General features: G+C 41.1%; 1 protein-coding gene and 1 non-coding gene across 3 annotated transcripts; both read left to right on the top strand.

Moving 5' to 3' along the window:
* Window positions 1–20,105: 20,105 nt before the first annotated feature.
* On the top strand, window positions 20,106–70,316 carry pdgfd (platelet derived growth factor d). 2 transcript variants are annotated; one of them, XM_034604728.1, is made up of 7 exons: window positions 20,106–20,573; window positions 47,762–47,951; window positions 49,296–49,473; window positions 56,236–56,295; window positions 58,431–58,650; window positions 66,201–66,418; window positions 68,863–70,316. In XM_034604728.1, the coding sequence occupies exons 1-7, from the start codon at window positions 20,456–20,458 to the stop codon at window positions 68,995–68,997; spliced, it is 1,119 nt and encodes a 372-aa protein (XP_034460619.1). In that variant the 5' UTR covers window positions 20,106–20,455; the 3' UTR covers window positions 68,998–70,316. The 2 variants fall into 2 exon arrangements, with proteins under 2 accessions (XP_034460619.1, XP_034460620.1); XM_034604729.1 differs by having other exon boundaries at window positions 20,456–20,573; window positions 58,434–58,650; window positions 68,863–68,997.
* Window positions 21,506–21,578, top strand: trnat-agu. Its single transcript has one exon. It is a non-coding gene; the product is annotated as a tRNA-Thr (tRNA).
* Window positions 70,317–104,612: the final 34,296 nt, after the last annotated feature.

The following is a 104,612-nucleotide window of genomic DNA, read 5'->3' as shown; positions in this document are numbered from 1 at the left end:
TAATAATGCATTTTTATTCATATTTTTTTCCTACATGGCATGGAAGAAAGGTATTTATTTAGCCTTCCCATTTTTAAAAACTGAACTGCAAATATCAGGAGTTATACATTTTGCACTCAATTCACACTTGAGCCATGCATTAGAAAACAATTCAATTCAGATCTGGAGGCAGCTGTGAATGGCCTTGTTTCTCCCACACACCAATTAAAGACCATTTACTATGAGTCATGACTCTTTTCACTACAGGCTTTTTACCAGATCAAGTAGGATTGCTTTAAACCTTCTCATGAGAATGACATCCAAGTGGGAATAATTGTTGTTGTTATCCTGCTGGACAATGTGGTGGTGAATAAGTCATCCCACCGATTTACCGCAATCATTTAGACTTTGTTATAAATCCTCTGAAGCCCCTGAGCGACTCAACAGATGTGTCTGGAGAGATCTGATGGGTTTGGCCTGGTGTTAGTCTGAATCAAACCCACCGCTCACTAAGATTAAAAACAATCTGTATTTGCATTGATTATGCAGATTATATTATATATACAAGGAACATTTATTAACACCTAAATCAAACACGTAAAAATTGATAATGTTTTTGATATGCACCATCCCGGCACACATACACGCCACTACCACCAGCAAACATAACGTCAACAACACAACACTAACAGGGATGTGCAGGCGGCTTAAATATTAATTACTTGACATTACTCTGGCTAACAATGTTTCCCATAAGAATAGTTACATGCTGAGTTCCCCTGGGCCCATGTTTGACAAATGCAAGTGTATGTGTGTGTGTGTGTGTGTGTGTGTGTGTGTGTGTGTGTGTGTGTGTGTGTGTGTGTGTGTGTGTGTGTGTGTGTGTGTGTGTGTGTGTGTGTGTGTGTGTGTGTGTGTGTGTGTGTGTGTGTGCGTGTGTGTGTGTGTGTGTGTGTGTAATAAATATTTGAAAACAATGCAATCACATTTCGAACACACTAATGTACTTTCGGTGGGTGCCAGGCCAGCACATTCATGTATGTTCACAAATGTGTTTGTACACATAAAACAAGACAAACATAAAACTGCATTTCTGAATAAATAATACAGCCAATATGTGCTTGTGCATGTGTATAGGTGGTCATGTGCGTGTGTGTGTAACTGTGACTGTGTGTGCACACACTATTAGCAGGCTAGAGACTGCCCTACCTAATCTGCTTTCTCCTAATTAAAAGCCTGTGACTAAATGGACCCGCACAGGAGCTGTCTGCCGGGGAAATTTAAAAAAAAACTGAGATGATTAGAGGACAGAGGAAAGAGGGAGGTGGCAGAGCACAGAGGGATGGAGGGATGAAGGATGAAAGGCACTAAGGATGGAGGGTAACAATGGGAGAGGAGGTAGAGAAATGGGGGAAGGATGGTGAGATGTAGAATGTGAGAAAGAGGGAGTATAGGAAAAGGCAGAAGGAAACAAAAGGTGGGGAAAGAAAGGTGGACAGAGGAGGGAAAGAAGAATAGAAGGAAGCTGTAGAGATGAAAATATTGTGCCTAAAATGTTGTGTGGGAATACGGAAAAAAAGGTGGATAATAGAAAAGATAGAAAAGTCAGAAAGAGACATACAGGAGCCATAACACCACTTAGAGTCTATGGTCATTCAAGAAGCTCAGCCTGCAGCATATAAATGTCATCATCTTCACCTTAGTTTTGCACAAAAGTGAAGCTAAAATATCAAATTTTGAGCTTTTGACGTCATTTGGAGCCAGAGTTTGTGCGGTAGTGATTATGTTGTGGAGTTGTGGTATCGAGGTCCCACTAATACATGCACTAGACCCATTACGTGTCAGTCACAGTTGTCATTCGTGATAATTTACCCCAATTTTATACCTTAAAATAACTTATCAAAATCAGTATTAGCAGATCAGTGTGCTTAGAGCCATCTAATGTCATATGGGCCATCTTTACATACAGTCTTTGGTTTAGCGTAGTAGCATGCTAACATTTACGAATGGACACAAGATTCAAAGTCTGTTGACCAGAGTACAAAGACAGATTCTTCAAAGTGAACTGATGAAGATGAATGATGTATCTATGAGCTCAGCTGTGATTCACAGGAATTATTAACAAACAGATAAATGCTTGTTGATCTAATAACCATTAACATTGCTTGTACAACACAGGCAGAGTATTATACAGAGATGACGTCAACAGCTTGAACAGGCCAACAGACTGTTCTGTCCTGAAAACTGTCAGAATCAGCAGTGAATGTTGAGATGTGTTAACGGTGATGCATGCACTCACTGTTGTACACACTGAAGTGCATTTGAATAAAGATGTGATCGCGTGGCACAGAAGAAATAAGTGAACAAAAGTCAGTGACTAAACATCATTAAACACAACTAAACAAGACAATTTCTTTAAATCATTATTGAGAAACCATGTATAGCTGTAATACAGTATATCTGAGATGTCAACTTTTGGGTTCATGGGGAATCCATTTTATTGTTGAAACTTTTTTTTCTCAGATGTCAGCTTTTAAAGACATTCGGATTCATCCTCTGGAAACTATGAATGTGAATACTATTTTAATGGAAATCTATTTAATTCTTGAAACATTTCTTTAACATGCCAACTTTCCAAGACATTCGGGTTCATCCTGCAAAATGGCATTGCAAATCATTTATGAGTTATTAATACATTTCAATCTGTATATTAAAGTGGTGGACCAACTGACTTTGGATGATAAGATAGGGGAAAAAAAGTTTTGTTTAGGGCTGAGAAAAGACTGAGCTCAAGTAAAAGTCAAATACTGGGCTTTCAATCTTCCCGTTTATTATATTTCACTTCCCAAACAGTCAACTGTTAGCTGATAGATGTGCTTGAATTCTGATTGGATCAAAAGACAAAATATGTGCATGAGGCCTCTAGAGTTGGAGCATAAAACTTTTGCCCTGCGGCACACAAATCTAAATTCTGGAGGAGGCAGTCCCATGTCCTATAGTAAGCTTTGCATCCATAAACAAACAGGGAGAGGATAAGAAGGAGGGAGAGGGAGGCAAAGAGAGAGGGGTTGAGGGGGAGAGAGAGCAAGATGAAAAGACAGAAGAGATAAAGATAGAGAAACTGTGTATGCAAGGCAAGAGAAGAGTGTTTGATCACAGCAGCTGAGTCAGCAGTGCGCTTTAGCTGAATGTAGATATACCCGATGCTCATACTCAGAGTTTGCACTTCATTTAAATATGTATCACTCCCTCCTTCTCCCGCTCACTCAGACGTAACTCGTCGTTTCCCACTCCTGGTTCTGTGTCTCTATGCCTGCCACTCTCTTTCTGTCTTTCTCTCTAGCAGTAACAAATATCAATCTTCTCCGCACAATGAAAACCAGCGAGATATGATTACTTATTCCCTTCTAAGGGAAAATTTGTCGAAAAAAAATCCTTTACCCCGAGGCTTTAAATGTGAGAATAAGAAAATACAGTGTAAAATGTAATACGCACTAAGTGAATGTAAAAGAGTGCTTTCATTCTGAGCGCCTGAAGGTGCAGTGAGTGAAATAGCAGTAAGTCTGACACCGGAGTTTAGACTGGCAAAGCAATACATCTTTTGTAGCTGAGTGTGACGGCTTGCAGAAAGGATATCACAAAGTATTTATTTGATGCCCCTCATTCTGAATAAAATGAAACAATTTGCTAGTAAATAATTCAAGTAGGACACAGGTCAGAAACTGTACTTGAACCAAAGAAAAACAAATTCCTGTTGTTTTTAATGTTTGCGATAAACCATCACAAAATCCCTGTTACGGTAAAGCTACTTTTTGTGTCTTGCACTTTACTGCGCACAAAATATAGCTGAATCTAGAAGCAAAAAAAGAACAAGCTTTAATTATCCATAAAGCAGTTACACTTGCTTTGAATTTTAATTGAACTAATAAAATTGAAATAATCTGTCATAAAAATGCAGTAAAAGTTGTAACAGAAGACATAAACTTTCCCAAAGCTCTAGCTCTAAATGAAAATTTGCCTGAATGGCTGGCTGGCTTTCTTTCCTCAGCAGAAATTAAAGATACACTTTTCTCTATGATATCTTGTATGGGAGTCAATCTTCAAGCTCACAGTTTTTGGGTTGTACAGGTTTTTTTTAAAGTGTAGGGGTCGCAGAGAGACAGACTTTAAATTGTCCACTAGTATTATACAACAATAAAAGTTAAATAATGATAAGCTTTATTTCCATAGCACAAATCATGAAAATAAAGTGAATAATAAACTGGAATTACCACCCTACAGTTGTATACGCCTCTGACAAAAAAGGCTGTTTCCATCTATGTAATTTCTTTTCCAGATTCATATGAGATCACTTTGATCTTTAACTTCTCATCACTGAGATCTAATCTGTTAATCTCTGAGTCCAAGTGACAACTGGTCAAAATGTTATGAAATCCCCCAAAGGCAGAGTTGAGATATCATGATCAAGAGGCCAAGAACATGTGAGGTCACAGTGATCTTTGACTACCCAAATCTAATAAATTAATGTCAGTCTATAACAACAATTGTGCTAAATTTGAAAGAATTCCCGTGAGGTCACAGTGACCTTGACCTTTAACCACTAAAATCAAATCAGTTCATTCTTGAGTCCAAATGAATGTGTGTACCAAATTTGTAGAAATTCCCCCAAGGGGTTCTTGAGATGTTGGGTTCATAATACCAAAATCATGTTTGTAAAGTCACGGTGAAGTCAGACCTTTGACAACCAAAATCGAATCAGTTGTTATTTGAGTCCAAATTAACGTTTTTACCAAGTTTGCAAAAATTCTTGAAAGGTGTTCTTGAGATATCGTGTTCACAAGAATGTGACAGGCAGACATTTGGACGACCCAAACACATAATGCCTCTGCCTACTGGTAGCTGCCGACACGGAAGCATAAAAAGCAACTAACCGTGACATGAACATTAACATAAAGATAAAAGCAAAAGTGTCAGTGTTTGATCCGTCTGTGTTTAACTCAGTACTGCACTGTTTTATCTCAAAATAGGCTCCCTGCCTTTTCCACTATCATGAAGCTTTAGGTTTTAAGATGAGATCAAACAGTCTTAGCCTTAGGATCTGTCCATAGATCAATGTGCTGGGTCTAATTTTTACTCTGTGTTAGAATCAGAAAGATATGTTGAGTACAATTACATTCAAAAACCTAATTTACGTTGTTCAAATGTATCCCTGCATTGATAGTCCAACAAACATTCTTTATATGTACTGTAGTATATCACATCATTCATGATATCATCATGTGTGGTATGGTTTCCTTCATGTAGGTATAATCAGTTTTAAGGCTAATGACAACCACATCAGAGGACTGTGTGATGTGTGTTACAGCACTGGATGAAGTTTTTTTTACCAAGACAGCATCACACTCTGAGAGCAGCTGACAAGCTAAACCTGAATTTAAAACATTTTCATGCAATAGTGAATCCCAGATATTTCAAGAGTGAGCGTTCTCCTGCATGTCCAAGTTTGTTTACCTCAAGGTTGTTGATGTATAAGAAAAAGCTGACCTACCCCTTCACTGTGCACAATCATGAGTGCTGCTATGAAGTTCTCTGTCAGTGTGACCTAAATGTGGGAGAAGAAGAAGAAGAAAGCCTGTGAGAAGAGGATCATTGGTTTGATGCCCTGAGTTGGCAAAAAAAACTAGCACAGACAAAAACATGGTACAAACTGTGTCGTTATAGCAAAGCATTGGTCATGAGAAGTTCCCTGCTGTGAAAATTCAAAGTGTAAGTTCATGAATGTGAAGTTGGGCACAGCAGGAAGAATTTCCCAAGATAAATAAAGTTTGAAGAAAAATGCTAAAAGCAAAATAGGTCACTGACCTGTTTCCACTGAGCTCCAAAAGATTGAAATATTATTTTAAGAATTAATTTTCAGAATAATGAAGAGTGAAGAAAGGGGATGTGCATGTTAGTCTTCTTCTGTGAAGGTTTTTACAAGTAAATATGTGATTAATATTGGTTAAGGTTGACTCATGACAGTGCTACGCGTATCAAGACGTCTAATAGAGATCCATCCGCGCGTGTTTGAGTCTCAGATGAGGACTCTGTTATGTTCCAAAATGGGTGTATCAGAAGGGAAAGTGTATATAAGATATTATATTTGTTAATGTTCGTTGGTTTAGCGGTTGACACAGTGTCAGCATGTAAATTGGGGCCATGTCTTTGCAGATGTATAAGCTGCAACAGCAGCCGTTGTCTCCTTCAATCTTCATGACTCTCAGCCATATGGTGTGCTGCAGGCAAATGCCTCTGGCGATTGTTTTGAGCACTCAACTGTACTTTTGTGGCTCTCAGCTGTCGACTCTTTCCATTCTGTTTGACGTGATTCTTGTGTGGGTGGTGAAAGAGGTTAGTGGTGTTTGAATCCGACTTTTTATACCCACAACCCCATCTATGCAACATAATTAGCACTTCTTTTAGGAATGAGTCCTAGTGTTTGTTTGTGTTGCCCTTATGCAGATTTTCTGCCAACATTGTGTGGGGGAAAGTAAAATGCCATCCAAATGAAAATGAAGAACTAAAGGATAGAGCATATTATAAAACAAATAATTTTTCCGTCATCACAAAATACATATCTGATCTCGTTTCAGGTCTCTTTTGCCTGACCAAACAATTTAGTTCCTTTGATAAGAGATGCATGAAACAGAGAGTTTTTGGATCTGTTTTGTGTTTGTCATTGGAGCACAGTAGGTCCAAGGAAATAGGTTGCCATTGTGCAACTTCTTATTTTGCTCATATCTTTCCATGTAAAAAAACAACATATGGACAGTTAATAAGGTCAAAAACAAAACTTTCATCGGAGGTGGTCTTCTGGGCTGATAATTGCGTTGTGCTTTGTATATATGGTCTTTAATGCCGATGAAGCACAATGAACTGAATAAGCAATCACACTGTGGGTGATGGACTTAGTTTGGGTCCACATAAACAAAGCATTTCAGCTGCTCCCACTGAACTGATGTAGCTGAATTATTGCAGTCAACAGAAACTGTATTGCTCTCTGCAAAACTGATTTAAAAGGTGCACAGAAAATAGCACTGCTGTCAGTGGCTGGTGATTAACATCATGTGTTCTCACTGTACACTCACTCTCTGCCAAATATTTCTTTCTCCACACAATGAATAAAATGTAAGCCAATGCCTATCCTTTTGCAACATTTATTGAGACTTTTTATTTAATAGATACAATAAGAATGATGGCTCACTTGTGGTTTTATGCTATTTTTTTCTTTGTTGCTCTGGAACTTCAACATCACTTCATCACTTATCGGTTTCGTCTGCGCAAAATGAATAAAGGGAGCTCAGCACTTCTACTGTATTATGTCAATACTCATTCATGGCTAAAGCAGTTGTGGATGGAAATGAAGAACTTCGCTGTCATTACAGCTCCTTCTCATGATGGCAGCACATATATTCCCTCAATTTGATATGTTTGACATTGTTCGAGGACGAAATGAAGAATTAAAATCTGTTTCGACATTTAGTGGCGCATTTCCATCAAGAATAAAGCTACAGGGTTAGACTGAACTGGATGCCCTTCAGGCTTGGAAAGATTTTGGAGTTTTTAAACATCAGGGAACCACACGTCATATAATCCTGACTCCCCAGATACATTAATAGTAAACAAAACTGTACACAGCTTTATGTAGAACCAGAGATACAGATAATAGAGAGAGAGGATAGAGTCATTGTCTGAATATATGTCCTTGTCAGAGCCAGCTCAGTGTGTGCGTGTGTGTGAGAGAGAGAGAGTCCGTCAGGCTATCCTGTCACGTAACATGCTAAATATCTCTGCAGACCACCACCAATGAAGCACAGGGATTAATGGGCCATTTGAGGCTACTTGACATTTCTGAAGCCAATTTCTTCTGCACGAATGAAAAACACAACCCTGGACGCCCCCCCCCACCCCACCCAATGAACACACACGCGCACGCAAACACACACACGCACACACCATACACACATGCGGTACAGGCTAAATACTAAATACTTGTACAAACACACAGGAATACGCACAGACAAACTCATTTGTAAATATAAACTCTGATGGATTTAACCGAGCAGTCACCGCCCCACCAGTCACTTACATTAACACACCTATGGTCCCATTTATTAATATATTGTAGAAGTTGGCTGGACTATCCATTACAACATCAATATGAGTTAGACCCTCTTGCTATTTAGCTAAATTATGCAAAGTGTGAGCCCATTAATTATTATGATACACTGGCACAGACAATTTAAACTTGTAATGGAACAAAACCTCAAGGGTCACGAATATATACCTCCTTCAGCTTAATACTGCCTGACATGTAAACTGGCCAGTTATCTTTGACATAACTCTCTAATGTAGCATCAATCTAACCTCAAGCGCCTTAAAACACAAAAGGTACATTTAATTATAATAATGTGTCCTTACTACTGAACATCACATCATCTGTCAAAAGGAGTCAGAGAGGCCACATTGTCTTCGCTGTACCTGAAACAAGTGGAGGCACTTCTTTAGTGAAGGTCGCATTGAATTCTCATCATTTTTGGCCGCACCTCTGGGTGTTCAATGTGCTAAAAGAACGTTTCCAGTGCCACAGCCTCTGGTGCCCCATGAATCAGTGCAAATGGCCACGCACTATTCCGGGAAAATATGAAAATAAACTGGATGTGGAAAGAAAAGGCTGATTTAGTGTTTGGTTTTGCCAAATATTATAACTCACTGTGCTGCTTTCAAAACCTATTTTGTATGTTTTCCACCATCTCCGCTGTAAAAGCAATAATTTCAGATATTGTTATGCCTTAAATGTTGCAGAATCACTTTCCAAACACTACAGGCTGATATATCTACAAACCGAATCCTGGTCTGATTTTCACTGAAGCATCCAGCTGCTGCACTCGGTCTCCAACTCTGAATTTACTCCTAAATTATTCATTTTGTCGTCAAAATGTCGCCTGCTGCCTTAAATCATTTCATTTTATTTATTTTTTGGCTCCCTCGTGTTTATAATTAAAAAAGTCTTTAACCTCCTGGTTCATGTGTAAAACAACCATTCCTGTCTCTTTGCCGCAGTGAGACCATTCATTAGTCAGCATGCTGTTCATAAACCCAATTACACCAGCACCTGTGAGCGCTGCCTGCCCCTCGTGCTGCTAACGCCAACTCTACCACCTTCTCCACAACCACCTGATGCCCACAGATTATAAGTAATGATGGCCGTGCTGTATGCCGCTGTCCATATAAATAAACAACAATATGGCCAAATATCATCGGGTTCTTAACTTAACTGAACTAAATTTGGTTTAAATCATAGACTGTATATAAAGATGGACGACATGACGGCTTCCCAAAAGTCAAGCTAAAGCGTCTCAATAGCCACCTGCCTTCTCCATGTTAATGGATGTAGATGTACCAACCCAACACATCAGAGTACACATTCATTTTGCTTTCCATTGCAGGTTTAAGCATCATTACATTTCATTTCATTTGGCTGACGCTTTTATCCAAAGCGACTTACAATTAGTGCATTCAACATCTGTGATCATGATTGACAGTTGAGACTGACTCATGATTAGTCAAGCATATTGACGTGACCTTGTCGTTACCGTGGCTCCATACCCCGATTGCTACTGCACAAACTCCGATGACGAATATTCTAGCTTCATTTGTGGATAGTAGGAGGAAGTGGAGACGCTTCGTCTATATACAGACTACGATTTGAAATGACATTCGGCTGACGTCTGTTAACAGAAACCTCAACTCACGCATGGCTTCTCCCCAACAATGTTTTTAGTGAATTTGCTTATGGTTTGTTTCGATTGACATCTGTTCATTATGTAATATCATGGCCTTTGAGTATGAATGTGAATCTAAGTATAATGTTCTTGGTTCATGCATAATATATTGATACTATTATTATTCTTGCCTGCCTGTTGTCAGTGAGTGGACCAAAAGAATTCTGATGTTTAGATGCTTTGTTAGTTTTTACTCAGTGACCTGTTATTTAAAACAACACAGAAACAGCTTGGATGCTGTAGTATGATAACACCACTGTGGTTTTATGCAGGAAAATCATGGAGATAGTGAAGTTTAAAAAAAAATAGTCCAATTACAACATAATTGATTTAGGTTTATAAAACAAACAGAAGCCCTAGACAGCATTTGTGTTGTTTGTGTGTGTGTGTGTGTGTGTGTGTGTGTGTGTGTGTGTGTGTGTGTGTGTGTGTGTGTGTGTGTGTGTGATCCTACTGTGACTGTGCTTTATTCTACTATTTAATGCTCAGACACTAAATAAAGTGTTTTATATTCTTGTAATGGCTGTAAAGGATTAAATTTCACATTTTATGACTCTGCTGTGTGCTTGATAATAAGGAGCTAAGGCAATTAAGTCTTATCAGCTCTGTTGGGGAGCACTGCCGCGTTCTGTATGCTTCGTATTCTGTTTGTTCATGTTTATTGTGTGTGTGTGAGAGAGAGAGAGAGAGAGAGAGAGAGAGAGAGAGAGAGAGAGAGAGAGAGAGAGAGAGAGCACAGCATGATCTGCTCTGATGTAGGCTGAGTGTGCATGTATTTAATTCAAACACAACATCTGTGTATGTTTTCCTGTCAATGCCGGTGTGTGTGTCTATCCCTATATGTCGAGTGGATATTTTTAGTACACATGCTCATTAATGTCTACAAGGCTTGTCATTGCTTCATGTGCATTGCTGTTGTGTGTTTTTATGTTGCAGAGCCTGTGATTGTTGTGTGTGTGTGTATTGTCTAATTCATAAAAAACTACTGAGTCTATGTAGATACACATGAACCTATATCTCTGCCAAGGTTAATCAATTCTTCATCATTCTTCAATCTGGTTTTCTTATTGTGAAAATATAAACGGAAAAAGAAAGTGGTCTAAATGGTTCATTTCATAGTTCAAGAAAGTGAAAGAAATAAATCCTGAATCTGCCCTTGAATCTGCATTTACACCAAAATGAAAGGGGTTCTTCTCAGGCTCAGGCCCCATCCCTCCACCAAGTTTGGTGGATATCACTTTGGTAGTGTTTGCTAACAAATAATCACTCGAATGGATACGAGTAACCCTGTGGTCGAGGTAAAAACATGCAATTACACAAAAAACTGGTACAAGTCACAGTCATTCACATTCACACAAAATATATCACTGAAAAACATTTTTCTGCAAAAAGCTTCTGAATACTCTGAGGTCGCTATGTAAATATGTGTGTACGTATAGAGTTTTGGTCGCATGGCATAGAAAGGTCAAAGCATTGTCAGTGTTTAAGCCCTCAACATTTCTTGAAAATACAAATTGCAATAGTTAGCAATTTTGATGTGCTTGTATTTAAGGGCATGCATCCACCCACACATTATCTGTGTGTACTTACAATCTCAATATCTGGCCATGTTTTGACTAAATACTGTAATTAACTAAATATGGACGGAGAGTGGAAAAATAGTTTATCAAGATCATAATGCTTTTTTCGACTTTAAAATTGTGTGCACAAGAGAGTCCATATAACTCATATAACCACAATCTCCATTTTGCTGAAGATCAATGAGTTTTTGGTGAACTCACACTTTTACTCTTTAAAGTCTGTTAATGAGATGTTCCTCAAACCCAATGGTATTTTCATTTGTTTAAATAAATTTGAGATTTTGATTACAAAGGTTAACTTTCAGGTTTTAATTTAGTGGCAGACACCACCACATCAAACAAGTTTTGATGAAATGAAAGTTGATTTCTATGTGTGTGTGTAATGTGTGACTATAGCCGTGAATATACATCATACATGATGGTCGCAAGGCCACTGCTCTGAGTACAGGATGCCATAACTCAGCCTTGAGTTACACTAGCTCTAATTACTCAACACGGCCGATTGGAGCATGTCAGAACACACACACCCACACACCCACACACACACATTCTGCCACACACCTGCACATACATACATACATGCTCCACTGACACACACTCAACTCTCCATCCTCCATACAATGCAAGCACATCCTTTACATAAACTGCATGCCTCGATGTTCATCCTGTGACAGACACACACACACACACATACACATGCTCATGGGTAGGCACACACACACATTTTTAGCTCATTAAGAGATTCCCAGAGGGTAACCAAGAACAGCAGACTACTGTGGGAACCTGGAGGAATCCGTCACTCTGTCCTGAACCAACACATTGAAGACATACAGGAAATATTAGAAGGCGTGACATTTTATGTTATTTTAACCCCCAAACATTCATTCACTGTAACTTGCTGTTGTACAAAGACAAGAGTACAGTGAAAATCAAAAAAGCATTGAGACAATTTAGTGGAAAAAATGGCCAGTTTTAGGAAAGTTAACTCAATAGCTCAATTGGGAGCGGAAACAGCTTGAAGAGTTTAAAGAAATACTCCACACCAAAGTGTGTGAATTTACTCTCAAAGAGTGATTCACCCCCTGCAGGCTTGAAAGTGGCTGTTAAAACGCGTTCTTTCTTCAAAGAGAAGAGCTGCTGCTATGGTCAACTTGGATTTTTGTCACTTCGGTTCTGCAACAGTAACGAGTATTCACAGCAGAAAATAATGATCAAAACAACAACTGTCCATCTGCCTGCACAATGTGTTACAAACACAGTACAGATACATAAAGTGCATCTGATTTACATGCATAATATGCATAGGTCCAAAGAAAACGATAAAAAATCACATTATCACATGAGAGCAAGTCTATAAAAGTGATTTAAAAGAAGTATCTGACTCAGCGAGCCTTATCTCCTTGGCTGCACACAGAAAAATGCATTACTGTGTGCTGAACACTAGGGGGTAAAGTCGGTATGGCATCACTGACACGAACCAAAACTGTGTGGAAACGAGACCTGATTTGCTCCACATACACAGGTAAAGGGCCCATAATGTGTCAAATGCATTTAATGGGCTTTTACTATCCGTAATGACTTGAAGGGGGGTCAGCAGGGACCCTCAAAGTATGAAAACAGTCACTTCGCGGGCTTTTTCCCTCGGTCCATTCTAAGAAATATGTTATTGAAACGTCTCGTTTCGTACTTCCTCCCCCGTATGAGTCATATGGGTTCTCACTCGTCTCTCAGTCCCACCCAGCCGGTACCAGTCCAGCCTCCGAACCCACCACCCCTGCTCCCCCTCACCTCCACCACCACACCGAGCGCGACACCAAGCAGACATGTTGCTGAGCTAGCAGCTTGTTAGCTACCACAGGCTAACCACAACAAACAACACTGAAGAAACACTGCAGCGTGGAGGACTCACTACTGTGTAACGCAGACGTTACTCGTTACTCGGGACTGTAACTCCGTACTGTAACTCGGGACTGTAACTCGGGACGATACTGTCCTGCTGACACTTGAACAAACATGAGGACGGTGTAACTTACCGTTCAGAAACATCCTGTTTTAACCGACTGTGAATATGTGGCTGGTCTTCTATAGCTGCAAACATAACTTGACTTTCAGCTGGGTTTACTGTCAGAGAGAGTCAAATGCGCCAGAATGAGACCGGTGATAGGCCTGGTCGCGTGTCACTCAAAGTGCAGTCAGCCAATCAGAGGAGGGGCTCAAGAGGCAGGCGAAAACAGCCTGTTCTGTCTGCAGCTCCAGAGAGAGACAGAAGAGAGGACATGGAAATACACATTGCAGCAGTTTTTTTTTTTTACTTTAAACCACTGATATATCATCTTAGGGGTACCAATACCTCAAATTAAACCCAGAAAGGTGCAAAATATGGGGCCTTTAAAACAGATAAGAAATCAAGTAAGAATACAGCAACTACAAAACTGCATTACTGTCTGTCCATTTTAAAACTCATTTAAAACCTTTACTGGTTGATTTAAGGAATAAAGGTGACTGCAGCTTTTGTGTCATGGCTCCCAGGTTAGCGAGTGCACACATACCACAGCACACACACCCACACTAAAACAATGGTCACGTTTTCCCTCTACCAAAGCTAATCCCCTCTCATCTGACATTAAGCCAAAGGATGGAAGGATGAAGAGGTGCGGAGGGAATGAGACAGGGAGGACAAAAGAAGAAGTAAATAGAGCAAAGAAAAGAAGAAAAGCGACACACGCTCTTTCCCATGTTCACCTTTGACGTTAGGCTATTAAACCTGCTGCCAAACATCTGCAGAGACATTGGTATTTCGAACCAAGCTGTTTCTACATTTTAAAAGCAAGATAAAGTTTTCTTTTTTAATTAAAAAACAATCATAAGTTTTAACCACATACAGTACAGAGGTAATTTTCATAACCTACGCTGAACGTGTGACTCATTTCTCACCAGAAATAAAACCAAAGTGGCAAAATGTATGCAAGCATCCAACTACTTATGCTGTGGCCAACACAGGCACGCACGAATACAAGTGTGCAAGGACAAGCAATAGCAGACAACATGCACACACTTTTTCCTGGGTCTATAACATCCCAGTATTCATGAGTATAATAGAGGGTCAGACCCAGAGATTCCATGTGGAATAAAATGTATCAAATGACAGCTGACTGATTGACTTCACCATCTGTTTCTCTAAATCAAGTCCTAAATCCCTCTTTCTTCCCGATTTCTGTTTGCCCTCATGTTAAATCCAGAATTTGTATTTCATTCCCCAAGATGACTCTAACTCTTTGTCTTTCTCCTCCTCGTTCTCCCTTTTTCACTTTTCTTTCTTTCTTCTTTTTCTCGCCATCTCTCGTTTTGCCCAACCAGCCGAAGAAATCTGTTATTAATATAATAAGTATGGCTTTTATCAGTTACTCACACACAAACAAATACAAATGCACACACACTTACTCACACACACACACACACACACACACACAAAGTTATGGATAGCACCACACTATTTCCTGGAAATCAGCCCGGTTGGATCCAAATCAGATCTATTAATACAACAAGTGTGCGAGTGTGTGTGTGTGTGTATGAGAGAGAGGAGTGGGTAGCACCTATGTCTCTGCAATGAGCCTTGTTTCTCCAAAGTCTTTGATAACACATTACAGCAGTGATACATAAATTGGCATAACTTTTAGTATGGAAAGAAAACTCAATGGGTAATCTGGGACGCAGTACCTCCAATCAGTATCTTCATGCATTCCTTTGTGCAGGAAAAATACACTAAAGGGTCAGTTCACCCAAAATACAAAAGAAACAAGCACACGAATTGTGCGAAAACTGGTATCCACTGTTGATTATCTTTTTGATATAATCTTTTTAATATACTCCAAAAGAAGTTCCACTCACCCTAAATAGCGTCACTTTCATTCTAGTGGGGTTGTGTCAAACATTTCAAAGACGGTTGTTTAAAAAACTGGGCAGATAAAAACCAAAGCATCTCCCTGGATAGATAGCACTGAGAAAATATGTTGTTGTTATTTTTTTAACACAGACCTTTAACCATTACAATAGAGGCATTCATATCATTGTGATATTTATCAAGCATGTTAATGTCTCCTCCACAACAATCTGCACAAAACATGGAAGAGGTGCTATTGGCAAACGAGCAGAGCGCAAGAACACCCTGCAGCCTCATTGGCTTTTAAGCTCTGCCCACAAGTGCCTTCAATAATGAGATCATTCAGTGCTTCGCTCTGTGCAGGTGGATCAGGAATTAGAAATGTAGATTAAACCCTGAATATAATCAGAATCAGAAAAATGTTAGCGATCCCTGCAGGGAAATTGCTTTGTTACAACTGTTTAACATTCAGGAAAGAGAGAAGTAAATAAAATGTAAAAACTAAAATTAATTTGTAATAACACAAATAAATACACAAGTGAGTGAATTGAGGAATTGACGAATGCAAATGTGAACAAAGTTATGTGTGAGGTGGAATTACAGTATCGACAATAGGACAAAAACGGTAATGTTCAGAATCAGAATTTAACCACGAAACTAACAACAATGTGCAAACTGAGAAAAAAGTGCAATTTAATAGTGGTTGAACATCAGAGCACTGATGTACCTGTACTTGATGGCCGCAGGAAGAATGACCCCCCCAAATGGGGTCAACTGCAGCACTTCTGGAGTTTGTTACTGAACCCTTTGGCTAAGCAGAACACTGTATAGAGTGTTGGAGACATTGAAAATAAAGGACAAGACTTGTGACAACCTCCTCTTCTCCATGACTACAGGCACAGGGTCCATCCCCAGAACTGAACCACTTAACCTTGGTGAGAAGAACCAGTCCTGTGCAGAAAAGGCCCCATGCTTCAAAAGGAAGCCCATCAGGAGAACCAAAGGGACACCCCTGTGTTTGTACTCCTGTAACATCTCCCCCGAATGAAAAGCACATTAGCAGGACTCTTTAATCTTCAGAAGTCCACTGGTGCTGGTGTTGAGCTGCAGTCCATAAAGTCACATCAGTCCACAAAACTGTCCACTACCCTCTGGTTCTCTGACACATCCTCCCCATCGATGCATCCAACAACTGCAGAGTCATCACAGAACTTTTGCTCTGGACTGGTGAAAGGCCAAGATAAGAAATTGTTTACTTAAGGATTTTAATTTCTAGAGCAAAAAAAAAAAAAAGCACATTATTTAATATTTTAAAATAACCCCCAAGTTTCACCACAACTGGCAACTGGTGAATGACTGTGGGTGTGAAACTCAATCACCTCTTTATCGTTCCAGTCCATCACAACTTAGCATCTCCGGTCCAACTCCTGTCTTGGGGCCATGCTAGCACTAGATTATGTTGAATGTATTGATCTGCCTGTGGGCGGCAATGTCAGTCTGGTCAGTCAACAATGAAATCTGTGCACATTTTCTGGACGACTGGAGTAACAACCAGGTACATGAATCAGATTTTCTGTCTGAGTGACATCTTATAACTACATCACGGGTTGGGTTTGTTAGGTAATAATGATCACTTAATATGACGTTACCAATGAAGAACCAGATTCGAGTCCCTATTACCTGAGTCGGAGTCCTAGTCAGAGTCATCGAGGTTAGGCATCTTAGCACGAACTGCTACTGATAATATATACAGTACACGTGAATCACATGTAAGCTGGTGAGCCTACATGTTAATACACGTTAAAGTATTAATATAACTAGACTATGCCAAATCAAGGCTTGAGTACGACGACGCTGGTTTGGAATACTGAAGCATACTTTGATTTGACAGTGTCTTTGTGCCAGATATGGAACTGCTTTGCTCAAGGGCATGGCAGAAATAACAACACGTCTATCACTGATGGGAATGAAAGGACTGTTTCATAGGATTAAGGGGGTTCTCTTTAGATTCAATGTAATAATCATAATGATGTTTTCATTAGTGTATAATCCCCTGGAACCAAGATTCACTGTTTTCAATACCTTAGAATGAGCAGCTCACATACAGGTGGTGCACGTCCTCTTCCACAGACCCCACCATATAATGCACCACCATGTTTCTACAGTAGCCCAGAGCGAACAAACCGAACACACTTACTCTAGAGAGGACCTTTTGTGTTTTTACATTACCTGAAGGCCACCGTGTGGTTCCCAAAAACGCTTGGAAAGGAAGCAGTCAGGATGGCTACTCAGCCAGTTGCAATATGCAACTTCACCTCTAGATGCCACTAAATTCTATACAGTGGCCATGTACACCAGTTCTTTTATATTTAGTAGTTAGAGTGTCCGCCTCAAGGTAAGCCTTCTGCCCCCCTATCCACACACATATTAGATATTACGTTTGCTCGAGAGTACATCTATGCACTGAGATGTCGCTTCAGGGAAGAAAAGACAAATGCCAGATCATTCAGACACACACATACATACACACACACACACACACACACACACACACACACACACACACACACACACACACACACACACACACACACACACACACACACACACACACACACACAGAGGGAAGGGGTGGAAGATATAGTAAGAGAAAGATTTTAAGTATGTCTGCTACTGGCCCAGCATTGCAATACATTGAACTGCAATGATGCTCTAACTCTGTATAATGAGTTGTGAAGTTGGATTTACAGAATAATGGATGTTTTTATCACTAATATGATTCAGTCTTTTCACGTGTGAAATTATTTTCCGGGTTGAGGTGCAGATATTTCCACATTTCACTGTTATCAAAAACTTGGCAAGTTACAGTTTCATTAAAAGGAGATTCAAAGGTATCTGTGTGTGAGTGTGTGTGTCAGTGAGCATGTGTGTGTGTGTGCATAAGCATGCATGGTGTATGATACATGTGTGCCTGCCAGCAACCTCTAAGTGTTCTTACGAAATCATTCCCCTGGGCGCATATGCCTTTGAAACTCAGAGGGGGGAGTCTAATAGCTTATAATTTTAATTAATCTCCACTCCCTATTAATAACCTATATCATTCCCTAAGTGCTTCTATGTTTTAAAGGTGCTGCATTACTCATTAGCCAATTGCGGGCTGATGAGACGGATTTGCGCTTAGTCAGCAGAAACCTCAAGTTGGCGAGTTCGTCCCATAAAGTCTAAATAATTCCTCGAATGAGACGTGGCGGGGTGCGTGGACGCAGGGTGCCAAGGAAGGAAAGGGAAGGACAAGTTGCTGACGGTGAGTGACTCAGAAAATGAACCAAAAAACAGGAGTTTCTGTCCTGAATGAACCTGTGAGGATATGAATGCACCTTGAGGGGACTTTGTGTGGTCAGAATCAGAAACAGAAGCACGAGGCGTTCGCTGCAAATACAGCATGTAACACCCTGTCATGACATTTTGAGATGGCGGATAAATCACTGTGGAATTTATTAAGTGCAACAACTTCAAACATAATTCATGTTGGTAATAGTCTGACTTTGGCTTACACAGAGCTGCCTATTGAATGAAGTCTGGCAAACCTCAGCCTGAATTTACATATTTTCTCAACAAGTGCAATCATGTAATATGTGTGTTGTGTTAGATGTGCTCTGACAGCTTATTTCAAAGTGTAGAGTGATCTGTGGAAGATAATGTAACAGAGGGAGGGAGGAAGTTCTCTGTGGAAAACAGGACAAAAGAAAAACCCACAAAAAAACCCCCACAAAAAGTCATTACCTCCAAGGAGGTTATGTATCATCAGCGTTTGTTTATTCTTTAGAAGGATGACACAAAAACTTCAAATCTGATAACCATGAATCTTAGTGGAGAGGTGGGATATGGATCAGAGAAGAGAAATACTCATACATTTTTTGGTGCACATCTGGATCTGGGGGTGGATTGAGCAGTTTCTTTTCACTTTTCTATAACATTGCGAGATTTGCAGTTGATTTCTCAGAAAGAAAATCATGGATCTTGATATAAAGAATCAGAAACATTTCGGGGAGTGTGAGCAATTTGGTACAGATCCAAATCTGGATCTAGTGAATTGAAATGTGCTTTCATAAGGCGACTGTTGGACCTTGGCGGAGGTATGCGCTCCATTGAGTGTCCTTCTACTTATGGCATGAAATGGTACGTCATCAGAATCCAAGTGAACTCGTGTCAGCTGTTTCCTGAAGTCTCAGAGCAGCAGAGACTTCCACTCTCTCCTGTGTTTCCTCTCCTACATATAGTTAGATAGATAGAAAAAGTCAAAAATACACTTGCACTCACACACACACTAACAACACAATCAGATAGTATAATGTTGTACCACAGTCACTAATACCAACCTGAGAAAGAGAACAGTCATAGAGAGAGGCAGACACAAGCAAGAAATGACCTTTCAGTAATGGGTGAAAAGAAACAGTAATGTCAAAAATAAATCATGTCTTGTAAATACTATTGTGACATGATCTCCATTTTTTGAATTTCCTATGTTTTGAGTTTTACCTTACCACAATACTTATACTGTATATTTTATTTCCTTAGTTCCATTAATACTGTTATCCAATTGTTGTTGTTTACATAATTATTGTTCATCTGATTCTTAGACAGACAGACAGACATATAGATAGATACATAGCTAGATGGTGTTAAGTCTATTGATCGATCTCTCCTCTCTGGCCTTCTACCACTCCATCTTGCATGGTCTTACACACACATAAACACACACGCACACACACACACACACGCACACTGACTTGGCACGGTCGGCAGGACACGCTGACAGACATTAGCAAACAATGCGGGAAATCTCTCGGTGACTGAACAGGATTTTTTGCTAACAGCGATAAGAAGTCGGGCGCCTTCAGTCTGAGCTGTGACCGTGAACGCTGCTATATCATCCTCCACCTGCACGGAGCTGTTTCGGAGGCTTCACTGTGAGAGGAAGGCACAGCACGGTGCGCGTCAGGGCGCAGCAGTCAACAAGTGGCTCTGGATCGGGGTAGTGCGGGGAGGAGTGTGGAAGCTTGAAGTCACTGAATGGAAAGTTCGCTCTGACACAAACTTTTTAATTTTTTTTTACCCGTGGGGTATAACTTTTGTTTTTGAGTCACTGGGAGGTGAAGACTTCTCTGAGGGTTTAAGAGTTTGTTGTCGCCATGTGCCCACCGCTGCTTCTCCAGATGTGGATGGTTTTATTGTTAGGGGCTTTAACCGGGGTCGCGAGGGCTCAGGTCTCCACGGTCAAAGTGATAAGAGGCAACATGAGGAGAGACGGTGAGTTGTCTTCATTACTTCATTCTCTCATTATTGTGCACAATGTCTGTAAAGTTAAGTTTACAGTTACGTTTTTTTCCCCCCATACAAACACCATTGGATTAGTTTTTGTCATCATTATGTTTTCTCTTAGCTCTAAAACTGATTTTAGAGGATCAATTCTGCATCTGTATTATATGTGAATATGACACTTTTCTTGCATAACTCATGGTGTTGTGGTAGCTGCTGGTGTTGCCTCAAATAGAAACCCATTGTCTGTGAGTGTTGCATGCCTTGTGGTCGTAAATGACCTGTTGTCACACTGTTAAAAATGCAGAAACAGAGCAAAGGAGACATGTTAAATGATGTGAAGTGTGCCCAGAGGAAGCTGTGTTGAATGAGGGGCTCGTGCACTTTTTTTTCCCAGATGATGAGAAATGAAAAGGGAACGTGCATGTCTCAGTTGTAGTCAGTTAAATAAGAGCGGGGGCTTCACCGGTGCAAGCTGCAGCCGTCAGGTCGCCTATCTAACTTCCTGCAGGTGCGGCGTGCTTACTTTTCACTTGGCCCTGAGGCTGCAGCCACAGTGCTAATGTACCTTTGATTACACTCACATGCATGCGCCCGAACACGCAGGGTTGCTTTTGGCAGGGAAATATGAAAATACCACTGTATTAGGTTCTAAACTGGAAGACTGCCCCCGGGGCCTGTTTCATCTCACACCCGATAACACGGAGGACAAGTCGCAAACGTTTCATTCGCCTTTGTTGCCTCATCGAATACCACTTTTATCACTGCATTGGTTTTCATCTTGACGAATTACGTTACAAATCACCTGTAACAAAGCTGCCATGTATGTACTGAGTACAGAGTCTGTAACAAACCGGAGATTGACGTATAGGAAAGCTATCGGTTTAGAAATATATCGTCATCTGGTCCTCCAGTTGCCATCCGGCGCTGTGGCTTAGTTGGTAAAGCGCCTGTCTAGTAAACAGGAGATCCTGGGTTCAAATCCCAGCAGTGCCTTTTTATTTTTGTCCCGTTGGATTATTATATATTACGTGTCTAATGACCATTACTTTGATTTAGTGAATTGCAACCTAACAGAAACAAAGCACTGCTGGGTCTTGTCCAAATGTATGTGAATATGAATGACTGAAACAATCACAAATACAACTATTGTGATATTAGATCAAATATTGCATATTATCTCCTCCATTTTTCAAAAAAAATCCATCCACAAGAAAACTTATTTTTACCAAACATCTCTATCCAGAAAAAAACCCCCAAACTACTGCGTCAACAATATGTCAAATACCATAAAAGAGCACTGTGGTCTAAGTATTAATGGGGCGAGGCAGACGCCTGTGAATACCAGTAAATAGGTGCAGTGATGCTAAATTTAGCAGCAAACTTGTATTTAGATCTAGTAGTGCTAACCAAACAAAGAAAACCGGTATGTAGCCGCCATTGCTGTTGTTTCTTGTGCAATTGTAAAAATCTCCATTTAGTGACTTTACATGCCGTTAGCAGTTGGAAAAAAACAGGAAAAATGTTGTTTTGCAAAATATCTGCATTGGTGTCCACAGGGTGTTAAGCTTCGCTGATTTATTTTATAGATTTGTCTGGAAACGTTTTCAACATTTACAATGCAATGACTTATCTTGTCATTCATTTCAATTAATCTAAAACTAAATCTGAAAAAAGTTCTTCCCACTGTTGCACATACACCCGAGCAGTCTACACTTGCCCTATGTCAAACTGATAATTTGGGAACTCCCTCTGATGATTTTGGTATTTTTTTGTTCTCCACATTTTTTCCTTAAGAGACAGGCCTGAAAAACATGCTTCATCTTAGTAGTAACTTGAAGCTGCGGGTTTGACAGATGATGACGGTGGATTTGTGAAACCGTGGAATTTCACAATCAGCAGTGTTTAATAAATCTATCACAAGAGTTCAAAAGGTGAGATATATATTTTTTCAATATATTCACTCAGCGTGACATGAGACAGTCACTCGCTCTCAGCTGTCACAGTTATCAAAGACACCTGATAATTATGTTCTGATGATAACGAATCAAACTGATTTGATCAAAGTAAATTCTCTTGATCTTATGATAAGGTTTAGCTGCACAGAATCTATGATCCACTGTGATAACTGCTATTGAGACAGACTGATTGTTGGATGGTGCACAGTTTTTTAGACAGCTCTTTAATCCACTGCACAGTCTTACAGTAACATGCTGTGCCAGAGAAGTTAGGTGTTAGGTGTGTGTGTGTGTGTGTGTGTGTGTGTGTGTGTGTGTGTGTGTGTGTGTGTGTGTCACTTTGTTTATGTATTTACAGTACGCTTATGAGAGCTTAGTTCCAGTCTTTGATTGACTGCTGCTGATTAAATGTGTTTCTATCCAGGGGTGAACCTCATGCTGATAACGTCTGCGGCTTTCATTCGTCCACTTACCATTTTGAACAGAGCTTGTGTATTTCTGTGTGTGTGTGTGTGTGTGTGTGTGTGTGTGTGTGTGTGTGTGTGTGTGTGTGTGTGTGTGTGTGTGTGTGTGTGTGTGTGTGTGTTAATGTTCTGACAGAGTATCTTCGCTCACTTTGAGGAATTCCCCCCAAGGTTTTTTATCCCCGTGTTTGTTCGGCATTTTGCTCGTTCTTTTTTGCCTGCCATTGAAGTGTGTCTTTGTGTGCATTAAAAGGGGGTGTGGGTGAGGTGTGTGTGTGTGTGTGTGGGTGAGTGGGGGTGGTGGGGGTGGGGGGAGGTGGGGGTTGACACAGGGAGACGTGTGTATTCGTAGAAAAGGAAACACAAAAGTACACATGTAAACACGCTGAGCAGAGTAAACACTACTTGGCTTTTCTGCTCTGAACTACTTATCACTCTCTGCTTGAGAGACCAGATGACCCAGATATGATAAAACCTATTACACATACGTGTGTATGCAAGAGACATGTGCACATATATGCAGGCAGACAGAAGCACATAGTAGTGAAACAGGGCAACCTCAGTTATACTCCTCTGTGGACAGGGACAGCTGCGGACACACCACAGATGCAAAGTCGTTGCTATTATATTTCCTTCCAGCCTGCTTGGACGAGCCTTGTTGCATCGTGACCACACACACTAGCATAGAAAACTTGGCGCAGACCCTACAAGTTGGAGGGGACGCACACGTTCCACACAGAACCACATGTAACAACCTCTAATGACATTAACGTCACCCAAAACCTGAAGCACCCTAACATACTGACGGGAAAGCCTAGTACTGTCTTAACATTGTTGTTAACAAACACAGGCAGAAACAACAACTGTTGCAGATTTTGTAAAAACAGTATAATTTATCATATGTGTAAATAATTTTAGTATTTACTGCTAAAATGAGTCAGACCGTTTTCAGCATTGTCAAGTGTGACTGCCCCCTACTGGAGATAAATATATGCATGACTGGATATTATCTGTGGAAAGTCAATATTAAAGTTGGGGTTAGTGAGTAGTTCTATAAAAAACTTTTTTTATCTTATTTGTTGAAATCCTCTTTCGACCTGATGGCCATCAATAAATAGTCATCTGGGGGAAAAGGACTGTAACAAACACAAACCTGTGCTTTCACTGCAAACTTCAAAAGCCGGAGAGACACCGCTGAGGCCAGAATTTAGCGAGCGAGTAACAGAAAAGTGGGATTTATTATTTGCATATTCTTAAGTGTAGCCCTCTTTTCCAGGATTACCAACTGAAGCTTTAATCCTTGACAGGTATTCTGAGAAATAATATCGTCAGATGGTAAGAAAATAATTCCAATTATTATAATTAGGTATGTAATATCTAAACCTGACAGGGCTTTACTTGTTTATCAACAAATCTCTTTCGTCCTACTAGGAATGCTTATAGTACTAAACTAGCTATAATGCAATATTTATGAATTAAAAATCTAAAACAGAAAATCCTGAGATAAGCTCTATTTGAAAAGGTAAAATGAAATAGTATTTGCATTTGAAGTTATATTTCATAACACATCTAGGCAATTGCAAAAGCACATTGATGCGTCCAGGCACAGCGGCTCAAAACCACTGTTATGGAAACACATAGACAGATACACAGACCGATGTCCAGAGATGGGGGTGCACAAGATCTGTGTATCCGAGGAAATGTGCCAAATATTCTGGAAATGTAAATGCACCATTATCTTTACTGAGATATGCAACAATATTACTTGCACACAATTTATACTCAAGTAAAAATACACACAGACACAGTAAAATGCAGACACACTGGCACCACACACAGTTTGAGCTAAAAATGTAGATGTTGCTTGCAAAGAATGTCCATGTGGCAGTCAGCGCCACAGTTAACCTTTTAAACAAACAGACTACCAGGGACCTCACACAGAAAATGTTTGTGGAATGCAAGTGTTATTTATTCAAAGTGCAACTCTGCAAAAAAAGAGAATATGACTTCTATTCCTGGCAGTGACAGAACCACAGTATGTCTCATAAAGGCTTCTGGCAGATCTTTCTCATTCCTCCTCTTCTTTCTTCCAATAGTTCTTCTCTTATCTGTTGCCTTCCTCTCTCCGTGCCATCTTATCAGTCTATGCCTCGCCCTGTATCACTCCATCTCTCCAGATCCTCCTCTTTCAATCTCTCCCTTTCTCATTTCAGTCTTTATCTTCCCATCCCCTCCATCTGTTTCAGCTCTTTTTAATCAAAACCCATTTCACTCTGTTGGCTCTGTGAGCAAATGCAACGTGGCGAACAGTGTCACAGACGCACACAACAAAGAAACCTGCGCAAGGAAAATACTGTACATTCAGTCAACCTTTTCACAGGTACTGAGAAACAACCAAAAAGAACCAGGTTACGCAGTAAAACACTCTCTCTCTCACACACACACACACACACACACAGGTACAGCTGTTTAACAAATGAGTGGCTGACCTTACAAAAGTGTGTGAGCTCTCATACTCTGGAGGCAGGCGGTGGTGATATCAGTGTGAGTGTGATGTCATGGGGTGCTTGACTGTGTCTGAGAACTCAAGGTGGCCTTGTCTTTGATAACATGCCCTCACACAATATGCAGCCAGTCACTAAATCAAATTCCTCACATGCTTTAGCATCTTAACATGAAGTATGCAGCCAGCCTCCTGTTTTGAAAGTAGAGAGGAGTATTTGACCAAACAATCCCACCCCAGAAGTCAATTTCATAGCTATTCCGGAGCTTTTAATATTATCATATGATCCTGCAATAAAACCTGTGTCTTCATTCAGTGGCTGCATCCTTCAGAGGCTGCATTTGAAGACAGACCATGTCACAGCAGCACAACTATAGGCTGTCCCCTTTCGAAGGCTCCTTCTAATACAGCAGTTGCGTGGTCTTGTAAATGTTTGAGTTTTCATTTTTCTGATCCTTTTAACGACTTTGTCTGGTCTGTGATTGAAGGTTGATATCAAAGATCATTCTTGACCTCGAAAAGAGCCGTTGACAAAACAATCCCACCTCTAAATCCATTGAGTTGTTGTTCTAGAACTTGAAATCATATCACGCAATTTTCCTAAACATAACGTGATCTAAATATAAACTTCTTTTTTTTTTATGTAAGTGCATTTAATGAATTCTTTCTCTGTGAGGTGAAGGAAAACACAGATGTGCTTTGGCATGAGTGGACGGCCATGAACCTGTCAGCTCCACCTCGCCATATCACGTCAAAGCCTGGTCATTTATGACAGGATGCAAGCAATAGCAGGGAGGAGTGTCGGCGAGGTTACTGGAATTCATGAGTCACACTCAGGACACCCGACATGAAACTACTCCCCTGCTGCCCTCCCAGGCACACACACACACACACACACACACACACACACACACACACACACACACACACACACACACACACACACACACACACACACACACACACACAATTACAGGATCTCCCTTTCTAGGGAATCCCCCAAAAAACATTTGTCATCTCGAATGAACACACACACATTGCATGAGCCAAAGGTACCCCACCCCTAAATATTTGGCAGACAGCCTCCCTCCCCTACACAAAGTAAAATTAAAGGGTGGTGACCCCTTGGACAGTCTGACGACATAGGTGTGTGTGTGTGTGTGTGTGTGTGTGTGTGTGTGTGTGTGTGTGTGTGTGTGTGTGTGTGTGTGTGTGTGTGTGTGTGTGCGTGTGCGTGCGTGTGTTGTGTGAGATGCAGCCTTGGAAAGTGAGCTGAGCTGGGCGTAGTTCTGTGTGTGTTGGAGAGGGCAGCAGGAGAGCAGTCAAAGTCTGGAGGGGAGCTTAGTAAAGAGTTGGAGGGCACAGAGAAGGAGGAGGGAGGAAAAGGTGTGTAGAGGCAGATATGCCAAGTTAAAAGACCGGCCCCTCCACTTTTCTGCCCTGTCAGCTTCGAAAGAGAGATAGCGAAACCAACGGCAAGCCAAATGGATACGGTATAAAGGAGGAGATGGAAGAAAGCAGGACTGATAGAGGAGTGGAGGGGGATAATGATAAGGTAGAGCAGGACTGAGTGTAGTGCCAGACATCAGCAGAATATCTGATCTGATCAAATAAAAAAAAAGAGATTTAAAAAAGCATGACCCAGTCACTGTACAGCATCTGGGCCACAGATGAAGCCTGGAGACAAACCATGTTTCCGACATTATTAATGGGAGGTTACGTTTATGCAGTATTCAAGATGATCCAAATATACACAACATCGTTTTACAGATTTTTCTTTGTCATTTAATGAGGGATGGCTAAATCCATGTAAATGATACATTTTGTAATTCCCGAAATCTCTGTCTGTATGCATGAGGAGCACATATCTCGAGATCTGTTCATCTTATCAGCTTCACACTTATCATGTGTATTGTTATGGGCTCAAAGTAGTGCAGTGTTGAATCTAGTGAGATTTAGACACGTGAGCAACCAACCATCTGTAGCAGCGGTGGCTGGGACACATCGGCGCAAGTAACGTTGTCCAGTCACGACAACAATGCATACATGACAACAGCTGATTCTGAAGTCCAGGGTTCTGGTTGAACTTCACCAAAGTTTGAATAAACATGCTCTCTGTGCAGCAGCGGGGGCACAGCTTCAGGGGTGTCAGGACTGAGTCCTGTGGCAGGGCTTCACTGCTCAGTTCAGCTCAGAAAGAAAACTGCAGCCATCATCGTTACAGGCCAAATAAACAGGCATGTTTAGAATGGGCACTTCACTCCTTTGTTTAACTTTGGTTGTTAAACAACTGATGAGGTAGACTGTAATTCAAAAGCAAACCTATTGCTTACCTGATCACTTGACCTTAGAAATAACAAAATGTGATATTATAGTATCATAATTCAATAATGACAATTTGTTTGCAGTGGTTTGCATGGTTGCATGATCCTCTCTGACAGTTTCAGTAAGCTAACGTTAGTCACTGTTTGCAAACTTACTAGTTACAATAGCTCTGTGCAAAGAAAAAAAAATCCAGTTAGCAAAATAACATGTCGATGTAGATTTCCAGTCTTTACGCTAAGCCAAGATAATCAGCCGCTGGTTTTAGCTTGATATTTAACTGACAGACATGAGGATGGGATCAATCTTCTTATCTTACCTTTGGAAAAGAATAAGCAGATTCCTCAAAATGTTGAGTTGTGACCTTAACACAGTGTTTTGAACATTATACAGCCTTGCTTTTACTGACATCTCTTTCTTTACTGATTAATGTGAACATGTGAGTAGTGCAGAATAATTCATCTCACTGATGTGCACTGTCTTCCTTGGACTATAACAGCTCGATTTACAAGCCCTTTTACAAGCATTTCTGAAATTGATCGGGGTTGGGACACCGTGGAGGAGAAGTAGAGAGAAACCTGAACGACAGAGAGAGAGGAAGAGGGAGACAGATGTTCGGTCCTGTGGTGAAGTCAGTCCTTTGGCTGAGCGATCTGACTGGCACAGTAGATGCAGATAACAGAGGAGCAGGAGGATGAGATGGAGAGGAAGGAGCGGTTGGAGGATGCGTGGAGAGAGTGATGAGGCAAGTGGATGAAATGAGGAGCAAAAAGAGAGTAATGGCAAAGAAGAAAATGAGAGTTTATGGGGAGGATGGCAGGCAGCTGGAAAGGGGAATTAAAAAAAAGGTGGGAGAATAGACATGTGGAAAGGTTGGGCGGGTTAAAGCAAAGAAGCACTGAAAAGAGAGCTGTTGTCTGTCGATATATGAGCTTCAGAAAAACAGCTGACAAGCAGGTGAAAGAAAGTGTGAGAAAAGGAGTGAGCAGAGGGATAAAACGAGACAAACTGAAGTAGAGAGTGACGGATGTGAAAAGAAATAGAGCAGACGTGAGAAAACAGTGATAGAGAATGGGGAGGGAGGGTGCTGAACAACCAATGAAACTGAAAAAAGAACATTTCGGGATAAGAAGAGCATCAAAGGAGAGAGGAGTTTGGGGAGCAGCACCCCCTAAAAAGTGCGAGAGAAGAATAAGGACCAAGGGAATGCGTTTCTCCCACAGCATTCACTCTGTCTCACTTCTTAACATCTGTCAGCCAATGTGACTCGACAGTAAATGCATGCTCTGTTTGTGCGAGTGTGTTTGGTGTTGATGTAGGAACTCTGAGTACCGCGTGCACGTGCAAAACTAAGTGCAGTCGTATCCTCTGGCCTCCATCAGTGTTGTGTGTTAACAAATGGAAACTAATAGAGCGCTTGTTCCAAACTCAGCACCTGGGAGTTCACCGAAACTGTTTAAACTGTTAAAACAGATGTAAACACAGCGGATAAATTGACTTTTTCGAAATCAACTCTGCTGAACTTTGCCACTCAGCTGGACTCAGTTGTAAAAGAGGCTCTCAGATCAAATATGTCTTATAAAGTATCCAACCGTCAAGTTTACACAGACACAGGTGAATACCGACATCGATTCTGACTCAAGGCAAAAGGGCCACCACACAGCTCCCTTAAAGTTAATCCAATCATCTTGATCGCCCACTGGTGGCTGACTAAAGTATAGGCCTTCTCTTTGTTAGTAGATGGGACATGGATTTACTAGATTAAAAAGTCAAAATACACGAAACAATTTTTTTTCTTAAAGATGGTTTCTATCATTTGGGATAGTTTGTATCACACCACTGTATTTTATCCAGTAAGTGTAGTTTTAATTGGGTATTTGATGCTGTAAAATGGGCTGAAACGTCATGATTGACAGCTGAGACTAACTCACGATTGGTCAAGCATGTATATCAGCGGGACCTCGCTAACGTGACTCCATCCCCCGATCATTACATTATGATATTACATATTATGAATTCATTACTGTGCAGACTCTGGATCCAAATCCAGAATGCTTTGGCTTCATTGTTGCACAACCGGAGGGAGGTGAGACACATGGTCCAGATTTATATACACTTTATGATTTACACAAATAAATAACTCTGGTGTATAACGACAAGATGTTGCGTGCAAACGTGCCTTCAGAGGGGATTGTTAAAATCCTCTTAGCTGATCTGTATCAAGATGTGGTCAAAGTATGTACTGTATATAAAACCTGAAGATTGACTTGATGTCCACAGTATTCACTTAATTTACTTTCCAACCTAGACATGTCTGTTCAGGCAGGTTGAGGATAACTTGACCCATGATTGCATTATTACATTGTTCCTCATGAGGCTCGAAAGGCTTCAGTGTATTCATTCATATTGTGTCATTATTTCCTCTTCTCAATTGTTAGAAGTTGCTGCATTTCTCCGTAAAGTTAATACTCTGAGATACATTGAAGGGTATTTTTCAAAAGGATAGAAAAACATAATAATCAGGAAGTTTGGGAGGTAGTTATTAAGGCAGACAACATAATTGCACTGCTACACTCACACCAAACATACTCAGCAAAAAGTCAATAAGTCCTTAGCAATGGGGCAGTTGTGTTCTGCACCTGATAATTCTGCTGCAACCGCTGCATTCACACGGCCCTGCTGCTGTTAAAGCATTTTATGAGCTCAATAGCTCCAAACATTCATCCACATGTACTGCTCCGAGGATGGGTATCCGTGGGAGGGAAAATGTTGTTGTCACATTCTGCAGCGCAGCAGGGAACTTGTTGAGCCTTCGGGGTTGTGTGATGAGGTCTGAGCCTTGAGGCCAAAAGAGATCACACTGTAATAGGATTGCCAAAGAGAAGGCGGTGACTTGATAGGATAAGATAAGATAGATATTTATTGATCCCACACTTGGGAAATTCTGATGAGGCCACTCCCTAGAGTTTTGAGGGGCCCACTCAACACAGCTATAGCACAAAAATGTTAGCTATGAGGTCATTCATTGTGTGCAAAGGAATATTTGTGGATTTTGTTTCATTTCACGGAGACACTTAAAGGCACTTAAAAACAAAAGCAGGAGGTGAAACATGTTTTCTCAACAAAAAGACTCGAGGAATCAAATATTCCAAATGTTGTCAGCACCTGCTGAAACTTTAATAGTACAAGACACTGATATGGAAAAAAATTGTGGCATGCCAGTGGGTTTCTGCTACCGGGGCTAAGTGAGGGTGAGAACATGACAAACGTCAGAAGTGACACTGCAGAAAGATGAGCGCAGGAGCTTCTCTCACCCCAGGAGATCGGTCCCTGCTGAAGGAAAGAGATAAACACTGTGTATTCATGTTGTGTGTTTTATATGTGTGTGTGTGTGTGTGTCTGAGATATAGAGAGACAGAGGGGAGGGGGGGTTTGACAAATCTTCTAGTGCACTGTGAGAGCTATGTCTTTGTTACTTCGACAATGGTGCTCTGACACATATGAAAAAGATTCTTTTTTCCCTCCTGCATCAAACATTTTTATCTTTGCCTCTCCAACTGTCAGCGTTTCTCCCCACATTTCCATCACTTTCTCTGGTTCTCCATTTGGGTGTCTCAGCATTTCTGCTGCCGTCTTGCTACCTCTCCCTCTGTCTCCTCTTGTCTTCATTAGCTTTCCCTTTCCTGTTTTCATTTCATCATTAACTTCTGGTATCTGAGCGGCAAAGGGTAGGGAAGGCAGAGTGAGAGAAGCACTGAATACAAATACAGAGGAGAGAGGGAGGAATGGGGAATAGGGGACATGGATAGGAGCACTGAAGAAGGGAAAAAAAGGGATACGGCATTGTTAGGGTGATATCAGAGGGGGGAATAAATGAGCGAGAAGCCGTAAGAAAAGTTAACAGACAGAAAAAAAGAGCAAAAGAGTGAGAGAGAATGAAAGAAGAGAAGGAAAGAAATGGCAGGAGGATGATGTTAAGAGCTACTGTGAAGCCTGCAGCAGGATAAGTGTTCCCCTGGTGGAGGGAAGGTCAGATACACACTGACAGTCAGACCACTGCTTAACCCTGCACTCTGGCCACACACACTCACTCACACACACACTTCACTTGGGCACAAGCTTGCATACACATATGCACGACTTCAGACACACACACACACACACACACTCACACACACACAGCTGATGTAAGACAGCCAGACTGAGAGCAGGATAGCTGTCTAAACATAAGCATCTGCTCAGCATCACACACAACGCTCAGAGCAAACATGCACACTAACACACTGAACATCTACAGCGTCCAAACAGCCCTTAGAGGGATCAAGGCTGATATTTGATAAACTTTAGCTACCCCAGCTGGGGCTTAGCTAACACACACACTCACACACACTGCGAAAGGAAATTTCACACAGTTTTTCATGAAGTTGCAAAGAGACTGAAACATGAAGTCATGGAGATTTAAAGTAAAGGGCTTCATCAGATGTTTATTATATTGTGACTGTATATATGGTACATGGCCTTTGATGTTTTTTTTCCTACACGCATATTTGCATGAATATCATTGTGTGTGTGTGTGTGTGTGTGTGTGTGTGTGTGTGTGTGTGTGTGTGAGTGTGTGTGTGTGTGTGTGAGAGAGAGCGCGTGAGCGTGATGCAGAGCTAATTGATTGTCCTCGTCAGCCCTGCTGTTCAGACTGCAGCAGCTGTCAACAGGAGCCAACTGCTACTCTAACAAGCCTTACACACACACACACACACACACACACAGACACACACACACACAGATTCGTACTCTCTCACAAGTACGCACACATTATCACATTAGCCCTTAATGTAAAATCAGATGAACAGACTCACTTAAACGTACACACAAAGGCACACATGCACACACAGAGGCAACTCGGAGGATCTATGAAATGCACACGGTGTGACTGGGTCTATGCTGGCATTCTTGACATTTGCCAGTTGGAATGACAGACGTCGAACATATCTGAAGAATCCTTTGACATTTCCTGATACGTGCCGTGTTTAACAAAGGCCCGGCTTTCAGTCAAACCTGAGGCCAGAGTTGTACAAAACAGAAATTCACTTTTCGATCTACAGGAGCAGTGAGCAGAAGGAGTTTGTCTCATGATCCTCGTTTTTGATGTTACAGATACTGTTCATCTGTATAGATTACGACTGTTAGGGATTTATTGGGGCCCATATTGATATGAGGGAGTAAAATATATATTGCAATGATTCCCAAGATGTCGTTATCAAACCCTTGTGAGAAAGACATTTAACTGAGGCTTAATATTTAACAGTTTTGCAGTGGTGTGATGATTAGCACTGTTGCATCGCAGCAAAGAGTTTCCTGGTTTGAATCCCTGTTTGCTGGGGAGTTTTCTGTGTGGAGTTTGCATGTTCTCCCCTTATTTGTGTGGGTTTTCTCGAAGTTACTCCAGCTTCCCCCCACAGTCAAAAGACATTAGGTTAGTGAGGTTGATTAGAGATGATCTAACTGACCATGTGTGTATGGCTGTTGTTTGTCTCTGTACGTTGGTCCTGCGATACCCTGGCAAAATGTCCAGTGCCTATACCCCACCTCTCCCTCAATGTCAGCTGGGATTCCTCCAGTGGTATAGATCAAATATATCGAACTTGAATTAAGAAAACAAACAGTTTTTACATAAAATGTTCACATGAATCCACATCTCTTCTGCATTGTTTATTTTTTTAAATCAACCAATAAATTGGTCAGGCTTGTGTATTAAGGACAGGTAATATTGAAGATAATGCATATTCCAGATAACACTGCATCAAGCCCCATATAGTCTGCACACACACACACACACACACACACACACACACACACACACACACACACACACACACACAGAGAGGATATTGCTGATGAAGTGTCGGCGAATACACTCCATCACAGTGTAGGAGGTTACTTCAGGACTGGCCCCTCTCATCCCTCATTCTTTGCTTCTCCCAAACCTGCCCCTCCCTCAAAGCCTCCTCACAATCTGTTCTTACAACCTGAGTTCGCTCACTCACCCCCACCTGCTCCTCTGTCTTTACTTTGCCGCCTTCTCCAACTCATGGATTTCTGTCCTATCTATCGCCTCCCTCCCTTTTTTGTCTTTCCCTTTCCTCCTCTCATGTTTATGAGAACTTGTTTTTCATCCTCCTTGATTAGCGAGATGAAGGGTTCTGTCAGACGCTGTCCTTTGACTCCTCCTCCTTACTTAGGTCTATGTATCACCAGAGTTGTGCATGTGTATGACACAACATGTGTGTGAGACTTCGTGCATCCTTTAGAGAAAGAGTTTCTAAATGTTGCTGTGGTCCTGAATATTCTGTCTTTTCCTTTTGATGCAATTTTACTTTGTATATTGTATATTGTGCATCTGTATGTGTAATCAGCACATATGTTAATAAGAATAATAATAAGGATAAAAACATTATGCAAGATAGTTGTATTACCTCTGCCAAGGAGCAGATTTCCAGAAAACGTGGTAGAGAGGATGGGATGGGACATGGGCCAAGAGAGACTGTAGTATATCTGGACAAATGCATTATAACCATGGTTTGTTTTATTACTGACATTGCAAGGTTTTTGTGTTTGTTTTACATTGTCACTGATTTTCTAAGGAATAATTCATGGATCTACATGAAAAAAAAGTAAGCACTTACGGGACTGATCCAAATAAAAATCATTATCTATATTTAGATATAAATAGTAGATAGTGGATATTCTACTCTACATAAGTGAAGTTACTGATTAAAATAGGAACAATTGCAGCTGGTGTTGCTTTAAAATATAAAAATGAACATACTTTATTGTGCAATGATGATACATTTGATGTCAATCTCTTGCACTGAGAGTGTTATGCCATCTTAACACAGGTAGGCTTTCTTCAACCTATGTGGCTCTCTTTCCCTCTCTCCCATTGTTTCTGGGTTTGTTAACATCCATGCATGTGTGCAAAGGTTTCTGTCCATCACTTTAGTTGTCTCAGTGTGTGCATGGGCCCATGAATATCCATATTTCAGTGTCCAAGCACCCATTCACCGGCATGCGCACGTGTGTGTGTGTGTGTGCAGCCACTGTGTTTGTGTGTTGTGGCTGCCAGAGCCGCTCAGGCACAATGTCTCCACTGACCTGTCCTCAGTGCTGACTCAGTGAATGTTGGTCCGCTCTGCATTATTCATCAAGCTTAGCCAAGGTGTTAAACAGGAGCACATCACAGCAGAGAAGGGAGCATGCTAAGTAGACTGGCGCAAGGCAAGGAGAATGTGGGGTTGTTAGCTTAGTGTGATACACAGATTAGCTTGTAGAAACAAGACCAAAGCTGTGTCTCATTCCCAATCACACACATTTCAAAAAGGATTTGAGGACGTGGTGTGTTGACACTGACAAAGATGATTAACATCTTAAATATGTTTGATGTTTGAGTGTTGAAGAACATTCATAGTTCAACTACATTTATGCTCCAGTTAAATGATGAACCATAAAAATACCTCTGACAAGGGGCATGTCCTGTCTGAGCTATAGCTTTTGTTTGTGCTGTTGTTTTCTACTACAGGTAATAATAACACAAATAAATTTCACCTTTTCTGAAGTTTTACAAAACATGACATCCCTGTGATATACCTGAGTAATTAAGCACTCGTATAAATCAATATGCTGAAAAGGTTTAAAGCATAGACTCTATATAAAGATGCACAACATGTCACCAGGTCCTCCATAAAACCAAAATATCCCAGTTAAGAACACTGCCATCTTCCACAGTAGCGTTCGGAGGATGGAGCCACGATCTCCAGATCTTGCTGATACTTGCTCTAGACCTGACTTTTTATTTTGGTCTAAGCCAAAGGCAACAAAAACGCTTTGGCTTCACTTTTGGAGAGCCATCATGTCGTCCAGCTTTATATACAGTCAATGGTTTAAAGGTTCAGTGTTCAGGCACTAGTGTCATCTAGTGGTGAGGGTGAAAATTGCAAGCCACTAGAAACAGGTGAAACAGGCTGACGATTCTTACTTCAGGTGATTATAAAACTAGTTCAAAAATAATTATCAATGTTATATCCAATTTCTGCCAATATACCCCTCGCCCCCACCCCTAAATCCTACACAGCAATAATGACTATAAAAAATCATCACTATCTGTTCAACTTTTTAACTATGAATTTTCCACCCCAGTTGGCAGAGCACAGCTCATCCCTCTTCTTTGTGCCCATTAGCCAAATGTGTCCTCATCAACAAGTGTTGAGTCATAGATGCCTGAGAGGCAATCACAAAAAACAAGTGGATGCTAATGCTAATCAAAGGCCCAAAAGGACCATTGAGAGTTGTTGGCAAAGATCGAAGGACATGCTAAACAGCTCTGAAACAAAGAACAAATGTGTAATGCCTTCTGAGTCAGAGCATTCCATTGATGTCTCTTCTTTATTTTTCTCTTTATAAATAGAATGCACAGCTAATTTGCACAAACAAAGTGACACTAACACAAACATGCACATAACGTCACAGATTCACACAAATGAGTGTAACTCAGGCATGCTCTGTAAAGCCGCCTATGCACTGCTTAATGTGTTGAGGTTTACTCTGAGTTTGTTCTGGCTGTCTCTTCCTCTCACCTCTGTCTTTCTCTACCTCACTCGCTCAGTCACTGCCTCTTCAATCTTCCTCCCTTGTCCATCCCAGAGTCCTTGATCTCTGCTCTGTCTCATTCCTGATTCTCAACCTCTCTTCACGTCCATTTTGTCCTTCATGCACTATTTTGTTTGTCTGTCTGACTTTCTTCCTGATCCCCCTCTAACTTTCTGTCTCCGTGAGGATGTCCACCCTGGCTTGTGTGTATTGTTTTTTTTCTTGTGAAGAGACTGAATGAGCTCAGTAAACAGTAGTTCTGACATGTCTGTGAATGTTTGTCTAACCTCCTCTGTCCGTGTCACAGCACATGCCTTCATGTTGGCTTCAAAGGGGCACACGCATTCACCTTCACTACTGACCTCACACAAAATCATTAAACTCAGACATGTGCTTACAGAGCATACACACGTGTCCTTTCTCAACCTCTTACACACTGAAAATGTCCCCCCACACACATTAAGAGTGTAATCCCCCCTATGAGTGCAGAATGGAAAGAGCCCAAAACCCTATAATGTTTTGGGGATGGTACTAAAACTGTTATGGGAACAGGTACGTTGTCATGGTGAACCTTTATCATACCGACGCACCATGGCAACAGCTGTAGCCCTAGGAATTGTTTTGGGGTCGTTCATCCTTTTCTCATGAACATTATAACTTAGGAACTCCTTCAAAGAATGTCATCAAATTTGGCAGAAACATTCACTTTGACTTATGGATGTATTGATTAGAGAATTGGGTTGTCTGGCGGAACTGTCAGGTAGTTCTAGATGTCACTGTCCTGAAGATGAGGGGTGAAGGAAAGAGATGAGACGATGGATGAGCTGTGAATTTACAAGAAAGAATAGAGCAATATGCAAAATGTATAGAGAGTTTTTTATCTTGCTTGTGAGTCTCTTGTATGTGGGACGTTAAATGTGTGAAGCTGTTTGTGGAGGATTTTAGTCAGTGTGAGTCATCAGTATCCACACGGTCAGACACCAATAGTTCCAAGAAGCCTTGAAATAGAAAGTTCTATATGATGTTGTTACCAGGCAACCATGATGTTTCTAAGCGGATGTTTCAAATTCAAGTCTTACACAGGTTAATTTATTACACTGTTCCAGTTGATGATAGGAAGAGGATAGATAAAAGATATAGATAAATATAATTATAAGTCAAGCTATCACTGCTAAGCATGTGATACAGAGTTGAGCACGTCGTAGCCCTATGTGGTCGACCAGGTTTTTAAACAAGCACACATAGCAATGACTTTGTAGCATTAGCAATTGAAACATTCAACACTCAATAGGGTTGTGCATGTTTTATGCCACTCAGAATATGGACGCTAGCTGGCCAAGCTTACATCATTAGCACTACTTTCCACAAGATGCTTATTTCTGGTCATGTTGTACCAACACCTGCTGAATCATTGGCAGCTCCATCACAGCTCAGAGTTGTGTTCGTTCCACACTCTGAAAAGAAATGGTATCTGACTGATGTTACCTCCCTCTACCCCATGGGTTCATTTGTGGTGATGGCAATTTACCAGACTAATATAACTTCTAATAACGTGGCCTTATGTAAAGTCAGTTTTGCACAGTTTAAATCACAAAATAGAGACAAATAAATGTGATTCTGGTTTTACTTCTGTGTTGCATGGCTCACTGCTCATGTGCATGAGTGCATCCTCTTCTTGATGTTATCCCATGACACTCTGACCACAGCTCTGTGGCCATCATGCAAATGCAGCAGCTATGTTGTGTCCAACTGAAGGGACATAATGCATGTAGTATGTCTTTTCCTATAATTATATATACAGATATGGGCCTGCTGTTCTCTATAATTCATGAATATGTTCAACCCAGCTGCCTACATATGCAATTCTCAGATGAATGCCTATGTGGCCTGCCTAATGCACTGGACACTCCCACGCGCCCTTTCTTTAAAACATGCACTTTCCTTCTTGATCATCATTTTGTTAGTTAGACTGGAGAATTACTGAAAGGTCCCTCCTGTCTCTCAGTCCTTTCTATATTCGGCCTTCATCTCCATGCCAACGCTTCACTCCAGCATCCCAATTCCCCACACTTTGACACAGAAACTGCAAAATAACATGCAGTCTCTACATGTATATAAACGAAAGTGATAGAACTTGATTGGTTTAAGCAGCAAATGTGGGTCTGACAAAAAAGTAAGATTTGATCAGAGAGAGGGAGAGAGACAGACAGTTGTGAAGTACTGTTTTTTATCGTGGGTTTGCAATTTGTGTCTAAGCATTTAAAATGTTGAAATGTGAAATTATATATCAGGTGTTAATAAATGTAAACGAAAAGTCTAAATTAGAGCTTTCTGTGATGATCAGAAAAAGAGGGAAGCAGAGGTAGAGAAGATGGTGCAGGATGGAGTGAAGACGAAGGGAGGAGAGATGCAGGGTGAGAGCCGATGCTGACCAAAGCTGACACCCCTCGGCATGCAGCGTTCATCCCCAGGGTGTGTGTGTGTGTGTGTGTGTGTGTGTGTGTGTGTGTGTGTGTGTGTGTGTGTGTGTGTGTGTGTGTGTGTGTGTGTGTGTGTGTCTTTTTCATGCATCTATGGTTGTTTGAGCGTGACTGGGGAACGAGGGAGCATATTTAAAGATGATTTGTCATGAGAGAGTGGCAAAACATTGGAGCCAGCACAGGCTTTGATACGCAGCACAGCGACACAAACGCACATGCACGCACATAGACATGCACACAGACCTTGAGCTAACATTTAGCCAGATGGAAAAGGCTTTGGTTATTTCTCATGGGTGGAAAATACTCTAAGGGTGTTAGTACAGCTTCCCGCATCAACAACCAACACACACACATTTATAGATGCACACAAACACAGATCGATATATACAGTAAAGGCGTACAGATGTGCACATACAAACCCAGTTTTACATATAAGCAACGCACAAACACACACATGCTCACGCAGTGTTTAGCAGTGTTTTACAATGTGTTGCCAACAACAGATGAATAAACAATTCAGCAGACAACTGGGAATGGCAGCAAATGGGTCTGTAATAATAATAATTATAGTCATAGTAATAATGATGGTGATAATAATAATGGCAGAGGAAAATGGTTTTATAACCTGCCGTCTGTTTTTTAAATCCAATATGTGTCTAGATTATTGGTAGAGCTACTGCCACATTCATTCAAAGCCTATTTATAAAACTGCCATTTAAAGTCAACCCACATTTACCAGATTACCGTAGTTTAGCTGTTAACTGTCTCACAGTATATCAATCTAATGCAAGCTATCCAGCGCTGCATACAAATGGCACGTTGTGTTTGTACGGAAAATATGAAGCTGTAGCAAACAGCCGGTTAGCTAATCCAAGTGTAAAGACTCAAAACAGGGGGAAGCGTCTACCCTGTTTCTGTCAGAAAATAACAAAATCCCCACACTGAAACCGTCGTAAGACATCTGGAAAATGATTGTTCTGCATCTTCTACGAGGATGGCATCTCTTTTCTGTCCTTGCTTGCTGAATTTTACTGAATTTTCCAGACACACATTCACACATATGCTCATTTAGACATTTTACTTGCTTGGAGGATAAGTTTCAGAAAATGTGTGGAGCAACTGACCCGGACATTTGCGTTCTCAGATACAGTCTAATTTTATAAGAAGATCAAATCCCAATCCAGAACAGTTTAAAAACAACTACCTACGTCTGCATAGAAACTGATAAATGCCACCAAGAACAAGAACAGCAGCAGCATCACTTTCCTCTGGGGAGTTTTTCTCAGCTGAAAGTGAATGTGTTATGTGTGGCCTGTTAGCTGGTGCAGGGGCGGACGAGAATTCATTTTAAAAAGATGAAAGTCGTACAGGGGATGTCAGACAGGGGATGTCAGATGGGGAAATGGGATAGCCTTGTTATAGGTAATGTCCTGTGGGAGAGTGTCCCCGAGGGAGAATGTATCATATGCAAACTGTCACTCAAGAAAAACAGGGTTGGGTTTGGTTTGAACAGAAAGTGACTTGGAATAAAAAGTGTTGATTTAAGCGAGTGTTTGCACACGTGGGATATCAGCTAAATCAATTTAATCAAGAGAGAGCTATAAAGTTAAATATCTCGCCCTCATCATCACTTACTTCTTTTGCTGCAACTTCAGTACTTTCTCAACTCACACTACTTTTTCGTGTCTGTGATGCACACCGGTTGCTGGGTGACTTATGTGTGATTGGCACTCGGATCAGAAATAGATCTCCATAGAGAACATCACACCCTGGCACTGGAGGTGGGAGCCAAGTTTAATTAGTGAGAATTTACCCACATACATCCTGGCAGACACACTTTGATATACCGTCTAACACACACACACACACACACACACACACACACACACACACACACACACACACACACACACACACACACACACACACACACACACATAACCGAGTCAAGCTGCATCTTTGTGACGGTTATTTAAGTGTCTCATCATTAGTCTCAAAGCCTAATTGCCAGTGTCAGACATTGCGTGTACCATTGTGTATTTAAGTGTGTGTGAGTATTTAAACCTCGAGGTGTGAGTCAGATTGACAGTGATATTATCTGCACTACTGCCATCATCCTATTTCCTGAGGTTGCACAACGTTGATTCTCTGCCAAGTTTGGAAGATGTAAGTGTTGTGTGACTGCAGGTCCCATAAAAGACCCTATAAATGAACACTAATAATTTTGTAGATGTGATGAACACCTGCAACTTTATATATATATCTATATATCTATATCTATCTCTATATATCTATATATATAGATATATAGAGATAGATATAGATACAGATATAGTTGCAGCTATGTAATGAAACATCTTAAAAACACCCAATTTAGCCACAAAAAATATAACAATTATGACAACCAATCAAGAATTAATCATTTTCCAAAACTGAGAGTGGTTCAATAGTCTTAAAGAGAGAAGTAAAGGAGAACGGGCCTGTGAAAGAGACAAATTAAACTGAGACTTTATTTGCTGACATATTTGGAGTTACTGGAAATAACATGCCCACTAATAAGAGCACTAATAGCAGCCTCCCTGCTGTGAAACGACTTGGACGGTGGCGATGCCATTTGTTATATTGGCTCTCACACACTCCAACATTTTGAGTTTGACTACGAGAATTTAGGTTGGGGGACTATTCAACTGCAAAGTTGAAGCAACTTACTTTCACATTAGATAAACACGTGTTTTCCTAAAGCATTTAGTCTCCAGATTTTAGGGATCCATAATATATTAGACACATTGAAATTACTTATAAATAAAGTCACTGTATTCAATATGTCTTTGTAGTCAGTCTCTCTTTCATTCTGCCTCCATCTGTCTCCAGAGCTGAAAGATCCATATCTTACACTATTTGATAAAAAAATGTATTAACAAATGTATTATTTTTAATGGATGCTGCTATCATTAATAACAACAATACATATATTAGTGTCACTCTTCTTATTTTAAATATAACAACCAGTCTGATGGAGCTTAAGTATTACACGGTTACACAACTGTTACATCCCTCTCTTTCTCACTTCTCTCCCCTCCGTCCCACCCACCGCTCCTCTCTTTCCCATTTTTCTCCCCTCGCCCAACCACATTAGTCAATACCGGGTCTGTATGGAAGTATGAGTAGCTTTTTGAATGAAATATGACTGACACTGCCAATCAAGTACTTCACACTTTCTAGGTTGTTTTTTAAAATTGTTAATTTGTCTGTTTGTTACAGATAATATTCTGCTATACAGTCTTAAAAACAGTGCACATATATATCAAGTCTGCAAGTCTATTTAAAGAGCCATTCAAGCCAAAAAGCAGCATAGTTACTGTTTCTTCCCAACTCTTAAGTGCTGCAGTCTAGAGCTAGATAAAGAAAATGTGTTATTGTCTTAGCATTTATGGACATCACTGCATATCACTGTGCCAACAACGTATGTGCTGGGTCTATGAGGATCCCGCTCTGCCCTGTCTCCATTTCAACCCTTTCCCCCGAAGCCGTAGACTTACATGCATTTGCAAAGCAAGCTAATGAAAGTAGCTGCCAATTTCCAGTGCTGTCAATTCTCTAGACTGGATCTTTAACAGAGAGCCCATTTTCTAATCATTGACTCATTTGCATGAATTTGCAATGGAGTCACTGACATCACTGCATGATTTATAGTAAGGTCAATGGTGTGAGTGACGAGCAGTATCCAAAAGAGACGGGTGGTACTTGAGCATATTTGCATATTTTCTCATTTCCAAGTCTTCCTCCCTCTTAATGCTTTCTGTCTCTCACACACTCTTTCCCCACAGAAACACACTCGCTTGTGTGCTTGGATGTGCACATAAATGCTAATTCATGTTAGAATATATGCACATTCCTATTAGACCTACACACTATACTCAAATATGCATACATGCACACACACACACGCACCTAACATACTGTAGGTTTAGCCAATCAACAACCAGATCAATAGCTTTTTGAAAAGATTTAGCAATAACAATTTGCCAGAACAGACAAATGAAAGATGTTGGGGTTGGTCTCTTTTCCAGCTGGATAGATGAGCTGGTCCACCATTTGGTAAAATCACTGGAAGATGTTATTTCAGTCTGTTAACATCTCTTTCTGCTGATTAACTCATTTAATGCAACAAATGTCACAACGGGTCAAACAAACAGAATCTGGCTGTTGCTGCTTTGCTGCAGCTACAAGTTTCCTTTACCAGTGTACAAGTTGATATTACAGTGTAAGACTTTTCTAGTAGTCAAGCCAACCCCACCAACCACCAACCAAGCGCCATCATTTAGTTATTTTAATGATCTCCACATTGATTTGAGACTCATTCAGCTGTGAGCTTGTGAGCTGCACCTAAGCCTCAAAGTGGAATGATTACCATCTTTCCTTTATCTGCACTGAGGCGTGTTTCTCTCCGTCGGTCAACAAGCTCCTCTGCTCTTTTCTATTCACTCACACACAGAACTGATCTTTACAACAACCTGCTGAATTTCTTTCTGTTATATGTTCCTGGACACGCGGAGTGACGCTTCTTCTGTGATAATGAAGGTGAAAGGAACACCGCATTGAGTGATAATCTTCACTCCTGTGTCTGCTCATCTCTGTCGCTCTTCAAACACAAATAAAATCCACTTTAATCCGAGGTCCTAGCTGTGCGTGTCTCATGTTGTGTGTGGCAGGGGAACTGCTTGTGCACAAAATGTTGGACTGGAGTCAAACAAACACAAAGTAATGGAAAGGTCCTAATAAGTTTTCATTAGGGTTGGTGTTTATTGTTTAAGTGCAGGCCAGCGGGGAAGTGGGGAAGGAGGATACTCCAGCAAGATACTCCAGCACAGTACAAGGTAACTGGGCCTAGTGTATGTCTGCCCTAATTCTGAATCAGAAGAGGTTATAATTTTGTATAAACCCTGCAACTGACACTGATGAATATTAGGAAACAAGTTGGGGAAAGTTGCCTCTATTCAACCAGTTCAGAGGTCAGGGTGAGCTGCAGAGCATCAGTCCAGTAAAAAGCTGGATGGAGTTTATTACCTTCATCACACTTGAGCAGGTTGAATGCTGAAACAATGAGTCTGAATCCAGGTTGCTGGTCAAAAACAATCTGTAAACTTCTAGGCTTGCTGCTCTTTTCTGATGATAAAGAGTTTTCTACCACAACTAAAGTAAAACTGTAAATATCCTACAAACTTCCCAAACACAATGATATTGTGTGACCTTTGAGTGGGTAGAAGCTGATCAGCTCACCCAGTAAATTCTCCAGAAACAGGCTGCGTTATTGTGGAGAAACCCAACAGAGTTCAAAGAGAACAAAACCACATTAATTAAAAATACGAAGAAATGATAATGATATACACGTACACACACACAAACTAGTTCCCTTATGCATTATATGCTGATAGACACAAACACACACACACACACACACACACAGAGCACTGTTCCCCAGGCACCTCAGTGGGTGAGAGTTCCTGACACATAAGCACTTTTATGACTGAATGGACCTACACAGTCAGGCTTCTGATCAGCAGAGTGGAAGAATCCCATTACAAACTGTGCCCTGTTACACACACAAACACCCACCCACACACACTCACAGATGCACACGCACATTTATTCACATACGCATAAATGCTCATATCTGAAAGTACACACTCTTTCTCTCGCTCTCGCTCTCTCTCTCACACACACACACACACACTCTGAGGTACAGTGTTAATTGCTGAGGCCAGAATTAGCAGGAGGTGAGGCTGCCAAAGAGTGCTGAATGACCGATGAGACAGAATTACTGACTGAGGCAGAGAGGAGGAATCTGAAGAGAGGAAGAGATGGGATGAGATAGCAGGAGGAATTAAGGGAAGTTTGCAGTAAAGGGGTGGAGGAGAAGGCCAAAGCTTCATCATCATCTCCCTTGGGTGCAGGTTGCGGTGCCTTGATTATGCATTCAGCTCTCTCGCAAAAAAAAAAACACTAACCAGTCAGAAAAATAGCCCAGTCAGCCTACTTCAGCACACAGCCTGACCTTAGAGTGTGTGTGTGTGTGTGTGTGTGTGTGTGTGTGTGTAGGTGTGTGTTTCTTTCTATGGTTGTTTATGTTCCATGGTCATTTTTAGCCGGTCCTCAGAGCTTCAGAGGTCTTTTTGAGGGTTAAGACTCTTTAGGTACAGGTTAGAGTTGGGTTTGAGGCTAGGGTTAATGTTAGGGTTAAGCTTGACAGATTGGTCATTGCGAGCGGCAACATAACACCCCTCCCTTTCAACTGGCCCTTGAGGCACAAGACTCGGTACAGTCTTCTGCCAGTGTCGCTGCTGGAAAAGGGCGAAGAAGAGGAAACACAAATGTTTTGCAGTTGGCTTATTTCCTCCAAACACTTTGCGCTTGTGCCGTTTCTTTACTGTAGCAAACTGGTCAAAGAGTGTGGCTTCCATTTTTCCTGCAATGCATCTTCTTTACCTACAGTCCGTAATTTCCCTCCAGGAGCCATCAGATATTGGCTATGCTCCCTCATCGTGTGACATAAATAAGGAAGCATAGAAATAACTGTAGATGGCAAGTGACATCATGTGCAAACACAGGAACAGTGAGTGAAGTCTAGGCTTCAAAGATTAAGATGAGGGGTTAGGGAATGGAATATGTCAGTTATTGTCCTCATAAGTATAAAAAGATGTGTGTGTGTGTGTGTGTGTGTTTGCGCATCTGTGTAACAAATTCTCTAACGTTTTATTGTGCAATATTAAAAGTGGATTTATGATTGAGTTAATTAGTTGTTTATTGGTATTTACTGATTAGCTATTACTTTAAACACTTTGGAAAGTACAGTTATAGTTTATAAAACCAGTTGGTAAAGCAATAAAAGTAAAAACCCAAACCCATGGTAGCCAAAATGTATAAATATATCCAACAACAGGTTGTAGCCCAGACTGACAGTGGTCATGTCACTTAAAGGGCAACTATTGTTCTCTATAGCTGCTATAAAACTAGGTGTGACTCCTGGTCACCGGAGAGTGATTCTAAAATGTTTTTAATGTTCAGTGAAAATTTCCTTTTAGTCCATGGCCTCCTTTCCCCCCTGTGCTGCCCATGTTCATGAACTTCAGAGAATGGATCGGAATATTTTCGTTGCCCGCTTGACCTTTTCTCTAGAACCACTGTCAGGCCAAATATTCCGCTTGTACAGAAATATCTCAATCTAATGGATATGAAAAAGGGCTGACACATGAACATATCCACAGATGTTCAAGAGATCCACAACAAAGCTGTCTTAAAAACTGGACTTCTCACCTCTATAGAGTCATTTTAGTTGACCCATATGAATAGTACTCTTTTCTCTACCCTGTACTTCAGATGTTTTCTTTTCACAATAACAAACAGTGCAAACCACAAAAGTAACGAAGAAACACCAATAAATCAGCAAGACTGATGCATTGGCCGATATTGTTTTACTGCTGATTTATCTGTATCGATGTGCGTAGCCGATAATGACAAATAAGAGCAGTATAGAAACATCAGATTTGCTTTGAGGTCATTTAGTGTTCCAATTAGAAAGCACCAACATGTATTTAAATGTAAAATGTTCCACTTCATAGGTACAAATCTATGGGATACATATAAATAATGTTTGTTTATGTTACGTATTAATATATATATATATATATATATACAGTATATAGAGAAGGATATAGACAATGTATAATTTATGCTTTTTTTTTTTTATCCAAAATATCTGTCCCAAAGTAAACTGACTCAAAATCCATTATCAGTCGGGTTAAAACAAAAATAATCAGACATTTCATGAAATAACCATATTCACTGTGTTGCCAAGAGATAGATGAGAAGATTCATGCCAATGTTTATCTGTTACATTTTAAGCTGCAGCCAGCAGGCAGTAAGCTTAGCATAAAAACTGGAAACAGTGGTAAACAGAATCTCTGGCTCTGTAAAAAAAAAAAAAGAATCCTCCTACCAGCACTAACACTCACTAATTACCATGCTATATCTTGTTTTTGTCAGTCCACACAAACATAGCAGTGTAAAAGCTTAAAACTGAAATTGGACTTTGTTACCTTTGCTGTTTGTAAGAAATTTCCAAAAAGCCAAAGGCTTCTTAAGGGTTGGATCTGAGGTCAATCTCTGCTGACGTCATGTCGTCGTTAGACAGAAATGTCACATTTACATTTGTATTGTTTTTGTGCCAAAATGCATAAAGGTCTATGGGCTCTATTTTAACAACCTGCACATGGTCTAAAGCAGATGGTGCAAGTGTATTTAAGGCTTTTGCTAGTTTAATAGTGAAGGTGCACATGGTTTTGAAAGGCTTGTAGGTTTTTCCCTAAATTAATTATGGGGTGTGTTTTGGGTGTAACGTGCGATAAACCAATCAGAGTGTCAACTCCAATTCCGTTTAATGTGTTCTTGCACCTTGGTGGATAATGGCTGATCTGTCAGGCTTCATAGATGAGTTGACAATCTCTGTGTAAACATACAAATCTGAGTGTAAAGATCTTGTAGCATTGACTTTAAATGGGCCAACAAGGCCCCTGACCACACCTCAGTTTAAGACCAACATGACTATGGGCACTCAGATTGGGGCACTTGCATCGCGCTCGCCATTGCTTTGACGGTATGTAAGATAGGGCCCAATGTGTTGTTGTAGCGTGTAGATTTACATTTTGTGTGCGTGTGTGTGAACAAGCTGCTTTGCTTGTTTTTAATTTATAACTGGACTAACTAACTGATTAGTTGTAACCACTAACACACAGCAATCGCCTCACCACAGACTTGTACCGCAAAGAGGAAAACATCACAGTAACACCAGTGGGTGGAGCCATCCACAGCCCACGCTACCCTAACGCTTATCCCCGCAACCTGCTGTTGTCATGGAAACTGCTGTCACCGCCAGGGAGCCGCATTCACCTGGAGTTTGACGGACACTTCGGCCTGGAGGAGGCTGAGAATGGAGTGTGCAGGTAAAACATGAGATGCAGAGAAACAGATAAGCAGGCAGACAGAAAGCAGAGCAATGGAGTTCAGAAGGCAGAATTAGAGAAGGAAAATGACCAAAAGGAGGAAAGGGATAGAGGTAAAAGAATAGGAGAAATCAGATGAAGTCACATGAAAGTAGCAGTGAGTGAGAGAATAAATGATGGAGTGGTTGATTTAACATTATCAAAGAGGGGATGAAAAGTTTAGTGAGTAAACTCTCCAGTTGAGCAGTACAATATGTGAAAACGATTTGATAATGACTTCACAGTATCACATCAACAGTAAACTGTGATGGAAAGTATGTGCGAGAAAATAATCTGCAAAGGTGCATGGGGGTAGAATCACTACAAGAGATGGATAGTTGAAGTCTGCTTTCTTGGCAAGAAGTAGAAGAAGTTTGTCCTTGAGGGTTTGGGATGGGGTGGGGTGGGGGGGGTGGGGGTAGACTTTTAATCCCCATATGCAACTCCGCTGTCTTTGTAAGCACTTTTCTGAAAAGACAAGGGGGAGCAGCAGGGGCGGAAGAGGGGGAGGAGAGAGTAGAAAAGGTAGAAAGGAGCTTTGCCTGCTTTTTCAGATCTTCTATGTCACATTGACTACATTGTGTGTATTTCTGTGTGTGTGTTTGATAGTTGTACTAACTGAGTGGGCTGTTGAATGCTAGAAATGCATATTATATGTTTTTTGCATAATTACGTTGTGCAAAAACTTTGTATACCTTGCCCGACATGAAGATCTTGTTGTCAGGTACTTTGGCAGGATGGCCAGGTGGTTTGAGGAGACATCAAAAAGTTCTGATGACAAGCGCTGAAGTGTCTGATTCCCCGAAACTAATCTAGGCTGTGCTAATGAGAACAGAAATGCACACCAAAGCCATTTTCAGAAATGAACGGAAATTGTCAGGGAAACTGGGTCCGAACATTTTCCGGAGTTTACCTTTCACATATGAAGAATGTCCTGAACATTCAGGTGAGAGGCGGCGTCATATAGGACTTATCGTATGAATTCTGCTGTGGAAATGCGTGGATGACACATCTTTGTCACTGAACGATATTTGTATTCTACCAGTCTTCGTCATCAACACTTTTTGCTGCTGAATCCTCGGACTCACTCAGATATTTTTCCATGGGGGTGGCAGGAAAAATTTGGGAAAATGTCACTGCGTTCTCCAAAACAGCCCCTTTGGAAAAATTTAGGACAATGTCTGGACTTCAGTGCATGTCGGAAAGCAGCTTATGTCATTCAAGCTAAATCACTTTTTAGTACTTTTATTACTTCTTATTTAAAAAAAAAATCTTAGTATTCATATTGTCTTTGTTTCACTCCAGGTATGACTTTGTTGAAGTGGAGGACCAATCAGAGACAAGCACTATAATTTGGGGTCGCTGGTGTGGGCAGAAAACTCCGCCTTGCCTCAACTCCAAAACCAACATGCTCAGAGTCACCTTCAAGTCTGATGATTACTTTGTTGCAAAGCCGGGATTCAAAGTCTACTACTCCCTGCTGGTGAGAGACCAACACACACACACACACACACACACACACACACACACACACACACACAGACACACACACACACACACACACACACACACACACACACACACACACACACACACACTCAAGAACACACAAAGACACACAGACACACACACAGACACACACACAGCTGACGATGAATCACGAGCTGCTATGTGGGACACGGCTTAAAGTTTTTTTGTCACATCGGGTTCAGCCCGAGTACCACTGCATTGCTCTAGGTGAAATGCTTATTTCACTCTATTACCCCCACTTGACAATAAAAGAGAGAAATGGTATGATGAGGAGATAAATAGAGAGGAAGGGAGCGAGGGAGGATCTAGTAACATGGTCGGTAAAATGCCAACACGTATAAGCCAACTGTTCTTTTCACACACGTCCACTCGACAGTAGAGGAGAGATGGAAGGATAGGGGGAAGGGGTGGTGGGGGGGAGATGGGGGGGGTGAGAAAGTGTTCTCCTAAAGGCTGTCAAATGAAGGGATAAGGAGATTAGCTTTGTCAATCTGTCAGGAAGAGGAAAGAAGGAAATAGGGGGAGTCTGATTTGAAGATGTTCTCGCGCCCTATAATACAGGGGAAAGGGGAAGAGGGACAGCAGTAGAGAGAAAGAGGCATTTAAAGATGTTCCTTGACTTCCTCTTTTATGTGTAGAGGAGAGAAAGAGGAGAAGAGACAAAGCATCGCTGACGAGCTTGAGCCAGTGGCATCGCTTATCATCTGATAAAAATCCCTGGTATGAGCACAGATGGAGTAAAGGGCAAGGCAAAGAGAGAAAGCAAGACAGACAGAGATAGTGTTTTTTTTCATACAGTCACTGGGCTTGTATGAGATTTTTAAAGATAAAGCTGTTGTTGTTCTTTTTGTTTCTTGTCAGCAAATCCTATGAAGACCAAGACCCACCAGTAATTAGTAATTTTGTTCTAACTTTCTTTCTGATTTGACAGAATAAACAATGGAGAACAGATGTTTAATAATGTCATCTAAGGAATCATTGACTTACTACTTATACTTGTCTGGGCCACTGAGAAACACTGAGAGCACAAGAGACTAAACGGACAAATCACAGTCCAGTCTGCATAGCCACAACCTGTAGTTAGACGACTAAGGAGGTGCAAGTCCGGCTACAGCTTTGGCTACTGTGTCGAGTGCACAGCTATATGCCCAACCTGTATACAGCATCAATTCAATGCAGAAGAACATTGGCCATCACTTTGCTAGTTTTCTTTTAGCCGTCAGCCTTCGATCTCTTGTGAGAACAACTCTCACAGACGACTCAGCTGCCAGCGGCCTTTTGATCTGACATGGAAACCAGATCAAATTCTTACTGGTTTGTGAGTCATCTTATTTTGGGGGAGCTAGAGGAAAGGTGTTAGTTTGTGACATCAGTTTTCACAGCTTCAATTTGACACCTTTTATTAAAATGTTTATTTAAAAAAAACAGAAAACTCAATTGGGATCCATTTTTATGCGTTGATACCTTTAATTAGCTCAACCACAGGTTCACAATGTTCCAACACCATCGACTAATAACTAAATAAATGCAATCGGCAGTTTGTGTGAAGCGTGACAGGGATGAGGAGACACTCACATACACACACACACACACACACACACACACACACACACACACACACACACACACACACACACACACACACACACACAGGAGAGAAGTTCTTCCCGCTGATTATGTCGCAGCGCAGTGTTTGAATTTCTTTGTTGCAGAAGAAGCGATGCCCCATTTGTACATGGACGTAAATAACAATTCAGCAGGTTTTTGTAAAGATCAGTTCTACGTGTGAGTGATTAGAAAACATCAGAGGAGCAGAGTCGCTTATTGAGGCAACACTGAGTAATGCGCCCAGTGATGCGCTCCATGGGGGGGGGGGGGTTATAAAATATGAAATAATCGATCATTAATCGTAATCAAGGTAAAAGTTGGAAGTCAGTCTTACTCAGGATTTGAGTCTTGACTAAATGTACCTACTTTTCACCACTGCAAAAAACACACACAACTGCTTTATCTCTCTTCCTCAGACACTCGTTCTGTTTTTCTCTGTCTCCGCACCCTCCTCACCCTTTGTATTATTTCTTGTGGTCAAATAATCCCTTTTCTGTTCATTTGAAGCAGAATCCAATGCTTAGGGTTATCCCATTTCATCAGTTTTTACCCATTTTTCAACCAGCCCCTGCATTTCTCTTTCTATCTTATTCACACAAACACTCACACACAGAGCTTCCCTTCAGCTAGGCCGGAGCTGTGTGTGCGGCTTAATTTAGCAGGTCTAATTTGTTCTCTGCAGACCTGCCGAACAGATAAGAGGGAGGAGGAGAGGAAGCAGAGAGAGGAGAGAAGGAAGAGAGAGAGAGACAGCGAGCGAGAATGAGGAGAAACAGCATTGGAAGGAGAGAACAGGTGTCTGAGATGGTATCAGCATGTCAGCTAATGACTAAAACAGCCTGGACTCAGAGACGCAGAGAGAGTGACGCGTTTGTGAGGCAGGGAGATATGGAGTGGACTCAGGTTGACTAGATGAAAGAAAAACCATGAGGGGAAGTAAACAGCATTAGTGCGAGACAGAGAAAAGGTAGTGTCAGATGGAAGCATATAGGAAACATTCATCTGTTTCAGATCTTCAAATCTCATTATCACTATCATCACTATCTACAAATCAACCTGAATCCGTCTGTCTGGTTAGAGCTCCTCACAGGGTCTCTGGGTTCCTGGAAACCAAGCATATTACCTACAAGGTCTAGCCAGGTCCAAAATATATTCGGTCTAATCAGGTCTGGACTGTTTCACTCTGTTGCCACATGTCTTCGGTGTATATGTCTATGAGACAGAACATGTGCAGTGAGAATGGCATAGTGCAGCTCGTAACAACCTTTAATGGCTGCTTGTTAATTAGAGGAGCATCATGCTGCGGCATCCTTAGCACAGGCCGTATATAAAGATGGAAGACATGTCTCCACCAAACTAACCTGGATACAGGCACGGCCATCTTGCGCTTTTGATGTCTCCGATGTCAATCACGATATTTTACCCCATTTTCACAGCATCAAATAACTAATTTAAAACCAAAACTTACCGAAAGAACCAGCACTTGAATATACATCAGTGTGATGAGAACTACAGAAAATAACATCAAAGTCATGTCACATCTACTAACAAGGAGGAGGCTAGGTTGATTTATTTATGCCACAACCAGTCACCAGGGGGCACACAGGATCATTTGGCTTCACTTGAGCTGCCATCGCGTACATCTTTATATACCGTCTATGGTCTTGAGCTTTGAGTGGAAAGCCAGGTCTCAAAAAGCTTAAACTCATGAGCCATAACATAAGGATTGAAATTAGATCGTTTAAATCACCTCTCATGGTGGTTTGTGAGGCAATTAAATTGGATTTTGTCAAACTGCAAATGCATCAATCTCTCTAAGATGCCTTTATAATGTTCACTCCTTCTGAGTGTAAAGGTCAATAAGTAGTCTGTAAAATTCACTCTGTAAGATTTCAGAACCTCAGATTTTCATTCTTGATTTATTTTGGTCACCTTTTTGCCAGAATTGATTTTGTTGTCTGATATCATCTGAGTAACAGTGCTGTGTTTTGGCTGGGAATGCCTGGGCAGTGGGTGGGAAGTACAGCTAAGGCAGATGCAGTTGGGAAAAGTTCATTAATCCAGTAATATGATCCAAGTTAGTTCCCAGAATCCCAGAATGACCCAACACGTTTGCATCCCACGGAGACAGGACTCATTTGTTTCATGGAATATGACCCAGGATGAAAGCAAAACACAGGCATGTGTTCTCGTATGTTTGTTCTTCTTGTATTGCTTTCTTAAAAAGGACCAATTCCAGTTTATATCATCTGACTGGGAACATTTTTACATTGATGAATATTTTGGTTGGTCCCCACTTCTACTCCAAAGGGCTTGTTGAGGCTAAAGACTTGGTTTAAAGGTTATGTTTAGAAGAAGTGCTATTTTAATGTCAATCACCAAGAGACAGGATCAAAACTGATACATAATCCAGATTAAGACCACAATTATTAGAGTAAACATGAAAAGCCAGTGTGCTACATAGGAGGAAGCATTTTTTCTGGCTTTAACCTGAAAATCAGTGCAGAGATTAGATAGGGTAGTCTGTGTGATTAATCTATTAATAACTTCAACGTCCTCTGGCTGTAAGCGAGATACCGAGTCAAGCAGGATCAAAATTAGACAGGAGGCTGTTGCTTTCTTCACCGTCCACCACACACACTCAATCCTCAGCTGCTCCAGCATCCGACTGTACAAAATAGGATGATGACAAGGGCACCTCCCTGGTGCCCTCTCCACTTCACTGCCACTGAAAAGAAGAATGTTTCCATAGCACCAGTGAGTTTGGCGATAGTGGCTAGAATATTAGTTTATATAACAAGTATTGCTTCATAAATTACATTTGAAGCATTTACATGATACATCTTAACGATGCTGACTGAAATTTGCATTGTCTGCCATATGTACAGTATGTATTCATGTAAGTCTACTTTGGTTATAATTGCATCTTTTATTTGCATGAGCACATTGGTGAGGGAAGTGAAAAAAGTTTTGTTGATGGTGACTTATTATCACTGACCAAAAATGTATTTCCCCACACAGATGCAGGATGACTGATGAAAACATGAATGAATGTGTTAGAATTATAATTCAATAAATCACCACGAACATCTAATGCACCAACAATGAAAGGCAAGAATTAAACACCATTCTAATCAGGACAAAAGAAACTAAACCACAGTTGTTAAAGAAAAACTTAAATTTAAATCAATTTACATTCTCCTGAGATACATTTACATATGTATATCATTTTTTCAAGAACACACTTTATAAAAGTAATACCATAAAAAGTGTGAGGAAGCTCGTGAGATAATTAGTAATAGGAAGGTAAAGGTTTGGTACTGTAGCTGTCAGGTGACAAGAGGCTACATCCTCAGCAGGTTCTGATCGCTGTCTCTGTTTTTAGACTCTATTAAGTGGCCCATTTGTGCTTAAAACATGAAGCATTTAACCTTAAAAGGAAATGAGAGTAGGGATCTGTAAACACGAGTCACATGAGTCACACAAACACACACACACACACACACACACACACACACACACACACACACACACACACACACACACACACACACACACACACACACACACACACACACACCCTCACTTACAGGAAACCTTCTGACCTCATTCACAGCTGGTTTGGGTGTGCATTTATATGAATGAGTACATTTACAGGCTTTGATGTCAACTCTATTACAGACACACACACACACACACACACACACACACACACACACACACACACACACACACACACACACACACACACACTCACACTCACACTCACACACAGACACACCCAGATGCACACACTAAGACAAAGTGAGGGCACCGTGTCTTTGAAGTGTGGTTGAGACAGATTTACTGTTCCACATTGACCAGAGACGGTATTTAAGACTCTTCAAGGAGAGGGATTCAATATCCAATGAGGTTTAATGAGTGTGTGTAAAGAGAGTGATGCTGGAGACGGTGTGTGTTTGTACATGTGTGTGGGGGAGAGGTGGTAAAGACAGAAAAGAATGTGTGCATGTGTGCCAAATATGTCAGTCTGATGAGTGTTTATCACGTTAACATGCTTTGACCAATCTAATTTCTTAGACACACACAAACGCACACGCAGACACATGAACACACACACAAATACAAACACACACACACACACACACACACACACACACACACACACACACACACACAGAGGCGTGCTGTGACCAGCTTCATTGGAGATTCTTTTCAGATTTTACCAACACAATGACAGTCCATCAGTTAGACAGGCAGCCTCCTGAATGTCTTGGATAACCTTAGATGTGTGTAATGTCACAATAAGGACATGCACCTTAATGTATACACAAAGCCTGGGGTTATGTCCCATCTGATGATCTTTCTGCAATGTCCACATGTTTTACTGCATCACCTAACCACAACCATCACCTACAGCAACCCTGAGTAAATGCAGAAATATCCATCCATCTAATAAAAGAGACACTGGCATTTCTACACATTTAAATCCACAACAACAGCGTTTTTGTATCGTTTATGCTGTACATGATTTAGTTTTCGTTGCCTAAACTTTAAGGCCCTACAAGTAACTTTTCACTTTCGCCTCTGTGGACAAAAGCCGTAGTTTTTCCTATTGTTAGAGTTGTTGTAGGTCATAAAGAGGCAGCGATAATAAAACGAGACCATTTCATAGCCAATTAAAAACTCCTTGTTGTACGTTTAACCAAACTATTACAGCAGTACCAAACAGTATCAAAGAGAACCTATCAACATTTGTTATTCACTTAGCCCCCACATGCAGTTATTGTGATGTGTGCATTGTAGTTTTTTTTTTAGGTATAAACTTGCACCAACAGGACCCTGTGCATATACCTACAGAGCCACACATGTCATTTAACTTTGACACACGACCATGATTCCTTAAGTCAGACCTAAATCATGTAGTAAGTGGCATCAGTTCATTTGATGACCTAAATCAATCAGGCTGCTCCTATCACCAACTGAGTCAAAATCTAAATCTTGACTCTAAAGCACAAAACAATTGCAAAAGAAACAAAAAAAATTGTATTGTATTAATTTAATAATAAACTCTCTTTTCTCTATGGTTCTTTATCCACCCCTGCAGCACGATGCTCCTCTACCTGCAGCCAACACCAACTGGGAGGTTGTCACTATGCTCATGTCGGTGAGTCACACACAAACATACACACACATTGTTATGGTTAAAATCCTAGAATTCAAATTAAAACAGGAAATGGTTGACCTCTGTTAGAATTAGATGTGCCAGTACCAGACCTGGTTCTTCATCAGACGTTAACCACAGAGAAAGTCAAAGAAATAACTGCATATTTAGTCATTTTGCTCTAAGGAAAAGGAAACGTCACATGAGGATCATCTCACATTCATCATCAGGATGATACTATTTTATTTTAAACTAATCTTTATCTGTTAAAAACCCTTTTCTTCCAAACTATAAGTTAATAGAGTTTTGAACACATACTGTAAAGCCATACGTGCCTTCTGACCCCATCAATAACCCACACACATGAGGGAACTAATAATTAAGATATACGGCCCATTTGTATCATCCAGCACACCCCCACACAGACCATAATCATGCATGTATGCACTTTACTTAATATGCATGAAGCTTGCAATGCAACATGACATGCTTCCTTAGACTAATGTTTTTATAACCATATGTAATCAGTGTAATTTGTGTCTATGTGTAAGAGCGCTCGGACGCAGTGACATACTGTATGTGATTGTAATAATTAGCGTGCGCTGCGCTACGTGGCAGTTCTTCTGCATGGGCAGATAAGGGTTATGTGTATGTGGGTGTTTTTGCATGTGCACTGTATGTATGAGGATGTCACTTCCAGGGCAGACGGGAAGTACACGCATGTTGGCCTCTTACGCTTCCACGTTCTACTTTAATCTGCTTCATGGTGGTTTCACACCGACTTGTGTAGGTTTTACATACATTCATGTTTGTAACTGAGCAAGTTATAAAAGATTATCATAATATATTATATTATTATCATTTCATCAGATTATCTTGATAAAAATAAAGATTTTCCAGCTCTTTTCAGTTTCTTGCTGATCTACTGATTTTGAGCTTTTTTAAATTTCATACTAAGTACAAGGTGAATCAGACGACGATATCTGAAAAGTAATTAAATTACCTCCATGTTCAGTTGAGCTTGCGCGTCATCATTAACTTTACATGAGCCAGGGTTCCATTTTGTGTAGCAGGGTGTAGTGATCTAAGTCTCAGCTATCAGCCCTGACATTTCCTCATCAATTACCTTTGTCCTGTGGTCTGCATGGAGGTCAGTGCTGATTATGGCTGCCAGAGTCAAAGGCATAATCGTCCTACATGCTGTCACAATTTGATTGCGATTGCCTCCTATATAGATAAAGAGCCAGCAGCAGGGAGCTGTCATCATTGGGTAATCATCTGTGTTACGTGCTGTTACTTTCTGGTTCCAAGTTTACTGGCACTAAAGATAAATAATATATATTCAGGTATAGAACATATACAATATGAGAATAATTTATTTAAAAAGTATAAATTTCACAGTTTTACTTGTCAGACTAAATGTTGACTTTCACACAAAGGGTGAATGGCTCAATATAAACGTAGTGTTGTAAAAATTATGGCACAAACAATTCATGTGCTGTGCACAAGTAAGTAAGTACAACAAATTTAGGAGGACTCATTTTGTTGAATTTCCACGATAACTATTGCAAGTTTGAAAATAATTATACATATACATTTTACATAATATACAGACAACAGGTTGGTTCTTTAACTTGTCAGACTAAACCCACATGCATGGGTGTATAGATGGTGAGTGCATGGAGAGTATCTAAAATCACAACTGCACCATTTTAGTTTAGGTTTTAATCACAGTCCACAATATAGAAACATATAACATGTACAACAGTATATACAGTATATCCTGTAGATTTGATAAAGATTTCAAGTGAGAAATATAGGAAATAACTACAGTGGAAAAAGACCACATCAGATTTATACAACTGCTGTTTTTCATTTCAGCAAAAGTTCACTCTCAACTCTTTGTAGGAATCTGGAAATATTATATGAATGTATTGGCTCTCCAATAAAACTTTTAAATTTAAATATTATGGTGCTAGATAACAATGGTGGAAGAAATAACAAAGCGACCCGAGAAGCCCTCATGGCTAGCTGCAAGTTCCCTGCAAGCAACCTATAAATGAACAACTGCTGAAGTTAGAATAGGCTTCAGATATATAATGAATGATTAATCTGTATCTTTTGACCTTTGCTGTAATCAGGACAGCGGTGGAGGGCAGATGATGCCCGTCACGGTCACAGAGGTTCCTTTCTCACTGGAGGATCTGGACCGGACCATAGCTGCCTTCGACACGGTGGAGCAGCTGCTCAGGTCCCTGAACCCAGACACCTGGAGACAGGACCTGGACAGCATCTACACTCAGACACACATACATTATATATCCAGGGCCTATCATCTGGCAAGCAGACATAATAAAGGTAACTATACTGAGCTCTCTAATCCATTTGAGACCTTTACATATTTTTAAAAGTCTCCAGAGGATTTCATGTAGAGTATAATTATAGTGAGAAGATTGAAATAACGTCTTTGGTTTTAATATTTCTCTTGGAACAAAGATCACATGGATCAAGCAGATTCTTGAGTAATTTTACTTGAAAAGTGAAATTATGTTTCTTTTTTATCAAACATAAAAACAACTATTTTTATGCATTATATCTAAGTATATACGCAGCAGAGTAATATTTAAGTATCGAAGCCTTTGGTGCCATGTTGAGTTAGTAAAGGAAGATGGGAGCGGTGATGTTCTCCTGGTGTTTTATCGTGCTGCAGACGATGATCCACAACAACTCTGCTGCACTCCCAGTATTTCTCTGCAGACTGGTGCAGTCGACTGTACTACAGGGGAGGGGAGGGGGGAGCGTGCAGCCTAGTGCTGACCAAGAAAAGACCCACGCACCAGGAGGCCCTATTCTATTCTCGCATTGCAGGCTACACCTAAAGCTCTGCGGTACAGTGCAGCAGAGGGGAAAGTCATATACGGCTCCATAATTTGAGGAAAATGATCAGTCGGGGCTGTGATGACTGTGATGGAGACACATTGCTGCCTTATGATCAAATATAGCAAAGGTGGCAGCCGATGAAACCGTGCTAATGAAGTGTTGAATATTCAATTGAAACCACATTATCCCGTCTGTGCTGGGTAGGATACAGAGCTATTATAATATTAGCTTGTCTGCTAGTTGAGTGTACGTCGACGCATTTAATGAGATGGGGTGTGAAAATATTTTGAATTTGAAAGTAGCATATAAATAATCAATATTAGAGATTACCAAGGGAAAAAGTAGCCCCTGTTCATATTAAAGGGGACATAGCATGCCCATTTTACCACAAGTTGATATGGTTCCTTGGGGTCTTAATGAAATGTCTGTAACATACTTTGGTCAAAATACCACAAGGATCATTTCAAACAGCACCCTTTTTACCCTGTATAAAACAGCCCTCCACAGAGCGACCTGTTTTGAGTGCCTGTTCCTTTAAATGCTATTGAGCCAGCTCCCCCCTCCCCCTCTCCCCCCATGATTTTAAACGATATAAATTACATATTTTATATGATATAAATTATCAAATATGCATTCCATACTTTGTATTCCCCTTCTGTTGTCCTGGAGTTTTAATTTTCCCAATCACATAATTAAATGTCCCCTTCTGCCCATCCACTACAAGCACACAAGCAGACAGACAGAGAGAGAAAGAGAGGGGGGGGGGGGGGGGGGGGGGGGGCTATGAAGACCATCATTTACCCCCGAACCCCGACATTCAACGGGTACAACAACAAGCGGAGAAAGCAGAATCGCGGGCTGACCTTATATATACAGTCTATGGGGCTGACCAGCGGAGAAATGCACGTCCCGTGTGAACAGCCAGGCGGCTGCACGCTTGAGAACGGCGCTGCACTGCCTCGCAGCCTCGCTGCGTCCGGTGTAAACCCGGCGTAACGAGTGTGGGGGGGCGGGGGGATGAGGTGGGGGGTGGGCCAAGGCCATGTAGGGAGACTTCCAGTGTATTGTGACGACACAGTACACAGGAAGCTCATTCCAGTCACTCAAGCATGACGTTTCTGACTTAGAGGAACCATAACAAAACGCGCAAGTGTTTTTTTTCCAGAGGTTTTGGGTTGGTAGACATGCCAGATACCCACATTAACGTGTAGAAGCACTAACAAAGTGGAATTTGCATGATATGTCCCCTTTAAGATGTAAAAGCAGGGGCTGAGTAAGATGTTGCATCATCAAAATGAGCAGTTTGCTCTTGGGGAGTCGGATAATGAGTCAATGACAGATTTAAGGTGACACAGGACCAGCCGTTCAAGGCAGTTCTTCACTGTGAAGTCAGTGCCAATGACCCGCAGTCACTGAGGCAATAGATTTTATCCGGAGGTGCACAGCTAGAGCCGATGTCTCAGAGCAGATATAAAAATTTGGCACACATACACACTCTCTCTCACACACACACACACACACACACACACACACACACACACACACACACACACACACACACACACACACACACACACACACACACACACACACACACACACACACACCATTCATGTGGAGAATATACTTAAGGACGCGTGTGTATCCAATCCCATCTCTCTCACCTGTGCCTCTGTATCTCTCTCTGTCTCTCTACCCGAGGGCTCGCTTGTTCTTTGGTAAGTATGTGCGCTTGACAGCAAATCTATCTCTATTTATCAGTGCATGCGTGTGTTCTGCTGGCATGAGGCAGCTTCATGTACGGGGAGTTTGTGCATGTTGCAGCACTACACAGAGAGGGGCATAGGTGCTGCAGATCTTTCATACACTGTGGTACAGTGTAGCTCCCTCTAATTGGAAATTCAGCCTGTGCAGCGGAGCAGAAATCTGCCACAGTCAGCAGCCCAGCTTTGTTTTCATTAAGACGCACACACTCAGTGGCTCACATCCACCTTTGTTCCCGTGAAGGACAGTAAGTCTGATCAAAATATTAATTGGGACACTTTGCGCCCGAGTAACTCACAAACATGCACACACTCGCATAAATCAGTTTGAATAAAAAACAAAGACTAGCAGATTTCTACAAACTTTTGAGGACATTGTTCCAGGAGACTGATTCACCCCACCCGAGGATCACGGGGTGAACATGTTTGCTATTTACAACTCAAAAACAGGGAGACTGTAGTATGACAGGAACACTGACTGACACCTGCAATAGCCAATGAGAGCGAGCTGACAGAGAAGTGTCCCCGACCAAATGATGCATACATGTGTTTAGAACCAAAACATGGCTGCCGACAGCGTGAATAGGACTTCTGTTTCCCGTAAGGAGTGGACAGTAGAAAAGGACAAATCTGTGGAATTGTGGCTTCAGTTGGAGAGTGTGTTTAATGTGTCCCGTAAAAGCAGAAAATGGCTGACAACATCGACAGTCCGCCTCCATGTCTGCTTTTAATCCTGAAGTCACGTTAGATCACGTAAGTTTCTGTGTGTTACCAAGTCTCTGAAAATGCCACTCAGAAATCGTTGAAACGGCAAGTGTGTGGTCATGCATCGTGACTGGATTGTCACAAAATCCTCTTGTGTGCAGCAAGTAATTCTCTAAGCATAACCACGACTTGACAAACCCTAACTTTCACCTTAAACTTGGCGTCTTTTTCCAAAATGCGGCCTTAGCATTTGTCCCAAAATGGACAAAGTGTCCCCCGATAACTGGGTCTTTAGTTTGACATTTGTCTCAAAAGTTACCCTATGAAAGACAGACATTGGTGGCCATAAGAGTGACATTGTCATTCCCACAGTCTTGCTTGCTCTCAGTCTGTCTTTTTCCCTCTCGTACTCCCTGACAATGTTCCACACCACTGCTTTTCTAAGATTGCACCGATTCCCCTTAAACAGACACAAGCTCAGCCCTGAAAGAGCTTGCACACAAATCCACAGCACACCTTTGTCCCCCCTGCATTTGGTGTTAAAAGACAGAATGTGCCATCAGAGCCAGACTCAATGTACTTTTGTATAGCAGCTCCTTTTATATCAGGCCTTGCATCCCCTTGTCAAGTGCAAACAAACTTTGGAGACACTTGGCGTGACTCTCGACAGTCTCGCATTTCTGTCATCGACTATGATTACATCGCTTGCAGAATTCTTTTTGCCAAAATCAAATAAAGAGGACATGAGGGTTTTCTAGAGCGTGTGCCTTTTCATGAAGGAGACTTAAAGTAAAACATTTTTATGATGAGTCTGAGTGTAGCAGAATGCTGGGTTTGTTTTTTACCCCAAGATGATGAAATTCATTCTTAATGCTTAATTCTTCCTCCTGGGCACCTTCCATGCAGCTAAATGTGTTAAGTAGCCTCGACACAACCCAGTCTGCGCTCTGCAGGCGGTGCCATCAACCTCATCGTTTGTTTTTTCTCTGATATGAGTTGTATGTAGACAGGTGTGTGCCTTTGCCTTTCCAAATCGTGTCCAATCAGTTGAGTTGACCACAGGCACCCCTCAAATCATGTTGTATAAACTTCTCAAAGGTGATCAGGAGAAACTGACGCAGCTAAATTTCAAGTATCAAGGGTCTGAAATTAATTTAAATAGTTTTAACGTTAGGTTAGAACATAACAAAATATGAACTAAGTGAATAAGTAAATATTCTCTGTTTGCCCTTTACATTATGTTAACCTGTAGCAAAATCGTATCCGTATTTTAATTTTCTTGCTATTTGTATAGAAAAGGACCAGATTTATTCAAATGAACAGATATGTGTAAACTGACATTTTCCCAAATGTCTCTACTCACACTAAATGCACTCTGATACATTCCCTGTTTTCCCTGCGGACTTCTGCTCTTCGCTCTGTCTCCCTTCAGTGTTGTTCATTGGGTTTTCCACATGAGTTGCGTCATGAATGGAAACCCCCACTGAAGAGATTTATTTTTGTGAACAAATGCTTATTGATTATCAATGCCATTAGGTTTCCCTTGACCCCCTCTGCACTTCCCATAGGGTTCTCTATATATCTCTCTCTCACACACACTCACAGACACACACTATTGCATGTCAGGCAGATTTGTTATCGTTATACTGATGAGGTGTGTGTGCAATTTCAAGGCAGGTTCTATTCTATGAGTGATCCCTAAAGTTTAACTGTTGCAGTGAAGCTCAAACATAACCCAATATTAAATCAACCTTTCTAAGTGTTGCTGCGGTAGTAGACTGCAAATATCGATTTGGACAAGTCTTAGTTTTGTGTTGCATTGCAAAAGCCTGATGTATTTCAATGAACTGAAGAATTGTAGTTATTTCCACTGAAAATAAACTTAATTTAAACACATTTGACTAATTTAAAAACAGAATTTACCCCGTCTCACTGCCTCAGTGGTTTATGGAGTTGACGTGTTTGTTCAGTCAGTGTAAGATCTCCTCTCTTTGTTGTCTTTGCCTGGGGGCATGCTACAGTAGGTGTACATTGCTTGGAGAGAATCAGGCTGCAATCATACAGTCTTTCTGATAGGTTATGGGGTTTAGAAGCTGCTGTTTGATGTGATAAGTGCTTTCTCCCCCTACTTTCTTTCTGACGAAGGACAGTTGCATTCTACCATGAAGGTGAACGCATCAGCAATTTCTTCTTGTCATGTTTCTTTTGCTGAGAGGCTGTTCAGTCACCCTTTCTCAAAGTGGCTCCTGCAGGTAGTAAAGCCTCAGTAGGCCAATGGGTGCTCAAGGATGTCCAATCTGAACCTCAGGAGCCAATTGGACTAATGCTATTAACCTTTTACAAATATTTGTACTATTATAATTACATTTGTGAAATTTTGCCAGTGTCATTACAGCTGCAAATATACTGGACTTTATGAGTTGCAGGCACAAATGTATACAGAATTATGGGGCTACTAGACCACATTGTCATAGACACAATGTTAAGAGGCAAATGGAGACAAGTTGTGTAGTAAGCGAACTAACAGCTGAGAACCTCAGAGCTCATTCAGGAGGAGAATTTATGAAGTGTGCTTTGTTGCCGCTGCAGAGCTGCTAGCTCTAGACAAGGTCAAATTTGAGTGCATTCAAAGGGCAGAGAACATATATGGCACAGTGTATTGAAAAAAACATTAAAGGGCACCGCAAGAAGTGTTTCTCTATGACCTGCATTTAAACAACAGTGAATAGCATCTCACAGATGCCTAATTTCAATGATCACGTTGAAGAGGTTAGAGTGATATAATCTGTATTCAGTAATTGAAAGGCCAATTTAAATGTCTTTAAATACACATTAACATGAATCTGTGAATTATTTTAATAGCTCAGTGTTGTATGCAAGATGTATGTTTATAAATGGCAGTGGCATGGCCACCCTGTACCTTGCAAATGTTTAAAATAAAAACATGAATATATGAACCTGTGTATTATTTATAGCTTAGTATTGAATGCACAATAACAGGGTAGCTATGTTTATACATGGCACTTGGCCCAGTTTAATATAAAACACAATTTTATACAATACATATAGTAGGGGGTCCCTGCTCCATCTCTCCATCAGTTTGGGGGTCCTTGGCCTGAAAAACGTTGAAGACCCCTGCTCTAATGAATAAAATGGCCCTTGATAGTAAAATGGTTCCCCACCTGTCTAACAGCAAGTATGTACAGCACATTTCCAAGTATGAAAAAGCTTTTTCTACACTATGAAAAGGAACATCTGCAATGAGCTAAACAATTGTGCTTTTCACATTTACTGTAAATGATGAGTTATATTAGATATTATCCATAAGTGGCAGTGCAATAACGTTTTCCTTGGTTTACCACTTAAAAGACAGGCAGACATTTAATTATCACAATGCAGTAGTTACAGGCAGCTGTTAGAGCAGAAGACAAGGGCACACGCATTGCTAGACTTCTGCAGAACTAAGAAAATAATTACCAACTTTATCGAGTTCATAAAAGAGTCACTCAGTTGGTTTTTTTTTATCCTAAAGTAAAGCAAAATCATTGGTCTAATGGCCAAGACAAATCACCAGCGTTGTAATGAACAGTGTGGTGATTATTAGAGGAGAGCCGTCCGTCTGACACTGATCAGAGCTCATCTCTTGTCCTTCTAACAACATGTGGTCGCCCTGGGTGGCCTTTTTAATATGATCAATTTAAAGTGCTCCCTTTATATCTACAGAAAATACATTATGTGTCTCTTTCAATCTGTCATAGTTCACTCCTAGAAAATCCATACCAATGCTGGAGAGGATTGTTGATTGTGGTTTTTCCTTTAACCACATCTATTCTTTGTCCATCTTTAACAAACATTCAGCAGCCTTTGACCTCAGGTTCTCTTTGTGCTGCTCAGTGCATTTTTTCATTCAGCGGTTTCTATGCCAATGCCAATACTGGAGAGAAATACAGAAATACAGACAGATTTTAATGAGGTAGGAGGTAGATTTTACTGTCCCACTGGGAAATTTGCCTTGAGCATCACTGTGTCTGTGTAATAACATTAAAAACAAAATACAGTCATCCATCAAATGAACATCAAGCTCCTGGTTTTCCCCCTCTTGACCAGGACTTAAGTCGTTTATACAATCAGCTTGTCCCATAATCCCTTCGATTTTTCTGAAATTAGTTTTGAAGCATTGCAAGCCAAGCCAGGTCCAGGACTCAGACTGTAGATTGTCACGATATCCAATCTACAGTCAATTAATTCCTCCCCTGGCCTTTGTGTTCAGACTTTGTCTCTGTGCTGAGTCAATCACAGCCACTTTGCCTCACTCACCTCCATTCTTCCGTTATATTCTTTCATCTCTGTCTAGTAAACATTTATTGTGATAGAAAAACCAACCAAATGTTTGTAGTTGTACACTGGACAACAGAATAGTAACCTCTCAGATGATGGATTGAAGTTAGGGGTGTCGTGTGTTATCGCTGTAATAAAGAAAAGGATTCCATGATGAATAGAACAGAAACTCATCTAACACGTCCCCCCCCCTCCCCCCCCTCTGTCTCTGCGTCCATCCAGTTGATCTGAACCGTCTATATGATGATGTCAAGCGCTACAGCTGTACCCCACGCAACTACTCTGTAAACCTGCGCGAGGAGCTGAGGGCCACCAACGCCGTCTTCTTCCCTCGATGTCTGCTAGTCAAACGCTGCGGAGGCAACTGCGGCTGCGGAACTAACAACTGGAACAACGGCTGCACCTGTCAGGCCTCCAAGACGGTGCCCAAACTACACGAGGTACAGCTCTTACACAGATACTGATACACACCCACAGACTGGTGGGCAACGCATCACCCAAATGACAAATTGAGAGTTTTTTGTTCATTTGTTTTTCAAAAATCTTCATCATTTACTGCTCCACATTGTATGCAGTTTTACCTACAAAAGCACAAGCCAATATTTAGTTTTTGTTTGTGACCTGGCCTCGTTCCTATTTACTTACATTCTGTGTGTAAAGCATTTGCTGGATGCTTTGGCATTGGTCACTGATGCCTGGCGATTTTTCTGATTTTCCATTCCAAAAATCTTACACCACAAGAAATTTAAAATAATCTAAATTTTTTTTTATAAATTGATCTAAAATGCTTAAATTCTTTATATGGGTTTACATTTACTATGTTGATTCTCTTTCCTTACGCACAATAATTATATACAAAATGTAAATTTTGATATAGACCAAGATGTGAACTTAATATCTCTCAGCATGTGCCGGGGCACACTGAAGCTTTTTCCATTAACATGACAGCATGTAATTCAGATGTGAGCTGTGCTGGAACGTGAGACTATGAAAACTTCCCAGCACATTTTAGGTGCACAATCGGCGAGGGGCTAAGGACGGCGTGTGTGTGAGTAAGTGAGTGATGCGGTTTCAGAGAAGCAGGAGAAACCGGGCGTGCAGTGGCAGGCGCTGCATCAACAATGAAGCAGCAATGCACCAGCAGCCTCACTCTTTTTCCTTCTGCTGCTCTCCTCCATTTGTTTCTATGTTGCATCTGTCTTTCTCTTTCCCATCTCTCCATATCTGTCTCAGGACACTGTTTGGCATTCTATCACTCTTTCTCTCTCTGGGCTTCCATCATCCTTTCATTCTTTCCAATTCCCATTTTCAATTTAGTTCTTTGCAAAAGCACCATTCTTGTTCTTTAAGCCTGTCATTCATTCTCTTCTCTCTCTTCCCTCCATCGCTTTGTGTCTTTGTTCTTGTGTAGTTTCATTATTGAAACATGGTCTGTAGGGCCTCCCCCCTCTCTCTCTTCCTCTCTCTCCCTCTCTCTCTCTCTCTCTCTCTGTTAAAATTCATACAATGGGAATTTAGACAAAAGTGGAGTTTAGGTTGCAATTGTGCCATGTGTATGAGTGTGTGTATGAGTGTGTGTATATTGTACATGCATTGAACTGCCTGTATGTGTGGTTGTGCATTTTTATGAGAGATTTCCACCCTGTTCTCTTAGCCAGCAGCCATAGACCAGTCAAAGCTTCCCCCAGTTACTTAACTTGTTGACAAACCCATTATCAATCAAGACTCTTGTATCAGTGCTGGTGAGTCCTGACATGAGTCAGAGGCCACCTGCAGTTTACCGAGCGTTGAAGAACGAACTCACTGCATTACCTGTGGAACAGTTTGTACTTTTAGTTGATTTCTCATGAAGAAACAGCACCTGCGAACAATGTGGCAACCTACAGTAGAGTCAGATAAAATTAATACGATTCTAAAGCACCATTTTTATACATGACCTCAGGAGGATGTCCGCAGAATTGTGTCCGGACTTTTTCTTACAGGCGAACAACTCTTCATGCAGTGATATTTGTTTTCTTTATGATTTTTTTCTTTTTTTTGCATCTGTTGCAAATTAGAAATATCATCAAGGCGCCCACTCGATCACGGTGAATCCTGTGGAGGATTCTCCTGCTCCGTTCTCACATGCGGACATTCTGTTGACTTATTGCTAAGGGACTGGCTGGAGAAAGACGGCAGAAAGTCGGGAGGCTCTTGCGAAGACATTTGCGTTCACGCATACAGCCCACCTAGAGTATGTCTGCAAATGTCCAGAGGATTTTCGGCATTCAGCGCATGTCTGAAAGCAGCTTTGTAGACTCGTAGTGTAAACAAACCCATGTTAACTCTTTCTTGACTCTACATTTGTAAAGAATTATCAAACTTTTGCTTAGAAAAACAATATGTCAACTTTTTGATGTAGTAAAAATCTCATATTATGTCAGACTGTCTGTTTGCCACTGCAATCTGTGTCAACACGGCTTTACTAAATCCCTTTATTTAAATACCTGATGTTTGGTATTTTCCCTCACATACTGATCACTGTTTTCTCTTTGCAAAGTCAACAGTCAATCCATTGGCAACTTGTTCTGGATATATCTTTGCTGGGAAGAACTCCAGCTCCCAATGAATTTCAAAATAATAAAGGGATCCCGGTGTGAGTGGACAAGAGTGTACATGTCATGGCTTCCAAAGTTTTGTCTTCTCTCACTTGCTTCAATGTCACGTTTTTTAGCGCGTGATTCATCTCAAAGGGTTTAAAGATATATACTTAACTATTTTCAAATATTGTTTATTGGAATCACGACATGACAATAGGTTTTTAACACCTACCAATGTCTAAGGGAAGTTTTTTTGTGCTTCTCCGTCTCATCGTCCTTGATGTCTTACTCTCTGTCTCCTCCAGGTGCTGAAATACGCCCCAGAGGTCACTTTGCCTCAACGCCATCGGCGGCCACGGGTGCGTTGGATCATAGACGAGATCTTCCTCACACACCATGAAACGTGCGAGTGTGCGTGTCCCTCCCAGCCTCCTCGCTGAGACACTCCAGACAGGCACATGCGTCTCGAACTGTTGGACGAGTTCTTTCTGTATCTCTTTTTGCAACGGACTTCATGTAACAACAGCAACGCAGACACGCGGTAAAGAAGACAGCAACATTATGACTGGCAAACCGCAGCTCGCATCACATGACTTCTGGTCTTGCAACCAACTACATTCCTCTGTTCACGGGACACCACTGCAAATGCATAAATGTTTCAAGCCAAAGATATTTGTTACTCAACTTTCCTGCAACATGGATAAAAAATCATAACAGTTTTGACCAAAATAAACATCACTTGTGCTCCATGAAATGTTAAAATAACAGTGGAGCGTCTCTGAAGGAATTCACTTAGTTTTTTCCTCCTTTGAATTGAAAAAATACCACATAGCACAAATACCGAATTAAAATTACATTTAAATTTTAATTCATAGAGTTTATTAAATGCCAACTAGATTACAATTAAAAAAGAATTGGCTTAGACTGCTACGCAACCAGTATTTTATTCCAATTTCACATGTATGTCTTTAGGCTTGTTAGAATAAGACTGTTTCTAGAAACTTCGGGCACCTCTTCTGCCAGGAGCCCGCTGAGATGAGTGAGCGTGAGACAGAAGGAGGGGGTGAGAGGGCTTTGGAGGAAGTGTAAACCAAAATACCACTTTATCTTGATGTGAAATTAGGCTAACCACAACCCTCCAGGTCTGAGCTGCACACTAACACACTCGCACACACACTCACTCACTCCAGGCTTTCACTGCTACTTAAAGAAAAAAACGGTAGTTATTTATATTGAATCCTGCTCTGCTCTATTTTTCAGTGAACAGCCCTTTTGTCTGAATACATCCTGGCTTCTCTTTTGTCTGTACCTCCATCCATACCCTTTCCCATTCCTATTCTTTCTTCCTCGGTAACTCCATCTCTAACACACACTTTCTCGCTCCGTTCATCACTCAGCCTCAAAAGCACCAAAGGAGATGTCAGATCAGGCCGCTGCCCATTTATTCTGAACATTCCTGGCATTCCAGTTGCTAACCGGAATTCTGCCGACACGGATAAAACCAGTGAGCTTCAGACCCTAAAGACATAACAGAGGAAAGACGCTCAGGAAGGGAGACGGAGGGGAAGTATTTTAGGAGAAAGTGGCTGGCAGAAAAGGGGCAATCGAGCTGCCGAGTTGTAGGACTCGTGGATGAGAGCTGCAGAGGGGGGGGGGACCACTTTCAAGATGTGACACAGGAAAGAAATGGCTGCTCCTTCAGTGGTTTCAAACAGCATGCATCACTTTTTCGGAGAGTAGCTTTGTCTTTTTAATAAAAGTACTTCTATCTGACCCTCCGCTCTGCATGTCTGCTGCAGCACCACAGTGAAAAAGAGATCTGAGAGAATTAGAGTAGTGCTGTTAGTCTTTGTTGAAAATAAGACAGATACTTCAGAGAGGAAGTGAGTGTGTGTGTGTGTGTGTGTGTGTGTGTGTGTGTGTGTGTGTGTGTGTGTGTGTGTGTGTGTGTGCTCAGGAAGAGGTCCTTTTGTTTTAAGGGGTTAAGGGTTACCAACAGTCTGTAAGAGCTGGCAGCAGATACAAGCATGTGAGTGGCCGGCATGTGAGTGCGACTGCCAGTGTGTGTGTGTTGTGTCTGTAGGTGGGGAGCTCGAGTATCAAAGCAACAGGGGAGCAAGAATTCAAACTAACTGCTCAACATTTCCATACACATGGGCCAGCTGTGAGGAATAAAAGACGCGGTCATCTGTCATCGCTCCATCTTCACCTGCTGCGTAGCCCAGCATCACTAGCTCGCTTACAGGCTGGCTTCACGCAGGGAAAATGGGATTTGACGCACTACTCCTGTTTAAGAGACAGACCAAAAAAAGAGAATAACTGGACACAGATGATTTCCTCAGTCACAGCAAAACCCCATCAGCCGTGTGCTGGCAGCACTTTTATGTGCACGTCTGTGCTGTAAGTCACGCATGATATTTGGCAGGTGTGGGATACCAATATGTTTCAAAAGTGTATCAGGGTTGTGCGATAGTCATATTCCAAGTCATCTATCTCAGACACAATTCACTCTCACACACAAACACACATTATATTTTCAGACAACTCCAGCAAGCCGAATGGTGATTAGGTAACATGTTATTTTTCCAATGTGCTTTGCTGTAAAATGTATAGTTACTGTACCAACACAGATGTTAGAGCTTTTTATGAAATCAAATTTCATATTTTGGGGGGGAATATTAATGTATGTGAGGGGTGTGTGTGCATCCTGTGTCTGCCAGTTTGCCGGCGTTATCAGCACATTCCATTGTTGCACGCTCCAAAAAGCTCAGTTTCCTCTTGTGGTTCTTGACAATAGAACCATGTGTATTTCAAAGTCTGACGTTTAAACCTGCTTGTTTTTTTTACTCACACCAACTTAGAACAGCTAAGACCTTTGGGAACATTTCAGAATAATCTACTTTCAAAAATATTTGCTCCAGAGTTTTCAGCCTGTCATGTTTCAAATCTGAGAAATGATTTTAGTTTCAACACAAAAATGTCCTTTGTTGTATTCAGAAAAATAGTCTGTATGAAGCAGTATTCTTTTCCTAAATAATTTATTGTCATTCTCAGTTGTTTTATTAAAAATATCAGCTTGGTTTTGATAAATAAAATATTTCTATCATCACTGCCTCCAGTGCTTTGATTATTTTTTAATTGTCAGATGTTTGACTTTACATGGTGTTATTTGATATGAAAGAATGGCTTGTTTGATAACCTGTGGAAACCTCACCGTATAGAAAATGTGCTGTGATTCAGCGGGTACCTTACACAAGGGCTGTACAATATTTCCGTCTCAAACCATTGCATATCCAGACGACAACACATATAGTACACATATGTTGTGCAATAATGCATTAAACGTGATACCATAAAATGGTGTGCCTTTTCGGCATTCAATAAATGTGGTTATCAAAATAAAATATTGAATATTAATATTAAAAATATGAATATTAAATAATAACTTTAATTGGTTAAAGTTACCTCAGGGCACCACCCTTCAAAGGAAGAGAAAATATTTATTGATTAAGTCTCATAAAAGTACTAACTACAAATTTGGAACTCTGATTAACAATTAAATTAATAACTATAACCAAAATTACCATATAGATAGTTAGCTAAGTTGAAGGACATAGAGTTCTTGACAGTGTAGAGGTTGGCAAAATTAACTTATGCAACATTAATGAAAAAACATTTGTGAAAGAAAAACATTTATTATGAATATAATAAAGTATAAAAAACACAAATTACTAACGGTGTACTTACTAAACAAAGATAGGTATGTGAGTATGCATGTGTGTGTGTCTGTGTGAGTCAGCGTGCTTCCAAAATGGCGGCTGGCCAAAGAGATAACACCCTCCCCCCTTTGGAATGTTTTACGACATGTAGCGGGGGGTCAGAGATAATTAGGTGCTGTGATATGCATGTGTGTGCCAAATTAGAGAAAGTTACTAGATGCATGCAAGGAAAGACTGAAGAGCATAACTAACATTAACTTTCAAATAACTTGTAACCACAATATCACAGCAACACAAATCAAACTTATAAACATCACAAGGAATCGAATAAACAGTCTTTGCTTAGCCTAGTATAATTATTAAGCCCAGTTGTGTTACCCGTCCGTGGAAAGGGGAAAAAAGAAGTTGCTGTGCAGTTCGCAGTTCTGTGAAGTCGTCTTGCTGGTTTGTGGCTCCTGCCTTCGTGGTTCTGTTGGGCTGTGCAGCTCAGTTGCTGTTTGAAGTTCTCCTGCAGGACATCGCGTCGCGGCTTAGAGGTTGGTAGAGCTTGGATTGCGAGGAGGTTTCCTTGGTGAGATGAGCTGGAAGCTGCAACTCTCCTCCATGAAGTTTATTTGAGTTGAAAGAGTGAGCTGGACCGTCGCCCTTCTCCTCTGAGAGGATTCGTGGAAGGAGCGGTGTGCTCCTCTCGAAGAGGTGAATGGAAAGAGAAGATGTAGCTGGAGAAGCCAAACTTCTCCCCTCAACGGGTCTCATGGAAAGAGATAGAAGAGAGGGGGAACAGGCCTTATATTGGCCCGGTGACCTCACAGGTCATGGGGCCCAGAGTGACCAATAGGAGTTGAAACTTGTGTCTCCTGTCGGTTTTCACACCTCTGTGTGACGTTGAGGCCCCCTGGGAGACTGAGTTCTGGAGGCTCTGGTTTTCTCCAGAACAAAGGACATGTGGCTTCAGGCTTTTGACTGCACATGTAGGCCAAACTTTGTTTCACAAAAACCATGTCCCAACACATAATTATAAATCTTGACTTCTTGTTTTGTCTTGGCTGGTCGGAGTGTTTCACCTGTTGGGAATTACTACAGACGGTAAATAAAGATGGAGGGTACGTCTCTACTTCCTCCCACAGAAATAAAGCCAAAATATCCTGGATATGAACGCTGCCATCTTCTGCTGATCATATCATTTGGAATCAGAGTCTGCACAGAACCAATCAGGGGATGGAGCTGCAGTATGTTCCTGCCCATGTTCTCACTTGGCCAATCATGAGTCAGTCTCAGCTGTCAATCATTATGGTTCACCCCATTTTAATAGCATCACATAAAACATTTTAGTTTGATCCTCGTCCCAACTTCTATCATGAATAAGGCAGGGATTATAACCTTTACTACAGCCAGCCACCAGGGGGACTATCTAGAGCATTTTGCTTTACTTTACGGGAGTTGTCATGTCCTACATATTTATATAAAATCTATGGCGATAATCCCATTCTGCAGTAACATACACTCTCCTCCATTTTTATTTATGTTGCCTTCATGTTGCTTTCCCATCTCCATCTGTGCCTTGTGGCTTAATGGGTTGGACAATAGAGCGTCATATGAATCATCTTTCACATGTTGTCAGATGAGGTCATTACTTTGCACAGCCCTCAAAGAGATTTACAGTAAAACTGTGAAGTGTCTTAAGTGTCAACACAAGCACAGACAGTCAAGTTTCAGGTTTGAATGAACAGTTATGAAGAAGCTGTTGATCTTCTCTGCCGCTGTCAGACACCACAAACAGAGGACAGCTCGTATCATTGCACCAGTTAAATGTCTAACAATTATAGTCTGATCGTCAGACTGAATAGTGATTTTATTTTTACTTTGTCAAGCAGTGGTTGTGTCCAAGTTTCCATTTTCTGTTTGGGAACAACTTTATTTTGCCCAAACCAAAGCAGCAAATAACAAATAGTTGATTTATTAGTACCTGTGTATACACATATACGTTTGTTCTTTACCTGTTGCCATTTTTCTCACACATCAAGCTGCTGTTCCAGTGCCACCTATTAATATCTGATTGGCTTGGTTGTTCTTCCAATCTGGGAAACAGCCATCAAGAGCACAACACTGCACCTACAGTATGTGAAACCCTGAGCTGAGTTTGTTGTGTGAGGCGAATGTACAACCATGCTAGAAGCTCTGGGAGGCTGAACCTGGTCACAGTGAGAGTTTTTAGCTAAGTGCTAACATCAGCATGCTAAAATCGTTACAATCACACTGTTAATATGCTAATGTTAAGTATACAATGTTTAACATCACAATGTTGATTTACCTATAATGACAGAAAACCATCTTTTAGAGACGTTTTAGTTTTGGTCAGTGTCCCATCCACCAACATGGGGGAGTTAGGGGTTATGACCTGTGAAGCAGCCAGCCCACAGGGGCGATCAAGACGCTTTGGATTCACTTTTAGGGGGCTGTCATGTCATCCATCTTTATTTGCAGTGCATGCTTCATGCCCATTTATGTAAGGGTGTTTCTCGCCCCAGTGGTTGTGGCAACACTTCCTGTGCCGTTATCGCTTCACTACAGTCTCCCTCATACAGCCAGCCAGTCACATCCCACAATCCACCAACTAGCCAGATATTTTTCCATCCGTCCATTCATCCGTCCAACTGTCCATCCATGCATCCATTAGACCGGTCTTTGAGTTATTCAAAGAGAGGGTCCCGAGGGGGATGATGGAAATTGAAAATGAGACAAACAGCAAGATAAACAAAACTGAGCAGAATTATTAAGATTTAGGCAAAAAGCAAAGCAAATATGGAGACGGTAAAAGAGACTATAGGGAAAGAGATCAATCAGAAAAGAGGAAGAAAGACAGTCAGAGACAGAAGGAGCATGTTATTTGTTTGAACCCATCATTCCTAGAAGGCTGTTTTTATGTCTGTCAGCAGCTTCTTATCATTCTCTTGGGGCAAATGTGCCTGCACACACAAACACACACAGACACACAAAATGTCAACTCACTTTGTCTTCGATGATGCTGCCGTCACAATGCATATTTCCTTTTCTTATGCATGCATATATCTCAATGACACTACATTATAGTACCATCAATAAGGTCCTATTGAGCTGATTCTGAGTTCGTCCAAATACCGGGTGAGGTCAGGTACTCTGGGTAGATTCTCGTTGCCCCTGAACAATCTGTGGTTACCGTCTTGCTATATCCGCCAAGCTGATCTCAGATCCATCAAAATTATAGTTTCATGCAAAAGATGTTTAACAACAATGCAATTACATGTTTGGTGATTAGCTGCTAATATTGAAAAATCCTGACATGTCAAACCTTATTTGTCACATTTAACCTGATGTCCTTGACTCCACTGTGGTTAAACCATTTCGTTTTTCCTTCCTTCCTCCCTCCCTCTATCCCACTTCCCCTTTGATCTCACAGTTTCACACGCATTTCTCATTTTCACTATTTCATTCTCGTTGACTTATTCCTTGTCTCATCCTCTCCCAAGATGCCGTCTTTGTCTTTCTTATCAGGACAAATCACCACCCCGCTGTTACTCGTAAATCCAGGAAATGAAACCATAAAAAATGGAGGGAAACATCTGAGGACCTTTATTCAAACCTCTGTCTCAATATGTCTTGCCTGTCTCCCTCTGTCTTCTTATATTTTCTCCGTCCCATTTGTCATCTCGCACATTTCCCTTTCTCTGCTGGTGTTATTTTTAAGTGCACATTTGGAAGCAGAGTTAAGGGGACTGTAGATTTTCAATCTCATAGTCATTTATTAATCATGGGGGTGGCCTCAGCATGCATAACACCTTCCAGTGCTCACTGCTGTCTCTCAAACCATTTTCATATCTCCTTCTTTGGCCAGTGGTTGTGGAAAGGGCATGAGATCTTATTCTAAGTAGAGATCCACCGAATGCAATTTTCTTGGCCGATTCCGATTTTTTAAAAGTCTGACCTGCCAATTCAGATTTTGTCCAATTCTCTTTCCAAAAACTATAACAACATACCCACACATTTTTCTAACATGTTTTCAATGGAAAATTCTCACATCTCCGGTGCAGAAGTGCACTAGGTTGCATAACAAACCTTTTTGTATTTCACACACCTCCAACTAAAAATAAAGTGCAGTATACGATGTGTTTTTCAATCCACTGATAAATACAGAAAAGGATCAGCATATTACTCCATAATCAATATGCAGGAAATATGGTCAAAGTTTCCTGTTCCTGAGTCATCAAACAGTAAAATATGCTTTTACGATAATGTGCAAGTAATATTTATGGAGTGGCATAGTATATTATACCATTATCTGCATTGTGTACTTTTACTTTAAATGCTTCAAGTACATTTTATCATATTCAATGTAAGCCTTTATAGTGTGGTACTAATATTTTACTTTTACTGATTTTTTGTAAAGAATGTGAATATTTCCTCCAACACCAGAGCAAACATTGTGTAATAACGTAATAATAATCATGAAATACAATATACTGTGAAACCATTATATTCTCCATGACTATTAATATACCACGTACATCTCATTCTGTCACAACCCCACCCCACACAGAAGGTGCTGGACAGGGCGAGTTGTGGGAGAAGAATAAACAGAGTTGATGGAGAGAAAAAAGATGCCTTAAGACAGAATACAGGGTTTCAGAGAGACACACAGACCTCGAAACAGCGACACACGGACAGATGATGAGTAGGAGGAGGAGAGCAGATGAAGTCATTGAGGCGTGTAGGAAAAGAATGGTGAGAATCTGACGCATAGCTGAGACACGATGTAGCGAGACAGCGCTGCCCTACATCACACACTGAACTGACATGGAGCAGAAATGCATGGGCGGAGCGCTGTCAATTTGTCCTCTCGCTTTTTTTTTTTTTTAAATTTTTTATAAAGGCGTCTTTTTCTCTGGTCAATTCCCGAAGGCAAGAACATTCACAATGACAGTTTACTGTTGCACATGCCAACATGGAAACACCCAGGACGGGAGGTGTTTGTTTGGAAATGTGTGGTTTAAGATTTGATTCCAACACTTCAACCTCACTTCTCTCAGCTTCTCTGCCCGATGATTGATTCTTCTCCAGGTTTTATTTTTTTCCTTTTGCAAAATTCATTTAAACAAACACAGACATAAGCAGTCACCTATACACAGTTTCTCTCTCTCTCTCTCTCTCTCTCTCTCTCTCTCTCTCTCTCTCTTTCTTTCTCTCTCTCACTCACTCACTCACTCACTCACTCACACCATCATATCCCTGTCCCTTCTGACCACCAGTCCCACCATTCCCTCTTAGTCCCCTGCTCCCATCTTTCCCCTCTTTCACACTACATTATAGAACAGCTTTCATTTAGGTATGAATATTAGATATTGCTTTTGAATAATGGAGAAAGACCGTATGTGAGGAATCTGCAGACATAAGAAGAAAAACGACAGTCGTACTTGTGGTTCTTCACTTGCACATTTAAAATAGCTCAATAGAAATGACTTTCTCTGGTCGAAACTGTTTCATTAAATAAATGATTTGCTTTAAGTGCGAGTGAAGAAGTGAGGTGTGTGCGTGTGTGAGTGATGCTACAATCGGTTGGAAGCTCTGCCGATATACTTCAGAGACACACTACTGTGTATTGAAATTGACAATATATTAAAACTGTTTTCTGTTGTGTAAATACAACTTATTCTTAAATGGGAAGTTTTATCAAGCTTTGTGCTTGCTATACTCTCAGGGTTTTGAAAGTTCCACACGCGACCTCTAAAAGGATAGAAACAAGCAGAACAAATATCAGCTTTTATTTCCTTTAGTTCCTGAAGAGTTGGGTTTGGTAAATTGCATTTGCAGCAGTGTAATATAGGAAGAGAACAGGGCAAAGGGAGCGGAGAGAGAAAGGAAGAGAGAGAGGGCTACAGGAAGAAACAAATAACACAAGCCCCCCAGCGTCCGAGTCACTTTAATTCGATGGAAGTGATTAACTGCTGTGTCTGCGTGTGAGTGTGTGTGGGGGTTGGTATTAGTTATAAAAGAGTTACTTCTGGGAGCACAGGAACTTCATGGCACACTTTATTCTTACCGACTATTCAATTACCTGAATTACCTGGTGCAGGAGCTTAAACAGCTTACACACACACACACACACACACACACACACACACACACACACACACACACACACACACACACACACACACACACACACACACACACACACACACACACACACATTGCCTGCTGCAAAAAAACGAGACATGCATAAATACACACATAAAACTAACACAGGGCCCTGCAGACCGACACATACAACACACTCAAACCTGCAAAAAGAAAACTGCAAAGTGCAAACATGAACAAGACGGAGGAAAACACAGATTTGAGTCGCATTTAAAAGAGATTAAGAGCTTTACTTACAAAGTGACATTCTAATTGGGTTTTCTGGCACAAACACTAACACACACACACACACACGCAAGTGGATGGTCATTGGAAGTCACAGCAACGAGCGAGAATGAAGGCATGATTCCTGTTTATTCCACATGGACTGATTCCACATCTACCAACATGACGTTTAAATCACTAGACTAAACACACAGTGGAAAGAAACAGAACCTGATCCCTGTGGAAGTACCTGATTCTCTGACTTAATTGTTCATAAGCTGTGATCTTATCATCTAAGTGAGAACTTGTGTGTCTTTGTTGAAAACATCCCTGAAACATTCAGAGATTTAGTGGCTGGTAAAATCCTCGTTTGGCAGAAATAACCTCAAAGTGGTTTCTGTAGCTGCAGATCAGAGAAACACATTCTAAGGAGGATTTTTGGACCATTCTTCCCAGAACTCCTTCAGCTCAGACAAAGCATGAGCTGCACCGCGCTGCCACTTTTTGAAGCCCTTTTTTGTGAAGTCTGTAGACCAATAGGGATTTCACATATACAGGCAGAGGGCACTTGCTCGGCTCCGATTGAGAGTGACAGGCTATTCCTTAATAAAACATTGGACACATGTACAGTAGACCCTTGAAATAGGTGAAATTAGAGGGAGTATCACCTATAGTCCAGTTGCTTCGTCTGGCTAATGGTCGGTTCAAGGTTTTTATTTGGATGAGTCCAGGACAATTTGATAATCTACTGGAAATAGTTTGATCCCTCATCGCAACAGTGAAAACTACAGGGAGTCCATTAGTCCTGCTGAGTGGCTGAGCATGTTTTGGGGGTCGGTCATATTTGTTTTAATGTCACTGCTATATTATGGATTGATGCCTAGTCTTTATCCAATGAGCCTGAAAATCTGAAAGGTGTAGAACGTTGATTTTTAAATAGGCATCAAGTTATGATTGTTATCACAATACATTACATTTCATTTAGCTGACGCTTTTATCCAAAGCGACTTACAATAAGAGCATTCAACCATGAGGGTACAAACCCAGAACAACAAGAATCAAGAAAGTACAATTTTCTTCAAGAAAGCCAAACTACAAAGTGCTATAAGTAAGCGCCATTTAAGTGCTACTAAATCGCTTTTTTTTTTTTTGTTATACAAGGTATAGTCGGAAGAGGTGTGTTTTTAGTTTGCGTCGGAAGATGTGTAGACTTTCTGCTGTCCTGATGTCATTGGGGAGCTCGTTCCACCATTTAGGAGCCAGGACAGCAAACATTCGTGATTTAGTTGAGTGTTTAGCTCGCAGTGAGGGAGCAACAAGCCGATTGGCAGATGCAGAGCGGAGTGAACGGGCTGGGGTGTAAGGTTTGACCATGTCCTGGATGTAGACTGGACCCGATCCGTTCGCAGCACGGTACGCAAGTACCGATGTTTTGAAGTAGTGTGAGTGAATTTAGGTAGGTTAAAGATCAGTCGAGCTGCTGCATTCTGGATGAGCTGCAGAGGTCGGATGGCACTAGCAGGTAGACCTGCAATAGTCAAGGCGTGAGATGACGAGAGCCTGGACCAGAACCTGCGCCGCCTTCTGAGTGAGAAGGGGACGTATTCTCCTGATGTTGAGAGAGTTGGTGTACAGAGAGAAGAGGAGGGGACCCAGGACGGAACGTTGAGGGACCCCAGTAGTGAGAGGACAAGGTTCAGACACAGATCCTCTCCAAGTTACCCAGTAAGTGCGTCGTTGAGGTAGGATGAGAGCAGGGAGAGAGCATAGCCTGAGACACCCAGATCCTGAAGGGAGGAAATAAGGATCTGGTGGTTCACTGTGTCAAATGCAGCAGAAAGGTCTAAAAGGATAAGGACAGAGGAGAGAGAGGCTGCTCTAGCAGTGTGAGGCTGCTCAGAGACAGCAAGGAGGGCAGTTTCAGTGGCCTGCCTTGAAACCAGACTGGTGAGGGTCAAGAAGGTTGTTATGGTGGAGATAGGAAGAGAGTTGATTAAAGATAGGTCTCTCAAGAGTTTTGGAAAGAAAGGGGAGAAGAGAGACAGGTCTGTAGTTATTTACTTCTGACGGGTTGAGGGTGGGTTTCTTCAGGAGAGGGTTTACTCTTGCCTCCTTCAAAGAGTTAGGGAAACAGCCAGTTGACAGGGAAGTGTTGACTTATACTTAAAAATATTTGAAGTGAATGCAGGCCTGCTTCTATGCAATAACGGAAAGCATGAAATAGGGTTGGACTAACAATCCTGGTGGACATTGTCAAAGTTCACATTGGCAGGATATAGTTCACTGGGAGGAACATGGAGATGGCATGAAATGTTGCACCATTGGTCCTACTGGGAGAAAAACAGTGCTAAAATAATAACCTGCTTTCACCAAGGTTCACTTCCTGGAAGTGGCCCATCTGGCTCAGACCTGTGAGTGCAACAAACACAGTTGGCAGCACTCACGGGAGGGAACGCTGCCAATCTTTCCCTGGTCGCTACATGACTCCTACAGGTTGGTTAGATTGGTTGGATCGAGTGTGGGAGACAGCAACAAAACCCACTGAGAATCTAAGGAGGTCAGGTTTGGTAATGACACGGACTGTATGCATGGTAAGAAAATGGTGATGTATGTTTTCCTGTCTTTCTTGTATTTTTTATCACTTTGATTGCTTGACCAAATATCTGCATCTGAATTATTATTTTTATATACCACTTTATGGTGGTTATATAACATCTACTCTGAACTCATGATAAAAAATATTCAACTATTAGTAGAATTAAAAGAGGGTTTGCCAAGAAGGCAACAAGTGCATATCATATCACTCAACCCCCCCCAAACCGTCTTCATCAGTCTGACTATTTCCATTCAGTCCTCTGACCCAGCCGTTCTATAATAAAACCATGATCATCCTCTTTGTTCACCTTCCTGCCCTCTCATGGTCATCTACCCAGTGGCCCACACCAGTCCAGAGAAAAAGTAAAGAATGTCTAAACAAATAAAATAGCAAACATGCAAAAGAGACAGAAACTCAACCTTTACACCTCTGAAGATAGATGGAGGGAACACAGTGAATCCAAAAACAACATAAAAGAAGGAAATAACAGCTTCTGAAAAACAACATCACACGGTGACATATTCATATTTCACCAAGCGACCACTCCAAGCAGGAAAGTGTGTAGTCTGTGAAAATATGAATTAGTATGTGTCCTGTGTGTGTGTGTGTGTGTGTGTGTGTGTGCATGAGAGAAATCCATTTGGGACAGTTGGGGTTGGTCAGACCAAAGAGGTTGCTAAAAACAGGAAACACATGGTAGTGGAGGCAACAAAGCTCACATCAAAGCATCACACACAGAGACGCATACAAACCCCTTACCCTCACCTTAGACTAATCATAACCTGAGCTCCAAAACCAAGTCTTAACCCTGAAATAATAGTCTGGAGCCACAGGGACCTCAATTTTGTAAATTGTGTTTGTACTCGGCTACCGAATCAAACCATAGCATTCCAAGGATGTTTCCCTGAATCGCTCGATAAACACAAAGCAACTTATGTTACCGGAATGTGAACAGCACTGCAGACCTTATTTTACTTCATGTTCCCACTGCCTTGTGAGAAAATGCAGTAGAACTTGAAAGGCTACCTAATGATGGTAATATAAAGTTTAAAGAAAAAGGTCAAATGTTATGTTATGAGCAGTAACAAATAAATTGTAATTGAAAGTACTGCAAAGAAGAAGGATTCAATATAACTGTGGTAAAAATATGTATATACCCCAGACTCTATAGGTGCAGGCGGTACCCCTGAGACAGTCCAGCACATAATAGTGGGCTGTAAGATGCATGCAGGTACATGGAACACCACAACCAAGCGGCTGGCATTTACAGGTCGTTTACAGGCATTTTTACAAACACCTTCCAAAGAAAACTCTGTTTCCTGTGTATCTGTGTGCACCTGTAAAACAGAGCAATTGGGAAACTATGGCATCACAGCTTACATCACACATTCCCACTATAGCTTTGTGTAACGACCATGTATCAGAAAAAACTACAATAATCAAAGCTATGCATCACTTTCTCTATGTTTGGTTCATACGGCTAGGTCAAAGTTTTTATTAAATTAAAGAGCTGCTCTGAGTAAAGCTGCTCTGAAGACACCCAACAGAGAAAAAGGCATTTTTTAAGTTTTTATTGCATTTACCTGAATGTGAGTTTTAAGTGTGAAAGACAGTTTTTAGATCAGACAGTAGCAGGAAGACAAACAGTTCTGTTCTGGAGAGCGTGGACACCCACATGCAGGTAGGTTATCTGCAGTGTGAGAGGAAGTCTGCTCTCTGACACCTCCGTCTGACGGCCATAACTCATAACAGCACACAAATAGATACAAACACAATAGATACTGTACGTGGATAATGATGTGACGGTGTGCTTTCACGGACCGACACAACTAAATGAACACGCAATGTAGAGCATGTGAACAGACACACACAGACACACACCGACACACATAATGGCACTACATAAAGTTCAGACTGCATGGCCGCCCTGAATGCCCCTCAGCTACATAATTTACAGTGAGTGTCTGACCTGTTTTTGATGATGTAGGTGGAAAATTCTCGACGATTATTCATGTCTGTGCAAAATCCTGACTCAGAGATAAAAAATTATTATATCACAGCAATACAATGTGCTTAAGGGGAAAAAACAGTCTCAACGGCTCATGGTTGCTTATTTGTTTCCTGTAATCTACATTATGTTTGTAGCGAGCAAAGTCAGCTGCATAAAGCTTGGACAACATGTTAGGTGTAGAGTGTTGACAGTTCATTATATAGACTGAATATGGCTGTAGACTCAAGTGTGGATTCTCAGTGAGAAGGACCAACATTTATATTGCTTCAAAAAAGGTTGCCAGATTGAATGTAGACATCAGAATATAATATATTGGTGCTTTAAGACATTTCCACAGTAAATATGTCAAGCTCTATATATTATGTATGCACCCATGGGTCAATGCACCTTCTATCAGTATTTTATGAAAATTGCAATTATGGTGAAGCTGATTGAATATATAAATTACAGGATCTCAATCACTCCAACGAGCTGCGTTATATTTCACATGAGGACGACGTGTCAGAACGTGTCACATGTCCAACTTCCCTCTAGATCACGTCAGGGGTGGAAGACACAACACTACACACTCTTGATGTTTTACTACATGCTCAAGAGGATTGATGAAAACACATGAATTAGTTTAAATAAGTGAAAGTTTAGCCAGCAACAGAAGAGATTTCACAAACTCCGAGTGTAGGACAACTTGGCTCAGCACGAGTCACAGTGAATTTGACAGCAGTCGACAGTAATCGATCTTTTCCTTTGCCATCTTTAACACTTGTCCCCAGATGAGTCAGTTGGCTTTTATATATTTTTTTCTGTTAATACTTCAAACTGTAACTTCTTCACTTTAACATGAGTTTTGTAGAAACCAATCCCTAGTCGGTGTGTACGTTTTGTCAGTCAGCTCTGATGCTAAACTCCTTACAGAGAAAATAAGCCCGTTTGCTTTACTTGTCCGTTACCACTTCAGATAGTAAGCGAGTTAAATGTAGCTAGCGTAACACTGCCTACTGGAAAAGTAACTGGACCTTCAACTAAAAGACCAAATTAAATAATAAGCAACTACATATGGAAAGCAGTGTTTCCCACAGAAGTAGATTTTGGCTGCTCCATACTAATACAAACGATCTCTGTCCAGACAAGCATTTTAGCTCCATATCTCTGTTCATACCAACACATCTAAAAACGGATATCACATGTCCATTTATGTAAACCGAGCATGTGTGTGCTGGTGGAGCCATGAAGTTGGTTCTTTAGTTACAGAAAATACTCAGAAAAAGGAAAATCAATGGTGAAAAGTAAGAGCAGGGATTTTCTTTCCCTGGACCGACGTCGAGGTGGAACTGTTACTGACGACAAGCGTTAGCAACACTTTGCATTCCCCGCTGGTAGTTGACTTGTGACTGATAAGAACCTATCAAACATCTCCACTTTTGCCCGTCCATGATACAAGACAGCGAAACTAAAGAGAACAAAATGGGGTGAACAACCACTTACCAAGATTTACCACTTGAGACCGCAGAGTAGTGTGGAGGAAGCAACAGTGATGTGTTTTAAGACTCAAACGTAGCAGTGTGGATGTAGCCTCTTTTAAATCCAGTATATCTGTCTACATAAAGTTATGTTCCCCCCCAGTGTGTGTTGTAAACTTCATTTGCATATTCATCACATCCTAACTTTGATGCATCTTCCTCAGCTTTCCTCCAGGTTTAATGACACAGCTCCACATCTTGCGTCATCCTAAATATCAAATGGGGGCCTCATGATTGTTCCAGTGAAAGTAAGATGGAGAGGAGGAGTCTGACTCGTGTGGGAAGGAGAGTTAAAAGCATTTTGGAGCCATTAACACCATTTTCTCTCCCTTCACAGCCTCTTAAAGGCAATGAAGTCTGACACCATGTCTGTTTCAGCGACGTCTGCTCCGACTCTATCTGTGTCTAATAGAAAGGGTGAAATCATGTTGGATGAAGATCAAGCTCACACTCCTCCCTTGAATGAGGTTTAATTTTCCTCCGTCTATCCCTGTCGTCTTTTACCATCCTCCTACTCTTCACCTTCCTTCTCTCTCTCAAACAGACGTGAACATGCTCCTCATTTTTTTCATCCATTAGAGAAACACCCTCCCTCCTATTTCTCTTCCCCGCATTTATCTACTGTCTGTTTCTTTTAGCCCATCATTTTGTTCAGAGTCAAAACTTCCATCAAGCTCTCCCCCCTATTCGTGCTCTATAAAACACTTTGACTTTCCATTTGATTCTTCCATCTATGTCTTTTTACCTTTTACTCAATCACATCACACAATCTGTAGCTCTGGATACAGCATAATATGAAATAATTTGTTTTGTTCCCATCCACTGATCTCTCAATCCAAACCCTATATCTTGCTTTGTTTTTAAGGTGTGTTTACTGACCTCATACACAACAAGTAGAGTTTTATGATGCTTATTAAAACAGAAAGAAATTATGAAATGGACGAAAGTGCTGAAGTTGCCATGACCTTAACCAACCCTGAATGCACCACCTGTCTCCACACACAATCCTCTGCACACTCTCCATTTGCTCAGCTGTTGTGTCAGACTGCGTCTGTCTGCCTGCTTGGCTGAGTTCGTCTTTACTAATGAAGCATGTTAGTGACAGAAACACTGAGCTAATCCTGCCCAGGATACAGCATTTAGGAGAATTACAAACACACAAATGAACAGACTATCCAACCGGCTTGGGGGGGGGAGCTGATGTGCTTCATATGCTACAAGACAAAAGAGGCTCTTTCCACCCTAAGATAAGTAAATACAAACAAATTCCATCAAGTTTTTTCAATCTGTTAAAAGAAACGTCTGAAGCCTTGAATTTGTTTTAATCATAAAGCATTCACAAACGATGAAAGGCTTTTGAGGCACGCTGCGGTCATATAGCAACAGTATTGTGCTCCACAAGACCGAGGATTGACAAGAGCTACTCTCAGTAACACTCCACTGCTCTGCTGATGTAATGCTGATGATATGGGCGAAAGTCAAAGATAGCAGCCTCTCACACACAAACACATTTTCATCATCATCATACAAGCAGAAAATCAAACCCACACATGTAAGACAGATGCACGCAAAAATTATGCGTGCATAATAAGTTTAGATACATAAATGCTTGCACACACACGGCATGCTGCCTGTTTTCGAGACACATCGAGTCTTTGGATAGCAATGTCATTCACTGGGAACTGGTCAAGCACAAGATGCAAAAGAATACAAAATAAGACGAAGTTCGCTGAGAGATCAGAATTGTTTTGGTCTGTGACCGGTGCCATTTTTTTGTATACAGAAATAATGTGTGATACTATGGAGAAAAACTTCCTGAACACAGTGACATCACTGATAAACATTTACAAATAATAGTTGTTGTAGAGTTGAACAGAACTCAAACCTTCAGGTTTCTCCAAACCTTTTCAGACACTGTGCCACAAGCAAATAAGGAACTTCAGTTGTCTTCAGGTAATGTGTCTGGGTTTTTTGGGTGTAGTTTTAAAGGCAGGTGGAAGCAAGTTGGGATTAAAAGAAAAGCATCTGTCAGTAGAGATAGCATTTTACAGCCATTCAAACAAAGTGCAAAGTGATGACGGAAAGAATAATCCAGAGCTGATCACTTCTTATTCAGAGGTACCTCATGGAGAAATGAAGAGTGAAGAGTCATCACACCTTCAGTAAATAAACTGGTGAGGGCGGCTTATGTTAGAAGAGCGTCTGAAGAAATAACATATTTGGTGCCTCTCTGTTCCTATGACAATGTTCACCTGACGTAAGAAGCAGTTCAACCGTGTTAGAAACCAGCAGCACATCACGAGGACAGCTTTTAGCCACAGGAGGGGGGGGGGGGGGGGGGGGGGGGCATCCACCAACCACTGCCTGATGTTTGATTAAAGAAGAGACAGCCTCTGTGTCATGCTGCAAACCGACAGCACTTCAAACCTAGAATCGCATGAACGTTGCAAATTATATGGAGCTGTGGATTTGCTTCTTCCCAGGAATAAATGGTGTCTGCCCATGTGTGGTCTGCAGCAGCAGGCTCTCATTGCTTGACACTGCCCAGACTGTGGCTCTCCTCCCACATAGGTGCAGCCAAGGTCATGATGAGTCATCACTAAAAACTAAATGGATACAGGTGAGAAAAACTAAAGTGATGAAAAGGCTCTTTTTCTGGTGCAAACCCCCACCGCGCACTGGTCACAAACACAGATCCCCCTTTGAACTGGTGATTTGGTACAAAGCCTTGCATTTACCACAGATCCAAAAAATTATTGAGTTGCCCTTTTAAAAAAAAAAACTGAAAATGGACCCTTTTGGCTGCAGAAAAAAACCCTGCAGGAATCTACACCTTGATTTTATACCTTAAAGCCTCAGATGCTTCAGGCCAGTTAGCGATGAGACACCATGCTACCAGTGAAGACTGGAGAACATGATGCAGCAGTACCATTTCTCATGGAAGACAATAGGGTAGAGATTCATTAGCCTAATAATGTGCATGTTTATTAGTTTCAAATCCCAGACTTTGATTGATTTACTGTTTCACCACAGCGTTTAGTGAGCCGAGGTTGGACAGGATTCTAAAATTTAAAAGTAAGTTAGGGGTTTCCTTGGGTTATGGGGGGGGGCCTTACAGCAGCTTTATGAAACTCCTTCTCTCTCCACAGTCGCCAAAGTGCTGCTCATTGTGGAGCTGTTGGGTTTCTGTAAAATGTTTAAGGTCTTGACCTTCTATGTAAAGTGCCTTGAGATAATGTATATTATGATTTGGAGCTATAAAAATAAAATTGAATTATCAGAGTGGTACACAACTGTCAACATTGTTTTTTTTCTGTGCCTTTGCAGATGCAGCACCCAAGTCTTATAAATGTAGAGAAACCCCTGCATCTGCTCTGACACACACATACACACATTGGGTCACTTTGCATACGACTGCCACAAACTACAACAAAAGGCCTTTATGTTGTCTGCTTGTGTATCATCTCCAATATGAAGTGCGTGTGTGCGTGTAACTGTGCGAGTGTGTGTGGGTGATCCATGGTTTGTCTACGGGCTGGTAGACAGAACCACGGTCATAAATCCGCCCAGCTGTAACCGCGGTGATTTGCAGGTTCAGAGAAACCATAAACAGCAGCACTGAGCGGCCCACTGCCCTCAGAGGAGGCTGAATTAAGTGGTGAGTGTGTAGCTGTGTGTGTGTGTTTGTGCATGCCAAGTGTGTGTGTGAGCGTGTATCCCCTCTGGTGTGCGAGTTTGCTCAAGGGCATCCTTTGCGGGAGATGAGAGGTGAGTTTGGTGATTGGCCGAGGGTCTGAAGAGTCATTAATCTGCGCCGCCTCATTGGCTGTGACGGCAGAGGGGAGGGGTTAGTGCAGCTGGTCAGTTAGCCGCTGTCAGTTTTCTAATCTGGGACATTCTTCAATATTAGACAGAGTGCAGAGGATCACTGGGGCCAAACTGGAACCACTAAAACACTTGATTTCTCTGGCCTGCCTGAGTTTTTTTACTGGGGGGCACGCTGTCCTGATTATTTATTTATCTATTTATTAAGGTTCAGAGACAGTTAAATAAGCAGAAAAGCGTTTTTAAGATTGGAGAATCCTGATCACATCTGACCCCCCCCCCATCGCTGTGACTGCAACAATCAATCAGTAAGAAACGTCCAATGGTATTTTAAAAGGGATTCATAATTATTGTATATTTCTTACAAAATAACTGCAGGGTATACAGCATACTATGAAACTGAGTCAAGGGAATAATATTATCTTCTTTTTTTGTTTTACAGAAGCACATTCAAGCTAGAACATTAACTGGGGGTTAAAAAGCTGGTGCCTTTTTTTATTTTATTTTTTATTTATTTATATAATTATATTTAGAATGTAACAAGAAAAGTATATTAGGTGTGCAGAGAGAGAAATAGAAAATAGTAAGCAAACATAAACGTAATACAAATAACAATGAACGAAATAAGGAGCAAAATATTTATATATACACCAGGAATATTTATAAAATACAGAACGGCTGCACAAGTATAGTCTTTGTACTGTGAACATAACATTTGGAAGTTGTGCAGAGTAAGAAGGTCTGTGTGTGTGAATATGAGGAAGAGAATGGGACTGCTGTGGAGGTCTGATCGTATATATTTTTTTAGTTTTTCATTCTCACTCTCCTAATCTTCGTCAGTTAATCATTTTTATTTTCACCTCCCTCCTCCAAACCCATTTCTTTTTTTATGAGAGGAACGATGGACGGTCCAATCTCCAACAAGATTGTTTTTCCTTTCAGTAGGATCTTACTTCACAGATAAACATCTGCTGGACAGTAGGTGAAGATAACGTTGGACAAATCCAATATGAAAGAAAGGCACGCAGGAGTTTTACGGTTGGACCAAGGGGCAACATCCCGGGCTGAGCGATGAGGCCAATACGGAAGTGCAAAAAGCTGCAGTTCACTGGGTGGCCACTTGAGGCTGGCTCCAAGAAGGAGTCAATTCCCATTGACTCCCATGTTAAAAAGCCCGACTTTAGAGCAGAATTAAACCTGTTTACAGCCTGGTTCAAAAAACGGTTTTAGTCTCAATCACTTAGTTCTTCCTTCATGACAACTCTGAGGTGAATTTTTTTCTAACTCACTCGTTTAAATTATATAGAGGTTTGATATTATGAATAATTATCACTTGATGGACAGGTGACGTCACCGTTAGCTCGCGACTCCAGCTCCTAGCCTGTTGCCTGCTCGGCTTCACCTGAGCTAACAGGCTAACAGGCTAACCCCCGTCACCGAACAGGACCTGAGTCTGTGGAGAGGTTTCACTCACATATCGGATGAATAATACGGTTTGATGTTCGGCTTGTTCCCCGGACGGAGAACTTAAAGACGTCTGCGCTCCCGTTTCTGTGGTCAGTAAAGTATAGTATGTTATTTATGTGTTAGTAGTGATGAGCAGGTATCGGTGTCTCTGTACCTGGCTTGTTAGTTTAGCTCCGCTAGCCTGCAGGCAAGATACCAGCAGTAATGGCGATGCTAACGGGACCGTACGGGAGTTATTGAACCGACATGAACCGACATGAACCGGTCCACACAGCAGAGAGAAGCGTTATGAATCTTTTAAACTGAGACAGGAGACTGTGTGTGTTTGGAGAATAAGCTCCACCACGTAAGATATCTAATATTATGTAAAGTTGTTTCACTCGCCAACCCATTTGACTTGACTACGTTACACAGATTATTATTCTGCAGAAACAGATTTACTGTGATCAACTGAAACGTGAGTATTTAAAGTCACATCTGCATTTTAAGAGCAGCTGTTTAAAGTAGCATTACGTCTCCTGAAGCTCTTTATTCAGAGTATTGGTGTTGATGTGTTGTAACGTGTTAGTGAAAACTAAACCTGTCGGCTACATTCAGTTTTTACATCGTTAATCTTAGGCAGACTTTACTGAATTATTGTGTTAAATAAGTGGACATGCAGAATAATGTATTTTTTTGTCACATAAATAAATTATAGGAAGTGTAACTTTACTAGACTAGACAGTCACATAGAGAACCTGAGGCGGATGTCCACCACCTATTTCCTAAGCTGAAATGATTATGATCTGATGAACTTTGAAGTAATAAACTTTTATTTTTACCATGTAAAAGTCTGTTAAGGAGTTAACCTGGCACATGTATGACTTTACATATCTGTGTATTTGTGTTGAATGTTCCTCTGGGTGACTCAGACAGCCTGCACCTGTGGATGTCCAACATGAGACACAACTGGAATCCAACCAGACTGAACACTGAGGGTCATCACTTCAACACTGACTCCAGGTACAGACCTGTTTTCATAACTTACAAACAATCAAAGCAAAGTATTGCACATAATACATAATGTATTAAATTATATATGCAATACTATTAATGTGGAAGAACTCCATACTGTACATTCATTGTCTTGGTAGTGCACTGTTTAATCCAAAACCATATTCAAATACATAGTTGAATATCCACAGAAAATAAGGATACAAACTTTGTTCATAAGTAACACTTCCTCTACAATAATGCCATACTTTTATGTTTCCTGTCATTTTATTAGGGACGGACGAGCCTGAAGGACACAGCTGTGCTGACTGTGTTCTGTCTCTTATGGCAAAGAAGAAAAATAAAACACTGGGTTTTTATCTAAAGTGTATCAAATCAGAAAGTAAAAGATAAACATTGTTCTGATAAGTGTTCATTTTTTTAACCAACCATAATGAATATAGAAATTAACTCTATTATCCATGACACTTAGCAATGACTGCCAACTCTAAACAGTTGCAGGCCATCTTTAGTTAAGGGAGGAAAACATGAAGTGTTGTGCAGATGAAGCTGGTGCAGGTCGTCCTCATGTTGACCAGCCTGAAGCTGCCGATCTCCACCATGTTGCTGCTGCCACAGTGGATGCTGAGGACATCAGGTGCTGCAGTGCTTCATCTAATGAAAAGAAGAAACTCACTATAAAAGGATGTTTTATGTTGTGTATGTTCCAGCAAAGACTGGTTCTTACAGTTTATTCTGTGTTCAGCAGGTGGAAGCACCACAGATTTCAGACAGAACCGATGTACTGGGCTCTGGGTTTGTACCCTCATGGTTAAATGCACATATTGTAAGTCGCTTTGGATAAAAGCATCAGCTAAATGAAATGAAATGTAATGTACTGAAAGAAATAAAACCATTATATCCATTATATATACAGTCTATGGTCTTCATCTGTGATTAAAGTATGACTTTGAAGTTGATCAAAGGAATCCTCCTTTGATAGGAATCCTCCTTTTGATCAACTTCAAAGTCATACTAGTGTTGTAGAATGAAACAATAGCAAATTAGCTCACCTATTTAAGAGAAACATTTGTCAGTGGAACCAGACACGACGACCGTGAGCCAACGTCAGACACACGAGAAACTTCTCTCCAGTGACTTTCGACCATCAAGAGAATACTCTACAAAAACTTTTGTACACAGCTACAGAAGAAAGTACTCTACAGAAACCTTCTTGCTACACTGCAGCACCTGTTAATCGACATGGAGAGGATCAAAAGCTCAGGAGATGAGCAACAGAAGTGCAGCATGAAGAAAAGGCTCCGCCGAGCCCTCCAGGACTCGCAGAGGGAGAACCAGGAGCTGGCGGCTGAAAACGCCCGTCTGAAGGAGCTGGAGGCTGAAAGCGCCCGTCTGGAGGAACTAGAGGCTGAAAACGCCTGGTTGAAGGAGCTGGAGGTACTAAACGGCCGACTGGAGGCTGAAAATGCCTTGCTGAAGGCTGAAAATGCCCGGGTGAAAGACCTGGAGGCTGAAAACCAACGGCTGAAAACGCTGCTCTCAAAAAGCAGATCACCATGGAAAATATTTCCTGGGGAGAAGAGAGGAAGAAGATGGTCGAGAAGTTGGAGTCTTCTGCCTCACTTCTGTTGAAGTCCAAAGACAACCTGACCAGCTTGATTCAGCTCGTGGAGTCTGAAAAAGCCAAAAAGAAGGAGCTGGAGAAGGAGCTGAGAAACATGAACATGAGCTTTAAAGTAAAAGAGGAAGAGGTCGTCTCCCTCTTTAAAGTAAAAGAGGAAGAGGTCGTCTCCCCGAATGCAGACCTGAAGCTCCAGCAGGACAAGCTGCAGCACTACATCCTCAAAAATGAGGGCAGGTCCGAGGAAATAGAGGAGCTGCAAAAAAAAAATGAGAGACTTAGATGAAAGGAGGTCCACCGAGCACGAGGAGTCCCTAGAAAAGGAAATCAAGCTGGAGGACGCCATAAAACTCCCGGTCCAGCAGAACATTGTGCTTCAGGTACGTTACACCAACTCATTCTGATTGAATAATATTGGATTGTTGATTTGTTTCCGATTCAGACTTTGAAAAAGAAAAAAGTGAAACTTATGTTGTCTCTGTGTTTTCAGGAACAGGCCTTGAAGACTGACAGCTACAAGGAGAGGGTCAAGAAGGAGAAAGAGGAGAAGAAAGAAAGGAAGAAGAGCGAGAAGATGGAGAAGATGGAGAAGAAAGAAAGGAAGAAGGAGGAGGAGAAGATGAAAAAGAAAGAAAGGAAGAAGAGAGAGAAGGAGGAGAATGAGGGGACGACGAGGAGGAGGTTCCCCTGTTTTCTCTTCAACTTCAAACCCTCCTAATCTCCTCTCCCATCCTTTCTCTCCCTCTGCCCTGTCAATCATCCCCTCATCCCAGCTCCCCCCACTACCTTACACCTTAACCCCCTACCCTCCTTACCCTCTTCCCTCCCCTCCTCACCCTCCATCTACCTGTATGTGTTAGGAAATGAAAAAGAACGACCTATCAATAACAGTGACCTTTCCTCTGTCTAGTGATTCCAGAAAGCTCTGTCAGTATGTGACTTGTATATCTCAAGAACTGTTCTTCTTATCAGCTACACACATGTTTATTCAAAGGCCGATTGAAGAGCAGTTTTTGTGACTGTTGTGATTTCTTTTTTAATAAACTTGGAATAAACAGACAACCAGCGCTGTGGCTGATGTTTGGTCCACAATCAAAATGATGAAAACCAAAGATTTATATGTAAAAAAAACTAAATATCTATTTATATTTTATTCCTTTGTATTTTAGCTGGAAAACACACATTCTCCGCAGCACTATCCTTTTATTAGATTTAATTATATTATTTTGAAAGACACTGACAGACTATGTATCTACTTAACTAAGGTATGTTTACTTAGTTTTTCTGCATCAAAATATACAGAGGCTGTACATCACGTAATAACTCCGCTGCAGAGATCACATGGTTTTGTTGACACCCCATCGACACCGACAAACTCTCTTTACGTCTTCATCCCAGTCTATGGGTTGGATCAGGGAACAGGGCTGTGTCCCAAATCACTCACTCATCATAATATAGTCTATGGGCAGCAATCAACAATTATTTGGCTCATCAATTCATAATCGGATAAAAAGACAAAAGATACATTTTACCCTTTCCAGCAGTTTATTTGAAAAGTTACTTTTTTTTCTTGTACAATGCTGTTAATGTATTACAGATATCCTCAATGTAATAATGACTATAATTCTACTTTTATTCTGACTAGTCATGAATTCTAGATGTCCTAAATTTACCTAAATTCAAGATACCGTGAATTAAGTTTGAACCAGTCAGGAGGATGTTGAATTATGATATGATATGATTCAACTAAAAACACACACATGATTGACAAAAGTAGTTTGATACTATGTAATTAGAGGTGTTGAAAATTTGAGTTTTGAGTAGTTAAAACAGAATCAAAGATATTGTTTAGACTCAGAATGATGTTATATAAATTGTATATGAAAATTCAAGAACGATTAGTCAAAAGGATGTTGCTGATATCTGTAAAGTTCATGCTGGATAGTCAAACTTGGTTAAGAAAAGTTGAAACGGCTTATCCTGTGAATGAGACAGAGAGCTGCCTGTCTGTCAGTCACAGCAGACCAGCTGCACTGAATTCATGTCTGTATTTATGTAAAAGAGTAACAATGAAATATCTCCCAGCAGGTTGTTTTTGGCCTTTAGAACATAACCGCTGTGCAACAATTAGAAAATGATAGTTTGTCGTAAAAAAGTGTGCGTTTTCATTAAAGTCTCAAAGAAAACCTGTGTAAATCATTTGAAATCAGCTCAACACAGTTTGTGGCTAACAGTGCTCTTCGAAGGCTTTAATGTAAAATATTCTCACACTTTTAACGACTGTCCTCCGCTGTATCATTAGCGGCGTTTGTCTCCACCATTTTTCAAATGTTTACGCCACAGAGGACACAGCGTTGTCACGTGAGCTACACAAGGCACGGGATTGGCTGGTTTACTGCCTCCACACCAGGATACGTTGCCACAGTGTGTGCCGTGTATTATAACAGACCCGACTAACTGATGACTAAACAAAGTGCCAACTATTTTTATGATCGATCAAATAAATTAGTCTGCTGTATAATGAATTTGCTTTTCATTAATATTATACCCTATATAGTGGAGTCATTGTATCCCACAGTGAATCTAGAAAAGTAGTCTCCAACCGATGGTCTCTATAAGCAATATATACCATCATGCATTGAGCTTGCGGCGCAGACAGGATGAAAATGGCGGAAAGACGAGAGGAGGGAAAGCAGCACGTCTTGGTCCTGATTCTTATCAAAAATATCCAAATTATCAGAGATTTGCTCAGACACCTTCCAAAGTGCAGATCTTCAAAAGCTCTGTATCCATGTGTAGATGACAATGACATCACAGCTGACTTTGCACAAGCCCACAGTTGCTTTGTGTAATGAGCATGTGCCAGAAGCAACAATGGCTGGTATACAGGTTTATAAACAGGCTCTACATTTGGTTAGCACTGCGAGGTCTAATTACAAGTTTGCAGCTAAATTTACCTTCACTGCACCACATTACCAAGCTGGTACCAAGCTGGTAATGTGGTCACACACATCTGCCTCGGCCATTACTACTTAGACCACAGCGTTTCTCTCTGTTATTTAGCGGATCATTGATGTTGACTTTATCGCCACCAAGATGCTTGTTTGAGCGTTTAGTCATTCGTGTTCTCTTCTCGACGGAGATATTTCAAAAACCAGACACCATTCACGCCAACAGGTTGGAAACTGATTGATTCAGAAAGAAGAACTCATGTAAAATCAATCCAGCAAACGGATTCTGGATGGTTTGTGTCCAGTAACGGTAACATTGATCCAGCATGAAAAAAATAAACTGCAACTACTTCAGTATTCTTCAATATCTGGGTTAAAAGTCTATGTATATATAAGATAATATAACATGATATCATATAATATAATATATACTGTAGTTCAATACAGGATTCAAACTCAATGCAAGATGTCCAGTACAAGGCAGAGATGGAAGATTAATTTTGACACAAACAACAAACAATAAAAAAGTGACAGTATATTTTAGAACTCACTAATGACAAGGAATAATTCAAGGAATAAGTAGCTCCAGAGCATCAACACAGGAAAATCAACAGCCGATTCCAAACAGGCAGGTTTAGAACGGGCACTGCATTACTTGGGATGGACACAAACTTTGGAACACCTCTCAATGTAAACCAGTACAGTTCCACATAACCACAACTTACAATGGAAAATAAGGATTTTTGTATTTTGTTTTGTCTAGATGTTCCTTATAAACAGGCAAGTGAGTGTATGAGTCATTGCAATGCTTTTGAATTTGTAGTCCACTATTATCTCGTTAGGTGTCTGACAAATAGGGTCTATAATTATTATTGTTATTATTAGTATCATAAAACAGCACTGACAAGGAAATTAGATGGTGATGATTGGAAGATTTATTTGATGATTGAACTGTTGAAGCTCAGTTGTAAGTCATTTGCAAGCCGTCATGGTAAAGAGCGTCTGCAAAATATGTCAATATAAATCTAAATGAATATAATATTGACATAGTGATGATACAGGGAGCCTGTTTTGAACAGGCAATGCAGTATTAGGTTATAAAACACATTTTTGCCTTGTAACAAGTCAGTAGTCTCAAATATTGTGTGAGAGTCGGCAAAAAGTTCTTAAGGAATTCTGTCAAACATCCAGCAATAACGCAATAATCCCCTTAGTCTGCAGGGACTACGTAGATTAGAGTAGAAAAGAGAGAGAGAGAAAGTGACGCTGCAAAAAAGAATCAGTCGAGAAGCAAAGACAGAAAAAGAGCAAGATAAAGGAATGGTTGAAAAAGAACAGGGGGAGGAGAAGGAGTACGGAGAGAGCGAGGTGTGAAGGTGCAGGAAGGAGAGAAGAGAGCAAATCATACGAGAACAAAGAAAAGCCGTGAGCAGAGACGAGAGTTAGAGAGGAGTAGAGGAAATCGGCGGAGGAGAGTAAAGATAGAGAGAACAAAGGAGAAACAAAAGCAAAGAGGGAATGAGCAGGAAATTCCCCTGAAGTGTGTATGTGTCTCCTGAGAGGATCACAGATCAGAGAGACGAGTGACCTGGTGGTCATCTATCAGCCCCTCTGACTCTGCTGGAGGCGGGATATCTCTCCAGGGAGAGAACACACTGTCTCACACACTGTCTCACACACTGTCACACACACACACACACTCACACACACACTCACACACATATTCCCTGTACAGTATACTGAAGGAAACAGAGTTTTGCTCCTACTCACAAACACATAAACAAAGCAAAAGCATGACATTTCTTGCCGGGCAACATAACAGTCGTTTTACTCTCTGAAGTGAGTCTGTATTGTTTTGTAATCGATGAACAAGATGACCTCAATACATCATGAATGCTTTTCCATCCTCACTTACACAGTCAACGCTTCCATGTTCAACTTCTCATATTCTGTCTCCTGAGGTTTTTATGCCTGTATTTCATAAATGAAACTGACATAATTCACTACGTATGCTGCCCGCTATGCTTCATATGAAGATGCATCTAAATGACAAAAGCTATGGTTGATTCTGAGAACAAGGTCCACTTACTAGAAATTTTACAACCATAGGTCAGAGGTCATGGACCGCCAGAAAATCTATTTCAATGAATTTCAAATGACTCACAATTAATTAGAATACATTTGAATCCTCACAGTTGAATGGGACAAAGATGACAAACACCTCACCTTTGTTACTTTGCAGTCTACGGTGTAGAGCTCAAAACGCGTCTTTAATGCACTTCTCAGGTGCTTCGGTGTCGTGGTTGTCCACTGACGATGGCTTTGCTTGCTAGCATCCTCCAATTTCACAGAAAAACAATGCAACATAGAAGAAGCTGACAGGGAGCGCCCACTGCTGGATCACGAGGCAAACTACTTCAGACAGTCCTATGCGCTTCTGGACTTTCTATTTTCAACAATCGAATGAATGTTTGAATTCCGAATAAAAACAACCCTAGAATCCCTAGAGTCCTTGCACATTTAGGGTCTGCGCAGTAGCGACCAGGGAAAGGAGAGGCAGCAGCAAGATCCCACCAGTACACACACTACACTTCTCTTTCAGGGAGCTGTCATGTCGTCCACCTTTATATACTGTCCATACGCTTTCAAAAATGTAGTTTGCCCTTGTAGTTCAACCATGGAGCTAGTTTTACAGTGTAAGGAACATGAACAATTAAGAGCTCAACACAACACATCCCCTGAACGACAGATTCACGAGGCCAGATACTGTGTTGTGGTTCTATTGCATCGCTCTGAGGACTTGAATGTTGATGCCCAATTACCTCACACACACACACACTTGCCTTGCAACACAAGTCCTGTGTCACGTGACGGTGGTCAGCTCTGGCTGAAAACCAAAGACCACAAACCAATGGCCGACAACACGAGCGTCACATGACCAGCAGAGTGTAACTTGATTGGCTGGATGTTGGTCAGATTAGAGACAAAATCGATTGCTTATCCTTAATATATCAGAATGTTGATGAATGTCTGAATTAATTGTAACTTTAATTTTGTTATCCAAATTTCGCATGTCGAATTAGATCAACTTGAAAATACGACTTGAATTTTCTTATTCTGAATTTATTGACTAAATTAACAGTGAAAGTTGAATTCAGAAATAAAAAAATCAGACCCATAAACTCAAATCAAAAAAATGTGTAGGATTTAAAATATCTAGTTCTGCAGATGGATTTATTTCCATAGTCATGTCCTTTAAACTACAATGAAATCAAACACACCAAGCAGGTGAGCTACCAAAATAAAAGTACATGTAAAGTTGGTTGGTACTCACACATTTCATGGGCTGTTTCCTGAAGCTCGACAGATGTTAGAGGAGGAAGGTGTGTGGGCTTCACACCACAGTAGCTGCACTCGCCTGTAGCTACTGTGGCCTGTCACGTTGAGCATTAGCACTGAGCTAACACCTCACTAAACCTTTTCCCTCCTCTCGCAACAGCCCCTCCCCCTCCACTCTCAGCCAATCACAGTTAACTTCACTCACCTTGCTCACTGTCATTGGTTAGATGATTTTACTAACAGGCTTCTGACACGTTCATTGAAATCCGGGAAAACTCACCAACTACAGTAAAGGGTCGTTTTTGGCCTAAACTCATAATAACAGTCTTTACACAGTGAAGCTGTGATGTTAGCGCGGAAATTTGACCCAGTCCGTTAAGTTATTAGAACTTAGGTTACTGTCATATTGGGAGCTATGCTGATACTCCATGTCAGTGGATGGGACATGGGCCAAACTAAAGAAATAAAAGTATACGTTCACAGATGGTTTCTAAAAAGTCGACCAACCAACCTGGGACTATAACCTGCAGCATTACCTTAACCTTTACCTCTACCTAGAATCTCTTGTTGTGTTGTTCATGTGTGAAAGTCCGGACCCAATTCTCCTGAGGTCACGAGTGTCCATTTATTTCATTATGACTTTTTTAACAGTTTGTTGTTTTACAGTGAACTACTGACATTTCTGACATGTCACAGTTTTATACACTTATCTAAGATTATTCATTCATCTCTCACAAACTTCTCTTTTATTTCTGTCTACAAGTCAGATTTTATTCAGAGCCTCATTAGAAAAAGCATGAACAAAATAAACAACTCTATTCATTGAAACTACTCTAACGAGGAAAATGTCCAGCAGGGTTTCAAAGAGGAAGAAACAGCTTCAATACTGAACAGATGTTTGTTTTAGTCCTGCTATTATTACACTGTGTTTATTTTAAGAGAATTTTACCAGACCCTCTTAATCCCAAATTAGATGGGATCATTTGGACTTTCATTTTCTTTTTTTTTATACAATGTGGGTAAAAATGCTGTGCAATTATTTTAATGTTCATTGGGGATCATATCTTTTTATTATCAGCAGTTGCAGGACCTTTTCCTGCAGCTGACCACTCACACATGGCCTTATTAAAACCTTTATTCTCCAGAGGACAGAGCTGTCATAAGGAAAAGTCCATTAGAACATGATGGTTTCACAGATACAGATATTATGACGGTAATGTTGTGTGGTGCTACGATGTGTCCCCTTAGACACATGGACGGATTGATTATCTGTCTGGAGATTCTGACAGCAGTGGAAGAGTTTAATGGAAATAAAGCACAGTTAACCAGAAAACAGGCGGTATCTCTGAATGTGTGTGTGTGTGTGTGTGTTGTTTATTAACCAAAAGCAGAATTTAAGGACGATGAAGACTATGATCTAAGTCAGACAAAAGCTACAGGGGCCATTGAATATAGAGTAAGGAAGCAAATCAAAAGTAGAGCCAAGTGCTGTTATACAGACTGTTATTGAATCCATTGTGTATCTATTTCCAGCTGTGAATGTGTTACTGAGAGCTGAGGGCAGCAGGATGGTGTACGTGGGACTGACCCAAAGTAAATTACAGCGCCCATTTTCATCACAACGCAGGAAGTGTCTCGACAGAAATAAAACTGTTGTTCAAACTGAAATTGTTTATGAATAACAGTGAAGGTCGATGACACGGAGGAATTCGATTTATTGGGCTTTGGCCACAGTCTGATGAATTCTTAGCTGCTTTGGGTCTCTTCATGGAACTGACAAGAAGAAAATGAAAACATCACATCTACTGATTTATATAGATTGTACCGAGACAGGTGCATTTAAACAGAAGTCTCCTGTTACTCTTTAATATCTGGAGGGCAAATGTGGGTCGATCAAACCTACAGGAAAACAGTCTGATCCCATTTGTCCTCTCAAACATTTGGTCCACACCTCGTCCACATGTCTTCCCTCCAGAGAATTTTCAGCATCCCGTGGAAGGTGTTGGCTTTTCCTCTCACTTCCCACTCCTCTGCTGAGGTGGGATACACTGGGGCATCTAATGTAATTTAGCAGCACAGTGAGATGTGGGAATCACACAGTGTCCACAGTTACAATGATGGAAGCAATGGTTACGACCAGTCCTGGACCTAAAAACAGACCTGTAGCTTGGTGCATGGTGCAGTGGCGGATCTAGGATTTTGCTGAATCAGGGGCCACAATTTACACAGAGGGGGAAAAAATGTCCAGCCTTTATGCACCATTCTTGATTCAGTAAGTAGCAAACTTGACTTCTTCCTTGTTTACTGTTAGTTCTATAGCTTTGAGCAAAGCCACAAATCATTGAATGTATTTTGAATCCAAAAAAGCTTAGAAAACAAATTGTCATATTTATTTCGAGTATCGTTTGTAAGTCACTAGGACTGTGACACATTCATGAGCGGCAGTGGTTCTGCGGGTCATCCACTAACGAGAAGGTCGATGGTTCGATCCCCGGCATTGTGACGTAGACACTGAACCCAGACCCACTGTTCCGCCAATGGTACGTGTAACCAAGCAGCTGTGTGAGTGGGTGATAAGACCAGAAAAGCACAACTAAAAGCCGTCATTTTACAGTATGATATATCCTTAGTATGAATAATATGATCATGATAATACTGATCATCAATGTTGTGTGAACTCTGAACTTCAACAGACGTTACATGAGTAGCTGGGGCTCATCTGAGGGTCACATGCATTAGACATGACTCCTGCGTAAACAGACTGGATGTTGTGGATTGAAGAAATGAGGCCAGATTGTAAATCTACAAGATAGAGAAACAAATGAAAAACTCTGACTGAATGTGATTATCAGATAGACTTTGTTATGTCTATGTCTCACATCGGCGATGCTTCTGCACAACTGTATTGTGTTGTTTAAACAAAGGAAAGCCCCAAACACATTGAGTGTAGGGCGCCACAGAAGAATGAGAGGAGGAACTTGTGGAAGAAAGGATGGAGAGTCTGGAACTGATCGCAGAGAGAAAAGGAAAAAAGTATTTGACACTGAGAAAATAAAAATATAGAAAGAGTGATGAGAATGATTTTCAAGATTAAACTCTTCTTGTTATGCAGTTCTACTTGAGTGTGGGTTCTGTGGCTGCTCTATGATTTTAATGAGGTAGATGAGACGTTTATAGGTAAATGCATTTAAATCAATGCTCTGAAAGTGACTCATAGTGTGTGGGTTTGAGACCAGAAATCCAATCGGTATTCTTTCAAACCTGGCACAGCAGCTTGTGATAAAAGAACTAAACCTGTCAACGCATTGCCTTGGAAACAAGCCCTCGGCGAAGCATTGTGTGTTCGCCGTGATGCTGATGTTAATTTACCACCTCTGCCTGCAGGATTAGAAGTCAAGAAAACTTAAGTAACAGAAAAAGAGACGGAAAAAAAGGGGGACTGAGGACAGAGTGAAGAGGAAACTACATTGAACATTGAGAAAAGTCAAATACGAAAAGTTATTAATGTTGTTTTTGCTGCTGTTTAAAAAGCTGACCAGCGTTTAGAGTGAGGCTTTGACTTATACTTACTACACCAACATTTAACAAATAAGTCAAGTGTGTGTGTGTGTCTGCGTAGCTTTTTCTCTGGTTATCTCATTTTATTTAAAAAATGTAAGTGCACCCCCAGCTCTAAGCTACTCTATAATTAAAAAAGAAGGCTGAGAGGGGAGTCGGGGGGGCTTGGAGTGGAGTAAGAGTCGCTCAGTGATCTCCACAGGCTGCAGGAGAGCGACACAGAAAATTGCAAAGCACCTCTGCTACAGGGCTCTTTGGAGGTGCAGGTCTTCCCCCCCCCTCAGAAACCCCTGAAGCCGACATCAGTGTGGTGGAGGACCATGGTGGTCAGGAGCCGTATCCCTTTGAGCTGGTGGCTCCGGCCCCAGAGCTGCGGCTGTCCCAGCTCTCGTGCAGTCAGAATGACACTGTGGTGAAAAAATGAAAATTGCAAATGTAGTTTGTGGTTCCAGAGGGAGCGACCACACCAGACCACTGCAGAGCCACACGAGGAGTCAGATGATGAGTCTACAGCTGTCGAATGAGTCCAAGGCATGAACGCATAGACTGTACATAATGATGGATGACGTGTTTGCACTTCCTCCCACTTTACAGAAATGAAAAGAAATTATCCTGTATACAAACGCTGCCGTCTTGTGTATTTGGAGCCAGAGTCTGCACAGTAGCAATCAGGGAATAAAGCTGCGGTATCTAGGTCCATCCGTGATTGGTCAAATAACAAATTAAAACCAAACAGAAAAACTGAAAAATTTGCATTTGAACATCGTTTTTTTTATTGACAGAAACGTCTTTGAAATTTTTTGTACTCCGACTCTTTAGCTTTATTTATGTCCCACCCACTAACATAGAGGAGGCCCAATGTATGACCTGTACTGCAGCCAGCCACCAGGTGGCGATCAACATGCATTGGCTTCACTTTTGAGGAGCCGTCATGTCGTCCATTTCTACACACAGTCCATGCAGTAAACTCCTGCGAGTGATGAGTCAACAGATATTTAAAATTGAGAGCAGTTTCACAGATTCCCACGAGAGGACAGGTCCGGAGGGAGGTGGGACTCAAGATGTTCACAAACATGTTATCTTTAATTTTAAGAAATGTCAGTATCACCATTTACTGACGTGTTTCATCACAGTACATTCATATCATTATAGTTTACAGATTAAAAAACATGTGCAGAGCTTCTTTCAGGTTGCAGAACAAACTGACGGTCAGTCCAGTCCAATATCAGCTGGATAAACATTTTCTATCTGCTCCCTCTCCTTCACTCTGCCCTCCTGTTCATTTTTCCACGACTCACTCACTACTTGTCCGAACCCTCTCCCTCCATCTCTTTCCTTTTAACCCCCTGCTCTCTCTCCCAGTCTCCTCATCACCCGTGCTCTCCTCACTTTCCTGTTTCTTTTCAAACCCGCTCATATAGCCTTTTCTCTGCTCCTCTCTCTTTCTCTCCTCCCTCATTCCTCCGTCTCTCTTTCCCTCTCTGACCCAGAGGGCCGTGTTTTGCCGAAATCCAATCCTCTCTCATTCTTAAACCTGCTGTTCCATTTCACTCGCATTTTGTCACACTGCGATGCACACACAATACCCGCTCCTCCCTGGTTTCAACCCTTTTCTCTGTCTCGCCACACACACACACACACACACACACACACACAGAAGAGTGAATACACATGCATACACACACACGCATTCACAAACATTTGTAAAACTGCATAAACACAAACGCAGAGAAGAGAACAAAAAAAGACTTAATTAACCTATCAATCAAATTTGATGCTCCTGGTTGGAGTCATACACAAAGACACACACGTACACACTTTACGCACCCTCCCCTGCAGCTCCGTGGCCATCCATCACAGCTTCACTGACTCCGCTCAACCACAACTCAGAGCCAATCACACAGAGGTTAGGGACTAACGGAGTGCTTGTGAATGTGTGAATGTAAGTGTGTGTGTGTGTGTGTGTGTTTGGGAGAGAGAGAGGGAACCCACATTTGCTTTGGGAACAGACACTGAGGCGTTTCATGCCTTTGAAGCCCGTTTCAGCAGAACTGAGGGAGAGGCCGAGCGGGTGGAGTGAACT

This window comes from Hippoglossus hippoglossus, chromosome 13 (assembly GCF_009819705.1).
Source record: "Hippoglossus hippoglossus isolate fHipHip1 chromosome 13, fHipHip1.pri, whole genome shotgun sequence".
In the NCBI taxonomy this organism is placed as follows: domain Eukaryota; kingdom Metazoa; phylum Chordata; class Actinopteri; order Pleuronectiformes; family Pleuronectidae; genus Hippoglossus; species Hippoglossus hippoglossus.
Note: the sequence above shows the minus strand (reverse complement) of the source record. Positions and strands in the feature narration are given on the sequence as shown.

Bases quoted from the DNA above. Each gene is read 5' to 3' on its own strand.
- pdgfd (XM_034604728.1), top strand. From the start codon at position 20,456: ATGTGCCCACCGCTGCTTCTCCAGATGTGGATGGTTTTATTGTTAGGG. The intron at 20,574-47,761 runs GTGAGTTGTCTT...GCCTCACCACAG, and splicing joins AGGCAACATGAGGAGAGACG to ACTTGTACCGCAAAGAGGAA. The intron at 56,296-58,430 runs GTGAGTCACACA...CTTTGCTGTAAT, and splicing joins TTGTCACTATGCTCATGTCG to CAGGACAGCGGTGGAGGGCA.